Here is a 134,501-nt window from a genome sequence, read left to right on the forward strand (position 1 = left end):
TTTTATTGCTATTTAAACTTTATATCAATACAAATGTGAAATATCAATAATCCGCTGTATTATTGCTTTGTAATTAAAAGAAAATAAATTTAAGTTTAAAAATATGGCAACGTACAATATGGCATTTGAAACAGCTGTTCATTGCTTTGATGCAATTTGGTGCAACAACTACAATAGATTACAAGTAAAAGAACATTTTTTATGATGGCAAAAACACAACGAATAATGAGAAGAAATCTGCGATTGAATTAATTCGCAGCTTATTATTTCACTACATAATCGTGTGCCTTTTTATTTAATTTCGATATTTATCTCCCCAAATTTTTAAAGTGGCCAGATATGCTATGATTTGCACCTACTCCTTTATTTCTTCCTTCAATTCATGCATACGATAATAAAAAAAAAGTAGTTTTATTTTTGTTCTTTCATAATTTTTATTTAAGCGGCTGAGCTTGCAAATTTGGGTTTTCCATAAAATAACATGAAAAAACAAAACACAACAACAGCACCAGTCGCGAGATCAATGTGACTTTCAGCTAATTTCACTGCTGCAACACTTGTATTAAAGAATGCATGGCCTCTAAAAGGCACAAAAGGGCAGCGTAAAATTTTGCAATATAACACAGATTTTTGTCCTCTTTAATATAAACTTAAAATTATGACACCAATGTGGACGAATAATAACTATTTATCCATTTAAAATATAAAAATGTTATTTTTTTCATTTTCAATTTAACTAACTACATCTAAATCACTTCCACACATAATTTGATACTCAAATGTTAACGACGTGTTTGCAAAATAACCTGAACATGATGGTTCCATTGAAAATGCTTAACTTTTACAATACTTTTTAAAATAAATAGAATTTGCAACGGGAACGTTTTCACTTTTTGCACAAAAATGTCTATAAAGTTTGACATTGAAGTTTAACTACAAAAACACCAGACCACAAGTGGTGTAGAATTTTATATACTGTAACCAAAATTTTACCGATACTTAAATTTTGTTTCTGTGCGCCATGATAAAATTTGAATTGTTTTTATTATCTTTGAAGTGTGCTAGTTTTCAGGAAATCAGTTTTTTAAAACGTAAACATATTAAAATAATTTGTAACTTAAAAATGGACAAGAGAGGATACTTCGAAGTAAGTCAAGAAATTTAAAGTGTTTGTAATTCTCAGAAGGGGTGTTCCCCTAAAATAAAAAACAAAAGATGGAAAAAGAAGAAGAAGGAATAAACGTTACATGCAGAGCCTAAATAACTCAGTACCGGCGGGTGTCGTTGATCTGCCCACGAGTCACGACCCGTCGTCATTCTGCGATCGTGAGCAACAATCTTCTACTTCAGTCTTCATACCCAAGCCCGGCAAGGCAAATTACGCCACACCAAAATCATATCGGCCAATAAGCCTAACGTCGTTCTACTCAAAACCATGGAACGTACAATCGACACCATGATAAAGAGTAGTATACCCAATGATACGCTGAAATACAAACAACATGCGTATGTAAAGGGGAGATCAGTGGAAACCGCTCTACATGAGGTAGTACACTATATTGAGGGCACCTTCGCTGAGAAGATGTATACCTTAGCGGTATGCATTGACATTGAAGCAGCCTTCAACAATGTCAGCACTAATACGCTTCTCCAATCCCTAGATACCTTCCAAGTAGACCGGGCAATCATACACTGGGTCAACTATATGCTAAGGAATAGATGGATAAGCTGGAGCATACATGATATAACAATCAGAGACAAAGTAGGTCAGGGAACACCACAGGGAGGGATTCTGTGACCGCTTCTGTGGGTAACCACCATAAACGGACTCTTAAGGGACTTAACCGACAAAGGATTTGAACCAGTCTGTTATGCAGACGACGTTATAACGATACGATAGCCATATCAAACAAAGGAGTAATTCTAGATAGGAAACTTAAATGGAAAGACCACATACAGCAAAGGGCTGACAAGGTTCAAAGATGCTGGTGTTTCTGCAGAAGAGCCGTACGCTCTAAATGGGGTTTCAATCCAAAGATGATACACTGAATATATAAGAGCGTTATTAGACCAATTCTAATATACGCGTCTGTTGTCTGTTGGACAGCAATGGATAAAAAATGTAACGTAAAAACGTTGTAGAAAGTTCAAAGAACGTGTTGCCTAGGAATATGTGGAGCAATGCGTACAACACCAACTAGGTCTTTGGAGACAATATTATATATTCATCCAATAGACATCCAAATAAAATATGAAGCGGTGGTTGCAACTTTAAGACTTAAAGCAATGGACGAGTGGATAGACACCGGACACAACACACTGCATAGAAACATTTAAAGGCAACAAATGAGTCGACTTTCAATATCTTTGATTCAGACCGTATACCTGAAAAGAGAATAGTGATACGGTGCGAAACTATAATACTAGATAGAGAACACTGGAATAGCGGAACACTAATTCAGATGCCGCCTGGTAACTGTTGCTACACGGATGGCTCTCGACTAGGAGGAAAAACTGGACTGGGACTTTTTATCGAAGAACCGGATACCGAAATTTCTCTTCGTATTACAGATCACAGCACGATCTTATAGGCGGAGGTTCAAGCTATAACAGAGTGTCTTAACTTAACTGGTTAGTTTCAAACCAAAGACAAAATACAGTAAATATTATTACGGACAGCAAGCAAGCTATAAATGCAATATTTTCCAGAACAGTTAAATCCAAAACTGCAATGAAATGTATGAAAACCATAAATGATTTTGCACAACAAGGACCTGTACGAATTATATGGGTACCGGGTCACCAAGGAATCATAGGCAACGAGATAGCAAATCAACTAGCCAGGAGTGCCATTGCACTACCCACAATGGAGGTGTATACCGCCAAACCCTTTAGCGAAACACGCCAAGAAATGAGGGAATGGGCACATGAGACCCACTTAACCCTTTGGGATAATGAGGGGACAGGAAATCAAAGACAAAACTAGGCAAATCCTAACGCTAAACAAAAAAGAAATAAGCCGACTGACGGGAGTTCTGACGGGGCACCTCGGCCTAAAGGCACATCTACTCAAGATTGGATGCGAAGAAAGTAACGAGTGCAGAGCGTGTGGGGAAGACAGTGAAACGCTGGAACATTTCCTATGCCCTTGCCCAGCATTTACATGCTTTCGGAGACAATTCTTGGGAAATGAAACTCTCTCCACAGACTAAGCGATCTGAGGGGGTGTGAATGGAAAAGACTGCAGGAGTTCGCAAAAAAACGGAATTCCTAGATTCATAGGGAATCAAACTCAAATGTTTTTCTTCATTAATATACACTTTCACTAATTCTTGATTTATACTTTCTCCGCACATCTAGAGCGCACAACAGGCCTCATATGGCTTAAGTGTATGTCCTTCTCATGTTGGACATGTGGTGGTATCATCCACCCCTCTTTTCAACCTAACCTAATTCTCAGAAGTGGCCAGTGTTTCAAAGAAAAACTTTATAGTGGTCATCATCAGTGTTGCCAAAACTCTGTTGAGAAAAAATGCTAGATTTTCTTGAAAAAAATGCTAGAAATTTAAAAAAGTGCCAGAAAAAAGTGCTAAAAAATTAAATGAACAAAATCGTTAATATGCAACAATAAAATATTCATCAGAGGAATTGGCTTTAATCTGGTATTTCAAATTGAGTAAAAAATGTCATTATCAGAAATTATTAATATAGGTACATATTTAGGGGTTGCTGGTTAACGGCAGCACCCCATTACCCCAAAGTAACTGTAATTTCACATTGCGGGATTTTGGAGGTTAGCATGCGAAGACAATTATCAATCTATTTCAATCAGACACCCTGTCGAAATAAATATGGAATCTATGACTTCATCTGCACCAATTTCAACAAATCGCAATAACGTCATTCTAGTCTCAATTTGATACGCTTTACAAAATTTTGTGCAAATCGCACAAATATTAGAAATTCGGTGCACCATTAATGCAAAATCGGGTGATTTTGATTTTCTTGAAACTCACCACCCATCATTCTAGACTCAATTCTGTACGCTATGCCAAATTTCGTGCAAATCGAAGGATTAATAGGGACTTTGGTGCACCATTTACATTAAATCGGACGAAAATATATATGGGAGCTATATCTAAATCTGAACTGATTTTCACGAAATTTAACACACGTCTTTCTAGGCTTAATTCATTATTCTATGCACAAATTTCGTGCAAATCGAAGGATATATAGGGCCTTTTACCAAAGGGGACTATCTAATGCTGGAATTTGGAAGTCTAAAAAGCATAGAAGCCCTGAGAAAGATAGTGGCAAGCATTGGACCAATAGATGGAACAATGGAGCTCAAGCTGGTGAGGAAAAAAGACATTCCTCAACTACAAAAGGCTACAGTCTTCGTTAGAGGTTGGGGCAGCGATTTCGACACGGAACGCAGTGTCAAGGTCTTCAGCCTACAAAACAAGACGCTGCACGTGAAGAAATGGGAAGTCTTCCACAGGGAGGAGAAGGAGGAAGGGACTCTCCTTGTGTTAAGCTTAGACAGGTCTTCAATGGCAAGTCTGGCTAAGACCAAAGGCAAGGCGTACTACGTGTCCAATGCCGTTTACTTCAAAATCGGGAAGGCAAGGATTGGAGACCATGAAGCCAAAGAAAGCAGCGAGGGGACAATTCCCAGCAACACAGAGGAGGGACAACTGATTGACGTCATTCAGATCAACCTCCATCGGAGCGATCTGTTAACACTTAACATAGGCAATAAACCTACCTTTGTTAACAGAATTAGAAAGGAGGTATTATATATAACATTATGTTCAGCAAACTTAATAGATGAGGTACAGGAGTGGAGGGTCTCAGAAGAGTATTCCTTTCTGACCACAAATATATTATGTTCAAAATCCTACGGCCACCGCCGAAACCAATATACTTTCGTAACAAGTCCAAAACTAACTGGATAAAGTTCGGGAGACTAGTCAAGGAGGGTTTAGGTCAACCAAACTATGAATGCCTAGACACGAATGACATAGATAGGAACGTCAACAAATTAACGGAAGTAATTGTAAAGTCTTTCGAAGCAAGTTGTCCTCTTCGAGAAAGGAGATCTGCCTTTGAAAAACCCTGGATGACAGGGGAGTTACGGAACAAAGGAAAAGAGATCCGAAGGCTTTAGAATAGAGCACGCAGTATTCTTCAAAAATCCGCAGTATTCTGGGACAACTTCCACGACAAACAGAAAGAATACAACAAATTAACAAGAACCGCCAAACGCAACACCTCTTGGAAGCTGTTCTGCGAACAGGTAGATAGCGTCAACGACGTTTCAAAAATCAAGAAATTTCTATCCAAGACCCACACCCAACCCGAAACTATGGTAGACGGCGAGGGTAATAGGATAGAAACAATCGAGGAAACACTAAGGTTCCTAATAAATGCCCACTTCCCATCGAACACATCGACAATGGACGATGTCATGACAGATAGGGAAGAAAGATCAGAGGAACCAATTATTGACAAGTCAATGGTGTTAGACGCCCTAAAAAGCTTCTCACCACTGAAAGCGGTAGGACCAGATAACGTCTTCCCCGCATTGTTACAAAAAAATGCGGTATTTTTATCATCGCATCTAGGCGCACTCTTTAATGCTTGTTTAAGGTTGACGTACACACCGAAAGCCTGGCAGGAAGCCAGGGTAGTCTTCATACCCAAGCCCGGCAAGGCAAATTACGCCACACCAAAATCATATTGGCCAATAAGCCTAACGTCGTTCCTACTCAAAACCATGGAACGTACAATCGACACCATGATAAAGAGTAGTATACCCAATGATACGCTGAAATACAAACAACATGCGTATGTAAAGGGGAGATCAGTGGAAACCGCTCTACATGAGGTAGTACACTATATTGAGGGCACCTTCGCTGAGAAGATGTATACCTTAGCGGTATGCATTGACATTGAAGCAGCCTTCAACAATGTCAGCACTAATACGCTTCTCCAATCCCTAGATACCTTCCAAGTAGACCGGGCAATCATACACTGGGTCAACTATATGCTAAGAAATAGATGGATACGCTGGAGCATACATGATTTAACAATCAGAGACAAAGTAGGTCAGGGAACACCACAGGGAGGGATTCTGTGACCGCTTCTGTGGGTAACAATCATAAACGGACTCTTAAGGGACTTAACCGACGAAGGATTTGAACCAGTCTGTTATGCAGACGACGTTATAATACTTCTTAGGGGAAAGAATCCAAACTTACTATGCAGGAAAGCCGAAAAGGTGCTAAAAATCGCATACGATTGGGCAAAACCGAGGGACTTAGTAGTAAATACGGACAAACGGAGATATGTCTTTTTACTAGAAAGACAAAAATAGGTCAGTACGAAGAGCCCATCTTCCAAAACAAAACGATAGCCATATCAAACAAAGGAGTAATTCTAGATAAGAAACTTAAATGGAAAGACCACATACAGCAAAGGGCTGACAAGGCCCAAAGATGCTGGTGTTTCTGCAGAAGAGCCGTAGGCTCTAAATGGGGTTTCAATCCAAAGATGATACACTGGATATATAAGAGCGTTATTAGACCAATTCTAACATACGCGTCTGTTGTCTGTTGGACAGCAATGGATAAAAAATGTAACGTAAAAACGTTGCAGAAAGTTCAAAGAACGTGTTGCCTAGGAATATGTGGAGCAATGCGTACAACACCAACTAGGGCTTTGGAGACAATATTATATATTCATCCAATAGACATCCAAATAAAATATGAAGCGGTGGTTGCAACTTTAAGACTTAAAGCAATGGACGAGTGGATAGACACCGGACACAACATACTGCATAAAAACATTTAAAGGCAACAAATGAGTCGACTTTCAATATCTTTGATTCAGACCGTATACCTGAAACGAGAGTAGTGATACGGTGCGAAACTATAATACCAGATAGAGAACACTGGAATAGCGGAACACTAATTCAGATGCCGCCTGGTAACTGTTGCTACACGGATGGCTCTCGACTAGGAAGAAAAACTGGACTGGGACTTTTTATCGAAGAACCGGATACCGAAATTTCTCTTACAGATCACAGCACGATCTTACAGGCGGAGGTTCAAGCTATAACAGAGTGTCTTAACTTAACTGGTTAGTTTCAAACCAAAGACAAAATACAGTAAATATTATTACGGACAGCAAGCATGCTATAAATGCAATATCTTCCAGAATAGTTAAATCCAAAACTGTACTGAAATGTATAAAAACCATAAATGATTTTGCACAACAAGGACCTGTACGAATTATATGGGTACCGGGTCACCAAGGAATCATAGGCAACGAGATAGCAAATCAACTAGCCAGGAGTGCCATTGCACTACCCACAATAGAGGTGTATACCGCCAAACCCTTTAGGGACAGGAAAAATCACCAAAATCTTATGGGGCGACCCAAGTGAAGACAAAACTAGGCAAATCCTAACGCTAAACAAAAAAGAAATAAGCCGACTGACGGGAGTTCTGACGGGGCACCTCGGCCTAAAGGCACATCTACTCAAGATTGGATGCGAAGAAAGTAACGAGTGCAGAGCGTGTGGGGAAGACAGTGAAACGCTGGAACATTTCCTATGCCATTGCCCAGCATTTACATGCTTTCGGAGACAATTCTTGGGAAATGAAACTCTCTCCACAGACTAAGCGATCTGAGGGGGTGTGAATGGAAAAGACTGCAGGATTTCGCAAAAAAACGGAATTCCTAGATTCATAGGGAATCAAACTCAAATGTTTTTCTTCATTAATATACACTTTCACTAATCTTGATTTATACTTTCTCCGCACATCTAGAGCGCACAACAGGCCTCATATGGCTTAAGTGTATGTCCTTCTCATGTGGGACATGTGGTGGTATCATCCACCCCTCTTTTCAACCTAACCTAATTCTCAGAAGTGGCCAGTGTTTCAAAGAAAAACTTTATAGTGGTCATCATCAGTGTTGCCAAAACTCTGTTGAGAAAAAATGCTAGATTTTCTTGAAAAAAATGCTAGAAATTTAAAAAAGTGCCAGAAAAAAGTGCTAAAAAATTAAATGAACAAAATCGTTAATATGTAACAATAAAATATTCATCAGAGGAATTGGCTTTAATCTGGTATTTCAAATTGAGTAAAAAATGTCATTATCAGAAATTATTAATATAGGTACATATTTAGGGGTTGCTGGTTAACGGCAGCACCCCATTACCCCAAAGTAACTGTAATTTCACATTGCGGGATTTTGGAGGTTAGCATGCGAAGACAATTATCAATCTATTTCAATCAGACACCCTGTCGAAATAAATATGGAATCTATGACTTCATCTGCACCAATTTCAACAAAATCGCAATAACGTCATTCTAGTCTCAATTTGATACGCTTTACAAAATTTTGTGCTAATCGCACAAATATTAGAAATTCGGTGCACCATTAATGCAAAATCGGGTGATTTTGATTTTCTTGAAACTCACCACCCATCATTCTAGACTCAATTCTGTACGCTATGCCAAATTTCGTGCAAATCGAAGGATTAATAGGGACTTTGGTGCACCATTTACATTAAATCGGACGAAAATATATATGGGAGCTATATCTAAATCTGAACTGATTTTCACGAAATTTAACACACGTCTTTCTAGGCTTAATTCATTATTCTATGCACAAATTTCGTGCAAATCGAAGGATATATAGGGCCTTTTACCAAAGGGGACTATCTAATGCTGGAATTTGGAAGTCTAAAAAGCATAGAAGCCCTGAGAAAGATAGTGGCAAGCATTGGACCAATAGATGGAACAATGGAGCTCAAGCTGGTGAGGAAAAAAGACATTCCTCAACTACAAAAGGCTACAGTCTTCGTTAGAGGTTGGGCAGCGATTTCGACACGGAACGCAGTGTCAAGTTCTTCAGCCTACAAAACAAGACGCTGCACGTGAAGAAATGGGAAGTCTTCCACAGGGAGGAGAAGGAGGAAGGGACTCTCCTTGTGTTAAGCTTAGACAGGTCTTCAATGGCAAGTCTGGCTAAGACCAAAGGCAAGGCGTACTACGTGTCCAATGCCGTTTACTTCAAAATCGGGAAGGCAAGGATTGGAGACCATGAAGGCAAAGAAAGCAGCGAGGGGACAATTCCCAGCAACACAGAGGAGGGACAACTGATTGACGTCATTCAGATCAACCTCCATCGGAGCGATCTGTTAACACTTAACATAGGCAATAAACCTACCTTTGTTAACAGAATTAGAAAGGAGGTATTATATATAACATTATGTTCAGCAAACTTAATAGATGAGGTACAGGAGTGGAGGGTCTCAAAAGAGTATTGCTTTCTGACCACAAATATATTATGTTCAAAATCCTACGGCCAGAAAATCCTATGCCTAGACACGAATGACATAGATAGGAACGTCAACAAATTAACGGAAGTAATTGTAAAGTCTTTCGAAGCAAGTTGTCCTATTCGAGAAAGGAGATCTGCCTATGAAAAACCCTGGATGACAGGGGAGTTACGGAACAAAGGAAAAGAGATCCGAAGGCTTTAGAATAGAGCACGCAGTATTCTTCAAAAATCCGCAGTATTCTGGGACAACTTCCACGACAAACAGAAAGAATACAACAAATTAACAAGAACCGCCAAACGCAACACCTCTTGGAAGCTGTTCTGCGAACAGGTAGATAGCGTCAACGACGTTTCAAAAATCAAGAAATTTCTATCCAAGACCCACACCCAACCCGAAACTATGGTAGACGGCGAGGGTAATAGGATAGAAACAATCGAGGAAACACTAAGGTTCCTAATAAATGCCCACTTCCCATCGAACACATCGACAATGGACGATGTCATGACAGATAGGGAAGAAAGATCAGAGGAACCAATTATTGACAAGTCAATGGTGTTAGACGCCCTAAAAAGCTTCTCACCACTGAAAGCGGTAGGACCAGATAACGTCTTCCCCGCATTGTTACAAAAAAAAAATGCGGTATTTTTATCATCGCATCTAGGCGCACTCTTTAATGCTTGTTTAAGGTTGACGTACACACCGAAAGCCTGGCAGGAAGCCAGGGTAGTCTTCATACCCAAGCCCGGCAAGGCAAATTACGCCACACCAAAATCATATTGGCCAATAAGCCTAACGTCGTTCCTACTCAAAACCATGGAACGTACAATCGACACCATGATAAAGAGTAGTATACCCAATGATACGCTGAAATACAAACAACATGCGTATGTAAAGGGGAGATCAGTGGAAACCGCTCTACATGAGGTAGTACACTATATTGAGGGCACCTTCGCTGAGAAGATGTATACCTTAGCGGTATGCATTGACATTGAAGCAGCCTTCAACAATGTCAGCACTAATACGCTTCTCCAATCCCTAGATACCTTCCAAGTAGACCGGGCAATCATACACTGGGTCAACTATATGCTAAGGAATAGATGGATACGCTGGAGCATACATGATTTAACAATCAGAGACAAAGTAGGTCAGGGAACACCACAGGGAGGGATTCTGTGACCGCTTCTGTGGGTAACCACCATAAACGGACTCTTAAGGGACTTAACCGACGAAGGATTTGAACCAGTCTGTTATGCAGACGACGTTATAATACTTCTTAGGGGAAAGAATCCAAACTTACTATGCAGGAAAGCCGAAAAGGTGCTAAAAATCGCATACGATTGGGCAAAACCGAGGGACTTAGTAGTAAATACGGACAAACGGAGATATGTCTTTTTACTAGAAAGACAAAAATAGGTCAGTACGAAGAGCCCATCTTCCAAAACAAAACGATAGCCATATCAAACAAAGGAGTAATTCTAGATAAGAAACTTAAATGGAAAGACCACATACAGCAAAGGGCTGACAAGGCCCAAAGATGCTGGTGTTTCTGCAGAAGAGCCGTAGGCTCTAAATGGGGTTTCAATCCAAAGATGATACACTGGATATATAAGAGCGTTATTAGACCAATTCTAACATACGCGTCTGTTGTCTGTTGGACAGCAATGGATAAAAAATGTAACGTAAAAACGTTGCAGAAAGTTCAAAGAACGTGTTGCCTAGGAATATGTGGAGCAATGCGTACAACACCAACTAGGGCTTTGGAGACAATATTATATATTCATCCAATAGACATCCAAATAAAATATGAAGCGGTGGTTGCAACTTTAAGACTTAAAGCAATGGACGAGTGGATAGACACCGGACACAACACACTGCATAAAAACATTTAAAGGCAACAAATGAGTCGACTTTCAATATCTTTGATTCAGACCGTATACCTGAAACGAGAGTAGTGATACGGTGCGAAACTATAATACCAGATAGAGAACACTGGAATAGCGGAACACTAATTCAGATGCCGCCTGGTAACTGTTGCTACACGGATGGCTCTCGACTAGGAAGAAAAACTGGACTGGGACTTTTTATCGAAGAACCGGATACCGAAATTTCTCTTACAGATCACAGCACGATCTTACAGGCGGAGGTTCAAGCTATAACAGAGTGTCTTAACTTAACTGGTTAGTTTCAAACCAAAGACAAAATACAGTAAATATTATTACGGACAGCAAGCATGCTATAAATGCAATATCTTCCAGAATAGTTAAATCCAAAACTGTACTGAAATGTATAAAAACCATAAATGATTTTGCACAACAAGGACCTGTACGAATTATATGGGTACCGGGTCACCAAGGAATCATAGGCAACGAGATAGCAAATCAACTAGCCAGGAGTGCCATTGCACTACCCACAATAGAGGTGTATACCGCCAAACCCTTTAGGGACAGGAAAAATCACCAAAATCTTATGGGGCGACCCAAGTGAAGACAAAACTAGGCAAATCCTAACGCTAAACAAAAAAGAAATAAGCCGACTGACGGGAGTTCTGACGGGGCACCTCGGCCTAAAGGCACATCTACTCAAGATTGGATGCGAAGAAAGTAACGAGTGCAGAGCGTGTGGGGAAGACAGTGAAACGCTGGAACATTTCCTATGCCATTGCCCAGCATTTACAAGCTTTCGGAGACAATTCTTGGGAAATGAAACTCTCTCCACAGACTAAGCGATCTGAGGGGGTGTGAATGGAAAAGACTGCAGGAGTTCCCAAAAAAACGGAATTCCTAGATTCATAGGGAATCAAACTCAAATGTTTTTCTTCATTAATATACACTTTCACTATTTCTTGATTTATACTTTCTCCGCACATCTAGAGCGCACAACAGGCCTCATATGGCTTAAGTGTATGTCCTTCTCATGTTGGACATGTGGTGGTATCATCCACCCCTCTTTTCAACCTAACCTAATTCTCAGAAGTGGCCAGTGTTTCAAAGAAAAACTTTATAGTGGTCATCATCAGTGTTGCCAAAACTCTGTTGAGAAAAAATGCTAGATTTTCTTGAAAAAAATGCTAGAAATTTAAAAAAGTGCTAGAAAAAAGTGCTAAAAAATTAAATGAACAAAATCGTTAATATGTAACAATAAAATATTCATCAGAGACCCCATTTATTCTTAAAGGCTACTCCTTGTCGATTTAGCCATGTCCATCCGATTGAGGTCGCAATATTAAAAACAGAGCTTTGGAATTTTGCTCATATATTGCACTACTCCTAGGACATTTGCTATAGGAAATTAAATATATCGGTCTTTTTTGTGTACACCATAGACAATACTTGATTTTTAAGGTTTTGGACACATTTTTCAACCTAATATGCGGTTTTGTATTTCGGATTCTACCTGTGAAGAAAGTCTTCTTACTAAAAATTATCAACATTGGTCCACTTTTAAGCGTAGCCCTCATAAACACGTTTTACAATGGAATTGGCTTTAATCTGGTATTTCAAATTGAGTAAAAAATGTCATTATCAGAAATTATTAATATAGGTACATATTTAGGGGTTGCTGGTTAACGGCAGCACCCCATTACCCCAAAGTAACTGTAATTTCACATTGCGGGATTTTGGAGGTTAGCATGCGAAGACAATTATCAATCTATTTCAATCAGACACCCTGTCGAAATAAATATGGAATCTATGACTTCATCTGCACCAATTTCAACAAATCGCAATAACGTCATTCTAGTCTTAATTTGATACGCTTTACAAAATTTTGTGCTAATCGCACAAATATTAGAAATTCGGTGCACCATTAATGCAAAATCGGGTGATTTTGATTTTCTTGAAACTCACCACCCATCATTCTAGACTCAATTCTGTACGCTATGCCAAATTTCGTGCAAATCGAAGGATTAATAGGGACTTTGGTGCACCATTTACATTAAATCGGACGAAAATATATATGGGAGCTATATCTAAATCTGAACTGATTTTCACGAAATTTAACACACGTCTTTCTAGGCTTAATTCATTATTCTATGCACAAATTTCGTGCAAATCGAAGGATATATAGGGCCTTTTACCTAAAATCGGACGAAAATATATATGTAAGCTATATCTACATCTGAACCTATTTCACCAAATAAATGACTGTGCCAAAATTAATCCAATTCGAATCAAAAATGCGAGTTGTACTTAGTTAACAATTTAACATGGACAGACGGACATGCATAAATCGGCTTAAAAGGTGATTCGATGCATATTCTCAAAAGGAACCGTGTGTCTATCTCGTTTCCTTTAGCCTGTTACAAACATACGCACAAAGACATAATGCCCTGTACCATAGTGTGTTGAAGGGTATACAAATATATGTTTGCCGGAATTTTTCTATTTTGGTCCTGTTCGGTACTCTTAAGTGGTTATAACTTGGCATTCGGGATTGCCGGTGGATAAAAAACTTATTTTCAGAAAATTCCAATGGACCGCTTTATTTGTTTTTTTATTTGATCAGTATAATAAAGTTTATAATATTTTAATAGATACAAAAACGTATTCGCTTTTGGGTTACGAAAACGGACCGCTTTAGTGTTATGTAAACGTACTACTTTGGCTTAGCCTTGGCGTACTACCTATGACTAAATTTTTTGTCTAATTCTCTATTCCGAACTTAACAAATACGGAACGTGTTATTTCTCAGCTTACTTACCGTATTCTTATACAGATAATATGATCTTGCCGTTGTGTGAAGAGATGATGGCGAAAATAACTCAGCAGGATTTTTACAGTGGTTGAAGTAAAATTAATTCTATAAACGGCAATGGACTCGCATCCTTAAAAATATGCGAGTCCATTGCTGGATTTCTGAATTTCTTCGAAAATGTATTTAGGAGAGATCATTGATAGGGATTACAATGACTAAAGTGTAGTCATTAAAGGAAAAACGAGAGCATGAACATCATGCAGTAGTGGGTTTACAAAAATCTAATATCACAGATGGTTCACGTAGAGATGATGAACAAAATGAGCGTTCAATCAGGAGGCTAAATTTGCATTTCAGCCCCATTAGTAAAGTTATTCAGTGCTTTAGAATGTAGCGTAGATTTGGATTTAAGTAAAATTTCCAAGTTATCGAATTTTGTAAAAATAGAGTAATTTTTCCTTAGAGCAGCAAAACTTACCGCAGATAAAAATATAATTTTGTGCAGTATCAGGTACCTTGTAGTTATCACAGTAGAAGATTGAATTACACCAATGCGGTGTAGGTAGTCGAATGTATGGCCAGTCATTAACCGGTTAATCGTCTATATGCACTTTGCATTCCAGTTGGATTTCCAGTACCAGGGGTTTTCAAAGATATTATCACATATTGCTGCAAATTTCCGTCCCTTACTTTGGGACTTAAGAGTAAAGTCATCATTTAATTTCTAGTTCAATTGATTTTTTATCATTCTCAAAGCTTCATTAGGCGAGAGTTGTGAGTGTAGAATTCTAATATTAGAAAAACTGAATTAAGAAAAAATGGGCGGGCCACGCCCCCCACATGTTGGGTATTTTGGCAATGCTGGTTCGTTTTTCAACGGAATTGGCTGAAATTTGGTATTTTAGGTTCTCAGTGTATATAAAATCTCCCTACCAAAAATTATGAATATTGGACTAGTTCTTCGGGTAGCCCCCATATAACGGTATATCCCATTATTCGGACTTTTTGAGATTTTGCGCACGTTTCTTTATATATTTTAGGTTCTAATTGGGTAGACAATCTTCCTACCAAAAACTATCGATATTGGTCAACTTATTAAAGTAGTCCGCATTTAGAATGTAGCGTAGATTTGGATTTAAGTAAAATTTCCAAGTTATCGAATTTTGTAAAAATAGAGTAATTTTTCCTTAGAGCAGCAAAACTTACCGCAGATAAAAATATAATTTTGTGCAGTATCAGGTACTTTGTAGTTATCACAATTAACCGGTTAATCGTCTATATGCCCTTGGCATTCCAGCTGGATTTCCAGTACCAGGGGTTTTCAAAGATATTATCACATATTGCTGCAAATTTCCGTCCCTTACTTTGGGATTTAAGAGTAAAGTCATTATTTCATTTCTCGTTCAATTGATTTTTTTATCATTCTCAAAGCTTCATTAGGCGAGAGTTGTGAGTGTAGAATTCTAATATTAGAAAAACTGAATTAAGAAAAAATGGGCGGGCCACGCCCCCCCACATTTTGGGTATTTTGGCAATGCTGGTTCGTTTTTCAACGGAATTGGCTGAAATTTGGTATTTTAGGTTCTCAGTGTATATAAAATCTCCCTACCAAAAATTATGAATATTGGACTAGTTCTTCGGGTAGCCCCCATATAACGGTATATCCCATTATTCGGACTTTTTGAGATTTTGCGCACGTTTCTTTAACAAATAGGCTGTCTTTATATATTTTAGGTTCTAATTGGGTAGACAATCTTCCTACCAAAAACTATCGATATTGGTCAACTTATTAAAGTAGACCCCATATAACGGTACCTCCGAAATTTCGGTATTATGGGGATTTTGGGTACGTTTTTTAACAATGTTGGATATAATTTTATATTTTGGATTCCCATTTCTTGGAATGACTGATGTCACAAGTAGGGACGGATCGAAACTATCTGAAGTATTTAAAAAAATATTCGTTTAACAAAACTGTGGCCGGTTGAATCATCTTCAGCATCCGTTGTACACAATATTTCATTTCTAAATTTATTCTCACTTCTGTGAAGTCTATTCCATTTTAGTTACATAATTAAATAAATTCCAAGCTATAATAAATATTAATTTTCTTAATTTACAGACAATTTCGTATGGAATATTTCTTTTTATGTAATTTTTGGTCCTGAGTTTTTCTGCAAAAATATTAATAATTATTTTATTAGCAGTCATTAGCAGACAATTTTAGCATGACATAAAACTAGGGTTTTCTGCAAACAATCACATATAAATAGTTCCTGTAACACTTTGTTACAACTTTAGTTTTACTTCACGGAAAACGATAAAACTATTCAAAATTTCACAAAAAAATACACACACAAAACACCAAAATATGTCCGAAATACAAACGTTTAGCAAAGTGAATTTTTATATAGTAAAAATACTCCACTCGAGTACTAGAATTCATATTTATCAAGATTTTTTTCAAAAAATATATTATTAAAAAACGGATTTTAATTCTAAGAAAATATTGCTGCTTCAATTGTAATAAAGCGTGCTAAAAGTAATGAAAACATTAACAGCTGATTGTACATAAACAGGGTTGCCAACAGTTAAAACTTTTTTCGATTTTTTCTTATCAGTATGTTGTGTATTGAATGCCATTAACAAATTTTGAAAAATGTTATGTTGAAAAAATTACTTTTTGCCGCTAAAATGGCGATATCAGCCATAGTGCAATGTGACGGGCTTCTATGCTGGCTTATGAAAAAGGGCTACAATATATTTGTCACTCTTAGTATTGAAGAGCGCCTTGCAAGCCAAGAGGCTGTCAGTAAAGAAAACGCATTTCTTGTATCCATCTTCAATATCTATTTCAAGGGCTTTGATTAATGCCCAAAGCTCCCCAAACATAGAAGACAATTTGTTTCCAATTTTAAAATAAAACTTTTGACCTAAAGAGTAGTTAAAGACACCACATCCTGTTGAGTCATGAGAAATTGAGGAATCAGTTGCAAAAAATAGTAAAGTTCTTACTTATGAATTTTGAAATTTCTCTGGATACAACCGCCCTAATCACTTCCACTGGCGTGTTGTACTTGGAATCAGAAAATAGGCTGAGTTTTAGCTGCAGACTCGTCTGTAGTGTATACTCAGGGACATTGTAGATGCAATCAAAAATGTCCTTAAAATGGTGATAGACGTAGCTATAACTCGATTTTACCAAATGGTTAGGTGAAAGTCCATCCTTGACAGCATCAGTATTCTTTCAGACAGAAAGTTTTGTATCCAGTTGCAGTACACCGAGTTGACGTCATACAGCTGCAGTATTTTTCTCAATATGTCTTTCTTGGCACAATTGTACACGTTAGTCATATCCAGGGACAATATCAGCACCTTGAAGCCATTTGCCTACAGAATTGCCAATATCCACATGATGCTGCATCCTCTCCTTGATCATTAAGTTTCAACATTTCATGAGTACCGAAATAAGGGATATAGGCCTAAAATTAGAAATCTGCTCAAGGTCCTTGTTTGGCTTTGGAATAGGGACTATTTCAATAATTCGATAACTGTCTCGTATGTCATTATCTTTTATCACGTTATTGATTGCTGTGAGAACAGCCCGCTTGGAGATACCTAGAAGAGTGTTAATCATGGAGTAAGTCACTCTACAAACTATGGGGGAGTCTTGCACCATCGTGCCCTCCTTTCTCCCCTTGTTGGCCATTCCCAACAGCATTGCGCTGATAACAAGCCTCAGAGGTTATGTTTTGTAAAAGTTGAATCTCGCAAGAACGAAAAAATCCAATTTACTGAAATTAATTACCGCACCAACGCGAGTTACGTTGGCCACCAACCCCACAGGCTGACACAACATATATTGTCCACACGCATTTCATACACAACAATTACTAAAACTATATCATATTACACAAGTCAATAACGTAATTAAAGTAACTGTTTGTCTTTTACATAAAAATATATTTTGTAAATTAATGTTAAGCATTCTGACAATAAACTGAAAAGAGGACAGTCCGATTTTCAGGTCCAAACAAATCAATTTGTTTATTAAATCAATGGAAACAAACCCTTAACTGGCGCAGTCGGTAGTCCTGCCTAACGCGTATAGGACTCGATAAAAAAGGAAAAGTTATAAAGAAAATATTAAAACAAAAGGACCATTTTGATAAAAATAAATAAATAAATAAATGACAAAAGTGAAAAGTGAAAAGAGAAAAAGTTACATTCAAAATAAAAAAAAATATTTTGATAAAAATAAATAAATGAAGAAGTGAAAAAAAGGATAATTCAAAATCGACAAGGAAAAAGCACAAACAAAATTATATATATAAGCAAAAGGAAGTGGAAAACCGAAAAAGACCGTTAAGTGGTACAAACACCCTATACGACGTAGAGTTTCAATGCCACATAGACAACCAACTGGCCATGGCTGTAAGTACAAGAACACTTTTCGTAACTAAATTAAATAAAGAATCAAAATTAAATTAAATAAAGAATAAAAATTAAATTAAATAATTAAATAAAGAAAAGAATCCTTTAAAACTATGAATGAACATCATTGTTAGGATTTAGAAAAAAGGAAGATAAAACATCTATGAAGGAACATCTGTATATATAAAAGTGCTTAGTGTTAAGTGAGTGGGTGACTGACTGACAGATCATCGCCCAGACGAAACGGCTAAAGCTAGAACTTGAAATTTTGAGTGTGGGTTGTTGTTGGTGTGTAGGCGTGAGATAAGGTTGGGTTTTTGGAAATTCGAACTAGAAGGGTACAAAAAGTACTAAAATATACCAAATATGGTACCCTTTGTATTTGGCGAACGGGAAGAGCTAGAATTCTGAAATTTGGATTGTGAGTCATTCGACCTAAAAGTGTACTAAAAGTACTAAATTTAGTTCTAATTGTATATATATATATATATTGAACATATATAGCTAAAATATTGAAATTTTATATGGAATGCAGGTTGGGAAGTGGTGTTGATGGTTTAAGATATTCTTACTTATGTTTTTTAAGAAGTACTAAATGGTACTTAATTTGGTACTATTTGCATTTAGTATAGATGGAATCCTGAAAATCGGAATTAGGACTACTGTTGGAATACAGGATTGAGGTAGATTTAAAAAATCTCACCTTTGTGTACGAAAAGTACTTAATGGTACTCAATTTGTTGCACGTTGGCTTTCGGTTCACAGATAGTCTTGAAATTGGGAATTAAAATGACTGTTGCAGTGTAGAATTGAGTTAGTTTTGGAAATTCGTACTTATTGGTACGAAAATACTAAATTGTACTAAATATAGTACAATTTGGATTTTGCTTATACGGAAGAGCTTAAACCCTGAAATTTGGAATTCTGATTACTTTTTGAGATTGAGCTATAGAGACATCATTGGAAATTCGTATTTGTGTGTACGAAAAGTACTAAACGACACTAGATATGGTACAATTTGGATTTGGGTGAACGGAGAGAGCTGGAAACCTAAAATTTGGAATAATGGTTGCTTTAGAATATAGAATTAAGATATGGAAGCATAGTACTTGTGTGTACTAAATGGTACTATATTTGGTACAACTTGATAAAGTGTGAATGGATAAAGTTGGACTCCAGAATTTTCGAATTAACATTACTTTTGATGTGTAGGATTGACGTAGTTTAGGAAATTCTTAATTATAGAAACAAAAAGTACTAAATGGTACCAATGGATAGGGTTGAGATCCTAAAATTTTGAATTAATATTACAGTTGGAGTGCTGGATTTAAATATGTCGGTAGTTTTGAAAATTTGTCATTACGTATACTAAATGGTACTAAATTTGGTACAGTTTAGATCAGAGTGAATGGATAGAGATGGAAAATTTAAATTTGGAATGCAAATCACAGGATAAAGGTAGTATTGGAATTTCGTACTTTTGGATACGAGAAGCACTAAATGGTACTAAATAGGATACAATTTGTTTTGTGTGAGCGAGAATCCTAAAATTTGGAATCAAAATTAAGGGTGGAGTGTAGGATTGAGATATGGAGGTAGTTTTGAAAATGCATGATATGTGTACTAAATGGTACTAAGTTTAGTAACATTTGGATTTAAATGAAAGGATCGAGATAGAAATAGAAAACTTATATTTGAAAATAAAATTACTGTTAGAGTACAGGATTGAGACAGTATTGAAAATTCAAACTTAAAGTACGAAAAGTACTAAATGGTACTAAATATGCTACAATTTGGTTTTATGTGAACGGATAGGGCTGGGATCCTGAAATTTATGATTAAAATTACTGTTGGAGTGAGGAATTGAAGAAGTTTTATAAAATCGTACTTACCTCTACGAATAATAAATGGTACAACATTTGGTTGTTGGTGAACGGATATAGCTGGAATCTTCAAATGTGGGCTAAAGATTATTATTGGAAAACATGACTGGGGTAGTTTTGAAAATTCGTACTTATGGGTGCGAAAAGCACAAAATTTGATACAATTTGGACTTTGGTGAACGGGTAGAATTCGAATCCCGAAAGTTGCAACTTAGGTTACTGTGGGAGTGTAGATTTGATATAGCTTGGAATATGGGTACGAAAAGCACAGAATGGTACCAAATCTGGTACAATTTGGTTTTTGATGAACAGGCAGAGCTGGAATTCTTAAATTTTGACTTACGATTACCATTTGAAATCAGGATTGAGGTATGTTTGGAAATTCGTACCTATGAGTACGAAAATTACTAAATTTGGACTTTGGTGGAATTAAGATTACTGTTGGAGAGTAAGATTGATCGTACTAAATTTGGAACAATTTGGATTTGGTTGGATCCTGAGATTTGGAATTTAGATTACTGTTGAAGTGTAGTATTTAGCTATGGAGATAACTTTGGAAACTCGAATTGATATGTACGAATAGTAAATAGAATAGCAAATGCACTAAATTTCGTTTTCGCAACGGAGAGAACTGGAAACCTAAAGTTTGTAATGTGGGTCACTGACGGAGAGTTAAAAAGAAGTACCAAAGGGTTTTTTATACTAACTGGTACTAAATTTAGTGGCTGTCTGTCTGTCCATGTTAAATTGTATACAAAGTACAGGTAGAATTTATGATCCGAATTGGATGAACTTTTTCATATGTCACTTATTTGGCCCCAGGGCGAACCCTATTGAAATTGGGAGAAATCGGTTCAGATTTAGATATAGTTCCCATATATATTTTAGTCCGATTTTTGGTAAATAGTGCACCAAACTCCCTATATATCCTTCGATTCACACGAAATTGGGCACAGCGAGCTGAATTAAGTCTAGAACGACGCACAGTGGGTTAGAATACTCTGTTTCCTTGGATTAATTAAAAAATAAAATTTTAAGTATCGTTAACAATTTTTGCACACGGGTAAAGTATATAAAATTCTACATCACTTGTCGTTGAAATAAATGTCAAAAGTGGACTGGTGTTTTTGTAGTGAAACTTCAAAGTCAAACTTCATAGAAATTTTTGTGCCAAAAAAGGCTGAAAAAATTGAAAACGTTCCCGTTGAAAATTTAATTTATTTTAAAAAGTATTGTAAAAGTTAAACATTTTTCAATGGAACCATGAAGTTTAGGTTATTTTGCAAATACTTCGTTAACATTTGAGTATGAAATTGTGTTTGGAAGTGATTAAGATTTAGTTATTTATATTGAAAATGCCAAAAAAAAAATAATATTTTTATATTTTAAATGGATAAATAGTTATTATTCGTCCACATTCGTGTCATAATTTTTGGTTTATATTAAAGAGAACCTAAATATGTGTTATATTGCAAAATTTTACGCTGCCCTTTTGTGCCTTTTAGAAGCCATGCATTGTTTAATGCAAGTGTTGCAGCAGTCAAATTAGCTGAAAGTCACACTGATCTCGCGACTGGTGCTGTTGTTGTGTGTTGTGTTTTCTTGTTTTTCATGTTATTTTTTCTAATTATTTTATTGTTGTTATTTTTGTTTCTTTTAATAATATTCTTTGTTACAATAATATTTTGTTTTTGTTTATTTTAATAATATTCAACAAATAGTGACAAATAGTGATTGTGTTGTGCAGTTTCAAGTAGTCGGGTAAAAGGGTTCTTTATTAGCATTTTTTATAGATACAAGTTCGAGCGTTGTTTTTTATAATCGTCGAAGCTTATGATGAATTCGAGCGCTCAAACAATGAATGACAAGATGACATTTTTAGGTAAAGAAATCCAAAAAACGCACCAAAACGCAAAAATCTGCCGAAATAACAAAAATATATGTTAATTTAATAAAAAATACACGTGTCGGTTATAGCTGTATCCAGTGGCCATGACATTAATAATGAAAAATTTCAAATATATGCACACAATACAGGACGACTTTTTGTTGAAACGTATTCTTGGTATAATATGCCTACCACTTTGCACAAGTTTTTTATTCACGGACCCGAAATTGTGTCAATTGCCCTTCCACATATTGAGCAATTATCAGAAGTTGGTGATGCTGCGGACAGAGATGGCCTGTCAGAAACAGTGACGTAAATGACATACATTTTCGACGTATAATACATACGTCAGAAACGTCGGAAACCCACTCAAAACCATTATGTTTTTTATAAAATAGCTATTTACATTTATCGATTTGGAAATAACGTATGCTTTACTCAAATTCAGATCGAATATCAAAATTTTTTTCTTAAAAAAGTTCAGAATTTTTTATCAGTTCTAGTAATGAATAGCCAGATATACAGTAAAAATAATATATGTTATGAAAATGAATGTATATGGTGATAATATTGAAATAAATGACGTTTACTACATTTTATACAGGTATATGACGTTTTCGACGTTTACACCTTTTTGACAGTCGAAAACCTGAAAATTCGTCATACAGACCATCCCTGGCTGCGGATGATGACGACGTGGATGATTAACTTTAAGATGTATAAAATTCAATGTTTAAGTTCTCATATTGTACTCTTTGCACTATATACCTACACCGATATTTGGCACTACTTAATAAAATTATACTCAAATATACTTAGAAAACATTTTTTTAACTTATTTTAATGGTATTAACTGAAAAATAAAGAAAAAATATTCTTACATAGCTTCCCTGATGTGATCCAAGAAAACATGGTACTCTAACCCACTGTGCGACGTGTGTTAAACATCGTGAAAATCGATTCCGATTTAGATATAGCTCCCATATATAACTTCGACATATATAACTTCCCATATATAACTTCGAAATTTTGCATGGGGTACTTTACTACTTTCCTTACTGGTTTTAACCTGTTTAATGGAAGTAAGAGAGATTTCGGAAAATAGTGCTTATGTGTATGAAGAGTAGGAGAGACTGGGGCACCTTCGACAATCGCGTTTTCGATATGAAGCTCTCACCGTACATCACTAGTTTCGATACATAGGTATCGAAATAAATAACTGACACAAAGATTGAAATTTTTAGCTAATAAGCTTATTTAGTTAGATAGGTTTTTGTATTTTTATATATGTTTCTGTAATATTTCAATTCCATTTCGTAAGTATTTCGTGTATAAAACTTTTAAAATTTTTAAGACAATATTATTAAAAAGTGGTTAACTACGATGTGTATTATTATAAAAATATTTAAAAATATGATGTTTTCACAAATCTGATCGAAAAAAATGAAAAAAACTATAAAAAGTACATTCGACATTTTAAAGTGGGGCACATTCGGCCATATACAGATTGTGCAATATTATTTCCTTAAAATGTTTTTGAGTTTGTGTTTAAAACTAATCCTTTAATATGGCTCGAAATTGCATATATAAGATCAAACGTGCTTGTATTGTCGAAAATGCGATAGAAAATCCCTATTTCTGATGGTGTGTGCGACCTTGAGATGTAAACGTCCGCCGCTAGAAAATAAAGCCCTATAATTCAAACATTGTGTGGCGTATTAAAACCAAATAGAGCCTTTAGAGGTTCAGAATTTCAACCAGACTGATAGCCATGACAATTACCCGGCTATGACTATGGTGCCGAATGTGCCCCATAAAATGCCGAAGCTACCCCGGGATGGGGCACATTCGGCGAATTTGACCTTTTTTACTAAACTGTAAAATTTGTTAACTATTACTATTTTTTTATATCTTTTTGGTACTATTTTTTATAATTAAGTGTCAGAGGACAATAATCAGCTATAAAGTTGTTATATATGTTGAATAAGTACTGAGATATAGGGCTCTAAAAAAACTGCAGAAGGTGCCTCAGTCTCCCCTACTAAATCGCAAACTATATTAAAACAAATTTACAGTATTCACGATACCATATGAAATATTTTTGGTATTCCCTTTCCGCATACGAAGTAGCGAGCACTTTGCTAGTCATAGATAATCTTCACACTTAAAATAATTATAAAATAAATAATAAAAGATATAAAAATATAAAAGAAATATTTAAAAAAGAGAAGATATATTTGAAAAATAAGATATTTATGAAAAATATAAAAGAAAAATATAAAATGAAGAGAAAATAATAAAGAAATATATATAAGAAATATAAAAAATATATTAAAATTTATTGAAAAAGAAGATATTTATGGAAAATATAAAGGAAATATAAAATATATATATATATATATATATATATATAAATCACAGTAAACCATATACAAAAAGAAAAAAACTGAAAAAAGTTCAATAAAATATTTGCCCTATAATATACCGACTTCTGATAATACATCCATAATGAATACTCCAAGTGCAAATAGCATATACGTTTTAGATTCTTTGCGTATACCCGACGCTATTAAACACCTTCCACGAATCGATGGAAACCATCGACTTCTATATGAATTCATTAATAATGACGAAGGAATTTTATTACATCTTAGGGATATTGATGCGGCCCGGCCCCCCCGAAATGAATTTTTTTCACAGTACATTTATGTTTGCAACAGCGAATTTTTTAATTTTGTACTACCGGGCCCCCCCGAAATGAAATCCTGTGTACGTTGCCCGTCCACAACAATGTATTGATTCATAAAAAGATCAAAGCGTTATAAAAGCAAAAAAAGACCTCTATGGAGAAATATGTTTGAACTCATTCCTCACCGGATTAAAAGAACCATTAGGAGCAACAATTAGAGCAATTAGACCCGACTCTTTGCCCTCAGCTTTGTCACTTTGTCTAAAAGAACAAAATATTTTCTATCAAAAAAAGAAACACTTTTGGGCCTAGCTTCAGGAAAACAGATAATCGTCAACAACCCTATAATAATGGATATTTTAAACAACAAAGGTACTCTTACCAAAATCAAAATTCCAATAATTCAGGAGCTAACTTCCGAAATTACAGACCAAATAATTATTATAATAATTACAATAAATATCAAAATTCAGATTCAAACTCTACAATGAGTAGATTTTCACATTCTAGTAGACCTGAACCAACGGATGTCGATTCGGAACACACTAACTTCAGATCTACATCAACTAGGAACACCAATACAACATTCCGCGCACAAAATCCAAAATTCTCTCAGCCGAAAAACAAAGAAATGTACAACATAAACTCTCAAAACGATCATGAAGAAATACAGGATAAAAATGACGATATGATGGATATGATATGCTCCATCAACATTCCAAAGGGTAATGGACAATGTACTTAAAGATCTAGTAGGGAAAATAGCTTAGTCTATCTCGACGATCTCTCCAAGAACACCTTAATAACTTAAAAGAAATATTCCAAAGATTAAATATAAAATACCAGAAACACTCAAAAAACCACTTGACATAATACATATTGATCTTTATTCTATAAACAATTACAATGTTCTTACAATATTATATAAGTTTTCCAAATTTGCAGCTGCATACTCGATTCCAAATAGAACAAGTTTAACCGTAACAAAATCATTACAAACATTCCTCAGACAATACGGAATTCCTAAAAAATTAATTTGTGACCAAGGTTTAGAATTTTCTAGCAACATCTTTAAGGATTTCTGTAGACAATACAATATAGTATTGCACTCGACTTCTTTTCAACAAACAAGTAGCAATGGTCCAGTTGAAAGACTGCATTCTACTATATCGTATAATTATGTCTAAACGAAGAGAACTTAGACTAGAACAAGATCACGAAGAAACATTATGGGAAGCGTTTATTACATACAACAACGCTATTCACTCTGCAACTAATCTTACACCTTACGAACTTTTTCATGGACGAACCTATAAATTTGACAGGGATGTTTAATTCAATAATGAACATGACTACTTACGTAAACTTAACGAGTTTCAGGAAACACTTTACCCTTATATTAAAGAAAAACTGGAAAGAGAAACACAGAATCGACTTGAAAAACTAAATACAGACAGACATGAAACCGAAAATTTTGAAATCGACGACGACATTTATAGAAAAGAATGCAGGAGAAATTAAATGACACCAAGATTTTCAAAACATAAAGTTCAAAATAACAACAGAGTAACAATCATTACAACAAGAAATCAAAAAATACATAAATCTAGATTAAAAACTAAAAATAAAGCGTAATTATATTTCCATTAGTACTGACCCAACTTACAGAAATACTACCTATCAGACCGGACCAAGCGATAGTGCAGGTAAATTTCGGATAAGCAAGAATCATCGAAAATTACAAAAATCTCATTCACATCGTAAATTTAAAGGAATACGAAAGGAATATATTGAAGAAATCAATCATGTGTTAGATATATTCCAAAAACGAGGAACGTTAACCGACTCCGTTAAGATAACTAATCTCAAACTAAAAGAGTTACACAACAAACTAACAACCCTTACTCCTTCCAAAAGAACAAAGAGAGGACTTATTTATAACCGGAAACATGGACGCTCAGGACGCACAAGAACTAAATAAACAAATAAGAAAATTAGAAACAAATAAACAAGCTTATTACAATCATAGCAGCATAATATTCAACGTTATAATACCTGTCCTTTCGGATTTTACCAAAATAATCGTACCACAACCATACATAGCCCACAACGAAAAGAGTGTTCAATACTTTAAAAAAGCCTGTCCCAGGATTTTAAGCACCTTTTATTGTCGCTCCCCGCTGAATAAAGAAGACGTAAACAACTCATCCTGTGTTGGAAACTTGTTGAACCACAAACCCCCCAAATGCGTATTTAACGATGCCGGACCAGTGGAGTCAATAATACCTCTTGAATAGAATTATATACTTTTATTAATATTAAACATGCACTAATAAAATCTGCTTGTAGTAAAAACCCCCATGAAATAAAAGGAACCGCACTCCTGCGAAGTCGTCATCAATGTAATCCCTTACTCGGATAACCATATGGGAACACACCCACATAGCACCTCCAACATACTCCCAAATTGAAGAAGTGGCGACAATAGAAACCTTAAACTTAAAAAAGCTGGAAAAATTTAATGTCGAAAACAAGGAAACTTTCCTAACTCTGGAAAACGAAACGGAAGACACTATGAAATTTACCCACTTGGCCCTATTAATCCTAGCAGTCATGATGATCATTCTGTTCTTCTCAAGGAGAAAAACACAAGCAACACCGAATGTCATCGTTCCGGCCATACCGACCTCCAGTTCTTTATGGCCGTCACTCTATTCTAAGGGGGAGGAGTTCTGACAATAAACTGAAAAGAGGACAGAAGTCCCAACAAATCAATTTTTTTATTAAATCAATGGAAACAAACCCTTAACTCGCGCATTCGGTAATAATAGTTAGCCACTATTTCTCGATTTAAAAATTTATTTTTTACACCAAGAACACACGTGAATACACAACAAAATCCCTACCAGAAGTGGTTTATGTCATCAAGAATTAAAACATTCATATTTCCTTTTATTTTCACTTTACCGTGGTATCAATAAAGTTCTACATATTGTTACGAAAGTAAAGTTTTCTTTTATGCTCCAAATCTATTTCAATATTTATTTATTGGCTATGTTACTCATAGAGAATCAAATACAATGTTAATTGTTAAATTTATGAAAGATGTAGTTAGTGGTAAATTTAGAGATTAGAAATCATTTAAATACTGAACCTATAAGATAACATAGTAGTGTATTTACAGATGAAAAATGAACTTAGATCTTAACTAAAACTATTTTCAACAATAGTCATTAATAAATCTATCCTGCCTTATTAAACTCCAAAATTATTACGTTTTCTTAACAAAGAATAAATATTAAATAATAATTATTGTTATATTAGTTTGTTCGTTACATTAAAAACTTATTTGTTTAATAGTTGTAAGCATAACCATATGTTATCTGCTTTAGCCTTATGTGTCTGACTTAAAAATATCCAGCTTTATTTAATTAACACTATTTTTGACCATTAATGAATGCAATACACTGATATTTATAAGTAAAAATTAATATTGGTATATTAAATTTCCGTTCTGCGTTTACTTGGTTGGTCCTGGTGGAAAAGGATTTATCACAGCTACAGCAGCAGCCTGTTGACTGGCAAGTACAGCAGCTGAAATAAAAAAGTTAATATTTTCCGTTAATAAATCTAATAAATATGTATAAATGTAAAGAATGACATCAAACGTTCAAATAGTTATATTTTTAACCCTACGATCAATAACCGGGTACATATGTATTTTTTATTAAAAATACTGTGAAATTTTCAATATTGAAGGTATTTGGATCAAATTTTGAGGAATCATTCTTGTGGTGTTTTTACTCATAATTGATGAAAAAATTATATATATTCCATAAATATAGTTTTATTTCAATTTTAACATCTATAATAACGAAGCCTTCTAAGAAACATTGGTGAAGGAACCATAGGTCTATCTCGATTTTCGAGTCTCCCACTTTTCAAAAAATAATTTTTGATGATAACATCATTTTGATTCCAAATTCTATTTTTTATTCATCGTTATATTCAGCCTTATTCTGGATATTTGCTAGGGAGATATCTCGCAAGTAAAAAATTTTCGCTTTTACATTCTCGCCTTATTCTGAATGAATAGGGAGACGCAAAAAGTGCTAGATGCGGATTCGAGTTTTCGAAAATGGTGGTTGAAAAAAAGATTCGTGTTGCCATATTGTAATTTAAGCTGCAATGTGCGTTGCCATATTGTAATTTAAGTTGCCATGTGTGTTGCCCCATTGTAATTTAATTGTGTAATATTTATTGATTTTTTTATTAAAAATTTTTAGTTGTTATTGTTATTTAAACTTTATAACAATACAAATGTGAAATATCAATAATCCGCGGTTTAAATGCTTTGTAATTAAAAGAAAATAAATTAAAGTTTTAAAATATGGCAAGTGAAACAGCTGTTCATTGTTTTGATGCAATTTGCTGCAAAAACTACAAGAGATTACAAATAAAAGAACATTTTTATAATGGCAAAAACACAGTTTATTATTTCACTACATAATTGTGTGCCTTTTTAATTCCTATATTTTATCTCCCCTACTGATTTGCTTCTACTCCTTTATTTTCCCTTCAAATCATGCAAACGATAAGTTTGAAATAAAAAATATTTCTTGTAGCTTTATTATTTTTGTTCTTTCATAATTTTTATTTAAGGTTTTCACTGTTAAGCGGCACATCAAGCAAATTTGGTTTTTCCATAGTTTTTAAAATTGTTTTTCTTCTGAGACAGATCCTCACCCAAAATGTCTGTATTTCGCCTCAGAAATGCATCAAAATCGACATAAATATTCCTTATTACCTTTATACATTCCGTGGCGATTTTGGTTAAGCATACATCGTTATCAATAGGATTTCCAATGCCATTTTATTTTTTGTTTTCCAGTTAAAAATTTGCATACAATCATTTATAAGATTCTAAATCGTCATAGAATAAGTATTGTGTAAATAGTTTTCATAAAAATATTTATTACTTATGTTTTTGTAGTCAGAGCGAGTAAATTCACGTGGAATTGACATCCAGAATAAGGCTGATTATCTTTTTTATGTGTATATGGGATTTTTGGTGTCGATAAATTAATTTCTGATTTTTATTTCTGCCTATGACCACCGCCAAAGGGCGTTTCATACATATTTTAACTAATTTGAATCTACACTAATTCAAGAATATCCCTACAAAATTTCAAGTGAAAATCTCAACAACTCTTGAAGATATTGGCGATTTATTGTGTCAACATCAAGTGACGGCAAGAGTGATTCTCAAACTTTAAACGTGTTTTTCTCCAAACTAATTTTGTGATCAAAAATAAGCGATTTTCCAAAAATATTTTTTCAAAGGTCCAATATTCTGTTACTCTTTCCAACACAGTTGGAATTTTCGGATTCCGATGTTCCAGTGAGGAGTTATTATGCCCGCCATCAGCAATAAGGACTTTTCTTTAATCACAAAAACAACAACAATCCAATATGAATACAATTTTGTAAATTATTTTTCTTATTTTTAAATCTTCAAATATATATGTGCAAAGTTACAAAATCTTGAAAATGTAAAATCGAGAATAAGGGGTTCCCTTAAAATGATATTTTTCGATAAAATTGATTATTGTTTTACTCAAACAACTGATTTACAAATTGATATTTCCTCTTATACTGAAAAAATAAATTGGACTTTTCTTTAATCACAAAAACAACAACAAAACAATATGAATACAATTTTGTAAATTATTTTTATTTTAAATCTTCAAATATATATGTGCAAAGTTACAAAATCTTGAAAATGTAAAATCGAGAATGGGGGTTCCCTTAAAATGATATTTTTCGACAAAATTGATTATTGTTTTACTCAAACAACTGATTTGGCATATCAGATGTCATTACAAATTGATATTTCCTCTCATACTGCAAAAATAAACTGGTTTTCTTCCTCCAAAGGCTGATGATTCATCAAACTTAATTTACTAAAACGAAGTAGTTTTTTTTTGTATATATTAACCGCATTTAAGTTGAAAAGTCCAAGATGTGCTATTTCATAAATTCCGTTATGTATTACAAATTTCCCGTGATAATTTCGTGTTTTTACACTTAATCGCTCTAACACATACGTGTTTTGAACAAAAATTATTTAATACTATTCCAAACTTTTCCCTTCAGTAGGCCTATTCTGTAACTTTTTAACAACATTAGACAGTGTTAGTTTTACAACAATTTCATTTGTTTGTTTTGTTGTTTTTACAATAACAAAAGAAAATTAAATAATATCGAATATTGTTAAAAGTTACAGAATAGGCATACAGGTGTGTGCTAATTACGTGACCGTACTGTATATGTGCAATATTGCCAATTGTTTAACATAGCCGGAATTATCAAAGTACATGAAGAAATTTGAATAGTTTTGGATTTTTGATCTGTCGTTGCAAACTTTTCATGATATTGACCTCCATGGTTTATTTTCGAGGAAGCTTTGTCTACCTGATACGAATTTTGAACTTTTGCGAAAACAGAACTTGAAAAACTTCAGCCGAAAGAGAGAAGTACCCAATCTATCTCAAAAATAGTGAGCTAGGTCATCCATGGTTCTTTATGGGCCGAATAGAAATAGGTATAGATCGATGTATTTTTTAGAATGCACACCAAAATCGGATGCGCGTTAAAAGCATATGGTCTTTTCGGAAATTATTCGGTTTTTACGAGTTTTTGGGCACATCAATGCAACTGTAGCACATCATAGACGTCAAATGAAATTTCGCAAAATATACATGGATTGGTAGATAAATGATTTTGAGGATGAAATGCGAATCAAATGAAATTTTCGGTGAAATTCGGACAAAAAAGAAGAATAACCCCAAAATTTTTTTTGAAAAAAAAAAACTAAATATGACGACATTACTTCTTCGAATGATCGTGAAGATTTCGAAGGATCTTCGAAAGATTGGATTAGCTTTTTTTCTAATAAAAGTGTTTATTTTAATCAAAATATGTAATCTTTTTAAATATTTTATAACTTGTGATATTTAAAATATCCACGAATATAGCGAGCCATATTGAATACCATTCATTCTTTTAAAATATACTTAGTTTTTTTTTCACAATTCAAATATTAAAAATAAACAACACCATGTTATTAAACAAATAACTGTCAACATAATGTAAATATATGAAGAAATTGTCTATGAAAATATGCATAATAACTGTGCTATTTAACGTGTCCCCAATGTATATCAGCCGATTTTGTCGGGGTCGGGTTTGTAGGGCTCGCCAATGTGCTATTCCGTAATTGATCCTTGAATGGATGTCTTATCCTTCGTAATTTTGCAGGTTGCGTGTTTTGTCCTTCAATGAATTTGTATTTGCGTTTTTTATCAAGACAGTATCACCACGATACTCAAGCACATAATCTTGGTAACAACGGAGATATTGGATAGAAGTCAACACAACAATGAGTTTCGGATTTCTGACATTTTATTGGTAGAATTTTGGGTTTAAATACTAAATTAGTGCTGTGTTTACAATTTGTTCTCATTATATTTGCTTATACATGTGTATATGGCTGATGGTTGGTTAATTAATAGATGAATGTTGAATAAATGTTGTGTCCCTGAATGAACATAGCTTTGTATTTGAGTGTGCAGTCTAGACTTATTTTTATGAGCCCAGTGTCCTGTAGGTCGAGTCTTCAAGACGTCCTCCAACGCGTAGTAAACCGAAGTTGTTCAGGAATGGCGAAGTCCGACTCTTGTATATGTCTGACTATATACATCAGGGCAGTGTCTAGTTCGATAGTGGTAGGTGCCCTCTGAGTCGGTTGATTCATGACCTTGCGCTTGCATTGCTTGCTGAAACGCAGCATGTAAGCTATAATGCGTTGTAGACGGGCAAATGAGTTGTTGTGTCTTATTTGATTGATAAAGTTAGATGAAGCTACTGAAGTGACAAGAGCCTCATGAGCCTTACGTTTTCTTTCTAGTTCTGTTAGGATTGCTAGTTGTGAGTTGTATGTCGGTGGCCCAACGACTCGTTTACGTGTAGAAACAGAGGGCCACAGGACCAAAGTGTACAATCTTCAAGAGCGGTGGGTGAAATCCCCCCAACATGAAGCCATTGATCTACTTCGGTTAACTCTTGATTGATTGCAAGTCTGTTTGCAACAAATGTATGAAAGGCGGCAGACGATGAGTTTAACCAGGCCAAAATGATTTCTGAATCAGCCCAGTGCCAGACAGGACATGTTAGTTGAAGATCAGAATTGATTCTTGATGCAAGCTGAGCTCCACGTGCTGCCGGGCAGAGTTCCAACCTTGGTATGGTTTGTCGCTTAAGAGGGTCGACCCGAGATTTCGAGCCATGGTGGTCCCATCCTTGAATTTGAATTGGATGCATGCCAATACACCGTATGCGTTGTATAGTTTCATTGACTGGGGCACCTTTCCTTTGCCAATGTGCCGATGTCCCCGAAGGGGTTTTAATGCGTTTAGGTCGTATCTGAAGGTAGCCCATTTAGTGTGTAATGATTCGGGTAATGACTGATCCCAGCCAAGTTTTAATTCCCATAACTCTTGTATAAATACTTTTGCTGTTACTATGACTGGCGATACCAACACCAAAGGATCAAAAAGCCTTGCTAAATCGGATGTGACCGATTTAGCAAGGCTTCGAACCGAGTCAGTATTGATCTTTACGCAGAAAGTGTCATCCTTCCTTTGGGAGCCAGGTGTGGCGTAATGTCGTGATCGAATCAGCTTTCAAAATCTAAATTGATTGCAGTGTTAATGATGTCACAAGGCTATCGGATCCTCCCAGGCCGTCATCGATGTAAAAGTTCTCTTTTAGAAACTGCTACACGAGCGGGTACCGTATCGTTTTTTCGTTTTCCTTGGCCATCTTCTGCAGGCATTTTGTGCATACAATCTGAACCGCAGTAGAATGGAGAACAAATTACTTTGAACATTTGGACATGTGTACATTAGGTCATTCAGTGAGTGTCCCGATGAAGTTTTTGCTGAAGCATCAAATACGACCCGAAGCCTTATAGATGCGCTTTCAGGTCGTTGGTGTGGGATAAAATAGTTTGGAGACCGAATTGTTTCTGCTGGGATCTTTGTCATGAGTCCCATCTACTCATATTCTCCCATAAAATTCGAATATTGAACCTTTAATTTCGAGTTTTTCTACAATCGTCGTTCTAGAGAAAAGAAACGATTGATTGCGATTCAGTGTGAGTCACCCAAAACTTCAGGATCTTGATGAATAGAAATCCGCACCACAAATCGATTTTGATTGTCTCTATGATGTGTTGTTCGAAAATCGGATGCGCGTTAAAAGCATATGGACTTTTCGGAAATTATTCGGTTTTTACGAGTTTTTGGGCACATCAATGCAACTGTAGCACATCATAGACGTCAAATGAAATTTCGCAAAATATACATGGATTGGTAGATAAATGATTTTGAGGATGAAATGCGAATCAAATGAAATTTTCGGTGAAATTCGGACAAAAAAGAAGAATAACCCCAAAATTTTTTTTGAAAAAAAAAAAACTAAATATGACGACATTACTTCTTCGAATGATCGTGAAGATTTCGAAGGATCTTCGAAAGATTGGATTAGCTTTTTATCTAATAAAAGTGTTTATTTTAATCAAAATATGTAATCATTTTAAATATTTTATAACTTGTGATATTTAAAATATCCACGAATATAGCGAGCCATATTGAATACCACTCATTCTTTTAAAATATACTTAGTTTTTTTTCACAATTCAAATATTAAAAATAAACAACACCATGTTATTAAACAAATAACTGTCAACATAATGTAAATATATGAAGAAATTGTCTATGAAAATATGCATAATAACTGTGCTATTTAACGTGTCCCCAATGTATATCAGCCGATTTTGTCGGGGTCGGGTTTGTAGGGCTCGCCAATGTGCTATTCCGTAATTGATCCTTGAATGGATGTCTTATCCTTCGTAATTTTGCAGGTTGCGTGTTTTGTCCTTCAATGAATTTGTATTTGCGTTTTTTATCAAGACAGTATCACCACGATACTCAAGCACATAATCTTGGTAACAACGGAGATATTGGATAGAAGTCAACACAACAATGAGTTTCGGATTTCTGACATTTTATTGGTAGAATTTTGGGTTTAAATACTAAATTAGTGCTGTGTTTACAATTTGTTCTCATTATATTTGCTTATACATGTGTATATGGCTGATGGTTGGTTAATTAATAGATGAATGTTGAATAAATGTTGTGTCCCTGAATGAACATAGCTTTGTATTTGAGTGTGCAGTCTAGACTTATTTTTATGAGCCCAGTGTCCTGTAGGTCGAGTCTTCAAGACGTCCTCCAACGCGTAGTAAACCGAAGTTGTTCAGGAATGGCGAAGTCCGACTCTTGTATATGTCTGACTATATACATCAGGGCAGTGTCTAGTTCGATAGTGGTAGGTGCCCTCTGAGTCGGTTGATTCATGACCTTGCGCTTGCATTGCTTGCTGAAACGCAGCATGTAAGCTATAATGCGTTGTAGACGGGCAAATGAGTTGTTGTGTCTTATTTGATTGATAAAGTTAGATGAAGCTACTGAAGTGACAAGAGCCTCATGAGCCTTACGTTTTCTTTCTAGTTCTGTTAGGATTGCTAGTTGTGAGTTGTATGTCGGTGGCCCAACGACTCGTTTACGTGTAGAAACAGAGGGCCACAGGACCAAAGTGTACAATCTTCAAGAGCGGTGGGTGAAATCCCCCCAACATGACGCCATTGATCTACTTCGGTTAACTCTTGATTGATTGCAAGTCTGTTTGCAACAAATGTATGAAAGGCGGCAGACGATGAGTTTAACCAGGCCAAAATGATTTCTGAATCAGCCCAGTGCCAGACAGGACATGTTAGTTGAAGATCAGAATTGATTCTTGATGCAAGCTGAGCTCCACGTGCTGCCGGGCAGAGTTCCAACCTTGGTATGGTTTGTCGCTTAAGAGGGTCGACCCGAGATTTCGAGCCATGGTGGTCCCATCCTTGAATTTGAATTGGATGCATGCCAATACACCGTATGCGTTGTATAGTTTCATTGACTGGGGCACCTTTCCTTTGCCAATGTGCCGATGTCCCCGAAGGGGTTTTAATGCGTTTAGGTCGTATCTGAAGGTAGCCCATTTAGTGTGTAATGATTCGGGTAATGACTGATCCCAGCCAAGTTTTAATTCCCATAACTCTTGTATAAATACTTTTGCTGTTACTATGACTGGCGATACCAACACCAAAGGATCAAAAAGCCTTGCTAAATCGGATGTGACCGATTTAGCAAGGCTTCGAACCGAGTCAGTATTGATCTTTACGCAGAAAGTGTCATCCTTTGAGAGCCAGGTCTGGCGTAATGTCGTGATCGAATCAGCTTTCAAAATCTAAATTGATTGCAGTGTTAATGATGTCACAAGGCTATCGGATCCTCCCAGGCCGTCATCGATGTAAAAGTTCTCTTTTAGAAACTGCTACACGAGCGGGTACCGTATCGTTTTTTCGTTTTCCTTGGCCATCTTCTGCAGGCATTTTGTGCATACAATCTGAACCGCAGTAGAATGGAGAACAAATTACTTTGAACATTTGGACATGTGTACATTAGGTCATTCAGTGAGTGTCCCGATGAAGTTTTTGCTGAAGCATCAAATACGACCCGAAGCCTTATAGATGCGCTTTCAGGTCGTTGGTGTGGGATAAAATAGTTTGGAGACCGAATTGTTTCTGCTGGGATCTTTGTCATGAGTCCCATCTACTCATATTCTCCCATAAAATTCGAATATTGAACCTTTAATTTCGAGTTTTTCTACAATCGTCGTTCTAGAGAAAAGAAACGATTGATTGCGATTCAGTGTGAGTCACCCAAAACTTCAGGATCTTGATGAATAGAAATCCGCACCACAAATCGATTTTGATTGTCTCTATGATGTGTTGTTCGAAATGATTTTCGCATCGTTTATTTCTTTTCTTTTGACATTGGTTTGCTAGATGTTTTTCTTCTAATTTCCAAAGTCGGGCGATGGAAGTATTGAAGACAGCAAGATTCTGATTCTTAAGAATCAGTAAAACTTTTATCTTAACTGGCGCCTAACTCTAATCGAAACACGGAGAAAAACATTGCAAAAATACTGGAGAAAATACGAGACCAATAAGCAGCTGGAAAAGCAGTTATTATGAACATTGTCATTTAATCATGTAAGTGAGATATAAAAAAATAAGACATCGCGTAAAATTAAAAAAAAAACAATAAAATTAAAAAAAAAACATTAAAATTAAAAAAAAAATTAAAATGATAGTGTTAGTTGTTGTTGTAGCAGTTTATATGAACATATTTTCCTGTTTAAATTCCATCTGGTTCTGTCTCCAAATTAAGAAATGCAGCTACTTCCACTGGCTGCAACCACAGATCTTCTAGAGTAAGATGAGTAGATTTGGCTGGGCAATAAAATAAGTGCAGTGTGTTATGAGGGCCCATACCACAGCTGACGTAAGTGAAGGATCTTCGTCTCCTCATGACGATGGTCCACTGGTGTCATGAGGAAGCAAGCACCTGTCGCAGACCGACCTATCGCTTTATAAGAGGTCAACAAGGTTTCCTGCGCCCCAAGTGCTGCCGGCAATCGACATGAGGACTTATCGCAGATAGCTGTGGTTTGTGTGGATGATCTGAACATACTGTTGAATGTGACCCCGAGTATTTTGGGGTAGTTGGTGGTCGGAATTGTATGCCCCTCGACCTGCACATTCAACGGCATTCTCATCTCCCCAGTCCATGTGGTGAATAATGTGGCTGACGACTTCGTGGCGGATATTTTCATATTCCTCGCATTAAAGAAGGCTGTTAATTCGACAATGTCCTCAACAATGGGACCCGACGCCATGATCGTACATTCATCTGCATATGTAACGATTTCTATGCCATCCGGAGGGCGTGGAATGCCGAGAAAATCACTCCACCCTGGGGAACTCCCTGTTTAACTCTACGGGGTTTGGACTTCTTGTTCTTGTACTGTGTTGCTTACGGAATCCATGTTGATGATCCGCAACTGGATAGCTTTCTCTAATGCTAGGGAGAAGTAATGCTTCAAGTGAAATCGGCCTGTAAGATTCACCTTTGCTGGCACGCTTGCCCGGCTTCAGTAGCGGGACCACCCTGCCCATTGTCCAGCCTTCGGGGACGACGTGGGTGGCTATCGACAAGTTGAGGACGTTGGTCAAGTACTCGACTCCTGGCTCGCCCAGCTGTTTCAGCATACACATGGATATTCCGTCAGGGCCCAACGCTTTGGATGACACGGGCTGCCAGTTGGTGACACAATTGTTATGTCTGGCGAACTGTGACACTCTCCCCTTATTCTGGTTGGAGCATCCTCATTTACCGTGCAGAACGTGGAGCTTTCAATTTGCTCTGCTAGCACTGTTCCCCTCTGGTCATTACATAGGACGGAAAGCCACAACTTATGGCGGGCATTGAAATCCCCTAGCACCAGACCGTTATTTCCCTCCAATAGAAAACTAACGTTGGGCAAATAACGCGGTTCACAGCTATTAATCGGTGGTATGTACACGATAAGCAACTCTACCTCTGCAGTACCGCATTTAACTGCTACCCCCATACATTCCATGTATGGGTCACTAGAGTCAAGCTCAAGCGAGATAGACTTGTATTGAACAGAGTGGTGCATAAGGAATGCTAGGCCCGCAACTCCATTTCTGGTGTGATCCTTCCTCAGAACGTTGTAACCATCACAACGCTGTAGGCTAAAATTAAAAGTAAATGCTCCCAATGCAATCCTAGCGTAAATGTGAGTTGCGATTAGAAATTATTAATTCTGCCCATGGATGCACGAATTTATATTTGTCTCTTTGAAAAAAAAAGGATAAAATAAATCCGTTGGAAATAAACGAAGATATTCGCGTTCCAAATTGAAAATCTATGAAACCACGTTTTTCTCTACATTTACCGTTATAAAACTAAACGAAGTGACCCAGAAAAACCAAAGGTATTTTCGTGGTCCTGGGACTTCAACTAAACAGAATTGGTACATTAGAACTCCTGAATAATTTTCGTGTCGCACAGTGTAATTTATTGTCAAATGCGAAAAAAGAAAGAATGCAAAATTGTTAATTAAAAATTGAAAAATGAAAATAATCCAACAACTTTAAATGACCAATTAAAAATCAAAAATAAATAATGCAACAAACAAACAATAAAATTAAAAAATAAATTACAAAAAAGAAGCATACAAAAATCATGCTGTAATTATTTACACACAATATTTGACGCTGTGGTTAATAAATTTTGGAATCTAAAAACAAAATATGTAGGAGGAATTGTAACGTAACATGTTTTGGGAGGGAACGCCTTAGGTTATACTGACATATCAAACTACTTCGCAGCATAAAAATAAAAAAGTAAAAACGTCGTTAAGTTCGACCGAACTTTTAATACCTCTCGGTATTTAAAATTTCTTAAATAGGTATATATTGAATATATTTACATGTATATGGGAAATTTCAAAAACATTTTAAATTCCGGACACTGAGGTTTGCAAACTTATAACTCGCGAAATATGAACATATTGCATATAATTTCAATTAATTTCTAAAAATGAAGTGTTCTTGTCGAAATCTTAAAATATTTGTAATAAATAATATCTTACTATGAAAAGCAACGAAAAAGAAAACCAAACTCTCCATGAAGAAACATCAGACAACGGCATGAGGTTGATTGACTTCGCAGCATCGAAAAACATGATAGTTAGCAGCACCACATTCAATCATATCGATATACACAAGGCAACTGGATTTCTCCCGATCGAACAACAAGAAATCAAATCGATTATATTTTGATAGACGTTCGATCGATCCGAGGAGCGAAAATCGATTCGGACCATTACCTTGTGGCAGCCAAAGTTCGCACCCGTCTTAATGTAGCAGCAAAGGTGCGATCTAATGTAACACGGAAATTCGACGTCGAAAAGCACAACAGATAGCAGAAGGCTACTCCGCTCAAGTTACCCAAGTGCTTGACGAAAACACCCCTTGTCCCGATAATAATATAGAAGCACGATGGCAGACAATTGCCCACTCCGTACCAACTGCAACAAAAGCAACACTTGGGTACCAAAGACCACCATCAAGAAATCCGTGGTACGATCAGGAGTGTCGTAATGCTACTGATATGAAAAACGCTGCGTATAGGGCAACCCTGCAGACAGTAGCAACACGTAATGCGATGCAGAATTATCGGGAGAAAAAGAGAGAGGAGAATCGTATTTTCAGAAAAAACAACAAGAAAAACGCGAGCGTGAGCAAATCGCGATGTACAAGAGTCAGGATAAAGTCCGGAAATTTTACCAACACCAAACCGAAGGCTTTGGTGCAGGCACATCCTCCTGTAGAGATGAAGAAGGAAATCTGGTGGCAGATACAGACAGCGTACTGAGGATCTGGAAGGTGTATTTTGAAAAACTTCTAGTATCAAATAGTGGCGGTGAAGAAGATACCCCAGATCCAATAATAGATGACGGAGTGTATACCACCTAGCCAAGATGAAGTCAGAATAGCAATCAATCGGCTAAAGAATAATAAAGCAGCAAGTGCCGATGGGTTACAAGCCGAAATATTCAAGACTGGTGGTCAGATGCTGGTAAGGAGCATGCACCAGCTGATTAGTACAATTTGGCTAGAAGAATGCATTCCCAATGATTGGAACCTCAGCATCCTGTGTCCCGTGCACAAAAAAAGGAGACAAGACGATATGTTCCAGATTTTCACTCTGCGCCAAATCCTGAAAAAAACCACGAAAAACAGACGTTCTGTAGACTCGGACCAACTGTGAATTTGAGAACTACATCTTTGAGGTAGTCAAAGATTTTATATACCTTGGTACCGCCATAAATAGAACTAATGACATTAGGAAAGTGTTGGCAAACAGATGCTCTGAGTACGCAACTCAAAAGCAAGGCCACCTCCCGCCAGACCAAACTCAATCTCTACAAGACGCTGATACTACCAGTACTGTTATATGGATCCGAAGCATGGGTACTTACGCAAGCAGATGAAGCAGCTCATTGAGTGTTTGAGAGAAAAATACCAGCTATTCTCGGACATCGGCATTGTTAAAGGTATTGACCTGCAGCGACTTCGTTGCCTAGGTCAGAATGGAAGAAGATGGTTCACCCAGAAGGGGAATGTCACGAATAAAATAGAAAGATCAAGTGGAAGACAACATAGCCGAATATGGGGTTTCAAATTGGAAAAACTGCACAAAAGACTGACCCGCCTGGAAATCTTTTTAAGCTCGGCTTATGGAACGAAAGTTCTGTCACAAGCCAGCTAAGTTAAAAATTTGAGAGCCTCCGGTTTTGCGAAGGATTTTTCTCGGTAACTCACGCAAATTTATGATTTTGCAGTTTTTATTTCTGCAGTGTCTGCATTTATAGTCTTTTAATTAGTATGTATGCTAGGAACAAAAGAAAAAATGACACATGTGGTCTTTGTATTTTTTGCCGTTACTTCACGTATTTAAGCACAACTAAAGAAACAAATTCTTCGACTTTAGTTTACCTTTTTCCGGAAATGGCCATACGGGCAACAATATAGCTGTAGTGTTAATCGTATCTTAACACTTATACACATAATAAGTATTCCCAAAACTATTTTTGATGCAGTAAATTTTCATCATAAAACTGTAAAATTCGATTTTTTATTAGGTTGCTACTGCTAACCTACTTGAGTACATCCTACACTTATCCCAGTTTCTTCAGACTATTAATCTGGACACTGTCAGAGCATATGATCACATACATAGGAGAACTTTCACAGAATATACATGGAAAAAAAATGAGTGCCGACAGATTTAGGATAGAAGTTCCTGTGTCAAGTACGCAAAAGTACAGGTCGAATTTAATGATTTCGAACTCCGAATCTTTTTATAGAACTAAATTTTTTACATATTTGGACAAACTAATTGTAAAGTTGACAAACAGATTTCTGGAAAATTAAAAAAAATAATAATTGCTGTTGATATTTATAGTTGACCTGGCAAATTGTTAATGTTTTGATGATGTTTCGGCTAAAGGTCAATGAAAAACTTTTGTTTATGTTTTATTTAGTTTTTTATTCTTCCAATATTTCGGTGACTTCCATGTGACGGTGACGAAACTGATGTATGCCAAAAGGTATATATTGGCACAACAAAAACAAAATTAAAAACTCGACTTTCCGGACATAAATCCGACCAAAAATCTGGCAAGCCACTAGAACAAAATACAGCGCTAGCAGCTCATTACATGGGTTACACGTAATGAGCTGCTGACACGGACCACTGTGCACATATCTATAGGAATTTAGTACATAAACACAGACATAAGAAAACTTTGTTTGACTTTGACGTTTAATTTAAGTAGACGCTTTTCGTTTACAAATTAAAAAAAAAACTTTGTAAGATTCGTGTGTTTTATAATTTTCGTGTTTAAATTTGTAACCAATTGTTTATTTTGTAACAGATCCCTGATGATGATTGTCGATGACAATCGAAATATTGGAAGAATAAAAAACTAAATAAAACATAAACAAAAGTTTTTCATTGACCTTTAGCCGAAACATCATCAAGACATTAAAAATAATAATTATTAAAACATTGTCAAATTTAGTGTCATCAAGAATTACAAAAGTTTCATATAAAGATTTTAAAGAAATCATACAATTTTATGAGAAAGATTTTGGAAATTGTAAGCGGGAAGTAGAAACTGAAGTGAAGTTTCCACTATGTGGAAAGAAAAGATCCACGAACATCAAATCCATTTGATGCAATTGTAGTATGTGATAAAAATCTATTTCCAAATATAAATATATTGTTGCAAATCTTAATAACGACGCCGGTAACCAAAGCATCAGCTTTCGCTTTTCTCAATTTTTCTACCCTTCATCGATTAAAAACGCATTTAAGAAAATAAATGCAAAGCCCAGGCTGTTCCTCATTAGTTCTTCTAAAAATAGAAGACTTGATTTGTAATAGATATTATTTTTGTAACATACAAGACATTTTATAAATAGGGGATGCCACCGTCGGCAATCGCATTTTCGATATGAAGCTCTCATTGTGCATCACTAGCTTTGATTCACAGGTATCGAATATAAAAAAGAATAACTATCGCAATGTTTGAAATGTCTAGCTAATATTTTTGTATTTTTACAGAAGTTTTGGTAATATTTCCATTTCATTTTGTAAGTATTTCGTGCATAAAACTTTTAAAATTTTAAGGCAGTATTATTAAAAAGTAGTTAATTACATTGTATATTCTTATAAATTTAAAATATAATGTTCTAAGAAGATTGATAGAAAAAATAAAAACATAAATAATATCTTCGGGATACATTCGGCATTTTAAAGTGGGGCACATTCGGCTATATACAGATAGTGCGATATTATTTTCTTTTTTTTTACAAAACTTGAAAATTTTTAACTAATACTAATTTATTATATGTTTTTCGTACTAGTTTTTATATATAAGTATCAGACCGCAATGGTCATATGACGACAACCAGGCAAATAGTCTCTGCCGTCTATCTCCCCTACGAGGCTCCAGACCCTCCCGGTGTTGGTGAACGCCACCTAATGGAGGAAATAAGCGGCACTGGTTATCTAATCATCCATTCTAAATAAATTTAGTTTTACAACAGAAATTTTTTATTCCATTAGAATTCTCACAATTTAAAAAAAAAATCAGTACTCTTTGGCAACGTATAAGGTAAATACAGCAGTTTTCGGCCCGGGCCCCTTCGGAAATTATTTTTTTTCTAAATAAGTTTAGTTTTACAACAGAAAAATTTTAAATCAATTAGAATTCGCCAAATTTTTTAAAAAATTCAGTAATTTTTGACAACGTATAGGTAAATACAGTAGTATTCTTCACTTAAATGATTTGGGTGTACAAATATTTTTTTTTATCCCATTGAAATATTGTCGACATGATATGTTCCTATAGTCGGGATCTCAGATGGCAAATGGCTGTACTGATAGATTTCTTGTAAAGTATCGATCAAACAATTTCAGATGTGTGCTCATTGGAAGGATGACATTTCGCAGTAAAAAAATATTTTGTTTGGTGCATTCAGTTTTGAGTTATAGGGTGTTATAAATGGGAGTAAACAAAGAGAAAATTCGGTACATTTTACAGTTTTTCTTTGACAAGCCAAGCGGCTAAAGTTGTGAATGGTGTTTATAGTTTCGATTCTGTAACAGCCAATTATGTGCAATTTTGTTTTCGTAGATTTCGTTCAGGAATTTTTGATGTTAAAGGTCTACTCTAATGACGTATGGAGATCTAGCTTACAAGGAGTACATTCGCCTATCTACACATGAAAATTGGATTATTTTTCGTACATATAGAAACAGAGCCAAATCTGTCCATCGGCATGAGAGGAAAAATACTTTATTGAGTATTCTAAAGGAATGAATAGGTCACAAATATGGAGTAGTTTGAGATCTGGTGGTATACTTGGTGTAGATTTGAGATGTGCGTATTCAAATAAATGTAAACGATATAAATGACTTTTTTTGTTCAGTCTGGATCTGTTCCAATTTCTGACAGAGTAGAATTATCTGGATATTTGGCTGAACAAACTTCTTTTTCCTTCGATTGTATCTTTGAGAATGATATTTTCAATGGATTAAATTCCATAAACACCCAATCTTTGGGTACTGATGGAGTTCCAATAAAGTTTATAAAAATCGTATATCCTTATCTGTCGAATTATTTACTTCATTATAATACAATTTTTACAACGTCGATTTTCCCTACAACATGGTACCTATACCTAAAACAAAAGGTTCTTTTCAGTAGATAATATACGCCCAATAAGCATTCTACCTTCACTTTCTAAAATCTTTGAACATCTCATAAAAAGACAAATATTTTATTGGAAACCAAAAATTTTTAAATTCTTTTCAGTATGGATTTAGACGTGAATATAGTACAGTACAGTTCTCATATTGGCACTTTATTTCCCAGAGCCATATCTATTTTACATAGACTACACTTTACAACATATTACTTGCCTTTTTTTTGTAAGAATACAACTTGTACATTCATTATTAATGTTTGTCATTACATACGGCATTGAAGTTACATCTGACACTAGTCAATTGTGTTTAATTCTACGACTTGCTAATATGGTAGTTCGTTTTGTTTATCGATCAAATTATCGTGATCACATTTCGAACTATGTTACAGAGTTCCTTGGGGTGCCTTTTCAATATTTTGTAAATGCCCGAGTTATGGTATGTTTTTATAAAATAATAAAAACTGGTATTCCAGAGATGCTTCACACAAAATTCACCTATTCTCGATCTACGCGAAATCCGCAAGTTCTTTTTCCTCGCTTTGGTACATTAATATATGATAGATCGTATGTCGTTCGAATAGCAAGGTTGTGGAATAACCTATCAAATAGTTTTCGCAATTTTACCAGTTCATCTTTTACATTTAAGCAAAATTACTTATTGTACCTTCGTCAATAATGTAATTATCAACAAATTATGAGAATTTCCTCATAATTTTTCCTATTTCCATTGGCTGGGGAGCCAACTTAAATATTTAAATCCCGATAATTAGTAACCCCCGCTTATTCGTAACAAAATGTCGGTCCCTTGGCTCATCGTTCGACATTTAACGGTAAACCACTAGTGAATTTCTGCTCTGAAGTGGCAAAACATTTGTTTTTGTGTGTGCTTTTCCCTAACCCTCATTGTTCTTACGTTGATCGATCGGGCTATTCACATTTTTCTGCAGCTCAGTGATTTTAAAGCAATGTCACAAAAACGGAGTCGAAACAAAAGTTGCAGGACTTGATTAAAAACTATGAGTCCAAAAATATTTTGAATGCCGATGAAACGGGGCTTTTTTTAACAATGTGTTTCAAGGGTGATACATACTATCGTGGTAAAAGTAGCAAGGACAGAATCACATTATTGTTTGCTGCTAATATGGATGACACTGAAAAGTTGAAACCTTTAATGACTGGAAAGTCAGCGAACCCAAGATTTAGTCATTTCCTATTTACTATCGTTCCAACAAAAAGGCTTGTCATCCACAAAGGAAAGGCTGACAAAGCCTGGAAAAATGTTAGCCAGTCCACGATTCAGAACTGTTTTCGAGGTTTCGACAAAGGACCATACTCGTCAGTAAGTGAAGAACCATGTATTGAACCCAAAGTAGCCGAATGAAATCGCGTTCCTCAAGATGGAGAAAATCCAATCAGCTTCGACAAATAGGTTCACTTTGACGACAATTTGGCTGTTGCAGGCATACAAGCGGATGATGAGATCTTGGGATTTTCGCAAGAGGACGACGAAGTTGATATTCCCTCGATTTCTGGCAAAGAGGCAAACAAATGCATTGCAAATTTACGCCGTTATTTTTTGAGTGCAGATGTTAACGACGATTGCAAATTTACGCCGTTATTTTTTGAGTGCAGATGTTAACGACGATGTGTTTTCTACAATTGTGATGCTAGACAGCGTAATCGACAAGAGGCGTAAAACTCTCTGCAGCAAAAAAAAAAAAAACTGAATTTTGTCTACTTTATGAATTAAATTTGAATTGATTTTAAGTTGTTTTGTTTTGAAAAAAAATAAAAAAATGGATACATATTTAAATATGTATATTTTTGATTGAATAAAAACCTCGTTAATTCGTATTTTTCTTTCTTCCTCCCGCTAATAACAACAAACGTTCGTGAAAGAAAACAACCACCGACCAGTCTCGTTTCAACTGTTGATGAAGGCGGTTATGATATCGCTTGTTTTCATGATTTTTATCGTAGCAATGTATTATTGCAGACCAATGAAGCCCATCAGTATACATTAAAGTAGCTGCCTACTCACACGCATTGTTATGCTCTTTCAGTCAGTCGTTGTTTGACAGGCAACGAATGAACAAATGCTGGGGTGCGCGCACGACGTTGTGTCCGCACAACTAGAAAATCAACGAAATAACACTTAGGGATAAAAGTGTTTCAGTATATTTGGATTTTTATTTTATTATTCAAAATGCGTTTTGTATGTTTAAAAAATTTTAAAAACAACAGAACAATTGCTGTTTTTTAAAAGAATTAAATTTTTGATAATTATCGTAGTATTTAATATTAACATTTAATATGACAATATGATTATTATCTCGGTATATGCTACTTTATAATCTTTATTAGATTTTTGTGACATATACAATTTGTAATTCATATAAAAACATTTTTAATAATGATTTTAATTTATATAATAACAAAAATTAAATTCTTCAATAATTTTTCCGACCATCAAAATGTACACACAATTTTGTTCGGTACTGTTCTGTTTTCTCTCACACATACTAACGCATTTTAATTTTGGGCACCTATGTTGCAGACGAAGTTTTTCCAGAGAGCAAGAGTTACTCTCACACACTTTGTGTCTGTGTGACCAAACAAATACATGTGTATTTGTTGCCGACCGCTGTTCCACACACATTCTTTCATTGTTTGTGTGTTTTTATGATATTTTTGTTTGTTGTTGTTTTTAACAGTGCTCGCGAGAATTCCCGAACATTTGTTTTTTGAGTTTTTCAAAAGAATATTCTTCAGCAAAGAATGCTCGCGAAAGAATGAATCGACGACGCTTGCAGCGAAATTTTATCGTTCGTGAATTTTTCGTACAATGCGAAAATTCGCGAGAGAATGCAAATGCTTGTGCATTCATTCTAACTTTGTCATTCGCGATAAATTGAAAACATTCGAATTCTCGCCGTGAGCATTCGGGAGAAAGAGTGTATTTTAATCATTCTTCGCACCCTGTTTTTAAATTGTTATTTAATATGAATTTAGAATACAAAATATTTTTCTTGTTTGGTCATGCATATAGGCTAAAAAATTGTATTTAAAATGATGCCGACTTTGGTTTAAAAGGAAAGGATGCAAATGAAAGGATGCACCCGCACAGGAGCTAAAATCGAACATAAAACCGTGTGGCACCCAAACATCTACCTTAAAATACGGGATTTCTCCGAACACTAATCTGGTTCAACTCAAATGGGGTTTTCTGGCTGTGATCAGGAGTGAAATCTATTTTTTGACATTGTCCAATACATTGAAACCGCCATTGTGGACGACTAAAGAAAAAACTGTATTTAAATGCATGGACTCCTCACTCTGCCTATGAAACAATGCATCATACCCAAGTGTCAGAATACAGAACGATTTATGTGAAATAATTGGAGAATACATTTAGAAGTCTATTGTTGAAGAAGTGAAAAGTGCTGTATTCTTTTCGGGTTTAGTGAACAAAACTACGGATAAGGAGCAATCCCACGGCAGCGGGTTCTACGATACCGGATTGACCCGATTCACCTCGGCCATCGGCTGCCACTCTGTTATATATGTTTGTATTGTTTTTCTGTTTTAGGAGCAACATATCCCGGTCCGTGCCGGGATCCCCGGACCGTGGTTCTGTTCGCTTTGCCAGAACTTTCACCACATTCACCACAGGTCATTGTTGATGAGATGTAATGGGTGTAGGGAGTGGGTGCACTTCAGAAATTGTTTCGGGGTGGCCCAATGTGACTGATCCTAAGAGATGCACACATTATTTTAACCGACTGTTCGCGAGCATCCCGAGAGCGACAGGGCGAAGAGAAGAGTACTTCGTCGTATAAGATCTCTTCCAGCCGAGGAGGTACCACCACAGTTCACGATGGGTGATGTTGCATGTGTCATCCAAAGCATTGGGCCCTGGCGGAATATCCATGTGTATGCTGAACCAGCTGGACGAGTCAAGGGTCAAGTACTTGACCAACGTCCTCAACTTGTCGATAGCTATCCACGTCGTTCCCGAAGCTTGGACAATGGGCAGGGTGATCCCTCTACTGAAGCCGGGCAAGGCGATTGAGGCACTACTCCTCCCCAGGATTATAGAAAGCACTCCAGTTGCGGATCATCAGCATGGATTTCATAAGCAAACCAGTACAACAATAGCGTTGCACGCCATCTCCACACATATAAGTCGAGGACTTAACCAGAACCGGCCGTGCGATAGAACAGTGTTGTTAGCGCTTGACCTATCAAAAGCCTTTGATACTGTCAACCATACCACGTTTTTTGAGGACATTGAGAGTATTTCCCTCCGGCCGAGTTTGTAACGTTGGATAATCAACTATATATGTGGACACCAGTCATACGCGGAGTTCCGGAACAAGAAGTCCAAACCCCGTAGAGTTAAACAGGGAGTTCCCCAGGGTGGAGTGATTTCTCCGGAACTGTTTAACCTTTCCGCTATTCCACGCCTATCTCGTCGAATTAGCAGCCTTCTGTAATGCGAGGAATATGAAAATATCCGCCACGAAGTCGTCAGCCACATTATTCACCACATGGACTGCGGAGATGAGAATGCAGTTGAATGTGTAGATCGAGGGACATACAATTCCGACCACCAACTACCCTAAAATACTCGGGGTCACATTCGACAGTATGTTCAAATCGTCCGCGCAAACCACAGTTATCTGCAATAAGTTGAAAAGTAGGAACAAGGTCCTCAAGTCGCTTGCCAGCAACACTTGGGGCGCAAATAAGGAAACCTTGTTGACCTCTTATAAAGCGATAGGTCGGTCTGTGGCAAGCTATGTGGTTCCAGGAGAAGTATTCAGACCTGTCAGAACGCCGCCATGAGGTCTGCGTCAGGGTGCCTCCTCATGACACCTCCTCCTTTACTTCAGCATAGCAATATGCTTTCGTTGCAGTACCTGCTCGGGTGCTTCAGGGACAATCATCCCAACCATTATATGGTGGATAAGACTCCCCACCCAGGCGTGCCAGGAAGGATCTGCATGATCTAGAGATAGAGGTTCAACGTTACTAAAGGGAGCCTCTAAATCAAGTTGCCTATCGAGCAAGTTTGAATAGCATTCCTACTGATGCAGTAGCCGCAGCGCTGAACAGATACAGATTGGATGCTGTCCTCGGGTGGGGGCCATAGCAGCTGAAGAACGTCAGAGTAGTTTTGGCCCAATTACGTACAGGATGCACCCAGCCAAATCTACTCATCTTCCTCCTGAAGATCTGTAGTTGCAGCAAGTGAATGTAGCTGCATTTCTTAATTTGGAGGCAGAACCAGATGAAATTTAAAGGAAAATATATTCATATAAAATGCTACAACGACAAATGCGGATAAGGAGCAGCTATCAACATATAGAAGGTTTTTGGACATGGTATTTAAAAAAGTAGAGTGCAGTAAAGTGGTACAGTTCACGAACGAACTATTTCAAATGAACGATTCACTTAAAAGATCGATTGAACTAGGTCTTTCAAAGTTGTTCTTTTTAGTTCTTTAAAAGAACGAACGGCAATAATCGTTCCTTTTAGTTCGAATGTGATCATTTTGCTGACCTAGTTCGATTTGGTCTAAATGGAAGCGGCACCGATTGAGTTTTATTTTGCATGTGATATTAACAGCGCTTTTATTTAGTAAACATGTAAAATATGTTGCCTATCATCTATGTTGGCAAGTAATTTTTCAATTATTCTGAATCTTTTCTTTACAAATACACACGTTATAGGACCCCATAAACTGTTCTAAAACTTGTCTTTATAATATTCTCGCCATAAACAGGAAGAAATTTGTAATTTTTTTTTATTCACACATCACAATCTTCCAAGAACACAAACTATCAACTGAACGATTCGGAGAGCGACGAACCATTAAAAGAACGACCGAAGTAAAACGACAGCTGAATAAAAGATCTTAATTGCGAACGATTGAACTACTCAACTAGAAGACCGAACTAGTTCAGTCAAAAGAGCTGAACTAAAAAGAGCGATATAGCTGATCTAGATAGAACAACTCTAGAGTGCAATTTTAACTTAAGTTTAAATACAGTTTTGAAGATTCGAGAAATACGAAGTATATTTTCTATAATTTCGGAAATTTGTCCATTCTTTCGAAAAGCTCCAAAAAGTTTTCAAATAAATCTTGAAAACTACTATATTTATATTGTGAAACACGAAGGGTTGAGCGGCATGATTGTGTACAAATATCTATCAAATCTATAGGAGAGATAATAGAATCATTGGAGAAAATAAGGAGAAATGTTAAAATTTAATTTGGATTTGTTTCTAATAAGTAATGGATTTTAGATTAAACCATTCTTATTACAAGTTAAATGATATACGACAAGAAATTCCACAAAATATACAGGGGTACCAAACATTTTGGCGACAAATTTGCGGTGGAAATTTCAGTGCCAAGAAGGGTTGGTACGCAAAAGTACAGGTAAAATGTCACATATTTTACAAATTAATTGTAAATATGACCAGTGAGCGGAGCAGTATAGTCGGACGGGGCCGACCATGCGATACCCTACACAACTACCACGAACTCTAACTTTCTGAGGATGTTTATTCCGAGTCTGAGTAATATTTCGTGATATTTGCCCCCTCTTGTCCGATTAGAGGTTAACAACACCTCTTCCTTACTTTTTTCGAATATTCAGTACAGTCCTTCTAATTACTTGTCCAGATTACCTTCACGGTGGGTTGTGTTGTGATTTTCGGATTATACTCTACTCGAAAACACACAAAAAATTATGTTTTCGGTCCATTTCATCCCAAAATTTTAATCTGATCATCACCGAAAATTGTATGCGTTGTTCTTGACCATAACTGGAACTTCATGAAAAATGTCAAAGCCATCAGCGCGATATTTCTCCCTCTAATGTGGTAATGGGTTACTGAATAATATCTGAATACGTAAGCACCTGTAAATATTTGACTGTAACTCCCACATCTGAGTAGATACATCACTATATTTGGTATCAATTTAAAGGCCAACCACTCCTCTTGGATATGCTATCAACTCCTGGGGTCTACATCCTCCAGGAGTAAATATGTATGCCATAGAATACAAATTTTGTCATTTTTCACACAAAAGTCAGGGTCCATTTGACCCACTAAATATTGACCGATCTTTATCAAAACATGCATGCTTATTCTCTGACCCGATCCCCTTCTCCATGCAAAAATTCGCGGTGTTTGGGCCATAATTGCGGCCTCTGGAGCGACCAGAAAAACCGACAAAAATTTAGTATTTGGTCCATTTCATCCCCTAAATATTAACCGATCTTTTCCAAAAACAATAGGGGTCTTCATTGGCCAGAACCCATCCTACATGCAAAATTTCGTGAAGATTGGTCCATAACTGTGGCCTGTATCGTGTTTACAAATTATAATGGACAGACGGACGGACGGACGGACGGACACACATGTCTAGATCGACTCAGCTAGTCGAGATATGACGATCGGTATACTTAAAGGTGGGTCTAGGACCAATATTTGGCGGCGTTACAAACATTTTGGGCTGCACAAAGCTATAATACCCTGATAACATAGTTGTGTAGGGTATAACAAGCAGATATGTGGAAAAGAAAAAATAGATTAAACATTATTAAATGTCGCGCCATTCATATATATATATATATATATTTTAAAGAAATTATACAATTTTTATGACAAAATTTTTTCAAAATTGTAAGCAGGAAGCTGAAGCGGATCTGTTGATCACCATGTGGAAAGCTAAAGATCCCCGACCGTCTAATCCAATTGATGCGATTGTAGTATGTGACGACAATCTTTTTACAAACATAAATATATTGTTACAAATCTTAATAACGATACAGGTAACTACAGCATCAGCTGAAAGAAGTTATTCTACCCTACGTCGAGTAAAAACGTATCTGTCCCACGGTGTTTTTCATTAGCTCTTATGTCTATGCATAAATCTGAAGTGAATAATAATATATTTTTTTAATTTATATTTTTTAATAAGCATATACGAATTAAACATGTTTACAAATGATCTATATTAAAATAAAATATTTCCTTAATTATCTAATCATATTATATTTAAGAAAGCAAAAACATTTACTTTTTTCATTTCGTACAAGTAGATTGAGAGGTGAAGTCATCGACATAGCCCTCTCAACCAGCCTGCAAGGAAAGCATATAATAGTAAGACAAAGCTCAGTACAGACTGGGACGTTTGTAGAGAACAGTTCAATAGGTACAAGGGTGAAATCAAGAAGGCTAAGCGTGAGTCTTGAGACTGCTACAGTAAGTCAATCGAGAGAGTTAACGAAGTGGCCAGATTTTGCAGAGTAGGGGAGACTGGGGCACCTTCGGCACTTTTTTTTAGAGCTCTATATCTCAGTACTTATTTAACATATATAATAACTTTATAGCTGATTATTGTCCTCTGACACTTAATTATAAAAAAAATAGTACCAAAAAGATATAAAAAAATAGTATTAGTTAACAAATTTTACAGTTTTGTAAAAAGTCAAATTCGCCGAATGTGCCCCAACTCGGGGTAGCTTCGGCATTTGATGGGGCACATTCGGCACCATAGTCATAGACGGGTAATTGTCATCGCTATCAATATGGCATTTTCGTCAATAAAACCACGTTTGATTTTATATATGCAATTTCGAACCATATTAAACGATTAGTTTTAAAGACAAACACAAAAACATTTTAAGGAAATAATATTGCACAATCTGTATAAGGCCGAATGTGCCCCACTTTAAAATGCCGAATGTACCCCGAATGTGCTTTTTATAGTTTTTTTTTCATTTTTTTCGATCAGTTTTTTAAAAACATTATATTTTTAAATATTTGTATAATAATACACATCGTAGTTAACCACTATTTAATAATATTGTTTTAAAAATTTAAAAAGTTTTATACACAAAATACTTACGAAATGGAATTGAAATATTACAGAAACATCTATAAAAATATAAAAACCTATGTATCTGCATAAGCTTATTAGCTAGAAATTTCAAACTTTGTGTCGATATTCGATACCTATGTATCGAAACTAGTGATGTACGGTCAGAGCTTCAAAACGAAAACGCGATTGCCGAAGGTGCCCCAGTCTCCCCTACTATGTAAAGATTCAAAGTCTATAGGTAGTATTAAGCGAAGTGACGGGACTTGGACAAACTCTGTTAGTGAGACTCTTGATCTTCTATCATCAACCCACTTCCCTAGTTGTATGTACCATAATGACGATGTGCAGTGTTCGCATCGGCTTATGATGAGAACCTGGGAGGAGGAGAAGCTTATAGAAAACACTGTAAGCTACCCAGAACTGGTAGGGGAGATAAATAGTTTTCAATCCTACAAATTCCTAGGCCCAGATGGTATAATACCGGCCATGCTGCAACACGCAGATGAACGAGTATTAACCACTCTGCAAGACATTTTTAGGGCTTGTCTACTCTTATCGTACATACCTAGTCTATGGAAAGAGGTAACAGTGACCTTCATTCCGAAATCCGGGATGCCGAGTCATACGCTACCAAAGGACTATAGATTAGCCTCTATTCCTTTCTTATTAAGACTTTAGAAAGGTTACTAGACTCAGAAATTAGGAACACTTTTGACCCAAATAAAATTAGCAACTCACAGGATGCCATCAAAGGCAAGTCAGTTGATACAGACTTACATGAGGTGGTTGGACGTATCGAGGAGAATATGGAGCCCTCCGGCTACACTGGCTTTTTTTACGGCTATTCTTGTTTTGTTTTCACTCAACATTTACAAGAATAAATTAAATAACAACAACAAAATTAAACGACAGTGCGACAAAGATGATGTTGCCTCTCCGAGGCATTTAATGATGAGTAAGAAAGTGAAACCAAATACTTCTCAATTGAGAGCAGCAAACCAAAATTTTTATCTACCTCTCCAAACATTGGACAATGATGATATCAACAACAATGATGAGGTTATTATCGATAATTCGATAAGAGTAAAAATACATCCAATTACTATACTCAAGTGCAAAATTGAGCAATTACATGAATTGTGTAGAATTCTGAAAATATCAGATTATTCAATTCGAAAAAATTCGATTGGTTTGAAATTATATTTATCAAAGGATACTGATGTTGAAACTGTTTGCAAAGCTCTTAAAGAGAATCTTGCTGTTGATTTTTTACGTACACAGCAACGCATGAAAAACCTTACAAAGCCATTCTTCTAGATCTGGACAAGATGGACCCAAATGTTGTGGAAAAAGACCCTATTAAGATGGGCTTAAAATGTATTGATGTGGAGTTAGTAACTAAAAAGAGTGAAAACCGCATTCATGAACATGTTTTATATGTAGTGTAATTCCAAAGGAAATCCATTACACTTAAATAATTGAGACAAGGACTTTCAATTAAACATGGCTCAATGGCGATTACTCGATTAAAAGCAGGAATAATGTTTGTTACAGGAAGGATCGGCAAGATCAAAGAGGAGGTGATGTTGCAATTTCTATCAAATAGAATATTGAGCACCAAGTGTTCCCTAGTTTAAATATTTCAGTAATTGAAAACATAGGTTTAAAGGTGACTTCAGGTATAGAATATATAAATATATACTCCTGCTATTTTCCTGACGGAAACCGAGGTATTTCAACTAGAAAGAAACAATTTTCTTCCGATTTACTTAAATTGATAATACCACAACATATTAAAATTTTGATCCAACACAGATATATATATTCCAGAAATTTTAAACGCTTTCGTGATGCAAACGACCGCTTTGGAACATCTAAACCGTGTTGCCTAGTTTAAACAATTCAGTAATTGAAAACATAGGTTTAAAGGTGACTTCAGGTATAGAATATATAAATATATACTCCTGCTGATTTACGTAAATTGATAAGTTGCGGAAACAACTTTCTAGTCGGTGGTGATTTTAATTCCAGACACTCTTATTGGGGCTGTTCTAGAAACAATTCCTGGGGAAATGCATTATATGAGAAAATCCACATGAACGATCTCCAAGTTTTGTTTTCAACAGATATGTCGTATATACCAGCAGATACTAGAAGACAACCCTCAAATTTAGATTCATTTATCACAAATATGTCTGAGAATATTCGTGGAGTTAAGGCATTAAATAATCTCGGCTCTGATCATTTGCTCATATTTTGTGAAATTAGAGCTATAAAGATAAACAATGTTAAATTGAGTTATAACTATAACAAGGCAGACTGGAAACGTTATCGGCATTATATTAACCGTAATTTGCATACTTCAGACTACGAAAATTCTCTTCCAGATGAAAGCACAGTTGACTCGTATATTGATAGCTTTACACACATTTTAAAATCTGCTGTAGCGTATAGTGTACCAAAACGAAAAATCAACTTTAAAATAAACACAATACCACAACATATTAAAATTTTGATCCAACACAGAAATATATATTCCAGAAATTTTAAACGCTTTCGTGATGCAAACGACCGCTTTGGAACATCTAAACCGTTTTGGAACATTTCCAAGGCGCTAAAAAGGAAAAATAAACAGATTCCCACTATTTCAAACAATAATACGTCTTACATCACATCCAAGGATAAATGTGAAATACTAGCTGAACATTTTCACAGGAATCATTCTTTATCATCACACCTAAGTGATAAGCATACTATTGATGAAGTGGATAGAATTGCTGTAAAGGCATATTTAGTTTGTCTGACGAATTTGTGATACGCGTTGAAAATACTTGTGAAATTGTGAAGAAGTTGAAAAAAAGAAAATCGCCTGGTATGGATAGCATAAACAATATTTGTTTGAAGAACTTACCTCCTAATGGAATTGCAGTATTAACTTCAATTATAAACTCCTGTTTACGGTTGAGTTATTTCCCACATGTATGGAGATGTGCTAAAAACATTCCCATTAAAAAATCAAACAAATCTGGTAATTCTACTTCAGATTATAGACCTATTAGACTTTTGTCATCAATAAGTAAAATATTGGAACAAATTATCAAAGAAAAAATAATTAATTTTATTGATCGAAACAATATTATTCCTCCTCAGCAATTTGGATTCAGGAGAGAACACAATACAGACCAACCTTTGTTTAAAATAAGAAATTTTGTTCATGATAACGTTTTCTCTGGCAAATCTACTGGTATGGTCTTATTGGATATCAAATCAGCTTTTGATTCTGTATGGCTCAATGGTCTTGTCTACAAGATGTATAAATTAAACTTCCCTATGGTAATCATTAAACTAATACAAAGTTTTCTCTGTGGAAGAACATTCTTTGTATCCATAGGTGCCTATTGTTCAGTGAAAAAATCGATTGTTGCTGGATGTCCTCAAGGATCTTGCCTTTCACCTATATTATACAACATATTCACTTCCGACATTCCTGTTCTACGAGGATGTACAGCTTCCATTTTTGCAGATGACACATCGATACTCAGCGCTGGCACGTTATCCTGTAATATCATTGACTGTTTAGAAGCTGCTTTGATTCAGCTAGACAACTATTTCTTCAAACGGAAAATTCTTCTCAACACAGACCAAACGGAAGCCATATTTTCAGCAGAAAACGCTGTTCGCGATTTCTTCCCCAGCGTTCGATTCTTTTTAAAAAACAGGACATTTCATGGAAAAGTGATGTTAGATATTTAGGCATCATGCTTGATACCCGAATGAATTTCAAGAGTCACATACCATTTATTGTGGATAAAATAAACAAAATCACTAGACTGATGTATCCATTAATTAATAGAAGATCGGAGCTGAGTATTGAAAATAAGAAGCTTATATAAAGCTATTTTTCAACCATTAATGTTTTATGGTGCCCCAGTATGGTCATCCTCAGCAAAATGCCACATGAATAAATTACAAATCTGTCAAAACAAAATTCTTAAAATTATATATAACCTTCCATGGTTATATTCTACACAACGATTACACCGTTTGACAGGTTTTAATACTATTCAACAGAAGATCAGCAGACTCACAGAAAATTTTATAGATAAATGTAAAATGTTCCCATACCCGCACATTAATGATTTAATATAATCATAATTTTATAAATTTAACGTATTCTACCCAAAAAATTGTTCAAAAAGGGTTTTTTCTTCCGCTTTTCCCTGAAAACTTATATTATCTGTTATCAACTCACTGAATTATACATCAAACAATGTTATAGTAGAAAAAGAATTATAAATTCCTAACCTCTTGTATCTATCTATAAGCAACAACAATTGCACAAATATCCATATTACACGCAATAAAGAAATTGAATTGAAATTAAACAACTCAATTTTTACTGTTGCATATGAAGGAGCACTTTCACATAACACATTCGCCATATCATTATGAATTTCTTGTCCCGATAAACTTTTTTATGTATATTTTTAATTTCTAATTTTTTCATTGTAAACAAATTGGGAATTCGTCTTTTTTGAACACCTATTTCTATATGAAGGAGTGTTCACAACAGAGATGTAAGTTTCCAAAACACTTAACTTTTTTTCTGTTTAAACTGCGCTTTTTGTGCTAGGCTAAGAAATTTCCGAACTGCCCTCGTACATTAAATTATGAATTTCTTGTCCCGATAAACTTTTTTATGTATATTTTAAATGACAGCATGCATTTCTAATTTTTCCATTGTAAAAAATTGCGAATGCGTCTTTTTTGAACACCTTCTTCTATATGAAGGAGTTTCCAGATCGAAACCAAATGTAACATGTGTTCACAACAGAGATGTAAGTTTCCAAAACACTTAACTTTTTTCTGTTTATACTGCGCTTTTTGTGCTAGGCTAAGAAATTTCCGAACTGCCTTCGTACATTAAAAAATTATATATTAAACTTAATGTTTAAATTATAATCTATCTAAAACAATTATAGTAATTTAGTTATAGCTTTCATTTTTAACATTCTTTAATACTTTAAAGCGTTATTTTATGTTAGTTTATATATGTAAGTCAATTTAGAAATATAAAATATCAACTCGAGTATATAAAAAGATTCAGGCCCGAGGCCGTGAAGAATAATTTGAAAATAACTGACAATATTCGTAGTTTTAATTAATTATACCCTACACAACTATGTTGTCAGGGTATTATAGCTTTGTGCAGCCCCAAATGTTTGTAACGCCGCGAAATATTGGTCCTAGACCCACCTTTAAGTATACCGATCGTCATATCTCGACTAGCTGAGTCGATCTAGACATGTGTGTCCGTCCGTCCGTCTGTCCATTATAATTTGTAAACACGATACAGGCCACAGTTATGGACCAATCTTCACGAAATTTTGCATGTAGGATGGGTTCTGGCCAATGAAGATCCCTATTGTTTTTGGAAAAGATCGGTTAATATTTAGGGGATGAAATGGACCAAAAACATTATTTTTGTCGGTTTTTCTGGTCGCTCCAGAGGCCGCAATTATGGCCCAAACACCGCGAATTTTTGCATGGAGAAGGGGATCAGGCCGGAGAATAAGCATGCATGTTTTGATAAAGATCGGTCAATATTTAACGGGTCAAATGGACCCTGACTTTTGTGTGAAAAATGACAAAATTTGTATTCTATGGCATATATATTTACTCCTGGAGGATGTAGACCCGAGGAGTTGATAGCATATCCAAGAGGAGTGGTTGGCCTTTAAATTGATACCAAATATAGTGATGTATCTACTCAGATGTGGAAGTTACAGTCAAATATTTAAAGGGGGTTACGTATTCAGATATTATGTAGTAACCCATTACCACTTTAGAGGGGGAAATATCGCGCTGATGGCTTTGAAATTTTTCATGAAGTTCCAGTTATGGTCAAGAACAACGCTTACAATTTTCGGTGATGATCAGATTAAAAGTTTGGGGTGAAATGGACCGAAAACTTAATTTTTTGTGTGTTTTCGAGTCGAGTATAATCCGAAAATCACATCACAATCCACCGTGAAGGTAATCTGGACAAGTAATTAGAAGGACTGTACTGAATATTCGAAAAAAGTAAGGAAGAGGTCTTGTTGACCTCTAATCGGACAAGAGGGGGCAAATATCACGAAATATTACTCAGACTCGGAATAAACATCCTCTGAAAGTTAGAGTTCGTGGTAGTTGTGTAGGGTATCGTATGGTCGGCCCCGTCCGACTATACTGCTCCGCTCACTGGTTTTTATATATATTCATTGGTGTATATATAATTTTGATTTCCTACATCAAGATCAGATCCGTATGAATGGGTAAAAATCGTGGTACATTTGTACCATTCAAATATTGATCTACGTAGGTAGCAATTTTAAAAATTTATAAAAATTATATATGGAAAATATTTATATTTCTTCTTACGGATAAGAATACCTCAATAATGATTCCGTTACTTCAAACTTCATATCCTAAATATTCTATCTTAGTATACGCGAACTTATATTTCTGAATGTATCGCTGAATGTATGTTTCAATCCATGCCTTACTAACCTACCTAATCAGACTCTTTTTTTAGTGTTTATAAAGCTATCACAATATCATCCATATATTCTGTTGGGGGAAACGGAATCCTTTTTTGTAAATGGTTTAAAACAGTTATGGTTTATTTTTATATCGTGGGCGATGATACGACTGCTAACACTACTTCGATCATTTCTCCGATTTTATCGACATTTTCGACGACAGGCCTACCTGTGCGATGTGCATCTTTAACATCAAAAATTCCTGAACGGAATATACGAAACCAAAATTACACATAATTGGCTTTTACAGTATTGGAACCATAAACACAATTTTAGCCACTTGGATAAGTTGTAAAATGTACCGAATTTTCACTACTTTACTTCCATTTTTAAGACTCTGTAAATCACAACTGATTGCACCAAACAAAAACCACAAAAAAATCTATCATCTATCTTTTTCCCCAACCTAATATTACCATTTAGGTCCATTTTTAGTTTTAGCCAAAACAGCAATGTTAAAAATTCATATTGTCCGTTAGGAACCACAAAGGATGTTGATTTTATAGTTTAAACCGCTGAATACAGAATAGCGTCTTATTTTAATCATCCTTTATTAGTTTCAAGATGTATTAATAAGTCTAATGTCAAAAATTTGGACTCTATTTACTTTTCGTAATGGAAGTCAATTCAGAACAAGAGGTTTTGACAGCTAACTTGAAGATCACCTGATATCTAGCTGGTCTTCCTTATTAATAGACATTGGTTAGTTTTATCCATGGCACAATAAATAGGTAGTCCATTTAGCGCAGCTGATGTCTTTATTAACTGTCATAGTGCGTAATTTCTACTTGAATTCGAAGTGCAATGTTGCCAACCGTGTAAAATATTATATGGAAAAATTTGACAAATGGTCGAGAGTAAGGCATGGATTGAAACATACATTCAGCGATACATTCAGAAATATAAGTTCGCGTATACTAAGATAGAATATTTAGGATATGAAGTTTGAAGTCATGGAATCATTATTGAGGTATTCTTATCCGTAAGAAGAAATATAAATATTTTCCATATATAATTTTTATAAATTTTTAAAATTGCTACCTACGTAGATCAATATTTGAATGGTAGAAATGTACCACGATTTTTACCCATTCATACGGATCTGATCTTGATGTAGGAAATCAAAATTATATATACACCAATGAATATATATATAAAAATTAATTAAAACTACGAATATTGTCAGTTATTTTCAAATTATTCTTCACGGCCTCGGGCCTGAATCTTTTTATATACTCGAGTTGATATTTTATAATTCTAAATTGACTTACATATATAAACTAACATAAAATAACGCTTTAAAGTATTAAAGAATGTTAAAAATGAAAGCTATAACTAAATTACTATAATTGCTTTAGATAGATTATAATTTAAACATTAAGTTTAATATATAATTTTTTAATGTACGAAGGCAGTTAGGAAATTTCTTAGCATAGCACAAAAAACGCAGTATAAACAGAAAAAAGTTAAGTGTTTTGGAAACATACATCTCTGTTGTGAACACATGTTACATTTGGTTTCGATCTGGAAACTCCTTCATATAGAAAAAGGTGTTCAAAAAAGACGCATTCGCAATTTTTTACAATGGAAAAATTAGAAATGCATGCTGTCAGTAAAAATATACATAAAAAAGTTTATCGGGACAAGAAATTCATAATTTAATGTACGAGGGCAGTTCGGAAATTTCTTAGCCTAGCACAAAAAGCGCAGTTTAAACAGAAAAAAAGTTAAGTGTTTTGGAAACTTACATCTCTGTTGTGAACACTCTTTCATATAGAAATTGGTGTTCAAAACAGACGCATTCCCAATTTGTTTACAATGAAAAAATTAGAAATTAAAAATATACATAAAAAAGTTTATCGGTTATGTGAAAGTGCTCCTTCATATGCAACAGTAAAAATTGAGTTGTTTAATTTCAATTCAATTTCTTTATTGCGTGTAATATGGATATTTGTGGAATTGTTGTTGCTTATAGATAGATACAAGAGGTTAGGAATTTATAATTCTTTTTCTACTATAACATTGTTTGATGTATAATTCAGTGAGTTGATAACAGATAATATAAGTTTTCAGGGAAAAGCGGAAGAAAAACCCTTTTTGAACAATTTTTTGGGTAGAATACGTTAAATTTATAAAATTATGATTATATTAAATCATTAATGTCCGGGTATAAAATTTTCTGTGAGTCTGCTGATCTTCTGTTGGATAGTCTTAAAACCTGTCAAACTGTGTAATCGTTGTGTAGAATATAACCATGGAAGGTTATATATCATTTTAAGAATTTTGTTTTGACAGATTTGTAATTTATTCATGTGGCATTTTGCTGAGGATGACCATACTGGGGCACCATAAAACATTAATGGTTGAAAAATAGCTTTATATAAGTTTCTTATTTTCAATACTCAGCTCCGATCTTCAGTTAATTAATGGTTACATCAGTCTAGTGATTTTGTTTATTTTATCCACAATAAATGGTATGTGACTCTTGAAATTCATTCGGGTATCAAGCATGATGCCTAAATATCTAACATCACTTTTCCATGAAATGTCCTGTTTTTTAAAAAGAATCGAACGCTGGGGAAGAAATCGCGAACAACGTTTCCTGCTGAAAATATGGCTTCCGTTTGGTCTGTGTTGAGAAGAATTTTCCGTTTGAAGAAATAGTTGTCTAGCTGAATTAAAGCAGCTTCTAAACAGTCAATGATATTACAGGATAACGTGCCAGCGCTGAGTATCGATGTGTCATCTGCAAAAATGGAAGCTGTACATCCTCGTAGAACAGGAATGTCGGAAGTGAATATGTTGTATAATATAGGTGAAAGGCAAGATCCTTGAGGGCATCCAGCAACAATCGATTTTTTCACTGAACAATATGCACCTATGGATACAAAGAATGTTCTTCCACAGAGAAAACTTTGTATTAGTTTAATGATTACCATAGGGAAGTTTAATTTATACATCTTGTAGACAAGACCATTGAGCCATACAGAATCAAAAGCTGATTTGATATCCAATAAGACCATACCAGCAGATTTGCCAGAGAAAACGTTATCATGAGCAAAATTTCTTATTTTAAACAAAGGTTGGTTTGTGTTGTGTTCTCTCCTGAATCCAAATTGCTGAGGAGGAATAATATTGTTTCGATCAATAAAATTAATTATTTTTTCTTTGATAATTTGTTCCAATATTTTACTTATTGATGACAAAAGTCTAATAGGTCTATAATCTGAAGTAGAATTACCAGATTTGTTTGATTTTTTAATGGGAATGTTTTTAGCACATCTCCATACATGTGGGAAATAATTCAACCGTAAACAGGAGTTTATAATTGAAGTTAATACTGCAATTCCATTAGGAGGTAAGTTCTTCAAACAAATATTGTTTATGCTATCCATACCAGGCGATTTTCTTTTTTTCAACTTCTTCACAATTTCACAAGTATTTTCAACGCGTATCACAAATTCGTCAGACAAACTAAATATGCCTTTACAGCAATTCTATCCACTTCATCAATAGTATGCTTATCACTTAGGTGTGATGATAAAGAATGATTCCTGTGAAAATGTTCAGCTAGTATTTCACATTTATCCTTGGATGTAATGTAAGACGTATTATTGTTTGAAATAGTGGGAATCTGTTTATTTTTCCTTTTTAGCGCCTTGGAAATGTTCCAAAACGGTTTAGATGTTCCAAAACGGTCGTTTGCATCACGAAAGCGTTTAAAATTTCTGGAATATATATTTCTGTGTTGGATCAAAATTTTAATATGTTGTGGTATTGTGTTTACTTTAAAGTTGATTTTTTGTTTTGGTACACTATACGCTACAGCAGATTTTAAAATGTGTGTAAAGCTATCAATATACGAGTCAACTGTGCTTTCATCTGGAACAGAATTTTCGTAGTCTGAAGTATGCAAATTACGGTTAATATAATGCCCATAACGTTTCCAGTCTGCCTTGTTATAGTTATAACTCAATTTAACATTGTTTATCTTTATAGCTCTAATTTCACAAAATATGAGCAAATGATCAGAGCCGAGATTATTTAATGCCCTAACTTCACGAATATTCTCAGACATATTTGTGATAAATGAATCTAAATTTGAGGGTTGTCTTCTGGTATCTGCTGGTATATACGATATATCTGATGAAAACAAAACTTGGAGATCGTTCATGTGGATTTTCTCATATAATGCATTTCCCCAGGAATTGTTTCTAGAACAGCCCCAATGAGAGTGTCTGGAATTAAAATCACCACCGACTAGAAATTTGTTTCCGCAACTTATCAATTTACGTAAATCGGAAGAAAATTGTTTCTTTCTAGTTGAAATACCTCGGTTTCCGTCAGGAAAATAGCAGGAGTATATATTTATATATTCTATACCTGAAGTCACCTTAAAACCTACGTTTTCAATTACTGAATTATTTAAACTAGGCAACACGGTTTAGATGTTCCAAAGCGGTCGTTTGCATGCATATTTCTTCATATAAAAATAAGACGAAATTAATTCTTTGCGAAAGCGGTGATTTACACAAATCGGCATGGGCATTCGTCATGAGAGTTATTTTTCTCTCATTGGTAAATTGAGAGTACTTTTTTTGTTCCTACCTGTGGCAATATTTTCCAACTCTATTCCCAATTTACCAATTAGAGAGAGAAAAAACTCTCATGACGAATGCCCATGACGAACAGTGTAAAACCCCACAAACTCTTCGCAACCGTGCCTTTTTATGCGGAACGAAAGCGAAGTGATTTTGTGTAATGAAAACGAACTGATTTTAACCTAGCTGCGCCATAATGCAATGTGATGTATCAAAACAAAAACATTTGCTCTTGTCTCGACCATTTGTCAAATTTTTCCATATAATATTTTACACGGTTGGCAACATTGCACTTCGAATTCAAGTAGAAATTACGCACTATGACAGTTAATAAAGACATCAGCTGCACTAAATGGACTACCTATTTATTGTGCCATGAAAAAGCACCTATAGCAGTCCGTTTACGTGCCGCATTTGCGTTAGGTAAACGAACTGGGGTCAAATTATGATTTTCGATATCAAGTTGATTCTATCGTTGTATAAATGCTTGAAGCCAAATTAGCTGTCGAAAGCAAAAAAGAAAACAAGAAGAAAAGTTGATGTTTAAAAATAAATTAGCTTTGTCTAATGTAATGAAAATGCAATAAATCGGATCCTGTTTACCCTTGTACCCTAAACTAATGCCGCACATACATTACTAAATTGTGTCATTTTTCCGACTACGCTCTTCTCGGTTTTCTTCACTATTCCTATTGTTCTCTCACTTATCTTATGTCCCCTGGCAGATGATTGAACTTTGATTCAAATCTATCTGCGGGATTCCTGTATGGAAATGACCACCATGGCTCAAGAGGATAACCGGGATCTCCTTCAACAAGATTTACATTGTATAAAAATTCATTAGATATTAAAATGGGAACAACTCTAGTTTAGTAAAAACGATCAGATTTTTCTGAAATTTTTTCCAGAGGTAGGTATTTTTACCATTATTATGGGGATATCTTTTTTCTTGGGGGACGTACCCGGTTACCCGTTTTTTTGTCCCGGAAGTTCGGGTGCGGGTACCCGGTTATATCCGGTTCTACGGATCCGGTTAATATAATATGGGTATCATTTTAAAGGTTATAAAGATACCTTTCCATTGAGTGGTAATATGATATAAATTACTCTAATTGTTTTAGATAGATTATAATTTAAACATTAAGTTTAATATATAATTTTTTAATGTACGAAGGCAGTTCGGAAATTTCTTAGCCTAGCACAAAAAGCGCAGTATAAACAGAAAAAAGTTAAGTGTTTTGGAAACTTACATCTCTGTTGTGAACACATGTTACATTTGGTTTCGATCTGGAAACTCCTTCTTATATAAAAAGGTGTTCAAAAAAGACGCATTCGCAATTTTTTACAATGGAAAAATTAGAAATGCATGCTGTCAGTAAAAATATACATAAAAAAGTTTATCGGGACAAGAAATTCATAATTTAATGTACGAGGGCAGTTCGGAAATTTCTTAGCCTAGCACAAAAAGCGCAGTTTAAACAGAAAAAAGTTAAGTGTTTTGGAAACTTACATCTCTGTTGTGAACACTCTTTCATATAGAAATAGGTGTTCAAAAAAGACGCATTCCCAATGAAAAAATTAGAAATTAAAAATATACATAAAAAAGTTTATCGGGACAAGAAATTCATAATGATATGGCGAATGTGTTATGTGAAAGTGCTCCTTCATATGCAACAGTAAAAATTGAGTTGTTTAATTTCAATTCAATTTCTTTATTGCGTGTAATATGGATATTTGTGCAATTGTTGTTGCTTATAGATAGATACAAGAGGTTAGGAATTTATAATTCTTTTTCTACTATAACATTGTTTGATGTATAATTCAGTGAGTTGATAACAGATAATATAAGTTTTCAGGGAAAAGCGGAAGAAAAAACCCTTTTTGAACAATTTTTTGGGTAGAATACGTTAAATTTATAAAATTATGATTATATTAAATCATTAATGTGCGGGTATGGGAACATTTTACATTTATCTATAAAATTTTCTGTGAGTCTGCTGATCTTCTGTTGAATAGTATTAAAACCTGTCAAACGGTGTAATCGTTGTGTAGAATATAACCATGGAAGGTTATATATAATTTTAAGAATTTTGTTTTGACAGATTTGTAATTTATTCATGTGGCATTTTGCTGAGGATGACCATACTGGGGCACCATAAAACATTAATGGTTGAAAAATAGCTTTATATAAGCTTCTTATTTTCAATACTCAGCTCCGATCTTCTATTAATTAATGGATACATCAGTCTAGTGATTTTGTTTATTTTATCCACAATAAATGGTATGTGACTCTTGAAATTCATTCGGGTATCAAGCATGATGCCTAAATATCTAACATCACTTTTCCATGAAATGTCCTGTTTTTTAAAAAGAATCGAACGCTGGGGAAGAAATCGCGAACAGCGTTTTCTGCTGAAAATATGGCTTCCGTTTGGTCTGTGTTGAGAAGAATTTTCCGTTTGAAGAAATAGTTGTCTAGCTGAATCAAAGCAGCTTCTAAACAGTCAATGATATTACAGGATAACGTGCCAGCGCTGAGTATCGATGTGTCATCTGCAAAAATGGAAGCTGTACATCCTCGTAGAACAGGAATGTCGGAAGTGAATATGTTGTATAATATAGGTGAAAGGCAAGATCCTTGAGGACATCCAGCAACAATCGATTTTTTCACTGAACAATATGCACCTATGGATACAAAGAATGTTCTTCCACAGAGAAAACTTTGTATTAGTTTAATGATTACCATAGGGAAGTTTAATTTATACATCTTGTAGACAAGACCATTGAGCCATACAGAATCAAAAGCTGATTTGATATCAAATAAGACCATACCAGTAGTTTTGCCAGAGAAAACGTTATCATGAGCAAAATTTCTTATTTTAAACAAAGGTTGGTTTGTGTTGTGTTCTCTCCTGAATCCAAATTGCTGAGGAGGAATAATATTGTTTCGATCAATAAAATTAATTATTTTTTCTTTGATAATTTGTTCCAATATTTTACTTATTGATGACAAAAGTCTAATAGGTCTATAATCTGAAGTAGAATTACCAGATTTGTTTGATTTTTTAATGGGAATGTTTTTAGCACATCTCCATACATGTGGGAAATAACTCAACCGTAAACAGGAGTTTATAATTGAAGTTAATACTGCAATTCCATTAGGAGGTAAGTTCTTCAAACAAATATTGTTTATGCTATCCATACCAGGCGATTTTCTTTTTTTCAACTTCTTCACAATTTCACAAGTATTTTCAACGCGTATCACAAATTCGTCAGACAAACTAAATATGCCTTTACAGCAATTCTATCCACTTCATCAATAGTATGCTTATCACTTAGGTGTGATGATAAAGAATGATTCCTGTGAAAATGTTCAGCTAGTATTTCACATTTATCCTTGGATGTAATGTAAGACGTATTATTGTTTGAAATAGTGGGAATCTGTTTATTTTTCCTTTTTAGCGCCTTGGAAATGTTCCAAAACGGTTTAGATGTTCCAAAGCGGTCGTTTGCATCACGAAAGCGTTTAAAATTTCTGGAATATATATTTCTGTGTTGGATCAAAATTTTAATATGTTGTGGTATTGTGTTTATTTTAAAGTTGATTTTTTGTTTTGGTACACTATACGCTACAGCAGATTTTAAAATGTGTGTAAAGCTATCAATATACGAGTCAACTGTGCTTTCATCTGGAACAGAATTTTCGTAGTCTGAAGTATGCAAATTACGGTTAATATAATGCCGATAACGTTTCCAGTCTGCCTTGTTATAGTTATAACTCAATTTAACATTGTTTAACTTTATAGCTCTAATTTCACAAAATATGAGCAGCAAATGATCAAAGCCGAGATTATTTAATGCCCTAACTTCACGAATATTCTCAGACATATTTGTGATAAATGAATCTAAATTTGAGGGTTGTCTTCTGGTATCTGCTGGTATATACCACATATCTGATGAAAACAAAACTTGGAGATCGTCCATGTGGATTTTCTCATATAATGCATTTCCCCAGGAATTGTTTCTAGAACAGCCCCAATGAGAGTGTCTGGAATTAAAATCACCACCGACTAGAAATTTGTTTCCGCAACTTATCAATTTACGTAAATCGGAAGAAAATTGTTTCTTTCTAGTTGAAATACCTCGGTTTCCGTCAGGAAAATAGCAGGAGTATATATTTATATATTCTATACCTGAAGTCACCTTTAAACCTACGTTTTCAACTACTGAATTATTTAAACTAGGCAACACGGTTTAGATGTTCCAAAGCGGTCGTTTGCATGCATATTTCTTCATATAAAAATAAGACGAAATTAATTCTTTGCGAAAGCGGTGATTTACACAAATCGGCATGGGCATTCGTCATGAGAGTTATTTTTCTCTCATTGGTAAATTGAGAGTACTTTTTTTGTTCCTACCTGTGGCAATATTTTCCAACTCTATTCCCAATTTACCAATTAGAGAGAGAAAAAACTCTCATGACGAATGCCCATGACGAACAGTGTAAAACCCCACAAACTCTTCGCAACCGTGCCTTTTTATGCGGAACGAAAGCGAAGTGATTTTGTGTAATGAAAACGAACTGATTTTAACCTAGGTGCGCCATAATGCAATGTGATGTATCAAAACAAAAACATTTGCTCTTGTCTCGACCATTTGTCAAATTTTTCCATATAATATTTTACACGGTTGGCAACATTGCACTTCGAATTCAAGTAGAAATTACGCACTATGACAGTTAATAAAGACATCAGCTGCGCTAAATGGACTACCTATTTATTGTGCCATGAAAAAGCACCTATAGCAGTCCGTTTACGTGCCGCATTTGCGTTAGATAAACGAACTGGGGTCAAATTATGATTTTCGATATCAAGTTGATTCTATCGAGATCATCAAACATGGCATGACCGCATCCGATATCGGATGCTTACTATCGTAAATTCCGATAAAACTGTTGTATAAATGCTTGAAGCCAAATTAGCTGTCGAAAGCAAAAAAGAAAACAAGAAGAAAAGTTGATGTTTAAAAATAAATTAGCTTTGTCTAATGTAATGAAAATGCAATAAATCGGATCCTGTTTACCCTTGTACCCTAAACTAATGCCGCACATACATTACTAAATTGTGTCATTTTTCCGACTACGCTCTTCTCTGTTTTCTTCACTATTCCTACTGTTCTCTCACTTATCTTATATCCCCTGGCAGATGATTGAACTTTGATTCAAATCTATCTGCGGGATTCCTGTATGGAAATGACCACCATGGCTCAAGAGGATAACCGGGATCTCCTTCAACAAGATTTACATTGTATAAAAATATATTAGATATTAAAATGGGAACAACTCTAGTTTAGTAAAAACGATCAGACGATTGGTATCTGTCCATAGGAGAAAGTCTTAAATTCCCGGCCGAAGGACGGCTACACAAAAAATATTCTATTTAGAAGGAGTTTCTGTCGCGTAGCCGGTGTTGGTATCTGTCCATAGGAGAAACTCTTAAATCCCGGGCCGAAGGCCGGCTACACAAAAAATATTCTATTTAGAAAGAGGTTCTGTCGCGTAGCCGGTGTTGGCATCTGTCCATACGAGAAAGTCTTAAATCCCCGGCCGAAGGCCGGTCACCCAGTAAACACCATGCTATTTAAAAGGAGATTCTGTCATGTAGAAAGATTTTCCTTGTTTTTATAGGGTTCTAAGGCCCATATCTTTTGATCCACAACAGATACAGCCACATATCGCACCATTTTGGAAAGGGCAAATTGTGGTCTATAATTTTAGTCTGGGGGACTATAATGGACCCAAGTTCGACTTTTAGGGAGTTTTTCAAAAAAATCGGGGACCAAAACCCAGTTTTTTGACTATATGGTTTGAGATAACCATATCATATTACCACTCAATGGAAAGGTATTTTTATAACCTTTAAAATGATACCCATATTATATTAACCAGATCCGTAAACTGGATATAACCGGGTACCCGTACCCGAACTTCCGGGTCAAATAACCGGGTACGTCCCCCAAGAAAAAAGATATCCCCATAATAATGGAAAAAATACCTACCTCTGAAAAAAAATTTCAGAAAAATCTGATCGTTTTTACTAAACTAGAGTTAAACCGAAAAATCTTTCGCCAATGATAAAATATCACTATGTGCGTGAATTTGTTTACGAATTTTATTAACATTTGTTACTTCATCAGAAGAGGATAATAAAAATTAAATTGGTACACGAACGCGCTAAATAATTATATATTTGACAGCACACAAGCCACATATAACAATAGATGCAACTTATTTTTAACAGCAAAAAACCGGTGACAGAAATTAATATTTTTACACAATTTAATTCAGAATTTATAGAGAAATATATTGGTCCATAAGTTGGCCAAAAATTCCGACATGTTCATTCATATTTATTGTTTTTATAAAATTGCAAGCAAATTCCGCCAACAAAATGATGTGATGTATCTACTTAATAAACACACCACCACAGAAAATAAATGTTTTTGACATTTCGATTACCGGTTACTCTCGAAAAAATCGATAACTTTTTGTCAACAGTTCTGATCTGATGGTGTCATACAGTATGTATGATCGTATCGAAAGTCATTATGGAATAAAAATCACTCGATATCGAAACTCATAATTTGACACCTGATTTTTCACAATGGGTACAACTGTTTTTCTTTATTGGGCCGCCCTGTGAAATTTGAATTGTTTATTTTTTATTTTTGAAGTTTGCTAGTTTTCAGTAAATCAGTTTTTTAAAACGTAAGCATATTAATATAATTTCTAACTTAAAAATGGACAAATTAAAAGTGCTTGTAAATTAATGATTGTGTACAAACAAGTGGAAATCAGATCATTCATTTGTGATGCGCCTGTGAGATTATTTATTTTAGGTAAGCGAAAAAAACTGAAATTATTTTTATGCACTAACATCAGCAAACTACAATTTATTTAGGCGTGAAATCGCATTATGTAGTTGTACAAAATGCACCATCAGAGTTTCAAAGAAAAACTTGATGGTGATCATCACATTAGTGTTAATGTTGAATTGGAAAGGTTAAACCTCGATTGTGTATAAAACATTCAGAAAAAAAAACGGATTTTTTTGTTGTCTTGTATGAATCGACTTCGCCAGCGGTTCGATTTCGAGCTGTAAAATACGCTTTAGAGGGATTTTTAATGCATGGTGGTATTTTAGTAATCGGAAGTACTTGGCATTTACAATAGACCCGTTCAGTAATTATTTACAATAGATAAGTTTCAATAACTGGCAATTGTGAGCCTATACGAATAACACTCTAACAATATTTGCGAAAAATATGAAAAAAAAATAACTACGAAATGATGCAGTCATATCTTGATGCAAAATTCTTGAAAATATAAATATGCTTCATAATAATTTTTTATCTATCTATGCTTTATGGTCCTACCCAGATCACAAAAATTGTATTAATGATGAATTGTAAAAAAATTTAATTGTTTTTAATATGTTTATCATTTTAATGTGGGATATGTGTGGTAACCCAAAAAATTCTAGAGATGCAAGCATTTTTAGGTTTGAAAATTTGTAAGGGATTCTCTCTTATAGCAAAACCTCTCAATAGGGATTCTCTTTTATAGCTAAACCTCTCTATAGGGATTCCCTCTTATAGCTAAACCTCTCTATAGGGATTCTCCCTATAGGGATTCTCTCTATAGGGATTCTCTCTATAGCTAATAATAAAATAATAAATAAAAATAAAATGTATTTTGTTTTTGCAAAATAGTCAGGCTGAATCCCAGTTTGTTGTTTTTATAAAAAAACAACTATTTATTAGTGGGGAATGTATGGCATTGTTTGCCGAGGGGTAAGGCAGGGAAGACTATAGTTTCGGATCACGCCACTGATCCTCATCAGTTCCCTTAGTTTTTTGTTGGGATATTCTCCCCAGAAGCTATTGCTTCTATACAAAAAACCTTTCATACCCAAATGTCTCTTGTAACAAAGCGAAGTACTTAGCTGACCAACGACATAAACTGCATGAGAATTTCGCTGGAGCCTCACTTCGAGGTTAACAAGGCATTTACAAACAATACCACACCTTTCCCACTGTTGTGTGTTGTCACATCGCGACAAATGCACACAACGACTTTGTTGGTGTTGCTAGTATACAGCAACAAACCAAACAGTTCAACCGTGCCTGCGTCTACAACTTCAGTAGTGTTGGCGGTTTATTTGGGATACCATTTGTATTTTGTTTTTGCAAAATAGTCAGGCTGAATCCCAGTTTGTTGTTTTTATAAAAAAACAACTATTTATTAGTGGGGAATGTATGGCATTGTTTGCCGAGGGGTAAGGCAGGGAAGACTATAGTTTCGGATCACGCCACTGATCCTCATCAGTTCCCTTAGTTTTTTGTTGGGATATTCTCCCCAGAAGCTATTGCTTCTATACAAAAAACCTTTCATACCCAAATGTCTCTTGTAACAAAGCGAAGTACTTAGCTGACCAACGACATAAACTGCATGAGAATTTCGCTGGAGCCTCACTTCGAGGTTAACAAGGCATTTACAAACAATACCACACCTTTCCCACTGTTGTGTGTTGTCACATCGCGACAAATGCACACAACGACTTTGTTGGTGTTGCTAGTATACAGCAACAAACCAAACAGTTCAACCGTGCCTGCGTCTACAACTTCAGTAGTGTTGGCGGTTTATTTGGGATACCATTTGTATTTTGTTTTTGCAAAATAGTCAGGCTGAATCCCAGTTTGTTGTTTTTATAAAAAAAACAACTATTTATTAGTGGGGAATGTATGGCATTGTTTGCCGAGGGGTAAGGCAGGGAAGACTATAGTTTCGGATCACGCCACTGATCCTCATCAGTTCCCTTAGTTTTTTGTTGGGATATTCTCCCCAGAAGCTATTGCTTCTATACAAAAAACCTTTCATACCCAAATGTCTCTTGTAACAAAGCGAAGTACTTAGCTGACCAACGACATAAACTGCATGAGAATTTCGCTGGAGAGAATTTCGCTTTGTTACAAGAGACATTTGGGTATGAAAGGTTTTTTGTATAGAAGCAATAGCTTCTGGGGAGAATATCCCAACAAAAAACTAAGGGAACTGATGAGGATCAGTGGCGTGATCCGAAACTATAGTCTTCCCTGCCTTACCCCTCGGCAAACAATGCCATACATTCCCCACTAATAAATAGTTGTTTTTTTATAAAAACAACAAACTGGGATTCAGCCTGACTATTTTGCAAAAACAAAATACAAATGGTATCCCAAATAAACCGCCAACACTACTGAAGTTGTAGACGCAGGCACGGTTGAACTGTTTGGTTTGTTGCTGTATACTAGCAACACCAACAAAGTCGTTGTGTGCATTTGTCGCGATGTGACAACACACAACAGTGGGAAAGGTGTGGTATTGTTTGTAAATGCCTTGTTAACCTCGAAGTGAGGCTCCAGCGAAATTCTCATGCAGTTTATGTCGTTGGTCAGCTAAGTACTTCGCTTTGTTACAAGAGACATTTGGGTATGAAAGGTTTTTTGTATAGAAGCAATAGCTTCTGGGGAGAATATCCCAACAAAAAACTAAGGGAACTGATGAGGATCAGTGGCGTGATCCGAAACTATAGTCTTCCCTGCCTTACCCCTCGGCAAACAATGCCATACATTCCCCACTAATAAATAGTTGTTTTTTTATAAAAACAACAAACTGGGATTCAGCCTGACTATTTTGCAAAAACAAAATACAAATGGTATCCCAAATAAACCGCCAACACTACTAAAAATAAAATGTTTGTTTTGTGTTGAAACGTGAAAATTTTCAGATATGTTAATTTGTATGCAAACGCTGGCAAAAAAGGTCTGCTGCTTTTCATAATAATTAAAAACAATCTCAAATTAAAGATAATTTTTTGCTAGGCAAAATGTGAAACTGAGAAACGCAAATGTTTACAGTTGTTTTATTAGTTTAATTTTTTATACTTACTGATCTCCCAAATTTTATGAATAAAATAAATTTATTTGTTTAATATTTTAGTTCCGTTCCAGAACGTAAAATAATCTACTAATTTTACAAGTTTTGCAACATTTTACTCGAAAACCCTTCCTGAACCCATAAAACTGGTAAAACATTGAATCAAAATTTAAGAGAGCGTTGACGTTCTCTTTGTAAACTTTTTACTCGAGAAATTTGGCCGAGTAAAAATGGTAAACAGGAATGCCTACTTCTGATTGGCTGTTATGTTGATTTTAAAGTATTGCACTCTAATTTTGGCATATTTACTAGATATGCGTTCCCGAACTTTTCAAATTATTTTGTACTCTGAAAGCGATTTTGAAATGTTTCTCTTTTACTAGCTTTACTATTAAAAAAGTACTGGAACAGACCCTTTATGTCACAGAAACATATTTTCTTATAAGTCTAAAAGCCATAACCAACGCATTTTCTTGGTCACTACTAGTTCGCTATGACCGTGCTTGACTGTATAACTTAAATAGAACTGAACATAAAATGCTGATTTGAAATATATTTTTCTATACTTACCCCCATAAGGTGCCGGATACATTGGATATCCAAGACCTACATGTGTATGATGATGGGTATGAACATGCCTTTGAGGAGGTGGACTACGAGAATCAGGACCGCCACTACCGGTAGCATTGACAATTGTGCTGCTTGATACAACTGTAGAATTGTTGTTTGGCTGAGATTTCTGTGAATCGCTGTGTTGAATATTTCCCATACTAGGCCCACTACCTTGAGATTTTTGTCCCGAAATATCAACTTTATTTGAAGTGGGTGTTATTGTCTGTGATAAATTGTGTGGTAATTGTGATGAAGAAGTTGATTGAGCTGTATTAGAATGATGTCCACTTGTATTCGCGTTTATAGTAGAATGCTGTGTTGAACCAATGCTTGGACTAGAAACACTACATTTTACCGTGTTTGTTCCATTACTAGTATTGACATTATTAGGCGACTTTAAAGCTCTCTCACTGAGCTCGTGAATTTTGTGTGTAGTATAGTATTGGCTGGCAGCATGATGGAGAACGTCTAAAGCTTTAGCTCCAGTGTTTCTGGACAGGTCTTCTGGTGCATGATATCGGGGTATTGGTAAATGATAAGGAGTTGCATTATATGGCGAAGTTGGGGGCATCAAAACATTTCTATACATAGGATGATTCGGATCAAATCCGAATGGTGTGGGAGCCATGTACGATGGATGCAAAAAGTACTGCGATGTCGGAGGGGGCGGTGGGCCTTGAGTTTCCATTGTTGGTTTTTGTCCCTCCTGTTTTATAATTTTTACATCGTCATCTTGTTTTTGTTTTGGGGGAGATTCTTTTGCACCTGGCATATGTTTGTTAGCATTGGTACCCACACTGTTCGGCATATTCTGCTTAATTTTTATCTGCTGTTGCTGTGAAGCGGTGCTTACTTGAGCAGATGAAGGGTCATCCTTACATTGTGAGAGATTGCTTTGGCTACCACATCCTAAGTTTTGAGTATTCATATTAATACTAGGCGCTGTATTATTCTGTCGACGTTGTTGATCGGAAAATATATAATATCTATAAAATAATAACTATATGTTAAATAAATACAAAATAATGTCGAAATTGGTTTTTAAAAAATTATCCGAACACATGATCTAGGTTGCCTAGGTGACACATATACTCTATACTGGGACCAAATTAGAACCCTTCCCTACACATTTGTCTCTAATTAGGTTTTCGTTTGAAAAAAAAAAGAATACAAAAAATACTTCGACTTGAAATTTTACGTTTTATGCCTTTTTAGGACGAAAAATCATTCATGTAAATGATAGCTTTTTTTATTACAACTTCGATCATATAGCTCATCTCGAAAGAGTAATAAATTAAAATGTTATATTTTCACGGGCAACACACTCAAGACAACATACATGTTCATCGAATCTGTTTTAGTTCATAGCAAGGTTTATTCATAAGGTTAACAGGCAGGCGAACATGTCTTTTTCTCTTGCTGTCAACATTTTAATCGCGAAATACCAACAAGAACAGGATAAAGACTGAAAATATCTTTCAGGAAAACGTAAAAATATTTTTTGTTTATTTATTATTTAAATAATAAATTTGGCATTCAATGAAGACTACGAATTCGCCTCACTGTTAACCTTATGAATAAACCCATGGTACAATTATAAAAGGTAACAGCAAATCCCAGCTGATTTGATTCCAACGTAATACTAGTGTCAATATGAATTTGACAAATTATGTTTTTAAAAATCAACCAACAGGAAAATTGGGAACGCATACAATTTGAAATTGTTCTTTATTAAATGTGCTCCCGTATTCAATTTACTCAATCTGCCTGCTGGGAAAGTTTGAGGAAGCAAATCTTTCTTGAAGGAATTACTCGCTATTCCCAGCATTGTCATATGTGTTACACATATATATGACAATGGCTCAATTAAAGGAAAGATGTGGAAGCGATAGAAATATAAATTTGATAGATTTTCATTCATGTTTTTCAATTTTTATTTTGAGGATTCGAAAATATTCCATTTTCAAAATAAAAATAATTTGATGATAATTTGTTTGTTTGTTTACATTTTTCTGGCAAATGAGTTGACACTAGTAGAACTTACAACAACAAATTTCCATGTGGTTGTTGTATCGTTTTTTTGTACAACAACACTTGCTGTTACCTTTTATTATTATACCATGGAATAAACCTTGGTTCATAGCTTTCGGTATTTATTTTTTGATTAATGTGATTGAACTGAAAACAAAGGGACATGTTTTGTCATGTCCAAATACATATTAAACATTTATTCTAATTTGCAAAATTAAGTTAAAAACGAACAAATAATAATAAAAATATATAGAGATCATTCCATCAATAAGTGCAATAAGAAATATTGAATAAAACGGAATAATTAAAAGTTCCGAATAAGTTTATAGAACGTAGTGGAGTAACACAAACGTGCAACACAAGAACAAGAAATGAGTTAGCCATTAAATCGTGAAGAATTGGAATTTAAAGTTGGTTGCGCCTAGTAGAAGAACAAAAAACAACTCATTAACTACAAACACACGCAGAGAACAAATATAGTTGAACATTTTCACTACAATCACTCAATATTTGCAACAGTCATACAATTCTCTCCTCAAGCATGTTTTTATTTGTTTCAACCACATTATTATTTCTACAATAAAAATCTGATTAATATTTTGTCGGAACAATGTTGTTCAATAAAAAATCTGCAGTATGGTTACTTTGAAAAACCATATAATTATCAGAGAAAATACTTAATAGTTACAGACACAATACTTTTTTACATCAATAAAATATTTTATGAGTTTTATGCCTTTTTAGGGCGAAGTATCATTCATGTAAATGTTTTTATTAATTTCTCTTTAGAGATGAGCTACATGATCGAAGTTGCAATGAAAAGGAAAGCCACTACCACTATATTTCTCAAAACGAAATTTCGGTGCGGTTCCTTAATGGTCTTCGAAGAATTTTTTTTTTTTTGCATTTCCTAGTTGTCGGATGAATTCAATGGAGTACGTTCAAGTCTTGGAAGACAAATTATGGCCATTATGGGAAAGGATCAAAGATGAAAGACTCCTTTTTCAGCAGGACAACGCGTCAGTTCATAAAAGTCGCCATACTTTAGAATGGTTAAAATCAAAAAATATTCAAAGTATGAACTGGTCCGCATGTTCTTCCGACCAGAATGCGATCGAGAACGTAGGGGGAATCATGTCTATGCGGAAAACCGCCAATACCAAACTATTTATTACCTCAAAGAAGTAATTATTGATAAATGGCGGTCAATCGATGAAGATTTGCGAAAAAAATTGACAGACAGTATAATGGATAGAATTTTTGAACTTATTCAAAATAAAGGAGGACCTACCCATTATTTATTAAAGTTATTTTACTTTAATTACGTTTTTAAAAATAATTTTATCTAATTTTGTAAAAGTGCGTCTATAGTTATGCAACACCAATAAATTTAAGATTGCAGAATTGGGCGAAACCATAAAGAATAAATCAATTATTTTTGTTGAATTATATGTGTTTTTGGTCATTTTACTGTGTACAATAACTTAATGGGTCCATTTTATTTTATTTTTCAACTAATATACCAATTGAATTAAAGGTGCGTCTATAGTTATGACTCGTAGTGTATACACACACCGCTATACAGATTGTGTTTTAATCATAATCAATTTTTTATATGTCTTGAAGTAAGTCCTATATCAAGCCTTTTGGTTAACCCTTTCAGTGTCAAAAATTTTTTTCGTTGGAATAAAAATTTTTGACACTGAAAGGGTTAACCAAAAGGCTTGATATAGGACTTACTTCAACATCAATGTTAACGGTACATAGGATAACCGCATAACCACCGATAAAAATCGCAAAGAAAGAGAGAATTTTTAAATGTCGAATATATTCGACAAAAACAGTGAAAGGGTTAAAACAGTAAACAGGGTAATTTTAAGATTTCTTATGAAACCCTCATAAACTAATCAAATATAATATCGCGATCGAATTTAAAGACTAAAATTTGTATCTAACCCATGTACCAATCATTGTGTTAACACAACAATATATATATATATATATCATTACATTCGTACCTTCTTAATTCCTCTTCGCGTGACATCTGCTGAGCATTTAGTGTCATTGGATGCCTTTGGTATATATTCGAGTAGGATCCCATACCTTGCAAATCTTTATTATGCAAAGGTATCTGCGAAATTTGTGTTGAACTGGATGTTGCTGGATCCATCTTCAAATTTTCCGTTTTTGGAGTTCCTTCCGTTTTTAGACCCTTGTTTGGGGTATTCTAAAAAATATATTATTATAAACTCAAAATTAAGTATAGAATTTACCTGTTGTTGAAAGGTTTTAATATTTTCATTCGGACTGTTCATTTCCTTCCCTTTATCATCTTTGAATATAATAGAATTCTGTTGATCAGTTGGACTTAATATACCGGCGTGTCGGTTACTTTTGCCATCTTCAGACCCAATAGAAATGGGGCCATAGTTCTGATCGACATTAAAGGGATAGCCAGGTGACATGTAGCTGAAAATTTTATAAAAATTAAAAAATATATAAATTTTTTGAATATGTGTTTTGGATATTCTGTTAACTTTTTTTTAAGATCAAATAATTTATAAAGTATGAAATAAACACCTATACACCAAAGCTATGTTCGAATCTAACATTTAATAGAAACATATAGGTTTTATTGAGGGTTGCCAAATTACTTCTCCTCAACCATGTTCTGTGTGTGATTCTTTGTTATGTTGCGTAACACAACTCTTATTTTTGGGAATGCATTTATTTAATAAAAGTAATGCCTTAAAAATAATTGTTACACAATTGATGATAAGAATACTTCTTTACTCAAGCCGGTCAGAAAAGGAAGAGAGCGAGGATTATGAAATGTCTGCATATGTCAAACGATCGATTTTGCAGGGTTGCCATAATTCACTATATAACAGTTGCTCCCCCATTAGATAGTCTTTCAACTTCGTTGGATGATTTTTTTTCCTCTGTGGTCGACTTGATGTTTCCGATCGTTCACCCTGCGGTGTAGACACTTCGTCATTGGTTGTGACAGGAGGCTTTCCTGTAGCTGTATTGTTTGTTTCAATTTCGTTTCCTTCGTGTTCATTACCAATATTTGTTGCAGCAGCTGTCTGTAGTGTCATGTTTTGGTTAGTTGTTGTTGTTCTTGTTGGGCTGAATACTCGAGATCTCAACTGGTCTACATGCCTTGATTGTATATCGCCTCCTACCTGGTAGAAAGCAATACGTAAGTTGTAAAAATTGTTTTTCGAGTATGTTGTCTGTTAGTAGTGGTGTACTTCAAGGATCTGTTCTGGGCCCCTGTTATTCGTAATGTATGTTAATGATTTGTTCGGTTGTATTAATAGTAGGAATTGTTTGTCGTTTGCTTGTACTGATGATATACAAATATTGTTTAAAGGAGAAAATGTGTTCATGGATGTTTTGCAGTCTTCAATTGATTTTAATGTTAATGTGCTAGTCACGTGGTTATCGAATAATGGACTTTCAATAAATACTCAAAAAACTAAAACTATGATTTTTGGCCAAAAAACCAAGTTAATAATATAAATGTTTCCATCTATAGTGTCTCTATAGATGTTGTGTATGCTTTACTTAATTATTTTGCTTATTTATTTTACTTAATTATTTTTTATACACCCTACTGTGATTTAATGTTAAAATTTAAATTATTTATTTATTTATCCTATTGCTGGAATCATGTCATACATTTAAATTATTGTTGATGGTGTCTTGAAAACAATATAAGATCAAGAAACTTCCATCGACTATTCATTGTCACTGGTTGCTCTTTGAAGCAGGCTTTCGATCGGCTATCGTGTGTGGATGGGATCAAGTTTGGCAGTGCCTTCATGCAGAGGGGTGCTAAAGTAATAAACTGCTTGAAAAGGAAATCAAGAGTTTCCTGTTCAAGATCGTAAGAACTGTTGACGGCATTGGCGCACTCTGGGAAGGAGTCAACCTTGCTGCGATCTCCTGATCTGAGATTCCATCCAGACGGATCCTCTCAGCATGAAAATGTTAATGATGCCAACCTCACCACCTCGAGTTGGACTGTTGTCAGTCTAACTCCTTGTAACGAGGAAGGAGGGATGGGGAGGTTTATCTTAGGGAGCGTGAGGTAAAATTGAACTTCGCTTCGGAATGGGTTCCGTTTCGACTAAGCGCATCCCACAAAACTCAAAAAGAGTAGGGAAGCGCCAAAGGCTGAGCATCCTGCAGATTAATCTGCATCACAGCAAAGCCGCCGCCGCCGAACTACTCTTGTCCGTCACGAACTCTGAAGTGGACATCGCCTTGGTTCAGGAGCCATATATCATAAAAATATGGTTTCAGGAAAAAATATGCCAACTTTGACATATTCGCCGCGACCGAGGGGGACAATGTATAGTAGGTAAAGAGAATCTTACCTAATCTTTCTATCTAATTACAGTAACGGTGACATGTGCACAGCCAGGCTGGAGCATGCGACGGGGATGGCAACTCTGCTTTCCTCAGTCTACATGCCATACGAAGACCCGGACCCACCAAACCTAGGTGTACAAATTTAGAACAGCTGAGGAGCTTAATAGAGCCGTAAAACAATATTACTTACGTCCTTCTCCGCTGCCATAAAGAATCCTGTCCGCTAACATACCCTTGGAATCGCAGCCATTGTGGTGGAACAAGGAACTAGATGAGTTCAGGAAAGTGACCAGACGACTGTCCAACAGGGCGCATAAATCAAAACTAGACATTAGCTCTGTCTATTTACTCGATATTTGGTAACAATTGTTACCAAATGTTACTAAATGTCTGTTTACCCAAAAATCCAGTAAGAGAGAATCAAGTGAGAGAGCAAGTTTGACAGTTCAACAACAACAAACTTACTGGAGTTTACTGAAAGAATTTTATCCAGATAGGTTTTGCAAACTCAGCCATTTTGAGATCAGCTATTTTATTACCAAACACAAAAATTATTCAAAACATTTTTTTTAATTTGCAAAGTTCAATTTGAAGTTAAGTTGTATAAAAATTACAGAAAATTGAAAAAAAAAATCGTAAGTAATGCAAAGTTTCATTAAATTATAAATTAATTCCTTATAAAGGGCAATTTTAGTATTAAATGCAATACAAATAAGGACAATGTTTATTTTGGCGCAAATCAAATGTTTTCTCGAATCAGCTGTTTATTTGCTAAATCTTACTAAATTTTGTCTGTTTACTTTTCTCAGTATTATCGAACTTACTGAATAAATGTTACTGGAAAAGTAACAAGACTACTATAAAGCAACTTTCAACAAATACAAGAGTTAGATTAAGCGTGCCAAGAAAAAGTCTTGGATAAATTTCTGTGTGTCGATAGAAGGAGTCAACGACGCTGCTAGGTTTCGAAGATTACTATTCAAGAATCTGAAATCCATCGGGAGTATTAAGAAACAACATGGAGCGTGGACGGACTCTGGTTCTGAGACGCTTAATCTTCTAGCAGAGACCCATTTCTCAAAGATGTGGATACCATAAACATTGAATGTGATGACACTCAACCTCTTGCGACTATAGATTTGGATCTCATTGGCAAGGTTGTTAGCTGAAAAAAGATACGCTGGGTAGTCGACACATTCAATCCATATAAATCACCAGGGCCAGATGGTATCGCACGGGCGACCGTAAACCACTCACTTAAAAACGTTAGCATTCCTTAAACCCTTACTAGCTGGATAGATAAAATGCTAAATAGCAGAATTCTTAATTCAAATGTGGGTGATACGAATACGAACAAGAGGTACTCTTCAGAGCGGGGTGCTCTCGCCGTTGTAAGGCTATTGGTAATCAGAAATATACTGATGGAACTGGACGGAAAAGGTATCAAAGTCGTAGCCTATGCGGACGACGTGGTGATATTGATTTCCGGAAAATTTCCGTCAACAATCACGGAACTTATGAAAAGAGTCTTATCGACGCTGTCACGCTGGGCCAAGGCAAACGGCCTTGGAGTAAATCCAACAAAGACAGAACTGGTAATGTTCACTAGGAAACGTAAGCTTGGCGTATTTGCTCCACCAATACTGGATGGAGTACAGCTTCATCTGTCGCCCGAAGCAAAATACCTTGGAATAGGGACGCAGAGGAACGGGCGAAGAGAGTCCAGACTGAGGGCACTCTATGTATGCAAGAACTCCATCGGTTGTATAACACGGTGGTAAGGCCCATCCTTTCCTATGGTTCTCTTGTTTGGTGGCACTGCTTACTCCACAAGTCGACATTCAGCAAACTAGACAAGGTACAAGGAGCCGCCTCGATTCTAATAACTGGAGCCTCGAGAAGCACCCCACAAGCAGCTCTGAATGCTATATTGAACTTAAGGCCTCTGTGTCTCAGCATTAAGTGCCAGGCAGCGCGTAGTGCCCTAATGCTGCATGAACAAAATCTATGACGAAATTGTACCTACGGACATGGATGTATCTTGAACGAACTAGGTATGACAATGGACCAACGCGTAAAACTAGAGACGTAGTAAAACTGGAACCGTAGCAACCATCCTCGGGACGGTCTGGCTTTTTATACAGATGGATCCAAGATGGAAGAAGGTACTGGGGCTGGCGTCTACTGCGAAAGGCTAGGCTTTGAGCTTACCTACAAGCTGGATAGCAACTGTAGTGTTGTCCAAGCTGAAATCTTGGCTATTTGGAAGGCAGCGGAATTGATAAAAAGTCTGGATGTAGAGATTGTTGTGGATAGTCAGGCGGCTCTTAAAGTCATCAAACCTGCAACATCAAATCTGAAGTCGTCCTCGAATGTAGAGTAGTTTTGGAAACACTTACTTACAGCCGTCGTACACTGTGTCATAACGGGTAACTCAATCAAACCACAAATCTGTCAACTTTTTTAAAATGTTGATGCGTTCTTTTAGGATGTTTGATGCGTTCTTCGACGAACGAGCCAATGAACTCTGGTGCAACGAACCTGTTCAAAGCTGAAATCAGAGTAATGACAGGAGTCATTACTGGTCATGATGTTACTGACTACTGCAGACTCTGTGTTGACGAGGAGGAGACGGAGAAAATTGATCATATCCTGTGTCACTGCCCTGACCTGGCCTACAGACAGCACAGACTGGTGAATGTTGGTGAACGGAGAGATCTGTAATCTTTAAATTTAGACTTAAGATTATTATAGAAGAGCATTACTGAGGTAGTTTTGAAAGTTCGTACTTATGGGTACGAAAAATTTGGACATTGGTAAAGGGGTAGAACTGAAAGTTGCAACATAGATTACTCTCGGAGTGCATGATTGAGATAGTTTTGGAATATGGGTACAAAATCTGGTACAATTTGGTTTTTGGTGAGCAGATAGAGCTGGAATTCTTAATTTAAAAATTGTGGAAATGATATTAGATGTAACAATAGATGCAATTATGTGCAAATTTGGTTTCGTAGATTCAGTTCAGGAATTTTCTATGTTAAAGATGCACCTCGCACAGGTAGGCCGGTCGTCGATAATGTCGATAAATTGGGAGAAATTATCGAAGTTTACCGGCATGTTTTAAACCAAATATAATACTTTAGTCATTTACGTAGTTTATTTCCAACGTAAGATATTAATAATGAACGAATTGTGATAGTCATTCTACAATAGACTTTGTTAGAGTTTCATGGAATTTTCAAACAACAAATAAAACACGAATCACACAATGTCGTTATTGCCAAATGCATGGTCACGGCTCAAGTCGATGTAAAGTAAAGACATTCTGTTCTACTTGCGCTGGTAATCATAAAACAGTTGATTGCAAATCGAATGAAGTAAAATGTGAAAACTGCATGGGTCCTCACAAGTCAACAGATAACAACTGTCCTAGCTAAGCACATGACTTAAAAATGAAACAACATCGAAAACCAATAACTAAACAGAGTTTCTGATTTAAATGATTGGGAAAGTTGTTGTTATACTTTCTTTTTTTTTCGATGTAAAGTAAAGACATTCTGTTCTACTTGCGCTGGTAATCATAAAACAGTTGATTGCAAATCGAATGAAGTAAAATGTGAAAACTGCATGGGTCCTCACAAGTCAACAGATAACAACTGTCCTAGCACATGACTTAAAAATGAAACAACATCGAAAACCAATAACTAAACAGAGTTTCTGATTTAAATGATTGGGAAAGTTGTTGTTATACTTTCCCAATCATTTAAATCAGAACACTCAGCCTTTACCAGCTGCATGGAGGAATTTCAACAATAACAACAATTCTTCGACAGCAAATAACAATTCAACATCTAATTCTGGAGAATTATTTACAATTAAAGAATTACAAAATTTAACAATAGAATTAATTATGAACCTTAGAAATTGTAGAAATAAGATTGATCTATTTGAGGTAATTACAAACCTAGCTTGTAATTTTTTGTCATAATAATACTATGGATTAAATATCATCAGTTAGAATGCCAGAGGCATATCTAATAAAAGCATTGAGTTATTTCAATTCTAATTATATAACAATATACACATATGTTAGATACGTGGTTATCCCAACCTTTCTGAAACTTAACAAAAATCCTTCGGAAAAAATCTAAAAACATTCCTTTACTAAGAAATGACAATATATGTTATTTCATTCCATCTGGAAAAATTTCTGCCAATCTTGGGGAATCGTCCACTAAAAATTTAGTAAATGAAACCATCCGCGAATTTAATATTGCTTCAAAATCGGGGGGTTTTATTGCACTTAGTTATAGTGACATACATAACATTATAAAAAGGTTAAAGCCAAAAAAGCTCATGGGGTAATGAGTGTCTACCTAAAGAAGGTATACAATTTTTAACCATTATGATAAATAGTTGTTTAAAACTTGGCCATTTCCCACAATTATTCAAAGAAGCAAAAGACATATGTATAAAAAACCTAACAATTCACCTGATTCGCCTCAATCCTATCGCCCAATTAGCCTTTTGCCATCCATCAGTAAAGCTATAGAAGAGGTAATCAAAAATATTTTAATTCAATTTACTGAAAACAATAAAATACTTCCACCTCTCCAGTTTGGTTTCCCTTGTGAACACAATACACCCTTTAGTTGGAATCCGAAATATAGTTAAACATAATTTTACTTGCCAAAAATCTACTGGAATGATTCTCCTAGACATAAAAGCCGCATTCGGCACGGTTTGGCATGATGGGTTAGTCTATAAACTAATTAAGCTAAACTTTCCTAATTATATCATTAAGGTAGTCCAAAGTTATTTAAAATTCAGATGTTTTAGAGTTCATATTGAGACAAACTTTTCTAAAGTTTTTAACATTTCAGCAGGGTGCCCTCAAGGATCCAGCTTATCACCAATTCCTAACTACACAATGTCAATTTTTGCTGATTATACAGCGATATTATGTTGGCATGTGCATGCCAATGTAATTCTACATAACAGGGACGTACGAAATGATTTTTTTTTCACAGTAAATTTATGTTTGAAACAGCGATTTTTTTCTTTTGTCACTCGATGCTGACACAATTAATCGGCGATATCTTCAAGAGTTCTAGAGATTTTCACTTAAAATTTTGTAGGGGGATTCATTAATTAGTGTAGATTCGAATTATATCAAAAAATTTTGACCCCGAGAATGGGGGGTCCCACAGTGGGAAAAAATGCAGATCTAGCGCGCAGAAAATAAAAGTAGATGTTTTACTGTATGTTTATCGATATTTTGGATAAGAATAGATTTAGATGGACAATTTTAATTGTTTTATGAAAAATTTGGCATTTTTATTAACCCACTAAGCGTCGATTTTTTTTAGAAAAAACTTAAATTTTTAGGTGAAAATTATTATTTTGAAGATTTTTAAACATTTTTTAATAAGTAAAATTTTTTGTTATAACTAATAATACTACTAAAATGGGAGCTTCTTTTAAAAATTCCGAAACATTTGGAGGGTAAAAAGTGGGTTAAGGGCAAACACTTTTGTTATTATATGTATCTTATTATTGTTAATATTATATATCTAAAACATTAAACATATATATTTTATAAAATTTAGGCATTACTTATTAAATACTAATATAATTCAGAATCCGAGTTTTGATCTGAATTATTTGGTAGCATTGGATCCTCCAATAGTTCAAGGACATCTTCAGATAGTGGCTCACTATATCGATAGTTAAGAGATGTACTACGAGACAAACTTGATATTTTTGGATCAAAAGAAAGTAGCAACCTATTGAAAAGATCCCTCATTGTTTCCTCACGACTAACTTCCTGTAGTTCCGAAAGTCCTTATTTCTGGATTACATGGCTTCTTCAGACAACATTCCTATGGACAAATCTGCACATTTTATTATATCAGCTCCATGCACTAATATTTTATGTATGCCTGAAGGCATATAGAACCAAGATTATAATTCCACAAAAAGAATAAATGTTTCCTCAGTAAGTTTTTTAAATGACTCTCCGTTAATAGCATATCCCAGGCCATGGTTGAAAGGATGATACTAAAATTTTTAATTAATTTTTCAATAACACCTGTTATCGACGATGCCAAGCCAGGTTGGCTTAACAAAACCTAGACAGGCCGCATTCGTATAAGTTGATGTTTGGTGTTAATGACAAAATTTTGTTGTAATTTTCTTATAGCGAAAACCACAAATGTAGTTGAAACCGTGTATATATGAATGTTACACCAATGATATTTTTCAGGGTTCATAAAGTAGACCCTTTACCTGCGGTATTTGAGAAGACTCTTACAACCGATTTCGTTGTAATTTCAATTTTTATTTAGAAAGACATGTGGAATAAATGTATATTCAGTGCATGAGTTTAAAATCAATGTTTGGAGCAGCTTACTTAAATACCCTCATTTTCCTACTCACACTCTTAGGACGGACATTTTGAACATTTTTTCTTATCTGATATGCTGTGATCTATTCAAGTCATATCTTTTATTAAATTCAAAATTCACAAATTTTAAATTTTATTTGAACAAAATCTTAAAAAAAGCTTCCTACACCAAATTGGCATTTTTTCAAAAAAAAAAAAAAAAAAAAAAAAAAAATTGCCATAAATTCGAGAGTCACAGGAAGTCGCAGGAAAAAAATTAGTATGATGTTCTAGGCAGACACAAAAAAAAAAAAAAAAAAAAAAAAAAAAAAAAAAAAAAAAATAAAAAAAATCAACGCTGAACTCGACTGCACTCCATACGAAACCCCTATTTTAATTGAAGGAATTTAAACCTAAATTAAAATAACTTATGGGTTATATAACTATTCCATTTAATTAAATAACAATACTATATATCAAAAAACTGGACAAAATTCTATAATAATATATTCACAGAATGCACACGACCGTCGCAATTTTATAGCTAAATAATACCATTTCTAACATTGGAAAAAATATCTATTTTAAATGTACCGTTATTCCGTTCTAACTTATTAATTCGGATTATTTTGTACGGACTTGAGTACACCCAACACCCAAAACTGCGCGCTAGATGGGTATTTTTTCCCACTGTGGGTCCCCTTAAAAGAAGTTGTAGATTCCATTGAAATAATAAGAATGAAGCGGATCAGCTCTATTTTTATTCACATTTTAATTATTATAGTATAAACACATACGTTTATTGATAATTTTAATACTTAAATGCAACTCTTATTTAAATATTTGAAATTAACGGTTAACTATGTAAATATTTTGTAAATACTACTATAAACTAAATCTCTGAATCTACTACATTATTACACAACCAATACTAGACGAAGATCTTGCTTCTCATAAGTAGTACCTAAGCTCAATCAAATTTCAATAAAATAGCTACACTTCGAGTCCTGGACCACCCGGCTCTAATTCGTTTAGCGAACACTGAAGGCTTAAGATCATTACCCACGCTTGCCCAAGTTGATAGACTAGATCATAAGCTGGAAGTAGTTCCTAAACAAGGAGTAGTCAACATTATTGTAAATCTTGTCTCTTTTCTCACTTGCGCCCAACGGGGGGCAAGCCTCATTGAAACCCAAGGAGCTTTCTTTAAGAATATTTTGTACAGAAAAGGAAATTTAAAAAACTCATTATTTGAAAAATATTGTAAATTTCATAAAAACTGTGAAGAATTCTCATTTGATTTGATCCTCCAAAGGATCTCATACTTTTTTACAATAAGCTTTCAAAGCATTTGAATTAAAATAAATAATATGAAATTGTTTAAACTATTTATTTAATTGAAATAAATATGTGAATTTGTTTTTAAAAAACTTTAATTTTATTTAAAAAATATATGTATTATACCAGGATTCAGTTATAGCCCATTAAAAGCTTAAAACGAAATTCGGATATAGTTCTAATTCGCTTATAGTCCACAAAAATTGTGCAACGATATCTTCAAGAGTTCTTGAGATTTTCACTTGGAATTTTGTAAGGGGATTCATTAATTAGTGTAGATTCGAATTATATAAAAAAAAAAATGTTGACCCCGAGGGGGGTCCCCTTAAAAGAAGTTGTAGATTCCATTGAAATAATAATATTTTGTACAGAAAACGAAATTTAAAAAACTCATTTTTTGAAAAATATTGTAAATTCCATAAAAACTGTGAACAATTCTCATTTGATTTGATCCTCCAAAGGATCTCATACATTTGTTACAATAAGCTTTCAAAGCATTTGAATTAAAATAAATAATATGAAATTGTTTAAACTATTTATTTAATTTAAATAAATATGTGAATTTGTTTTTGAAAAACTTTAATTTTATTTAAAAAGTATATGTATTATACCAGGATTCAGTTTGTTTCCCAATGAAAATCAAAAATACCAAATAGTTGGGGGCACCGTTATATTGAGGCTATACAGAAATGTCAACCGATCGATATATCCCATTTGCAATACCAACCATCCTAGGAGTGAAGCAATGCCTTTGAACAATTTCAGAGCTCTATTTTAAATATTGCGATCTCTATCGTGATTTCAACAGACGGACATGCGCATATCGACATAGAATTTTATTCTGATCATGAATATATATACAGTCGAATTCGGTTAAGCGAAAACGGCTAATTTCATAAATTTTTTTTCTCTTAAGCAGGATGGTGGTCACAAGACCTTGCAACCTCAATCTGGCAGGGGGTGAATAAAAAGAAGCTGCTGGCAAAACTGAGCCTAGTACAGCGATCGGCTTCGATTCTGATCACCGGAGCACTAAGAAGCACACCACAGGCAGCCTTGAATGCAATCTTGAATCTCCAACCTTTGGATATTCTGATCAAATTCCAGGCGGCCAGGTGTGCCCTAAGACTCCGGGAAACAGATGCCTTGAAATCGCTGAACTATGGTCATGCCAGCATCCTAAACATAACGCCAGGTTATGGCCTTTTTAGGGGGGATAGTCATATCAGTGATTATATTCCCCCTCATAGGGACTTTAATGACATAAAAGTTGAATTTCCTAGCAGGGAATCCTGGACTAGTGGCTCCCTACCTCTACCAGGTCTGTCAATCTTCACAGACGGGTCCAAGATGGAGGAAGGCACTGGCGCAGGCGTCTACTGCAGGGAATTAGGTATACAGAACTCATATAAACTCAACAATGATTGTAGCGTCTTTCAAGCAGAGATTCTTGCAATCACGAAAACGGCCGAGATAGTTAAAGCACTTAATACCGACATTACGGGACCGGTGACTATCTACGTAGATAGTCAGGCGGCCCTGAAAGCAGTGAAGTCGCATACTATAAACTCGAAAGCAGTTCATGATTGTAAGACCGCTCTGAGTGATATACGACAGATAGTTGGGCTATGCTGGGTTCAAGGACATAATGATATTGAAGGGAATGAAATAGCCGACGAGCTTGCTCGAGGGGGGTCACAGTCGTCCAGTCTTCTGATTGAGAGATCTGTGAAACCCCCTATTAGCTATTTCATTGGCAGAATCCGCGCGTTCCATTGCGAGGTAGTCGGCAACAGATGGCTGAGGGAACCTGCTTGCAGAATCTCTAAATCTATCTGGCCAGAATTCTCTCGTAAAAGAACGTCTTCGCTGCTGGATCACAGCAAGAGGGAGATCAAAATCGTTGTGGGGATCATTACTGGTCACTGCAAAGTTAGATCTCTCACTTCTAAGTGGGACTCCAGTGGAGAGGATTACTGTCGTCTATGTGAGGATGAAGAAGAATTGGAAACAATTGAGCACATCCTCTGCAAATGTCCATCGTTAATCAGCAGAAGACATAAACAGTTTGGATGCTATGAAATTGATAATCTAGTCTTCTTCTCCAAAATAGACCCTAACCAAATTCTAGGCTTTGTGGACGGCTGTTATAACAGCCGTACATCCCTAACCTAACCTATAGTATGAACCCATATCTTTTTACTTTAATCCATATTTTCCATTTTTTCTGAAAATATCGGTGTTTTAATAGATTTTTATATTTTCTCAATTCAAATGTCACATATAAAAAATTTAAGAATTATCTGTTTTAGTTTTCCCACAATTTTTTTTACTTTTCATTCATCATTTTCAATTTTGTTGAAAAAGTTTGAAAATTTTATAAATATTTTCATGCTGTCAAAATTAATTTATTTTCGAGTGTCAGGGATGAACAATGTACAAAAGTCGGTGTTCGCTCAGAATTTTGTATGGGGAACTAAGTAATTACTTCATAATTAAGGGTCGAACAACGAATGAGAGAGTGAACAACATGGCATTAAAAACTAAATAACAAAAAAAAAAAAAACAATGTTGTGTCTGCTTCAAAGTGACAAACAGAGCGTTTACAAATGTAAACAAAGGGGTGTGCGAAAAATTGTTGAACGATGAGTGACTGAAACAGAAAAAAATCTAGATGTTTGTTTCAGTTATCCGATGTTTTCAATTAAGCGGAGTTCGGTTAACTGAAAATATTTTCAGTTATCCAAACTTCTTACTTACTTAGCTGGCTTGTTACAGAACCGCTGTTCCATAAGCCGAGCTTAAAAAAGATTTCCAAACGCGTCGGTCTTGTGCGCAAGTCCACCAATTTGGAAGACCACGTTCCAAGATGTTTTGGTCTTTCCATCTTTCGTGGCCTTCCCCTTCTACGGGAACCATCAGTAGGCTCATTTTTATATGCCTTTTGAGCTTGGGCATTTTCATTCATCCGCTCAACATGGCCTAGCCACCGTAGTCTCTGCAGCTCAATACGACTGACTATGTCGATGTCAGCATATAAATTGTAAAGCTCGTGGTTCATTCGACGCCGATATTCAACACAGTTGGTCCGAGTCTACTGGACGTCTTGCGCGTTGATACCATCAGCTTGGTCTTCTCGCCGTTGACTGCCAGACCCACTACTTTTCAATTTGTTCAAAGGTGGGTGTTACCGCTCGCAATGTTCGACCCATTATATCGATGTCATCGGCGTAGGCGAGTAACATGTGTTGTTTGGTGTACAGAGTGCCATTTCTGTTCACCTTTGCGTCTCGTATGACTTTTTCCAGCAGGATGTTGAAAAGATCACACGACAAACTGTCACCTTGTCTGAATCCTCGTTCGTTATTGAAGAGCTCCGATAGGTCCTTTCCTACTTTTACTGCTGACCTTGTCCCACTTAAAGTAATCCTGCATAGCCGTATTAATTTTGCAGGAATACCGAACGTAGACATGGCTTTAAACACCTCTGAACGGATAGGGCTGTCGAATGCGGCTTTATAGTCGACAAATAGGTGGTATGTGTCGATGTGTGAAAATCTGGTCAATGGTGGATTTGCCAGGTCTGAAGCCGCATTGGTATGGTCCGATGATGTCATTGACCATTGGCTTCAATCGTTCACACAGCACACTGGATAGCACTTTATAAGCGGTGGGAAGGAGACTTATTCCCCTATAGTTGGCACATATCGTCTTGTCTCCTTTTTGGTGCACGGGACACAGGGTGCTGAGGTGCCAATCATTGGGCATGCATTCATCTAGCCAAATTGTGCTAATCAGCTGGTGCATGCTCTTGACCAGCATCTGGCCACCAGCCATGAAAAGTTCGGCTGGTAACCCATCGGCTCCTGCTGCTTTGTTGTTCTTGAGCCGATTAATTGCTTTTATGACCTCATCTTGGCTAGGTGGTATACACTCTATACCATCATCTCTTATTGCTTCTGGGGTATCTTCTTCATCGTCACTATTTGATACTAGAAGCTTTTACGTTTCTCCTCTCTGCTTTTCTCCCGATAATTCTCCATCACCTTACGAGTTGCTACTGTCTGCAGGGTTGCCCTATATCCTGCGTTTTTCACATCAGTAGCATTACGACACTCCTGATCGTACCATGGGTTTCTTGGTGGTGGTTTTTGGTACCCAATTGTTCTTTTTGCTGCAGTTTGTAGGGAGTGGGAAATTCTTTGCCATTGTGCTTCTATACTATTATCGGGACAAGAAGTGCTTTCTTCAAGCAGATGGATAAGTTGAGCGGAGTAGGCCTCGGCTACCTGTTGAGTTTGCAGCTTTTCGACGTCGAATTTCCGTGTTGTATTAGATCGCACCTTTGCTGCAACATTAAGACGGGTGCGTGCCTTGTCTGCCGCAAGGTAATGGTCCGAATCGATATTCGCTCCTCGGATCGATCGGACGTCTAAAACACTGGATGAATGCCTTCCATCTATCACAACATGATCAATTTGATTTCTCGTTACTTGATCAGGAGAGATCCATGTGGCCTTGTGTATATCGAGGTGCTTGAATCTGGTGCTGCTAACAACCGTGTTTTTTGCTGCCGCGAAGTCAATCAACCTCATGCCGTTGTCGGATGTTTCTTCATGAAGGCTCAATTTTCCGACGGTGGGGGTCAAAGATATTTTCCCTTCCGATTTTTGCATTGAAATCTTCTAGCCAACGGTCATATGCTGTTTCTAGGCGCTCGTAAAATATGTCTTTGGTCTGTTCACCTTTATCTTCGGTCGGAGCATGGGCGCAAATGAGACTGATGTAGAAGAACTTCGCTTTTATGCGGATTATAGCAATTCGCTCATCTAACCCGACGTCTCAACCCATTTTTATAGTTCTTATGGGTGAACTCGCGGCACATATTAGCTCCCTATTTCATCGGGTGATGAGAATAGCCCCCAGGTGGTACCGCGGGGAGTTCAGTGTCCACATAAGCGAAAAATTTTTCAGTTTTAGAAATTCCAATAATCCATATTTTTCGAGTTTAACAAATATAGATAGAAATTAAAACTGGTTGACATGTTCATTTCTTATGTGATTTTTATTATGAAATGTCTTTTGATGTGTATTACTAAAATGTGCGGCTTGTAACGAAGTCCATCGTCTACCTGTTGCAATGCTAAGATTTAAAGTAATTTAAATATTACTTCGTCAATAATATATTATAATATTTATGAAACCCCTTAGATGGATTGATTTCAAAAACTAAAAATATCGAACCATGTCTTTGAAAATGTTTCATATTACGATACTAGCCAATATTAAGCCTATTTAACACCTGACTTTGCTGTAATATGCAATATGGGGTTGTGAATGACTAACATACCTCCTTGCTAAATCTGTTCATAACAGATTCGAATTTATACATTATTCCTATATCATCTATTCTTGAAGGCTTTAAATAATCAGTTAGAGTAGTTACAAGTGGGCAACCTCCTCAAACGTTTTTCGACGTCAAATTTTTATGCAGTTGACACACACGTTCCATATGTCGGTAATAATCAATAATTGCAAAAAAAAAATATCTGTTAGGGTGGGCTTTGCAAACTACTCCGTAATTATCTTTTATCCTCATGACTTTCAGTAATGCGGAGTGATTTCAAAGGACATTGCAGTATTTGACTCCAAAATTTATTTAAGTTATCCGATATTTTCAGTTATGCGAAGTTTCACTTATCCAGAGTAAATTGTGGGCGACTAACCTAAAATGAAATGGTGCAGGAAATCTATTTCACTTATGCGATATTTTTCAGTTAAGCGACTTACAGTAAAGCGGAGTCGACTTTAAGTCCCAATTTAGATTAGGCGAGTTTACTTGCGGCAAGTCTTTGTTTGCAGGAGAGAGTGGCGAGGCAATTCGTTTTGTGTATTTTGTTTGTAGTGTCATATCAGAAAAAATAATTCAATTCAGTAAAATATGTTTGCAATCGAATTGCCTTGTATAGACGCATGAAGCAAGTTCAAAAGAGAACGATAAGAATTGCCGCAAGTAAACTCGTCTAATCTAAATATATATATATATATATATATGGACAATATTGCCAATTTTTTAACATAGCTGAAGCGGGGGTTCACCCCTTTATAACTCGAGAACTACTTAAGTATATGAAAAAAAGTGAATAGTTTTGGGTTAATTGATCTGTCGTTGCAAACTGTTCATGATATTTACCTCCAAACTTTATTTTGGTGGAAGCTGTGTCTACTTTAATGTAAAAAATGTGTAAAAACAGGTTGAGGCGAACCAGTTTTTTATGTTCTCTACCTTTAAATGATGCTGACATTTTGAAGCTCGATTTTGAGTGTTTTTTTAATTTTACTTCTAGCTTTAATACGCAAACAGGAATTTATAAAAATCGATTATAAGATTATTGTAGTCGCGAATCTGCGTAATTTGATATGTATTTTGTGTATGTAGTATGCACAGCTTCAGAGTAATACTCATCCGAAGGTGCGAATTTTGTGCGATCAAATTTCTTAAAAACCTATTTTTCGGGCCAAATTTTTAGATCTGTCAACTGAATGATATGGGTACCCGCGATCAGATCAATAAGGTTTTTTACGTTTCGGATGATATAAAATCTTCTTCGTGAAAATCCATCTACTAGAACGGCGGGAACTGGCCTTCCAAAAACACGAAATTTCGCAAAAAATGTTTTTGAAAATATCGCGGATTTACTTGCGTTTTCTGTGTATGATTTCCGCTTCAATAAATGACCTCATACGGATTTTGATCTTTTTCGAAAAGAGAGCTTTAAAAACTTCAGCCGAAAGAGAGATGTACGCAATTTATCTCAAAAATAGATTGTGCTGGCACATCCATGGTTCTTAATGGACCACATTGAAATGGTATAGGTCGATGTATTTTTTTAGGGGGCACACCGAAATTGGATGCGCGTTAATGGCATATGGAGTTTTCGGAAATTATTCGCGTTTTACGATTTTTTGGGTACTTCAATGTAACGTGTGACACATCTTAGCCGTCAAATGAAATTTCGCAAAATATATATGGATTGGAAGATAAACTTCAGTACTTCCTGGAAACCTCATGCGCATCATATGATTTTGAGAATTACGCGATGTACACGCAATTTAAAATGTATATTTCATAATATTATTTTATTTTAAGATTTATTCCTATTTATAGAATTCTAAGATTTATCGGAAGGGTCTTGATATAATCCGCAAGGCGTATACTTATACACAAAAAGTGTTTATTATTATATATGTCAATTTTTCTGCGAAATTCGGGTAAAATAGCAGAAAAACCCCAACATTTTTTTCTGAAATTTGTTTGTATACAATTAAAAAAATAAATATGATGACATTATTTTTTCGAACCAAAAACAAATATTTTTCCTCAATATCTTGTTTTGTTGTCGCTTTGATTTAGAAACCGCTACACGGACTTGTCTGATTTTGATATCATTTGATTCATCATGGTGTTTAGATTATGTTGACATTTTTAAATTATTTTTTAGGTGTGTGTATGTCATTAATATATTGAAAATATTGATGTAATCTGCTATATATTTTTTTTATTTTTCTCATATTTCGCGAATATGTGCAACTTTATCGTGATTATTATAATATATTCATATATCAACATATAATATATATATATATCTATTTCACTTATGCGATATTTTTCAGTTAAGCGACTTACAGTAAAGCGGAGTCGACTTTAAGGCGAGTTTACTTGCGGCAAGTCTTTGTTTGCAGGAGAGAGTGGCGAGGCAATTCGTTTTGTGTATTTTGTTTGTAGTGTCATATCAGAAAAAATAATTCAATTCGGTAAAATATGTTTGCAATCGAATTGCCTTGTATAGACGCATGAAGCAAGTTCAAAAGAGAACGATAAGAATTGCCGCAAGTAAACTCGCCTAATCTAAATATATATATATATATATATAGACAATATTGCCAATTTTTTAACATAGCTGAAGCGGGGGTTCACCCCTTTATAACTCGAGAACTACTTAAGTATATGAAAAAAGTGAATAGTTTTGGGTTAACTGATCTGTCGTTGCAAACTGTTCATGATATTTACCTCCAAACTTTATTTTGGTGGAAGCTGTGTCTACTTTAATGTAAAAAATGTGTAAAAACAGGTTGAGACGAACCAGTTTTTTTATGTTCTCTACCGATTTGTGACTAAGCTACTCATTTCACGGTCTTCGTGTCAAAATAAAACTAGAAGCCAACAAAATGGGGACTACGCCCCTTATGTATCATTTTTCAACATTTTAACTGCATCTACCTTTAAATGATGCTGACATTTTGAAGCTCGATTTTGAGTGTTTTTTTAATTTTACTTCTAGCTTTAATACGCAAACAGGAATTTATAAAAATCGATTATAAGATTATTGTAGTCGCGAATCTGCGTAATTTGATATGTATTTTGTGTATGTAGTATGCACAGCTTCAGAGTAATGCTCATCCGAAGGTGCGAATTTTGTGCGATCAAATTTCTAAAAAACCTATTTTTCGGGCCAAATTTTTAGATCTGTCAACTGAATGATATGGGTACCCGCGATCAGATCAATAAGGTTTTTTACGTTTCGGATGATATAAAATCTTCTTCGTGAAAATCCATCTACTAGAACGGCGGGAACTGGCCTTCCAAAAACACGAAATTTCGCAAAAATGGTTTTTGAAAATATCGCGGATTTACTTGCGTTTTCTGTGTATGATTTCCGCTTCAATAAATGACCTCATACGGATTTTGATCTTTTTCGAAAAGAGAGCTTTAAAAACTTCAGCCGAAAGAGAGATGTACGCAATTTATCTCAAAAATAGATTGTGCTGGCACATCCATGGTTCTTAATGGACCACATTGAAATGGTATAGGTCGATGTATTTTTTTAGGGGGCACACCGAAATTGGATGCGCGTTAATGGCATATGGAGTTTTCGGAAATTATTCGCGTTTTACGATTTTTTGGGTACTTCAATGTAACGTGTGACACATCTTAGCCGTCAAATGAAATTTCGCAAAATATATATATGGATTGGCAGATAAACTTCAGTACTTCCTGGAAACCTCATGCGCATCATATGATTTTGAGAATTACGCGATGTACACGCAATTTAAAATGTATATTTCATAATATTATTTTATTTTAAGATTTATTCCTATTTATAGAATTCTAAGATTTATCGGAAGGGTCTTGATATAATCCGCAAGGCGTATACTTATACACAAAAAATGTTTATTATTATATATGTCAATTTTTCTGCGAAATTCGGGTAAAATAGCAGAAAAACCCCAACATTTTTTTCTGAAATTTTTTTGTATACAATTAAAAAAATAAATATGATGACATTATTTTTTCGAACCAAAAACAAATATTTTTCCTCAATATCTTGTTTTGTTGTCGCTTTGATTTAGAAACCGCTACACGGACTTGTCTGATTTTGATATCATTTGATTCATCATGGTGTTTAGATTATGTAGACATTTTTAAATTATTTTTTAGGTGTGTGTATGTCATTAATATATTGAAAATATTGATGTAATCTGCTATATATATTTTTTATTTTTCTCATATTTCGCGAATATGTGCAACTTTATCGTGATTATTATAATATATATATATATATATATATATATCAACATATAATATATATATATATATATATATCAACATATAATATATATATATATATATCAACGTTTTTGGTCAATATAATAAACGGCGTAATTTTAAGATTTTCTTCTTATGCCCAAAATTAAAACCTCGATAACTTTTGCGCGCATCAGCCAAAAATTTGATCGCGAACGGTTTCGGAGTCAGAACATTTTTCTCTATATGTGTACCAAAAATCATTGATGTGCCACAAAAAAAACTGATTTTTTAAAAATGGAATATTAAAAAATTGGCAATATTGCCCATATATTGTTTGGGATAACATAAATGGTGTAAAATAAATAAAATAACTTCACAGTTGATTCGATTGCTCAGGTACAAAGAATAATAAAATTAGTGTATTTTGTTAGTCTCAATGGGTGCCTGGGCTTGTTTTAATATAAAATTGTGCGATATGGCTACAGTGCAGATTTGATTTCTCAAATTTGCTGTAATGTCGTGGAACTTTAGAAGAGCGTGTTGTGTGGGATGTATACGCGTAAATCTAAATTGAAAGTAGGATATTAGATTAGTAATGAATTCATTTTCTATTTTTTCTTTCAGAATATGTTCCAGGATTTTCCAACGTTTGATAGCATAGAAATCGGACAAAAATCAGCAACACAATTGGCCTTCTTTTGGATTGGGAAGTGATCGAAAAAGAGGGTAATGATGAAATTGAAAACTTTGGTGTAATATTATCTGTTAATTTGGAGCTAATAATCTAGATAGGATGGCCCGTTTGGAAAAGATGGTTATACATCGCAGACTCGAACCACTTCTTACGTATTGGATTGCAGCCAAGATTTCAAAATTTTGCCATTAGAATCACCCCATTCTGATTCAAATCTCTGCCCAGAATAAATCCATTAAACTGTGCACATATTTGCAAGACTTTGTCAAGATCAGCTTCTAAGTGATGAGAAAAATAATTGCAAGAAACGTATAAGGATACAAGGGCAAATGCTCTACAAACCGAATTTAGCAAGGCGTACATACGTTAATACCAACATCCCAGATATAATTTTTTGTGTATTGTATAGATTTTTTGATAAGAGTGGAGACGCCAAAAGGTGAGTGCTCAATAATAACGTTGTATCCGTAGACTCTAATCTTTCTGTTTCTTCGTAGGTGACATTCTTGGACAATCCCACATTGATGTTGTTGTTAAAAAGCGTTTTTTGCATATATATTTATCTAATTTTATCATTAAGAGACCGTACATTAAATGTTAATAAACTATTCATTCTATGGATCATATTGTCGCTTTTTTAAGAATTCACAAGAACTCTTCTTTGGCTTTTGATTTTTCCATATTTTGGAATTCGTTCAAAAATATGGATATTTTTTGTTCCAATGCCATTTTCTCGGGTTCCAGAAAAAAGTTGGCCAGTTTTAAGAAATCCTCCACTATCGACGGTTTATTTTTTTATTGAAAAAAAAACATGCTCACAGCTTTGTTTACATTTCTGATGGTTTATACAGAAGGGTTCTGATCCTACACATCCTACGCTCTTGCCTGGTAGCAAAGACACCAAAAACAATCCGGTGCTAAATCCGTTTTTAATGACATAGGCGTAGTGAAGTTTGTCACTGATACCACTGTGTCTGGCACCAGCCTGTTTTATTTCTTTTGGAGTAAATGCAATGAATGGCCATCATAGATGTATGTACCATGGGGTCTACAAAGTACAATTTGCTTCTGCGAGTGCCAACAAGTTCCTTGATGTTAACTTTGAAAACAAAAATGGGGGCACCATTTTGTATTTGGTTTTGATTGTTCCTTTTTGTTTTTTTTTTTTTTTTTTGGTGTTTGATTCAATGGCAGCTTTTGGACATTGAATATTAACTTCAGCTAGAATCTGTTGCTATCCTGCATTTCTGGTTTTTGTTGTTGTCTTATATGACGAATCAACACACTCATTGTTTGCAGTTGAAGCTACCACTTCCGTCACATCAAAATCCATATCTGGCACAGATGCACGCTTATGCAAATCTGATGCATAACAAGTTGACATTTTCAGTAAAATTTGAAATAAAAATTTGATTATCTTTCCGCTCAAAATAAGTTACGTCCAATTTATAACGGTGTCACCACAGTTTTTTCCTACTTTGGAATTGAGGAAAACAATCTGCGATAACCGATTAACATAACAAGTACTAAAATGTGATCTATCACAAATATAATCGATAATAAAAACGAACGGAGTTGGCGGCGATAACAGTACAATAACATATATTTATAAAGTTCAAAATTTCTAAACAATTCACACAGTTATCTGATTATTAGCAATCATACTAAAGTCATCTATATTAAAGTCAAAAGATAAAAACTAAAGCCTTTGGCTCATGGGCGAATAGGCCCATAGATAGTACTCTTAAAATACTTCAAAAATGTATTATTGGTAAACTTTAAAAATTAATTGTATTTGATTCATCTAAAATATATATATATATATATATATTGCCTCTGAAAGTCGTCTGAGTTGCCGCGGAAGTGCCTATATACGTATTTAAAGATTTAAGTGATAAGAAAATTAATTGAAATACTGATGTTTTTTTGTAGTTTTTTTGGAATTAAAGAAAATCACTCTTTTCGTTGGCGCAATAATTTCCGACGGTTGGAACGTCCGAATCCAAAAATTCCAACGACATTCAAAAGGGTATATGTCTAATCAATCTCAAAATGTTTTCTTACCTTCCAAGAGAAAAAAGTAAAATTTTTGTAACTAACTTCCTTTAAAAAGGGAATTTACAATAACAATTGTATTGCACCGTTACATTTAACTTGTAGTAGTATCTTTTTCGTTACTTCACTTCAATATAAAAACGATAGTTTACTGTTATTCTCTTAGGGAAATTAGACAAAAATAAACAGGCTTAGTTTATTCTTGAATTGCGGTGAGATCGGTTCTAGTGCTACATAAGTTTAAATTAAAGTAAATAATTTTTTTGGCTTTCCTTTTCATTGCAACTCCGATCATGTAGCTCATCTCGAAAGAAAAATTAATAAAAAAGTAAATAATTTTTATTTTCCTAGGAAAAAATAATATTTTTTATTTATTCTGTGTTGTTATGTTCGACCTTTTGATGATTATATAAATAAAGCAATTTATCTGTTCGAGCTTGAGGATGTAAATATTGCACTGATTTTATTTTAGCTAAAAATTAATTCTCTTTGTTGTTGGTAGATTGTTTATGTGTAGCATTTCCAATGTAAGTCGTCTATTGTAATTGTTTTCTGTTTGAAGTATTTGTACTTTATCAATGTTTGGTCTATGATTGTTGTTCTTACAGTGTTCTGCAAGTGCTGTTATGTGTATTATTCTGATTCCTTAACTTAATGTCAGATTTATGAGCTGATAATCTGGTTTTCGATTTATTTTTTGTGGTTCGAACATACACATTTCTTCATCGTTTCCATCACATTCTATTTTATAGATAACATTGTGTTTTTCCAATTTTTGTATCTTGCTTCTCGTGTTGGAAAAAAACGTTTTTAGAGTATTTTATTTTGATTTGATATACCACCGTGTCCAAATACGGTAAGCATCCGTTGTTGTTGTTGTTGTAGCAGTTTATATGAATTGCATGTTTTCTGTTATGTTTCCTCCAGTTCTGTCTCCAGATTCAGAAATGCAGCTACCTCCACTGGCTGTAACCACAGATCTTCCGGAGTGAGGTGAGTAGGTTTGGCTGGGCAATTGAACAAGTGCAGTGTGGTATGAGGGCCTGTACCACATGCTGGGCAGACATCCTGCACCTGGTCATCAATCCGTGCCCAATACGAATTGAGCCGACTGCACCATCCAGAACGTAACTGAGCCAAAACTACTCTGGTTTGTCTAGGCAGCTGACGTTCTTCAGCTGCTATGGGTGGGGGGTGAGCTCCGAGGACGGCATTCACTTTGTAACCGTTCAGCGCTGCGGCTACTGCATCTGTATGAATGCCATTCAGACCTGCTCGATAGGCAACTTGATCTAGAGCCTCCCTTTTGTATCGTTGGACCTCTCTCTCTAGATCATGCAGATCCTTCCTGACACGCCTGGGTGGGGGAGTCCTATCCACCATATGATGGTTGGGATGATCGTCCCTGAAAAACCCGAGCAGGTACTGCAACGAAAGCATATTGCTATGCTGACGTACGGGAAGGATCTTCGTCTCCTCATGAAGATGGTCCACTGGTGTCATGAGGAGGCACCCTGTCGCTGTCCTCAGGGCGGCATTCTGACAGGTCTGAATATTTCTCCATTGCGTATCACTAGAAGTCGCAGACCACACTGGAACCGCATAGCTAGCCACAGACCGACCTATCGCTTTGTAAGAGGTCAACAAGGTTTCCTTATCTGCGCCCCAAGTGCTGCCGGCAAGCGACTTGAGGACCTTGTTCCTACTTTTCAGCTTATCGCAGATAGCTGTGGTTTGCGCGGACGATTTAAACATGCTGTCGAATGTGATCCCGAGTATTTTGGGGTAGTTGGTGGTCGGAATTGTATGCCCCTCGACCTGCACATTCAACGGCATTCTCATCTCCGCAGTCCATGTGGTGAATAGTGTGGCTGACGACTTCGAGGCGGCCAAATCGATGAGATAGGCGTTCAACCTCACACATATGTCTTCAACAATGGGACCCGACGCCATAATCGTACAATCATCTGCATACGTAACGATTTCAATGCCGTCCGGAGGGCGTGGAATACCGGAAAGGTAGAGGTTAAACAGTTCCGGAGAAATCACTCCACCCTGGGGAACTCCCTGTTTAACTCTACGGGGTTTGGACTTCTTGTTCCGGAACTCCACGTACGACTGGCGTCCACACATATAGTTGATTATCCAACGTTTCAAACTCGGCCGGAGGGAAGTGTTCTCTATGTCCTCAAACAGCGTGGCATGGTTGACAGTATCAAAGGCTTTTGATAGGTCAAGCGCTACCAACACTGTTCTATCGCACGGCCGGTTCTGGTTAAGTCCTCTACTTATATGCGTGGAAATGGCGTGCAACGCTGTTGTTGTACTATGTTGCTTACGGAATCCATGTTGATGATCCGCAACTGGATAGCTTTCTCTAATGCTGGGGAGGAGTAACGCCTCAAGAGTCTTCGCTACTGGCGACAAAAGTGAAATCGGCCTGTACGATTCACCTTTGCTGGCATCCTTGCCCGGCTTCAGTAGCGGGACCACCCTGCCCATAGTCCAGGCTTCGGGGACGACGTGGGTGGCTATCGACAAGTTGAGGACGTTGGTCAAGTACTCGACTCCTGGCTCGTCCAGCTGCTTCAGCATACACATGGATATTCCATCTGGGCCCAACGCTTTTGATGACTTCGCGTTACGGATGACACATGCAACATCACCCATTGTAAACTGTGGTGGTACCTCCTCGGCTGGAAGAGATCTTATACGACGAAGTACTCTTCTCTTCGCCTTGTCGCTCTCGGGATGCTCGACGAACTGTCGGTTAAAATGACTTGCGCACCTCTTCGGATCAGTCACAGTTTCGTCGTTAAATGTGACTGAGGTCCTATCATCCTTCTTACCAGGGTTCGAGAGCGACTTAACCGTTGCCCACAGTTTACTTACTCCGGTACCAATGTTGCAACTCTTCAGGTGCTCCAACCATTTATTCCGCTTGTGCTCCGCGACTAATCTGCTGACCTCCAACGTAAGTTCCCTGACCCTGGGATCTGTTGGGTTAGATCGACGGAGCTCATCACGCTCATTTGCCAGAACAACTGCTTCTGCTGGGAAATTGGGTCTCATCTCGGGTATGACCAGCAGGTATAAATCTAGCAGCTGCAGCAGTGATGATGCCTCGGAATTTCCTTTCTGCTACCCGTACATCAGAAGGAATGGAAAGTTCTCTGAAGCGCTGGTTGGTGAACTCTCTGAATCCTTGCCAGTTGGCCTTCCTATGGTTAAGGAAAGTGCGGCGTTCAGAAATGACGAAATCGGGCGGTCTGTTGGTGGAGACGATTATGGGGAGATGGTCTGATCCAAGAGAAATGACGGGCTGCCAGCTGACGTCATTTATCAGACCCGGTGACACAATGGTTATATCTGGCGAACTGTGACACTCTCCCCTTATTCTGGTGGGGGCATCCTCATTTACCGTGCAGAACGTGGAGCTATCAATTTGCTCTGCCAGCACTGTTCCCCTCTGGTCATTACCTAGGACGGAATGCCACAACTCGTAATGGGCATTGAAGTCCCCTAGCACCAGACGGTTATTGCCCTCCAATAGAAAACTAATGTTGGGCGAATAACGCGGTTCACAGCTATTAATCGGCGGTATATACACGTTAAGCACCTCTACCTCGGCAGTACCACATTTAACTGCTACCCCCATACATTCCATGTATGGGTCACTAGAGTCAAGCTCAAGCGAGATAGGCCTGTATTGAACAGAGTGGTGCATAAGGAATGCTAGGCCTCCACCTCCACTTCTGGTGCGATCCTTCCTCAGAACGTTGTAACCATCACAACGCTGTAGGCTACAATTTTCATTGAGCTTGGTTTCCTGCACCGCCGCGACCAAAATATTCTTCCGATTCATGAAATCCACTATCTCATCTATTTTTCCTCGAAGACCGTTGCAATTAAATTGCAGAAACGATGCACTATCAGGGGTGGGAACAGCAACGTGCGGTGTTAAGTGCTGCATACTTGGTTGCTGTTCGAGAGACTGCGGTGGAGTTCCGTACTCCGACGAAGAAGACGACGACGTAGACGAAGACTCACTGGGGATTGCGCTGTCGCAGCACGAGGCAACGTAATCCCTATCGCTGTAGTCTCGCAACCGGGCCAACCCGGAACAATTCCTGAAGTGCACCCACTCCCTGCACCCATTACATCTCACCGACACTGACCTGTGGTGAATGATGTTCTGGCAAACCGAACAGAACCACGGTCCGGGGTTTTGTTCGATCCCGGCACGGACCAAAAGAATCCGGAGCAAGCATTCCGGGATATGTTGCTCCCAAAACAGAAAAACAATACAAACATATATAACTGGGTTGGCAGCCGCTGGCCGAAATAAATCGGGTCAATCCGGTGTCGCAGAACCCGCTGCCGTGGGATTGAAGCATCCGTTGTTCTCTTTCTCCATTGTGAACTTTATATTGTTGTTGTAGCTGTTTAAAATAGCCAAGATATCTGTTATTGCATCTTCCCCCAGTATCACAAAAAGATCGTCAACATATTTGGTTACTAGTGTTTGTAGATTATCCTGAGGATGCGAAATATTGAACGCGAAAAATAAAAAAGAAACTAGACCTCAAGCTCGAACAAATATATTGTTTTATTAATATTTATATTTTTGTGTATGTGGAAAAAAAAAAGTAAAGGGATACTTAAAATAAAAAGATATATAGTTTTTTAGACCATTACTGGGCAGTAAGGAATTTTTTTTCACATGTCAAATCCATTGATGTATTAAGCATTAGTTAGAAAAATAAATCGTTAATGTTTTTATATATAAGAAAGTACAAAATATAACATAAAAATAAAATTAGTGTTATGTGACATATAGGGAATAGACAAAAACACTTGAAGCCTTAATGTGATCGCCTACGTAAAGAAAAAATCGCTTGAATTCTGCAATAACATCGTCGGTGACAATCGCTTTCTTACATAAACTAATAAAGTTCACGGGAAGAGTTGTACCATAATCACAAATCGAATATTGTTGTTGTTGTTGTAGCAGTTTATATGAATTGTATGATTTCTGTTATGTTTCCTCCAGTTCTGTCTCCAGATTCAGAAATGCAGCTACCTCTACTGGCTGTAACCACAGATCTTCCGGAGTGAGGTGAGTAGGTTTGGCTGGGCAATTGAACAAGTGCAGTGTGATATGAGGGCCTGTACCACATGCTCGGCAGATATCCTGCACCTCGTCATCAATCCGTGCCCAATACGAATTGTGCCGACTGCACCATCCAGAACGTAACTGAGCCAAAACTACTCTGGTTTGTCTGGGCAGCTGACGTTCTTCAGCTGCTATGGGTGGGGGGTGAGCTCTGAGAACGGCATTCACTTTGTAACCGTTCAGCGCTGCGGCTACTGCATCTGTATGAATGCCATTCAGACCTGCTCGATAGGCAACTTGATCTAGAGCCTCCCTTTTGTATCGTTGGACCTCTCTCTCTAGATCATGCAGATCCTTCTTGACACGCCTGGGTGGAGGAGTCCTATCCACCATATGATGGTTGGGATGATCGTCCCTGAAACACCCGAGCAGGTACTGCAGCGAAAGCATATTGCTATACTGACGTACGGGAAGGATCTTCGTCTCCTCATGAAGATGGTCCACTGGTGTCATGAGGAGGCACCCTGTCGCTGTCCTCAGGGCGTCATTCTGACAGGTCTGAATATTTCTCCATAGCGTATCACTGGAATTCGCAGACCACACTGGAACCGCATAGCTAGCCACAGACCGACCTATCGCTTTGTAAGAGGTCAACAAGGTTTCCTTATCTGCGCCCCAAGTGCTGCCGGCAAGCGACTTGAGGACCTTGTTCCTACCTTTCAGCTTATCGCAGATAGCTGTGGTTTGCGCGGACGATTTGAACATGCTGTCGAATGTGACCCCGAGTATTTTGGGGTAGTTGGTGGTCGGAATTGTATGCCCCTCGACCTGCACATTCAACGGCATTCTCATCTCCGCAGTCCATGTGGTGAATAGTGTGGCTGACGACTTCGAGGCGGATATTTTCATATTCCTCGCTTTGAAAAAGGCTGCCAAATCGATGAGATAGGCGTTCAACCTCACACATATGTCTTCAACAATGGGACCCGACGCCATAATCGTACAATCATCTGTATACGTAACGATTTCAATGCCGTCCGGAGGGCGTGGAATACCGGAAAGGTAGAGGTTAAACAGTTCCGGAGAAATCACTCCACCCTGGGGAACTCCCTGTTTAACTCTACGGGGTTTGGACTTCTTGTTCCGGAACTCCACGTACGACTGGCGTCCACACATATAGTTGATTATCCAACGTTTCAAACTCGGCCGGAGGGAAGTGTTCTCTATGTCCTCAAACAGCGTGGCATGGTTGACAGTATCAAAGGCTTTTGATAGGTCAAGCGCTACCAACACTGTTCTATCACACGGCCGGTTCTGGTTAAGTCCTCTACTTATATGCGTGGAAATGGCGTGCAACGCTGTTGTTGTACTGTGTTGCTTACGGAATCCATGTTGATGATCCGACCGTTGGAACGCCCGAATCCAAAAATTCCAACGACATTCAAAAGGGTATATGTCTAATCAATCTCAAAATGTTTTCTTACCTTCCAAGAGAAAAAAGTGAAATTTTTGTAACTAACTTCCTTTAAAAAGGGAATTTACAATAACAATTGTATTGCACCGTTACATTTAATTTGTAGTAGTATCTTTTTCGTTACTTTACTTCAATATAAAAGCGATAGTTTACTGTTATTCTCTTAGGGAAATTAGACAAAAATAAACAGGCTTAGTTTATTCTTGAATTGCGGTGAGATCGGTTCTAGTGCTACATAAGTTTAAATTAAAGTAAATAATTTTTTTGAGTTTTATTTTTTATGCCTTTTTAGGGCGAAGGATCGAAGGATCTCTGGCTTTCCTTTTCATTGCAACTCCGATCATGTAGCTCATCTCGAAAGAAAAATTAATAAAAAAGTAAATAATTTTTATTTTCCTAGGAAAAAATAATATTTTTTACTTATTCTGTGTTGTTTTGTTCGACCTTTTGATGATTATATAAATAAAGCAATATATCTGTTCGAGCTTGAGGTCTAATTTCTTTTTTATTTTTCACGTTCAATACTTCGTAATAGATTTACATTGCATCCTCAGGATAATCTACAAACATTGTTGACATTGATTATACAGAATGAAGTGACAAAATCGCTTAAATTATTTGTAAGCGATTTTCTCACTTCATTCTGTATAATTAAGTTTAAGTGTCAAGTTTACTTAAAACTATGATAGACTTCACTATCGTCGTCGGATGTAAATATTGCACTGATTTTATTTTAGCTAAAAATTAATTCTCTTTGTTGTTGGTAGATTGTTTATGTGTAGCATTCCAATGTAAGTCGTCTATTGTAATTTTTTTTCTGTTTGAAGTATTTGTACTTTATCAATGTTTGGTCTATGATTGTTGTTCTTACAGTGTTCTGCAAGTGCTGTTTTTGTGTATTACTCTGATTCCTTAACTTAATGTCAGATTTATGAGCTGATAATCTGGTTTTCGATTTATTTTTTGTGGTTCGAACATACACATTTCTTCATCGTTTCCATCACATTCTATTTTATAGATAACATTGTGTTTTTCCAATTTTTGTATCTTGCTTCTCGTGTTGAAAAAAAAACGTTTTTAGAGTATTTTATTTGATTTGTAAAACCTTTCCTTCTCAGTTCGTGGCTGTTTCCTTCGTAGTGTCTGATTATTTAGTATTCTGTTGATTACGCTGGCTGGAAAATTGTTATTCGATAGAATTTCTCTAATTTTAAATTCGTTGGTTTCGTGGAACTTTTCATCGCTTATTTTTAAAAATCTGTTTGGTAAGTTGTTGACCGTGTTCATTATTATCTGTTTTGGGTGTTTAGAAAAGAAGTTTATGATCCTCCCCGATGCCGTGGGTTTTTGGTACCAGTCTAGTTCCAATTTACCCTTATTTTGATACACCACCGTGTCCAAATACGGTAAGCATCTGTTCTCTTTCTCCATTGTAAACTTTATATTGTTGTTGTAGCTGTTTAAAATAGTCAAGATATCTGTTATTGCATCTTCCCCCAGTATCACAAAAAGATCGTCAACATATTTGGTTACTAGTGTTTGTAGATTATCCTGAGGATGCGAAATATTGAACGCGAAAAATAAAAAAGAAACTAGACCTCAAGCTCGAACAAATATATTGTTTTATTAATATTTATATTTTGTGTATGTGGAAAAAGTAAAGGGATACTTAAAATAAAAAGATATATAGTTTTTTAGACCATTACTGGGCAGTAAGGAATTTTTTTTCACATGTCAAATCCATTGTTGTATTAAGCATTTGTTAGAAAAATAAATCGTTAATGTTTTTATAGATAAGAAAGTACAAAATATAACATAAAAATAAAATTAGTGTTATGTGACATATAGGGAATAGACAAAAACACTTGAAGCCTTAATGTGATCGCCTACGTAAAGAAAAAAATCACTTGAATTCTGCAATAACATCGTCGGTGACAATCGCTTTCTTACATAAACTAATAAAGTTCACGGGAAGAGTTGTACCATAATCACAAATCGAATATTGTTGTTGTTGTAGCAGTTTATATGAATTGTATGTTTTCTGTTATGTTTCCTCCAGTTCTGTCTCCAGATTCAGAAATGCAGCTACCTCTACTGGCTGTAACCACAGATCTTCCGGAGTGAGGTGAGTAGGTTTGGCTGGGTAATTGAACAAGTGCAGTGTGGTATGAGGGCCTGTACCACATGCTGGGCAGATATCCTGCACCTGGTCATCAATCCGTGACCAATACGAATTGAGCCGACTGCACCATCCAGAACGTAACTGAGCCAAAACTACTCTGGTTTGTCTGGGCAGCTGACGTTCTTCAGCTGCTATGGGTGGGGGGTGAGCTCTGAGGACGGCATTCACTTTGTAACCGTTCAGCGCTGCGGCTACTGCATCTGTATGAATGCCATTCAGACCTGCTCGATAGGCAACTTGATCTAGAGCCTCCCTTTTGTATCTTTGGACCTCTCTCTCTCTGGATCATGCAGATCCTTCCTGACACGCCTGGGTGGGGGAGTCCTATCCACCATATGATGGTTGAAATGATCGTCCCTGAAACACCCGAGCAGGTACTGCAGCGAAAGCATATTGCTATGCTGACGTACGGGAAGGATCTTCGTCTCCTCATGAAGATGGTCCACTGGTGTCATGAGGAGGCACCCTGTCGCTGTCCTCAGGGCGGCATTCTGACAGGTCTGAATATTTCTCCATTGCGTATCACTGGAATTCGCAGACCACACTGGAACCGCATAGCTAGCCACAGACCGACCTATCGCTTTGTAAGAGGTCAACAAGGTTTCCTTATCTGCGCCCAAAGTGCTGCCGGCAAGCGACTTGAGGACCTTGTTCCTACCTTTCAGCTTATCGCAGATAGCTGTGGTTTGCGCGGACGATTTGAACATGCTGTCGAATGTGACCCCGAGTATTTTGGGGTAGTTGGTGGTCGGAATTGTATGCCGCTCGATCTGCACATTCAACGGCATTCTCATCTCCGCAGTCCATGTGGTGAATAGTGTGGCTGATGACTTCGAGGCGGATATTTTCATATTCCTCGCTTTGAAAAAGGCTGCCAAATCGATGAGATAGGCGTTCAACCTCACACATCCTCACACGTCCGGAGGGCGTGGAATACCGGAAAGGTAGAGGTTAAACAGTTCCGGAGAAATCACTCCACCCTGGGGAACTCCCTGTTTAACTCTACGGGGTTTGGACTTCTTGTTCCGGAACTCCACGTACGACTGGCGTCCACACATATAGTTGATTATCCAACGTTTCAAACTCGGCCGGAGGGAAGTGTTCTCTATGTCCTCAAACAGCGTGGCATGGTTGACAGTATCAAAGGCTTTTGATAGGTCAAGCGCTACCAACACTGTTCTATCGCACGGCCGGTTCTGGTTAAGTCCTCTACTTATATGCGTGGAAATGGCGTGCAACGCTGTTGTTGTACTGTGTTGCTTACGGAATCCATGTTGATGATCCGCAACTTGATAGCTTTCTCTAATGCTGGGGAGGAGTAAAGCCTCAAGAGTCTTCGCTACTGGCGACAAAAGTGATATCGGCCTGTACGATTCACCTTTGCTGGCATCCTTGCCCGGCTTCAGTAGCGGGACCACCCTGCCCATAGTCCAGGCTTCGGGGACGACGTGGGTGGCTATCGACAAGTTAAGGACGTTGGTCAAGTACTCGACTCCTGGCTCGTCCAGCTGCTTCAGCATACACATGGATATTCCATCTGGGCCCAACGCTTTTGATGACTTCGCGTTACGGATGACACATGCAACATCACCCATCGTAAACTGTGGTGGTACCTCCTCGGCTGGAAGAGATCTTATACGACGAAGTACTCTTCTCTTCGCCCTGTCGCTCTCGGGATGCTCGACGAACTGTCGATTAAAATGGCTTGCGCATCTCTTCGGATCAGTCACAGTTTCGTCGTTAAATGTGACTGAGGTCCTATCATCCTTCTTACCAGGATTCGAGAGCGACTTAACCGTTGCCCACAGTTTACTTACTCCGGTACCAATGTTGCAACTCTTCAGGTGCTCCAACCATTTATTCCGCTTGTGCTCCGCGACTAATCTGCTGACCTCCAACGTAAGTTCCCTGACCCTGGGATCTGCTGGGTTAGATCGACGGAGCTCATCACGCTCATTTGCCAGACCAACTGCTTCTGCTGGGAAATTGGGTCTCATCTCGGGTATTCGACCAGCAGGTATAAATCTAGCAGCTTCAGCAGTGATGATGCCTCGGAATTTCCTTTCTGCTACCCGTACATCAGAAGGAATGGAAAGTTCTCTGAAGCGCTGGTTGGTGAACTCTCTGAATCCTCCTGCTAGGCCTCCACCTCCACTTCTGGTGCGATCCTTCCTCAGAACGTTGTAACCATCACAACGCTGTAGGCTACAATTTTCATTGAGCTTGGTTTCCTGCACCGTCGCGACCAAAATAATCTTCCGATTCATGAAATCCACTATCTCTTCTATTTTTCCTCGAAGACCGTTGCAATTAAATTGCAGAAACGATGCACTATCAGGGGTGGGAACAGCAACGTGCGGTGTTAAGTGCTGCATACTTGGGTGCTGTTCGGGAGACTGCGGTGGAGTTCCGTACTCCGACGAAGAAGACGACGACATAGACGAAGACTCACTGGGGATCGTGCTGTCGCAGCACGAGGCAACGTAATCCCTATCGCTGTAATCTCGCAACCGGGCCAACCCGGGACAATTCCTGAAGTGCACCCACTCCCTGCACCCATTACATCTCACCGGCACTGACCTGTGGTGAATGATGTTCTGGCAAACCGAACAGAACCACGGTCCGGGGTTTTGTTCGATCCCGGCACGGACCAAAAGAATCCGGAGCAAGCATTCCGGGATATGTTGCTCCCAAAACAGAAAAACAATACAAACATATATAACTGGGTTGGCAGCCGCTGGCCGAAATAAATCGGGTCAATCCGGTATCGTAGAACCCGCTGCCGTGGGATCGATCGAATATTGTTATTCAGTTTAATGAAGACTATGATATAAACAATTATTATAATTTGATCTATATGGAAACCTATTATAAATTCGTATTCTTTCTTTTAAATAAACAATATTTTTGGAATACAGTCGAGTACGCTTATAACGAACACCGGTTATAACAAACTTTCTGGTCATGAAGCGAACTTTCTTTATAACAAACTAGTTATTGGGTCCAAAATTTCAAATTTTATTTATTTTGAATCGTTTAAAACGAACTTGTTACAAATATACATGATACTTAACGATGACAATCTGCACAAAATGTAATTTTGTATCCTAACACTGCAACCTTTGCAAAAAATGTCAGGTTCGTCAAAGAAAAAGAGAAGCAGCTTAAATATTGCCAAGAAGAACACAAAAACTGTCTATTTCGGAACTGAATATATTTTTTCCAGTTTGTCCTAGGGTATTCCTTACATTGGATATAACGAACTTCTTCTATTACAAACTAATTTGCCTGGTCCCTACTTGTTCGCTATAACAGTACTTTACTGTACATCCTAATTTTTTCTAAAGTCACTTTATCTGACTCTGTTCAGCCTCTAAGAAAATTATGAACAAACAGGAAAACATTCAATTATTACTGGATTTTAACCGTGCTAAATCTTTGCCAATTTAGAGAATTCCAGTACTTCAAACTAGGCTCTAAGTAAGCATTCTTTGGAAAAGTTGCAACTGTCACTTGTCAGATGATATAAGAAAACAAATTACCTGGAAAATTTTTGGAGAAATGGTTTATCCTGCAAAATAATAATGCGGTAAATATAGACTTATCCAACTACTATTTCCCAATTTTCCCTTTCCCTACGTATGTATAAACAAATAGCTTTTATCCATATTAAATTACCATAATATATACGAAAAACACGAATACAATTACAATTTTTGCTTGTAATTTTCTAAAAAAATGAGTATTCTGTGAAATAAAAATCATATTTTCTATAAATTAAAGTGATTGCTACTACTTACTTAAATGAATAAAAATGTGAAACAGGTTTTGGGGCAGAATTTATAGTACTCGACGCTAATGGCAAACTGGTTGGAACTTGATTCGGTGCTGTAGAAGACTGAATTTGACTTGCATCCTTAATATCATGTGACGAAGTGCTTGAATCATGTAAAGTTGCAGATGTTGGTTTTGTTATTAAATCCAAGGCAGGATCTTTTCTGTTAATGTCAATGTTATTAGGTGACTGCTGTGCTGGACAAGACACAGAGAGTGACTGATGAATGGCACTTCCTGATATACTATTTTTATTGGACTGCTGTTCAATTGGTGGTTGTCCCAAGAACTGCTGCTGTTGATAAAATTGATAAACACCATATCCACTTAGAGATGATGTGACTGCAGTTTGAATATTAGAGGAACAACCAGCTCCCGAAGATAAAATAATTTCAGGAGATTTTTTTGCCATGTCAGATGTTTTTTGTGGAAGAGCTTTCTCAGGAATCTGATGTTCGTTTACAGGAGTAGAATCATCGGATATGTCACTGTAAGCGGGACTTTGGACCTCTTCGCGTGAAGGCATATTACACGTGCTGAACCCATCAACATCAAACTCACCAAGACCAGGAGACTTCCTAGGTTTTTTTTGTTTGGCAATAACAGGTGACTTGGAAGATGTGTTATTTTCCTTAGAATTAGTAGCAGATATTTCGTTACTAACACCCACTGTATCGTTCTTTTCTATTTGTTGTTGCACACTACAATTGTCTTTACACAAAGGATTTGACACAGGCCTCGACTTTCCCTGTTCAGCTGTAAACTCATCTTGCCGAGCTTGGCTTAAGGTGTCTTCGTTTTCTATAGACGCAATGTTTGGGGCACTGTCTGCAGAATCTGGCTGTCCGTATCGCAATACTCCTAAGTTTTCTGGAAATATAAACATTTTATTAAGAATGACAATGAAAATACACTTTTACATACAGTGAGCAGCAAAAGTCATGGTACCCCATACTAATCAAAAAATATTTAGTAATTCCTCAAAAAGTAATTCACAACATTTTAAATATATGTTTTTATTTCATGTATTCAATCCTATACTACAACAAATTAAAGTAATATTTATTTTTTTATTAAAACAAAATATAAAACAAAATAGACATAGTGCCAAGTGCATATTTTTGCACAGCATAAGTCTTGGTACCCCAGGAGAAAAATAATGAATTATTTAATATTACTAAATTTTTACAATTAAATTGACTTAACTAATATTTGGTAGGATACCCCTTAAGTTTTAAAACTTCATTCAATCGTTCGGGCATTGAGTATACAAGTTTTTTAGTGTTGTCGGACGATATTTTACCCCATTCTGTCAGAAGTATTTCTTTGAGTTGGGCCTTACTGGATATTGTATGATTTCGGATTCGTTTATCTAGATGATCTCATAGGTGCTCAATCGGATTTAAATCGGGGCTTTGTGGAGGTGTTATCAGCATGTTTGGTGTATTGTATACGATCCAATTCTTAACGCCAATAGTAGTGTGTTTTGGATCATTGTCCTTTTGGAAGTAATAATTATCACGAATGTTGAGATTTTCAGCACTTTGATTCAAATTTTGTTTCAAAATATTCATGTAAACTGTTTTATTCATTATTTCCTCAATGAATACCAAATTGCCAACACCAGTTGCTGACATGCATCCCCATACCATTACTCCAACCCCTCCGTGCTTTACTGTTGTCCGAGTATTTTTTGGATTGAGCTCTTCGCCTTTTTTCCGCCACACCAAAGAGCGTCCATCCGACCCAAATATGTTAAATTTCGATTCGTCCGAGAAAATAGCTTTTTCCCAGAACTCATTTGTCTTGTTTTTATAATCATTTGCAAAATCGACACGCTTCTTTCTGTTTGTTTTGTTAATAAGTGGTTTTTTGCGGGCAGTGCGAGCATTGAATCCACACTTCTTGATGCACCTACGTACCGTGTCTGCTGAAACTGCTTTCCCAAATGATTTTTTAAAATCTGCAGCGATTTTTGGAGAGCTGGTAAATGGATCCTTTTTTAAAATACATTCAATTTATCGTTCCTCTCTGATGTTGAGCTTCCTGGGACGGTCTGATCGCGGTTTATTTTTAATTATATTTCCTTTTTTGTATCGATTAACTACTTTTTGGACTGCTTATTTGGTTCTGTTTATCATTTTACCTACTTCGGAATAGGATTTTCCCATTTCATGGTTATTAATTATTATTTTCGCTCTTCAATAGTTAGTTCTTTTCTAGGCATTTAAAAAATATTTTCTTTCACTTGTTGCACTGAGCAAATGCTTTTGGAAATGTGGAAAGTACCGTTATTGTTTTTAAAGAGTATTTGACAAAACTCTAAATAGCTGCCAACTATTTTACTAAACGATTTTATCCCATAAATGATGTGTAATATTGTTTTAAATTAAATTTTAATTAATTACATTAAATTTTAAATTTAATTGTTTTAAATTTTGTAAATTATTTTTTGAGTAATTACTGAATATTTTTGTACATTGTTTAAATGTTTAACATTCTAAATTTAAATTATAAAATTAATGTGTGGTGCTTTAATAGTACGAAAACATTTAACATAAGTACATTTAGAATACGAATTATAGAGTAACTTCGGGTAATGTGGACTATGCGTCTAATGTGGGCCACACCCCATATCTAAGAAAATGCTTGAAATATTTCAATGCCGCCGTGATAAATGTGTTCCTTATTAGTAAAAAACAAACATGAAACTTGGTTTTAAATAATAATTGCAATGTTGAAAATTTAGTAGTAGAAAATCTGATTGTAAAAGTGTAATTTTAACAGTTTTTAGCACAATAGTCGAACGTTTTTGCAAAATAGTCGAACTCTTTGTTTTTCTCGAATATAATGGGGTTATGCGGTTTTCTTGTTTCTTTAACAAAAATATACGTTTACCTGTAATTGCAATCAGTGATTTTAAATTTTTATTCATTTTTGAAGCCGATAATTATTTTTAAATAAAAATATTCAATGTCGGGTAATGTGGACCACTATAAAAAAGTGGGACCTTTTCATGAGGACGATTTCGAAACATGTGCGCATTTAATATGCGATGAGGTATTCTATCCCCTGAAAACTCCATATGCCAAATTAAAGGTGCCGCGGTTGGATAATGAAGCAATGACTTTCAAAATACCACAAATGGGACCGTACTCTTAAATGAGGACTATTCCGAAACATGAACCCATATATTTTTGCATTTATTGTTACCCAAGAGTGCAATAAATTGAAATTTATCACAACCTGCCTTTAACTTACTGATCCTCATTACCCACATATACTGGTCCACATTACCCGCCAAGTTATTTTTATTCGCAGTATAGTTTTTTGAAATATAATGCAATTACATTTTTATGGACAAATATATATATATAATGTTTGACCTGGAATATATTTAGCCAACAAATCTACTATGTTGTGAAAACAATTGGTTTTTATTTTTTACCGTTGTTACGCTCACAATATCAAAAAAAGAAAATGGTCCACATTAACCCAAGTTACTCTATCCAGTCTTGAACTTCGGTTTTGGGGTTGCTATTAGTGTGTGATGATGAGCTTTGTAGGAGGTGGTATAATACCAAAAATTACAATATAATACTAAATCTCTCCATTAATTTGTAGTCCTTATAAGGATTTTTGATTGATTAATAAACAAATAAAATAATAATAAATCTAGTGAGTGAACGAATAGAATCTTACGAATAGATCTGAACTCTTAAAATTTAGTATAGGAAAAATAATGGATTTGGAACTTTAATTTGTACTTATTCCTAGTGATAAATTTAAAGTTATTATAAAAAATTATCTTTCAGCCTGTTTATGTATTGCGAAAGAAAGGTTTATTTCGCTTTCAATGCGAAAGAAAATTAATTTTGGTTTTTTTTTTAAACTTTTTACAGGCAAAAGAAGTTGAACGAAATTTCAAGCGCTTTCACACAACACAATCTCTAAACAAAATAAATTTTTTGGAACATGTTTTATAGGTATCGTTTGGATTTTTTATTAATGTTTTTGGAAATTAAATTGTACAAAATTCTTACTAATATTGAAAATTTCCATTTGCTATTTATACCCTACACAACTATGTTGTCAGGGTATTATAGCTTTGTGCAGCCCCAAAAGTTTGTAACGCCGCGGAATATTGGTCCTAGACCCACCTTTAAGTATACAGATCGTCATATCTCGACTAGCTGAGTCGATCTAGACATGTGTGTCCGTCCGTCTGTCCATTATAATTTGTAAACACGATACAGGCCACAGTTATGGTCCAATCTTCACGAAATTTTGCATGTAGGATGGGTTCAGGCCAATGAAGACCCCTATTGTTTTGGAAAAGATCGGTTAATATTTAGGGGATGAAATGGACCAAATACTAAATTTTTGTCGGTTTTTCTGGTCGCTCCAGAGGCCGCAATTATGGCCCAAACACCGCGAATTTTTGCATGGAGAAGGGGATCGGGTCAGAGAATAAGCATGCATGTTTTGATAAAGATCGGTCAATCAAATGGACCCTGACTTTTGTGTGAAAAATGACAAAATTTGTATTCTATGGCATACATATTTACTCCTGGAGGATGTAGACCCCAGGAGTTGATAGCATATCCAAGAGGAGTGGTTGGCCTTTAAATTGATACCAAATATAGTGATGTATCTACTCAGATGTGGGAGTTACAGTCAAATATTTACAGGTGCTTACGTATTCAGATATTATTCAGTAACCCATTACCACATTAGAGGGAGAAATGTCGCGCTGATGGCTTTGAAATTTTTCATGAAGTTCCAGTTATGATCAAGAACAACGCCTACAATTTTCGGTGATGATCAGATTAAAATTTTGGGATGAAATGGACCGAAAACTTAATTTTTTGTGTGTTTTCGAGTCGAGTATAATCCGAAAATCACAACACAACCCACCGTGAAGGTAATCTGGACAAGTAATTAGAAGGACTGTACTGAATATTCGAAAAAAGTAAGGTAGAGGTGTTGTTAACCTCTAATCGGACAAGAGGGGGCAAATATCACGAAATATTACTCAGACTCGGAATAAACATCCTCAGAAAGTTAGATTACGTGGTAGTTGTGTAGGGTATCGCATGGTCGGCCCCGTCCCAATATACTGCTCCGCTCACTGGTTTTTTTATATAAAAATAACAAACTGTGACTCAGCCTGACTATTTTGCCGGGTCAGCTAGTACTAAATATGTAAAATATAATAATACAGTACATGTGTAGTGTACAAAATAAATGTATGAATTATGTAACAACGTAGTCAGATGTATACTTACCACTTTGGTTGTGCTCAGAACCATCTTCACAAGAATGTTCTACTTTCGAAATCACATTTAAGTCAACATCGTTGTCAGAAACATTTACTGGCTGACAAGGAGAAGCCAATTCAGGGGTATTATTAGAAACATTAAGTACTTTTGGGCACTTAGATAGAGCAGGATCATTTTGTATAATGTCATCACTGACGGTAGATATTATTTCACTCTCGGCTTCGATAGCATTTTCCAAAAGGACCGACGGGGACGACTCGGTTTCTTGGTCGCTCGATTTTCTCTGCGACAATTTTGAGGGATCTGAAATGTTAAGTGTTGACGTTTGCGGTATTATTATTGACGATACATTTTCTACGACTTCAGAATCTGTTGGAGCTGATGCTATGCATACTGGGCTGGGAATAGGGGTTATGTTAGAATCGTCAATATCTGCCATGGAATCATCGTCGACCATTGAAATACTTCCGTGGGCATGCGATTGGTGATAACGTAAACCATTAGCATGCTTATACTTTTTGCTGCAATCCTGCTCAGGGCATTCCAATAATATAGGTGATATAGCACATGGCGTTGTATTCTTGCATTTTTTTGTATTTATTTGGACATTAAGACCAGTTACCGGGTTTATCAAACTTTGTGGTTGATTTGCTAATCCTCCTCCAGTAAGAGAAATTGGAATACCACTTGCATTCACCATTGGTGTAGCCAACGTTTCATTATCAGTATTTAAAGGTGATGCCGGCTCATCTTTTGATTTTCGCTTCTCTCCACGAGGTGGTAAAAATGCTGTTGGCGACGTGCTGGGTGTAGAGCCTCCATTGCCGGATGAAACAGAGGAACCTCCTCCGTTCTTTTCTGTAGAAGTTGAAGATCTTGAATTTCCACGGCCTCCCTTTGTACTACCATTTCGTAATTTGGAATGCACATGAGGATGTGAAAAATATATCTTTAAATAAAAGAAAATGAAAAATTTGATTAAAAACCTTGGAAGAATTTTTGTCTGGTTCGAGAAACTATAACTATTGTTGCTACAACTTTTTTATGTTTGTAGCAAATATGTAAATTGCAGATTTGAAAATACTATGTTCCCTGTAACCATAATTTTCAAAATCAGATCCATTTCATTTTCTCATCCATTTCAAGAACATGGATGGGAAGCGTATAATATCGACTTTGTCCAGTAATAGTTTGTGTACGACAGTGACAAAGGGTTTACTAAAATCTGTATAGACTGCATCAGTTTGAAGTTTATTTGTATAGCCGTTATGAATATAATTTGTCAGCTCTAAAATATTTATTTATGTTGATCTTCCAATTATAAAGCCATATTGATAAGGAGATACTATAGAGGCAATTAAAAAAGCTTTGGTATATCAATTAATTTCGTACCTCTGTATTTTTCAATGTTACATCTACTACCAGATTTATGAAAGGGAATTATAGAACTACATTTCCAAAATTGAGGAAAATATCCTAATGATAACGAAACATTGAATATATGAGTAAGGGGTAAATAACCTAGGGGAGTTGCCAATCTCCCACTAGGCGCGTCTTCCCGGGTGGCGGATGGGAAGGGGGTCTCCATGATGTGCAGAGAGAAACTGACCTAGGTCTCCTAGATCAACTTTTCTCTGTACCTTGTGGAAACCCTGGGGATCTTCGGATCCCGTGGACCAAAATGGTTCGGGGTAGTGCCCTTAAATAAATCAACTACGATGGGAAAACGAAGTAAAAAGAATAAAGTTACGGTGCAGGGAGTTAATAACCCAGTACCGGCGGCAATCGTTGATGAGGTCACAAGCCACGTGTCGTCGAGATCAAGCGATTGTGATCCGGCTGTTCTAGGTGTGGATGCCTTGGCACCTACAGCCGTACCTGCTACAAGTGCATCAACTCCAAAACAAAACATTGACGAACCGACAATTCTTTTGGCTAACGATAATGTCAAGACTGATGAAAATCAGTCCTTGACTGACAGGACTGCAGTTCTAGGAGGGGACGACCTACACGGGACTCTACGCGCTATCCGCGATAGTCTAGAGGAACAAAGTAAGGAACTCTTCGACCAGTACCGGAAGAGCAATGTGGGGACACGCTTCCGGAGGAACTGCTATTAAATTTTACCCTAACTGATGATGAGCTGGACACCACAGTGATCCCAGCCAAGTCTACACAGGGGGGTGGCCATAGCAGCAACGAAGGAAATGTGGACCCTATTGTCCAACCGACCTCCAGTCTGTCTTCAACAGGTCCTGTGTCGGCACCTGCTGACAAACTTCAGAGGCAATCTGCAACAGAGGTGATGTCCGACGATGGGGAATCTGTTGATCCCCCGGAAACGGACAGTGGCTCGAAGGTTGGGAAGGCCCGAGAAGTGACCGATGCGAAGCATTACAAACGTGCTGTTTCGTATCTTCGCAAATTTGATCTCTGAGAGGGAGGTTCACCTCATCAAGGGTGAGATGAGATATGTGAGGAAATTCGAGAGAATCTATGCTCACGCTCTCCATCGTGAACTCGAGATGGACAAGATCTCCCTCCCGAATCTCACTGCTCGCACAAAAGTAGTAGAATCGGCGAAGCCCACTGTCTCTGACAAAGGTGCTAAGCCGATTTCTGACCCGAAGCCCAGTTCTGATCCGAACCCGAGTAAGAAAGCACAGGAAAAGGCAATTGAGGGTATCCCAAAGCAGGATGGCACCCATAAGGGTGATCAACATGCGAAGGGTACTGTCTCAAAGCCTGATTCTGCGCCTAGTGACAAGGGTGAGGAAAAAGCTCTGGGTGGACCAAAAAGTGGTCGAAACAGGAAGAAGGGGAAACCAGTAAAGGAACCATCATCTCCTGGGGGAGCAGATGTCGCCCCACAGAATAAATCTGTGAAGCGCACCCGCTCTTCAGAAGGTCCGCAACCCTCACCCAAGAAGACGATGACTTCTCGTCTGGTAGACCCTTCTACCTCTTATGCGGCTTGCGTTGGACAACAAACTGAGGGGAAATGACTAAGTACGGAGAAGGCTTCAACCTCCTCTGGAAAGGCGACCTTCAAGTTTCGTAGTCAACGACAGCGTAAGCCGTATGATAGACCAACAAAGGTAGCCACTGAAGAAGACCTTCTTGTGGCGATCATTGACAAAGCTGATCCTCAGGGCAGAATCAGTGAAAGTCATTGGTTGCTATTTGAAGGAGCCCTTCGGTCGGCTATCGTCTGCGGGACGGACCAAGGGGACCGACAGTTTGGTAGTGCCTTCATGCAGAAGGGTGCCAAAGTCATTAACTGTCTAAACAAGAAATCCAAGGATTTCCTTGTGGAAACAGTTAGTGGCTTTGGCGCGCTCTGGGAAGGAGCAGACCTTGCAGCGGTCTCCCAACCAGACGGGTCCTTTCAGCCTGGGTTCCCCCACCTTCTGTGGATAAGGAGCTCCTGCTGAAGATGCTGGCGCTGCAAAACCCCAGCCTCACTACATCGAGTTGGACTGTGATCAGTCTAACTCCCTGTAACGAGGATGGTGGTATGGTGGCGAGAGTTGCGGTTGACCCACCGGGGGAGAAATACCTCAGAGATCGTGAGGGGAAATTGAACTTCGGTTCAGGATGGGTTCGGTTTCGACTGAACACATCCACCGAAACTCAGTAGGAGTGGGGAAGCGGCGTAGGCTGCGCATAATGCAGATCAATCTGCATCATTGCAAGGCCGCTGCCGCCGAACTACTCCTGTCCCTCACGAACTCGGAAGTGGACATTGCCTTAGTCCAGGAGCCATATATTTATAAAAATATGGTTTCTGGACTAAGGAATGCCAACTTTGATATTTTCGCCGCGTCCATGGGGGACAAGGTGAGAACATGTATAGTAGGTAAGAAGAGTTTAAATCTAATCTTTCTATCTAATTACAGCAATGGTGACATGTGCACTGTAAGGCTGGAGCACAAGACGGGGAGGGCCACCCTGCTCTCCTCAGTCTATATGCCATTTGAGGAGATTGACCCACCAGCCACCTGTGTACGAAAGATGCTCGATGAGATGACGAGCACTTGCAACGTTATATTATATATATATATATATATAGCGACGCAAATGCTCACCATTTTCAATGGGGTAGCAAGGACACAAACAAACGAGGTGAGTCCGTTTTCGATTTCATCTTATCCTATAATTTACGTATATGTAATAGGGGTAGTGACCCGACCTTTAAAGTTAGGGATAGAGAGGAGGTCATTGACTTAACCCTCTCAAATCTAGATGACTCCGTCATCAGAAATTGGAGAGTATCTGATGAATGTTCCTTCTCAGATCATTTAAAGATTCTCTTCGAGTACTCTTTTGATGGAGATAGACAACAGCCTTATCGGAATCCAAGGAGAACAAACTGGGAGAAATTCACGGAGCTAACGAACTCTCAGCTGACTCTTACCACAAACCTAGGAACAGCTGTGGAACTCAACGGGGCCGTGAAAAATCTAACGGATGTTCTCCTTGGTTGCCATAAGGAATCCTGTCCGCTTACACACCCTGGGAAGAAATCTCGGCCAGTGTGGTGGAACAAGGAACTTGGTGAGCTCAGGAAAGCGACTAGACGACTGTATAACAGGGCACATAAGTCTAAACTCGACACTGATTGGAACTCCTATAGAGTTAGTTTCAATAAATACAAGAGTGAGATAAAACGCGCGAAGATAAAGTCTTGTGTAAATTTCTGTGAGTCTATAGAAGGAGTTAACGACGCTGCTAGGTGATTAACAGAAATAAGATGCGATGGGCAGTCAACACATTCAAGCCGTATAAATCGCCAGGACCGGATGGTATCATACCGGCGATGCTTCAATATGCCTCGCCAAGTATTTATCTGATTCTTGAGAAGATTTACACTGCGTGTCTGACTCTCTCGTATGTTCCGGATCTATGGAACGAGGTAAAGGTTACTTATATTCCCAAAGCGGGGAAACCAAGCCACTCTGCAACAAAAGACTATAGACCCATTAGCCTATCATCCTTTCTCCTCAAGACTCTCGAAAGACTGATCGATCTGGAGATAAGGAGTCGTATAGACACCACCTCCCTTAGCAATTCACAGCAATTCCTTGTGGAAACAGTTAGTGGCTTTGGCGCACTCTGGGAAGGAGCTAACCTTGCAGCGGTCTCCCTAGCAGAAATCCCGACAAGACGGATCCTTTCGGCCTGGGTTCCCCCACCTTCTGTGGATAAGGAGCTCCTGCTGAAGATGCTGGCGCTACAAAACCCCAGCCTCACTACATCGAGTTGGATTGTGGTCAATCTAACTCCCTGTAACGAGGATGGTGGTATGGTGGCGAGAGTGGCGGTTGACCAGGGGAGAAGTATCTCAGGGAGCGTGAGGGGAAACTGAACTTCGGTTCAGGATGGGTTCGGTTTCGACTGAACACATCCACCGAAACTCAGTAGGAGTGGGGAAGCGGCGTAGGCTGCGCATAATGCAGATCAATCTACATCACTGCAAGGCCGCAGCCGCCGAACTACTCCTGTCCCTCACGAACTCGGAAGTGGACATTGCCTTAGTTCAGGAGCCATATATTTATAAAAATATGGTTTCTGGACTAAGGAATGCCAACTTTGATATCTTCGCCACGTCCACGGGGGACAAGGTGAGAACATGCATAGTAGGTAAGAAGGGCTTAAATTTAATCTTTCTATCTAATTACAGCAATGGTGACATGTGCACTGTGAGGCTGGAGAACAAGACGGGGAAGGCCACCCTGCTCTCCTCAGTCTATATGCCCTTTGAGGAGAGGGATCCACCAGGCACATGTGTACGGAAGATGCTCGATGAAATGACGAGCACCTGCAATGTTATCTTGGGATGCGACGCAAATGCTCACCATTTTCAATGGGGTAGCAAGGACACCAACTTACGAGGTGAGTCCGTTTTTGATTTCATTTTATCCTATGATTTACGTATATGTAATAGGGGTAGTGACCCGAATTTTAAAGTTAGGGGTAGAGAGGAGGTCATCGACTTAACCCTCTCAAATCTAGACGACTCCGTCATCAGAAATTGGAAGGTATCTGATGAATGTTCCTTCTCGGATCATTTAAAGATTCTCTTCGAGTACTCTTTTGACGGAGATAGACAACAGCCTTATCGGAATCCAAGGAGAACAAACTGGGAGAAATTCACGGAGCTAACGAACTCCCAGCTGACTCTTAACACAAACTTAGAAACAGCTGTGGAACTCAACGGTACCGTGAAAAATCTAACGGACGTTCTCTTATGTTGCCATAAGGAATCCTGTCCGCTCACACATCCTGGGAATAAATCCCGGCCAGTGTGGTGGAACAAGGAACTTGGTGAGCTCAGGAAAGTGACCAGACGACTGTATAACATGGCGCATAAGTCTAAACTCGACACTGAGAACTTGGTGAGCTCAGGAAAGTGACCAGACGACTGTATAACATGGCGCATAAGTCTAAACTCGACACTGATTGGAACTCCTACAGAGTTAGTTTCAATAAATACAAGAGTGAGATAAAACGCGCGAAGAAAAAGTCATGGGTAAATTTCTGTGAGTCGATAGAAGGGGTCAACGACGCTGCTAGGTTTCGTAAACTACTATCCAAGGACCCGAAGTCCATCGGTAGTATTAAGAAGCAAGATGGAGCGTGGACGGACTCAGGTTCTGAGAGTCTTAATCTCCTAGCCGAGACTCATTTCCCGGGTTGCAAAGACATGGGTACCATCGACGGTGTTCCGGATCTATGGAACGAGGTAAAGGTCACTTATATTCCCAAAGCAGGGAAACCAAGCCACTCTGCACCAAAAGACTATAGACCCATTAGCCTATCATCCATTCTCCTCAAGACTCTCGAAAGACTGATCGACCTGGAGATAAGGAGTCGTATAGACACCACTTCTCTCAGCAACTCACAACACGCATACATAAAGGGCAAGTCTGTGGAATCTGCACTGCACGAAGTGGTGGGTTTTATTGAGAGGAACATGGAAAACTCAAATTTTACGCTGGCCGCCTTCTTAGATATAGAGGGAGCCTTTAACAACGTTAAACTTGAATCCATAAACCACTCACTTAGGGAAGTTGGCATTCCTGATACTCTGACATATTGGATAAATAAAATGCTTAACAGCAGAATTATAAATTCAAGTGTGAGGGATACAAAAATCAGGAAAACGGTAACTAGAGGCACACCTCAAGGAGGGGTGCTTTCGCCGTTACTATGGCTACTGGTAATTAATATCATTTTGAGGGAATTGGACGGGGAAGGTATCAAAGTTGTAGCTTACGCGGACGACGTGGTGATATTGATTTCCGGAAAATTTCCGTCTACAATCTCTGAGCTTATGCAAAGAGCCTTACTGACGCAGTCACGCTGGGCCAAAGCAAATGGTCTTGGTGTAAATCCAACGAAGACGGAACTGGTAATGTTTACTAGGAAGCGTAAGCTCGGCGTTTTTGTTCCACCAACATTGGATGGGGTGCAACTTCACCTATCTCCCGAAGCAAGTACCTCGGCACAATCCTGGACTGTCAACGTTGAGGAGCGGGCGAAGAGAGGAATGATTGCACTCTATGCATGCAAGAACTCTATTGGGAAAAACTGGGGGCTTAAACCATCGACTATACACTGGTTGTATAACACTGTGGCGAAGCCCATCTTGTCCTATGGCTCTCTTGTTTGGTGGAACTGTCTGAGCCTCAAGTCGACATCTAGTAAATTAGACAAGGTACAAAGAGCCGCCGCAATTTTAGTTACAGGAGCCAGAAGGAGTAAGCCACAAGCAGCTCTGAACGCAATGCTGTATGGGCCTCAGCATTAAGTGTCAGGCTGCGCGTAGCGCCCTAAAACTCTGGCGGAACTGTACCTTTGGGCATAGTAGTGTTCTAAATGAACCAGGTATAGCATTGGACCAACGCGCTAAACTAAGCGACTATATATCACCAATCCTTATATTTGACTATGTAAATGTCGTTATCCCTAGTAGAGACGACTGGAAAAGAAGTAACCCTCCTCTGGACGGTCTGGCCTTCTATACAGACGGATCCAAGATGGAAGAAGGTACTGGGGCAGGCGTCTACTGTGAAAGGTTAGGCCTTGAGTTGACCTACAAGCTGGATAGTAATTGTAGTGTTTTCCAAGCTGAAATCTTCGCGATCTGGAAGGCAGCGGAATTGATAAAAAACCTGGATGCTGAGGTCGTTGAACCGGTGAATATCTTTGTGGATAGTCAAGCGGCTCTTAAAGCTATCAAAAAAGCAGAATCACTTTGAAGCAAGGAGGAGACGGAGACAATTGAGCATCACTGCCCAGCCCTGGCTTACAGGCGACACAGACTAATGGGTGCTCGTTTTCTACCGGGTCTCAGCTTCTTCTCATCAACCGAACCTGCTCTAATCTACAGCATAATTAGAAACATAAAATGGTTAGGAGCACATAACCTTGGCACGTAATGCTTTTTTCTGTCTGACTCATAGGACCATCGACCTTCACTCCTTTAATTTACTACTCTTCTCTCCCCTACAGATCTGTATTCTTGGTCTCTTCTCTTCACTGTATCTTTTCTTGTGGATGATCACAACGGACTTAACCGGTCTCAGAGTGTTGCAGTCACACATGTGACTGCACATCCCCAAACCTAACCTAACATCATTATACCAATCCCCATGTAGATTCCACAGACTAGTGGGTGAACAAGAGATCCAATAAAATCCATGTGTATTATTTCAATGGACATTTATTTCCTGCACAGTTTTACAGAAATCGTCAAATTTGACTCATACAAGAAAATGCAGATTTTTTCCTAATAAAGCAGTTCATATTCAGTTTAAATAAATAAATTTATATCAAAAATATTCATAAAAACATTTTTTTATATAAACTATGTATTTGTAAGAAATGTGTAATGATTCAAAGTGATTCAGTTTGTGACTTTTACTTTGACTCAGTTCGTGAATCAAATGTTAATACCCAATTTAGGGAAGTTATCAACTACTACACAATCTCATGTATTTCTTTCAAATATATTTACAAGATCATCGAATTCGCTGAATCATCTTTTCAACATAATGTAAGACGGTAGTGTTTCAAAGCCCAAAAATGTATGTGGGAGCTATATCTAAATTTCAATAAAACTATACACACGTACTTCTAGGATCAATCTGGTACGCTGTTTCGTCTCAATGGGGCAAACATTGGAATAAAAATATATATGGAAGTTAAATCCTTTAAATCTTAACCTATTTATCAATTTTTATAGGCTTAGTCATTGGACCAAGTAATTGAACTGTACCGAATTTACTCTCATTCGAATCATTAATGTGACCTGTATTTTTGCGTACAATAATACATGGACAGGCAGATAGACGGACATGCATACATTTACTCAGAAAGTGATTTTATGTATATCCATAAATAATACATTCATAAATATTCACAAAGACATAATATCCTGCTAAGCTATAATAATGATATAAAAACAAAGGTACTTACCAAAACATTGGAAGTCCATGACACGAAAATACCATATCTCGACGCAATCTGGATACCATCCTGGTCTCTAACTCATCTGGATTCTAAAATAGACTTAAATCGTTAATGTTTCAACATTATCATTTTTTTTACTTATGTACATGGAAACAACAACAAAATATGTGTTAAAAAATATTTTAAATTGATTTTGAAGTTAAAGAATTTATATACCATTCTACAAAAAAAAAAAAAAAAAAAAAAAAAAAGTACTAGCAAATTAACTATATAATATATTTGCGCTTCTAATATTACTAAACAATAACAAAATATATAGAATCTAGTCAATATTTTACTATATTCGACTACATACATCCAAATGTTATTTTATATGTTGGCAACTTATCTAGAGTCTGTCATCTTGGAAAAAAACATTCACATAGAATTACAATTTTATCATTTTTCACGCCGATCATCATGATCGGTTCGTTGTCCATATCATTTATCATTTTTCACCGACTGTATTCGACGGAGTTTGGAAGAGTACGTATAAAAACAATTGATAAACAAATCAGTCATAACCTCCGCAATTGCAATTTAAACCAGTGTAATTCTACGAATACAGATCACGCTCTAGTCCTATGGAAATTTTCGCTGACCCGAAACCCACGATTATCCATGCCAAGCTGTTCGAGGACATGTGTAGACGGCAGTCGAAACCCGATAGAGTGAAACAAGGAGTTTCCCAAGGAGGGGTCATATCTCCGGAATTGTTTATCCTCTACCTTTCTTAAATTCCACAACCACCGGACGGCATAGAGATTGTAATGTATCCGGACGATCATGGCGTAGTGTCCCATTATTGGTGACATTTGTAAGAGGTTAAACTTCTAAATTTCTTCCATCTGAGGAATATGAAAATATCCGTCTAAAATCAACAACCACACAACAACCCATGGATGGCTGAAATGAAGCTTTCACTGAATATAATGGTCGATGTAGAACTGATTCCGACCACAAGCTACCCGAAGATACCGGGAGTAACGTTCGACAGCCTTTTCAAGACACTGCTTTATGCGATGAGCTGAGAAGTAGGAACAAGAAATCCTCCCACCAGGGACGTCAGGAGAGATCATTATAATCTAAAGAGAGATGCCCAAAGAAATAAGCGTGAACCTCTAGATCAACAAGGTCAAATAATCTAGCAGCATTTCAAAAAGTATCTCGGAAGGCACACCACAAAACTAATAAAACGAAACTTACTACAGATTGGGTCGTTTATAGAGAACAGTTCAATATGTACAAAAGTGAAATAAAGAAGGCTAAACGTAGGACTTCGGTTAGCTTTAATGAATCAATCGAATGAGCGGCCAAAATTCGCAAAATAATATCTAAAGATCCCAAATTGATAGGTAGTACTAAGCGTGAACTGATGAAATGTGTGAAAATATGCTGTTGATCTTTTATTCTCGGCACACCTCCCTGGTTTATGAGTCAAAATGCCGACGTGCAGAGGAGAAGCTGATGGAAGATGCAAAAACTGGCCTATGGCTTATTGTGATAAGTAAGATACTGACGAAATGCGACCATCTTATGATACAAATTTTATAAAGTGAAAAGTATAATACAGGGCGTCAATGGTCTTGGGATAAACCCCACGAAGACAGAAATGGTACTGGTCACTAAGATGGCTAACTTCCGTCTCCCATCTTTACTATAAATTCAAAAGCGATTCGTGATAGTAAAGGGATGATATACGACGGAACATTATTTTTGTTGAGTTGCAGGACTTAGTGACATAGATGTGAATGAAATAACTGACGAGTTTGCTTGAGAGGGTCCGCAGTCGTCCAGTCTACCGATTGAGGAATCTGTACGACCTACTATTGTAAATTTCACTGTCGAAATCCCAAAAAGCTACTGTGGACAACCTTTTTTTAAGTAAATAGCCTGTTCCTGTACATAAAAAAGTGGCAAAACTTTTTTTAATTTATAAGGGAAACATACATAATGATACGATTTTTTAATATCATGCTTCATTTTTGAAACTTTGACTTTGTAAGACTATAACCATGTGAAAAAGTCATCAAATCCTTCGACTATCTTCCTGTCATATCGACGCCTCCGAACCATAATATGCTAAGTCTGAAAAGTGAGTTTTTCAGTAGAAGCTTTCAAAGTATGGAAGTTTCTTTAATCGTACGTGCCATGCTAAGTACATTTTTGCTTATAACTTTGGTTTGGATTGGCCGATGATTACCAAAATTTCAGTGAATGTAAATTAAGAACCGTAGTATCTAAAAACGTAAAGAACTTTAAAAAATGCTAAGTCGACTTAGCATACTATGGTTCGGAGACGTCGATATATTGTTGGTCGAATAAATACCAAGTTCTAAGCCCAGTGCGATCATGAAAAAAGCTTCGAAGATGTATGCTTTTGACAGATGTGCCATTTTGAGTATAATGTTGTTGTTTTTTAAATCAAATCAAAATTTGTATAATAAATTTGTAATAATATCAAATCAATATTTCGGGTAGTTCACATGATAAGCGTCTTTTTTGGAAACCCGCTCCAAACCGACAAAATTAAAACCGGGTTTAAAAAAAACTCCAAGCTAATAATTCAAAACCCAGCTAGGGTTTTTCTTCTACCACCATAAGCTTTCAGATTTTTGGTCTAATCGGTTCAAATCAATGCAGATAACTGTTATAATTTACAATTTATGCAGCCTTTTGTAAAAATTTAGATCGCTCTTGATTTACATCAGACGCAATGTGTTTCAAGATTGTTGCTATGAGTAAATTGTAACATGGTCCCGTCGCTTCAAACGAAAAACAAGGCGTAGATATCGTGTTTGTTTCTTAGGTTTTAAATCGGTTCACTTAAAAAAACAAAAGCATTAATGCAAAATTCATTAGGAAATAAATAATAATATATGGATAAGGGAATTGTCTCAATTTTTGCTTGGACAAAACTAATACAAACCTACAGTACAAACAGATGAGCCTATTTCTATCCCTATAAATCATTTTTAAAGGATTTTATTACAAAAACATGTATCTGTTTTCGATTTTGACTCACTGCCAAAAAATATCTAGAAACAAATACAGTACACCTATAAAACATCAAATTATCAGTGCTTGTGAAAATAATTTATCACAGAAAATGATTTCGGAGAAATATTCCATAAATAAAACAGTGATTTCTTGCATTATAAGTTGATTTTATGCAACTATATGAATAGTGACAGTTCAGCACGGAGGAAAGCTGCAAAAGAACATCAGTTCGTACTGATTAAGAAATTGTCATAGCAGTAAAAAATATGGTTATCGTTGGATTTAACCTCAAGAGAACCGTGAGAAAGTCTAAAAATAAAATCCTCATGCTACAGCATTGCAAGGGTACTGGGAACCATGGATGAGGTCAATAATCGTATTGGGCTGTTTTTCTAATTATGGAGTTCGATAAATCTACGATTTATGAAGTAATGGATCGGATTTATACAAATGTGTTGGAAAACGCTATGGTTCCCCTCGCTGGAGAAAATATACCGCTTGTGTGGGGGTTTCAGCTTGACAATAACCTCCAAACATACACCAAAACATGCCAAAGATTGGTTGTGCGACTCAAAAATCAGGGTTTTATAATGACCAACACAATAATCAGATCTATAGAAAAATATTAGTAGTATCATAGATAGCCCTGGCGAGGTTGAGTATCCGCACTCAATCTCTATGGCCTGAGATTACTCAGGCAGTTGGCTATCGAAGCGCATACTGCTACTGATGAAACTCCCGTCGTTAAGATGGATGAATCACCAGTACCAGTAACTGCTAGGCAAGTCGATGCCAAGAAGATGTACCGGAGATCGGTTAACTACTGCAACCGATTCATCGGACGGGACAGCGACTCCATCACGGACGGGACAGTTCTCCTGGAACTATCGGAATGATATTGCGAGAGACTTCTTGATTGAAAGGATCCCCCGACCCAGTACGAAGACCACCACGGTAGTCCCTTCAAAGAGGTCTTAGTACACCTAGGAAGCTGGTGCCTGAGACTGAGTACTGAGACGTACCAGACACCAGCATCCACAAAGAAGGTATGGGACTGTCGAATTCGACCCGAAAGAGAACCCGTAAAAAGGCCGATAAGGCACAACCACCCTCTGTCAACCCACCCCTGTCGAATTGCCAAAGCTGATATCCATGGATGTGACAATTAGGCAGTTTTTAGTGGATGAGCCAAAGGTAGCGAGCGCGAAGCAGGTGCCTGCGTCGGCTGGGCCTATCTCTATGGCACATCAGCCTATAGTTCGAACAAGGGAGGAGGAGAAGTTTATATAAAATACTATAAGCTACCTAAAACTGGTATGGGCGATAAATAGTTTTCAACCCTATAAGTCTCCTGGTCCAGATGGTATAATACCGGCCATGCTGCAACACGTAGATGAACGAGTATTAGCCTCTCTTTTTTTAGGGTTTGTCTACTTCTATATACTTCCTAGTCTTTGGAAAGAGGTAACAGTGACCTTCATCCCGAAAGCCGGGAAGCCAAGTTATACGTTACCCAAAGACTATAGACCGATTAGCCTCTCTTCTTTTCTACTCAAGAAAGAAAGTTTTCTAGACTCACTTCTAACGGACTGGATTGATAGAATGCTGTAAAGCAGAATTATCAACTCATCCTTTGGAGAGAGTTCCGTGAGGAAATTGTCAACAGATGCACACCACAGGGAGGAGTACTATCTTCCCTTCTGTGGCTTCTGGTGATAAATGAGATACTGCTGAAGTTCGATCATCTTAAGATAAAGGTTGTCGATGATGTAGTCTTGCTGGTTGGTGGTAAATTTCTAATGACAATTTCAGATATTTTTCAACTCTGTCTAAGGTCTTGGTGTAAACCCCACTAAAACAGAATTGGTGCTCTTCACTAGGGAGAAGTGACCCTATGAAGTACACCACTGGCAGTCATGAATGCGATCTTGAATCTCCAACCACTGATTAAATTCCAGGTGGCTAGATGTGCTCTGAGGCTCCGGGCTCCTGGAAATCGCTGAACTATAGCCACGCTAGTATCCTAAACATAATAAAGAGTCTTTAATGGCATCAAAGTAAAGTTTCCTAGTAGGGAATCCTGGACTAGCGGCTCCTTACCTCTGCCAAGTCTGTCATTTTTGT

The 134,501-nt window shown here is 36.6% G+C and overlaps 1 protein-coding gene across 1 annotated transcript; it reads right to left on the minus strand.

The window, feature by feature from the left end:
• Positions 1-28,447: 28,447 nt before the first annotated feature.
• LOC133326697 (uncharacterized) lies at positions 28,448-121,449 on the minus strand. Its single transcript, XM_061535316.1, has 7 exons — positions 121,396-121,449; positions 119,868-120,810; positions 114,546-115,449; positions 79,803-79,998; positions 79,548-79,756; positions 75,457-76,484; positions 28,448-28,538 (listed from the first exon to the last, which is right to left on the minus strand). Exons 1-7 carry the CDS (start codon positions 121,447-121,449, stop codon positions 28,465-28,467), a joined length of 3,408 nt encoding a protein of 1,135 aa, XP_061391300.1. The 3' UTR covers positions 28,448-28,464.
• Between the last annotated feature and the right edge of the window lie 13,052 nt (positions 121,450-134,501).

This window comes from Musca vetustissima, unplaced genomic scaffold (assembly GCF_032173495.1).
Source record: "Musca vetustissima isolate MV318-11 ecotype Yass unplaced genomic scaffold, APGP_CSIRO_Mvet_v1 utg14980, whole genome shotgun sequence".
NCBI classification, from domain to species: Eukaryota; Metazoa; Arthropoda; class Insecta; order Diptera; family Muscidae; genus Musca; species Musca vetustissima.

Bases quoted from the DNA above. Each gene is read 5' to 3' on its own strand.
- LOC133326697 (XM_061535316.1), bottom strand. From the start codon at position 121,449: ATGGAGACCCCCTTCCCATCCGCCACCCGGGAAGACGCGCCTAGTGGG. The intron at 79,999-114,545 runs GTAAGTAGTAGC...TAAAATTTTCAG, and splicing joins TCACATTTTTATTCATTTAA to CTACATGTCACCTGGCTATC. The intron at 79,757-79,802 runs GTAAATTCTATA...TATATTTTTTAG, and splicing joins TTAAAACCTTTCAACAACAG to AATACCCCAAACAAGGGTCT.